General features: G+C 51.9%; 3 protein-coding genes and 1 long non-coding RNA gene across 8 annotated transcripts in view; 1 reads left to right on the top strand and 3 right to left on the bottom strand.

Annotated features, from left to right (window-relative positions):
- Positions 1 to 319: 319 nt before the first annotated feature.
- Positions 320 to 27,588, bottom strand: GNG2 (G protein subunit gamma 2). Its single transcript, XM_053981139.1, has 4 exons — positions 27,358 to 27,588; positions 5,722 to 5,788; positions 4,315 to 4,430; positions 320 to 3,531 (listed from the first exon to the last, which is right to left on the bottom strand). The coding sequence occupies exons 3-4, from the start codon at positions 4,399 to 4,401 to the stop codon at positions 3,403 to 3,405; spliced, it is 216 nt and encodes a 71-aa protein (XP_053837114.1). The 5' UTR covers positions 4,402 to 4,430; positions 5,722 to 5,788; positions 27,358 to 27,588; the 3' UTR covers positions 320 to 3,402.
- Positions 27,589 to 31,967: 4,379 nt separating this feature from the next.
- On the bottom strand, positions 31,968 to 72,212 carry FRMD6 (FERM domain containing 6). Of its 5 annotated transcripts, none has more exons than XM_053980872.1 (15): positions 51,938 to 52,003; positions 50,087 to 50,205; positions 42,974 to 43,159; positions 41,880 to 41,970; positions 41,598 to 41,740; positions 40,897 to 40,973; positions 39,858 to 40,044; positions 38,817 to 38,972; positions 38,170 to 38,235; positions 38,012 to 38,080; positions 37,197 to 37,371; positions 35,767 to 36,102; positions 35,548 to 35,673; positions 34,757 to 34,848; positions 31,968 to 34,672 (listed from the first exon to the last, which is right to left on the bottom strand). In XM_053980872.1, the coding sequence occupies exons 3-15, from the start codon at positions 43,070 to 43,072 to the stop codon at positions 34,388 to 34,390; spliced, it is 1,902 nt and encodes a 633-aa protein (XP_053836847.1). In that variant the 5' UTR covers positions 43,073 to 43,159; positions 50,087 to 50,205; positions 51,938 to 52,003; the 3' UTR covers positions 31,968 to 34,387. The 5 variants fall into 5 exon arrangements, with proteins under 5 accessions (XP_053836847.1, XP_053836851.1, XP_053836849.1 ...); XM_053980876.1 differs by having other exon boundaries at positions 41,661 to 41,740; XM_053980874.1 differs by having other exon boundaries at positions 51,934 to 51,953.
- A 38,124-nt stretch (positions 72,213 to 110,336) lies between these two features.
- On the bottom strand, positions 110,337 to 115,542 carry TMX1 (thioredoxin related transmembrane protein 1). Its single transcript, XM_053980867.1, has 8 exons — positions 115,344 to 115,542; positions 115,134 to 115,249; positions 114,073 to 114,118; positions 113,406 to 113,534; positions 112,490 to 112,535; positions 112,310 to 112,411; positions 111,960 to 112,032; positions 110,337 to 111,587 (listed from the first exon to the last, which is right to left on the bottom strand). The coding sequence occupies exons 1-8, from the start codon at positions 115,502 to 115,504 to the stop codon at positions 111,409 to 111,411; spliced, it is 852 nt and encodes a 283-aa protein (XP_053836842.1). The 5' UTR covers positions 115,505 to 115,542; the 3' UTR covers positions 110,337 to 111,408.
- LOC128809136 (uncharacterized) overlaps positions 115,537 to 121,896 on the top strand; it is a 10,046-nt gene continuing 3,686 nt past the window's right edge. Inside the window, exons 1-3 of the long non-coding RNA XR_008437624.1 lie at positions 115,537 to 115,622; positions 117,776 to 117,940; positions 118,677 to 118,836. This is a non-coding gene — a long non-coding RNA (uncharacterized LOC128809136). The remainder of the gene's footprint in view (positions 115,623 to 117,775; positions 117,941 to 118,676; positions 118,837 to 121,896) is intronic.

Genomic DNA, 121,896 nt, shown 5'->3' with positions numbered 1-121,896 from the left:
GCATTCTCCAGCCCCTGGAGCAGCTCTGGATTTGCTCCTGTGCTGAGTGCCAGGGCTGGGAGAAGAAGGAAAGAGAGGGGAGAAGGGATGGACAATGAAATTGGGAATTTTCGGTGTCTCCCAATTTCTGAGCAAGGAGCAATGTCCCACCCTGAACAAGCCTGTTCAACAGAAAGTTCCCTGCTGAAACCCCAGGCCCAAAACTCCTGCTAAACCCTCCCTGACAGGGAGAACCCCTTGGGAACTGCATCCAACCTCAACCAGGACGGGACCCCACCTCCCCAGGGGTCGACACGCACAGAGCAGCATCTCCAAAGGCTTGAAACAAATCCAAAAGTTTATTTCCAACGAGTACACAGACCATGTGGGATGGGGATGCGCTACACCACGACTGGCTTTCGCCTACAACCACCCCCTCCCCAAAATCCTGCTGCTGGCAGGGTGGCAACCCATGGACACACTGCCACCAGCAACCTTTGCAGACAATAAAAGTCCTTTTTCCAGTACTCCAGATATTATTTTTTTTCTTTAAAAGCCTGGGGGTGGTGGAATGTTGTTTGAGGCCAGGCTGGAAATCCAGCATGGGGATGGGTGGGATTTTTGTTGTGAGGAGGGGAAACAACCTTGGCAGGCGATCTCTGCTTGGCTAACAAAGGCAGATCTGTGTAAATAGAAATACTGGGGTGAAATACCTGGCAGCACACCAATGGCAACACCACAACCACCAGAAAATCAAGCCCAGCAAGGTAAAACACCTTCAGTGAATAGTTTGGGTTAATTCAAAATCCCCCCCTCCCCGCTCCCCCATATTCATGCAGGTTTATTTTGTCGTCTCTAAGGTATTAAGAATTCGAGTTGTAAAATAGGCAAGTCGTTAAAAAAATTATTACAAACCACTTTTGTGACAGTGTTTGAGAAGGGGTGGGGTGGGAGCCCCGGGTCAGACCGGCTGCACTTCACTCTCTGTGACAATAAATCAGATTAAGAAGAAAAGACAAAACTCAGGATGGGGTTTTGACAGCTCTGCCTGGTAACACCAAGGGTGAAACCAGCTGCAGAGCAAACCACTTCATCCACCCTTCATCCTAAAGCTACGGGAGCTGTAGTAAAAAGAGCAAAACTGGGGGAATTAGGGGGGTGCTGGGACCCTCTAGGCTATTCGTGGCTTATAAACATTCCTAGGTGCCAAAAGTTTGGAGCCCAGTGTGAGAAGAACTGGCCTTCTCCGTAGAAGAACTAGAAAAAGAGTATGAAAAGGTAGAAAAACCAAAAAGCACTTTTTTTTTTTTTTTTTTTTTACGGGCTAGAAAGAGTTACCAAAAGACTTTTCCCCTCCTGGATCCACAGGGATTTTCAAAAGCTCACACCTGATTCAGAACTGGTTCAGCGGGGTCACCACCGACCCCCAAACCCCTCTGTGACCCCCAGCTCATTTTGTACATAAATCCCCACGTTATGATTCCCAAAGTGATGCTTCCCAAAGTTTCCCAGGAGGATAGGTGAGCAGGGGAAAGCCGGGAGGTGTTTAGCAGCAGAAAGGAGAGGCAAGCCACATCCACAGAAGTATGGACCCGAGGAGGAGCCCAGAAAGGTGGCGTGTGTCCCCCGAGAGCTGGGAGCAGAGGAAGCAGACCTGGGAATAACTGCCCAGCCTGGCACGGAGCCCAGGCCGTGTGTAAACAGGGAATCAGGCACCTCCGGGAAGGGGCGGCCCCACGGCTCCCGGGGCTGCTCCCCTGGCCCTTCCCAACGTGGGGAGGGGGCAGTGGGAACGGGAGGGGAGGTGGGGGCAGGAAGGGGCAGGAACATCCCAACACGGAGCAGAATCCCATGGTGGGACAGCGTCCCATGGAGGAGCAGCATTCCATGGTGGGACAGCGTCCCATGGAGGAGCAACATTCCATTTTGGAGTAGTGTCCCACCATGGAGCTGTGTCCCATGGAGGAGCAACATTCCATTCTAGAGTAGCGTCCCACCATGGAGCAGCATTCCATGGAGGAGCAGCAACCCACCATGGGGCTGTATCCCACCACGGGGCTGTGTCCCATGGAGGAGCAACATTCCATTTTGGAGTAGCGTCCCACCATGGAACTATATCCCACCATGGAGCAGAATCTCACCATGGAGCAGAATCCCACCATGGAGCAACATTCCTTGGAGGAGCAGCATCCCATTTTGGAGTAGCATCCCACCATGGGGCTATATCCCACCATGGAGCAGCATTCCATGGAGGAGCAGCATCCCACCATGGGGCTGTATCCCACCATGGAGCAGCATTCCATGGAGGAGCAGCATCCCACCATGGAGCTGTATCCCACCATGGAGCAGCACCCCATTTTGGAGCAGCATCCCAGCGCTGAACAACATCCCAGCAACATTCCAGACCAGCCCCAAGGGAAGGAAGTGCTACCAGGAACTGGGAAAAGAGCAGGACCAAGCGAGGGGAGCAGAGGCACAGAGGTGTAGGAGAAAGGAAAGACCCGGAAAGAAGTGGTCGGCTTCGATTTTCGGATTTCTGGCTCGCCCTGCACCCGGGCTGGCACCTGCCCTGTGGCAGGGGGCATTTCAGGCACGTCTAAGGCATCTCAGGAGCTCTCTTTGCTTTCAGAATCGCCTCTGTTCCCTCCCTACGGCTTCTTCCACCAGCACGTGGTGCCAAAAGCTAGAAAAGAAAAGTCTGGAGCGGATGAACGGAATTAAACTCTCATGCACTACCACTGAATGTCATCACAGGGCTAGGAAGCACCAAGCACGACACGGGAACCACTTTTACTTGCAGAACCAAAGCTAACCATAGAGAGAATGGTAAAAAGTGGGGTTTGCTGGGGACACAGAGCTGCTGGTGTCCCCTCGACCCGCCCTGCTACGCTACGGCCAGAAATGAAAAAGCACAAGACCAAACATTGAGTAACAGCACAGCCACCTAACCTGTCGCTATATATCTGACAACTTAAATCAAAAATATTAGCTTGGAAAGAAACCAACAATATCATTCCAAGAAGGTTATACACATCCTTAGCAGTTAACTTTGCTCAGCACAGCTCTGGTGCTTTAAATATGGAACAATCAAACCTTAAATATGGAACAATCAAACAATTTTGTGAGCAGAAAAGTGACACAGATTTATTCTTTACATGTTGTTTTTTTGTTTGTTTGTTTGTTTGTTTGTTTTTCTCTTTCTAGGCAACTCTACAGACTTCAGATCTTTTGCCTCGCAATGCAGATCATCTGATTCCCCCAAAGGTGGCCAGGTTCTTTAAACATGCACATCTCTGTAGCTTCCAGGCCGTGTTTTATACTTATTTTTGTTTAAATTCTGCGGACCAGCAGGTCGTCCCCATTCCTAAAAACTCTACATCAGTGTTCAGGGTGGCCTGAGTGCCCGTCAGGCTCCTCCAGGGTTTACAGGATCACACAGAAGAACTTCTTCTCTCTAAAGGGGTTTTCTGAGGCCGGGACGGGGGTCAATAGAGGGTCCTCCTTGGCGTGGGCTTCGCAGTACGCCATCAGGTCTGCTGCTGCTTTGGACACCTGCAAAAGGAGGAGCCCTGTGGCAGGGACAGGCTGCGCTGGGGACATCCCACCTGGAGAGGTGCCACCAGCAGGGAAGGGCTGGTGGCATCCCTGGGCGGGGAACATCAGGTCTGAGACGAGAACCTGACTGACGGAGCGGCGGCACATCCCTGCTGGGGCTGGCTCTTCACCTCTGGGCTCTGAGCTGCTCTGCCAGCCTGTATTCCCATTCCCAGCCTCCCCCCATTCCCATCCTTCACCTGACAAGGACTGACTGCAGCATCCCTGCTGGCTCTCCCACGCATCCCTTGGCAGGAACATCCACGGCAGCGTTTCCTGCCCTCACCCACCGGCCTCGCTCTTTATTCCAGACACGGCAGCAGCTCCCGAGCCACCAGAGCTCATCCCAGCCCTGGAGCACATCTCTCCCTGGATTTAAGCTCTCAGCAAGCAGCTGAGATGCCTTGGGGACAGTCCCTCCTTCCCACCACCCCACAGGGCTCCAGGTGATGCTTCCAGCTGCCTCTCACCCCTGGGAGTGCCCAAGGCCAGGCTGGACGGGGCTTGGAGCAACCTGGGATAGTGGAAAGTGTTGGAACAGAAAGGGCTTTAAGGTGTCCTCCAATCCCCATCATTCCCAGATTCTACAATCCCATCTCCCACTGCCTTCAGCCAGGGCCGTCAGGATCACTAAAAACAAGAGCATCCCCACCTGGCTGCACGTCCCAGCTCCCTCCACGTGCTTTGGGCAGCAGCCACCACCTCCCAGCCGTCCCAGAGGCAGCTCCCAAGAATCCCTACCTTTATCCTGTCGATGTTGGCCTCCATCTTCAGCTGCTCCACCAGCTTGCGGGCCTGTGCTATGCTAGCAGTGTTGTTGCTAGCCATGGGCGGGCCAGGAGGGCTCCCGGGATGGGCTGCGGGCAGGAACACGCCGGGATCAGCTGCTGGGCTGCTGCCAGCCCCCAAAGGATGGGCTGGGGTGGCACGTGTGGAGTGTCAGAGCCATCAGAATGAGGGGGTGAGGACGGGAGATGCCAACCCAGGGCAGGGACCCAGTGCCAGTGCTGTCCCCAGAGCAGGGATGCCACTTAGGTGGCACCGGGACTGTCCAGAGCCCAGCCTGCAGCAGCAGGAGCCCAGCTGAGCTGTGCCTCGGTGTTTGCTGTTCCATGAAAGCCTGTGACAGCAACGAACCCCAGGGAACAGGATTTCTGTGCCAGACTCATTCCCTGCCCATCCTCCAGCCCCTGCCCAGTGTGTGTCCAGTGTCCCTTGGCCTCCCAGCCTTTGTCCCTGCTGCCAATTTGCACATTGAGATGCTAAACAGGATGCTGGAGCTTCCTGTTTCTGGGGATTTCTACCCCAGGCAGGCCGGGGATGCTCATTAAGGCCACTCCAGGCTGGATCCCGGATGTTTTTCCAGCACCTTCTACCAGCAGTGAGCCCTGGCAGAGGCAGCAGAATCCCAGCATCCAGCTCCTGCAGCAGCAAGGGTTTCCCAGCAGTGCTCCTGCCTGACTGGGATGATTTTGCCAGCTCCAAAATGGGTTTTTCATGGAATTTTTCATATATATATATATATATATATATATATATATATATATATATATATATATATACACTGTATATACTGTATATATATATATATATACTGTATATATATATATACTGTATATATATGCACACTATATATATACTTATACTATATATATACACATATATTAAAATATATTCTATATTCTACATTCTATATTATATTATAATTATATAATATATATTCTATATTATAATTGACTATATACAATATTATAAACATTATATAATATATAATAGATAACAGAATAATATATATTAGTATATATGATTAGTTATTACATTATTATATTATATTATATTATATTATATTACATTATATTACATTATATTATATTATATTATATTATATTATATTATATTATATTATATTATATTATATTATATTATATTATATTATATTATATTATATTATATTATATTATATTATATTATATTTAGCTATATTATAGTATAGGGTTTTATGGGATTTATATGGGATCCCACATAAATCTATGGGATTTATGGAAGGAATCAACCTGGCACTGGTGCCTGTGCTTGGAGAACGAGTCACGCCAGGGCCAGCCGTGTTTGAGGATGAGGAGGGGAGCACGAGGAGGGCTTGTATTTTACCAGAAGCCGATGTCTCCGCTGATCTGTGCCTCTAAGGGAAGCTCTGCTCCTCTTGGCCCTTCACTGCCTTTAAATAAAGAGAAGAGAAAATGAAACTCAGCTCCATGGGACCATCATTTATGGCACCAGGGCCCCTGCAGACGCCGGGTGCCACATCCCCAGGTTCCTTCCGTGTGCCCCCCCGCCCTGTGCTGTGCAAGCCCAGCCCCCAGTGACATTTTTTTGTTTGCATTCAGCGAGGTTTTCAGCACAGGAAGAGGTTTCAGTCAGCGGGCAAGTAGCCCAGGGCTGCTGGCAGCCCCGAGCAGGCTGGAGGGTGCGCAGGGCATGGGTTGAACAGTCTGGTGCACAGAGCTCGTGCTGGGCTGGAAGGAGCATCTCCTGGGGAATGCTGCCAAAATCCAGCCCAGCTCCCAGCGGCAGCCCGAGCTCCTGGCTGGATCTGCTCCCCTCAGGGCCATGGCTGGAGGTTCAGCTCAGCCCATGCATTGTTTCCGTGGGCGTTCATCTCATCTCATCTCATCTCATCTCATCTCATCTCATCTCATCTCATCTCATCTCATCTCATCTCATCATCATCTCATCATCTCATCTCATCTCTCCCCTCTTTTTTTTGGTGGCTGGAGCAGGGTTTGAGCAGCAGAGCGCAGCCCTCTTTCCATTCCCCTCTTCTTTCGATTTGCTTAATCTGGGCTTCTTGACACTGATGACTGAATGGCCTGCGAAGGATTCTGAAATGAATCTTTTGCACCATTTCTGCTGGGGAAGTTCCTTCTCTTTCACAAACTGAGAGATGTTCCTTGGAATTTTATTACATCAGCCTCATTGTCTCAACATTACACAGCTGAGACAATAGAAAGATAGCAAAAGCTCGTGTCCTACCAGCAGCTGCCAAAGATTTCTTTGTTACAGAACACTGAAAAAACTTTCTAGCCAGCAGCAAATTGCTAAAGCTTACAATTGTTCTAACCAATCACTAAAGGCACATGTACTTCACACAATACTTACTTATGTGCCTTCTATGAACAATACACAATACAATATTTTTAAGCTTAAAACCTTCTACTGTCTTACCAAACATATTTTTCTACAGTCTTAAAGTCTATCTTAACCAAACCTAAAACTCAAGCTATTGTTTCATGTCCTTATTTCCTTTACTTACTATTTACTGTACTATTTTAACTTTTTCCTGCCTTCAAACTTTACAACTAATTCTAATTTCTCTACTCTTCCTGTTCCTAAAACCTACTCTCCCAACTTTCTAGAAGTCTTCTTAACCTTTACTATTTCCCACACCATGGAATGTGGTTCTGGCACAGCAGCTGGGAAAGCAGCAGGTTCAGCCAAGACTGGGTTGGGTGCCACAGAGACTTTCCTAAGGCAGCAAATGTCATCCCTGGAAGGGTTCCAAAAAATGTGTGGATGTGGCACTTGGGGACACGGGTTAGTGGTGGGATTGGCAGTGCTGAGGGCTCGATCTTTAGAGGGCTTTTCCAGCCTAAACAATTCCATGTTGTGCCCTTTCATACAAAGTCCATACTTTCATACAAGCTGTGCCAAGGGAAATTCAGGTTGGATATCTGGAAAAAGTTTTTTACACAAAGAGTGCCAAAGTTCTGGAATGTTCTGCCCGGGGAGGTGGTGCAGTCACCATCCCTGGGTGTGTTTAACAAAGCCTGGATGTGGCACTGGCTGCCAGGGTTGAGTTGAGCTGTTGGGGCTGGGTTGGACTCCATGACCTTGAAGGTCTCTCCCAACCTGTGGATTCTGTGGATTCTGTGAAAGGACCTGCTCCAGTGGCAGGGAATCACTTCAGGGACTCCCATGTTTAGGATCCATGGGAGCAGGGAGGATTGCTGAGAGCATCTGTATGGCTGTTACAGCCCTGATCCTTGCAATAATCCCATAATATCCAACCCTGCTGCCACCCTCCTGCAAGGAAACCCTGCCTTGCTCTTACTGCAGCCAGCCCTAGGGACACTAAAACGGGGAAAACAGCCCCAAAATTAAGGTGAGGGAAGGGTGGGACCCTCCTGAGAGCAACACAGGCCTGCTGGGACAATTCTGGGGACTTTGGGGCAACTCAGAGGAGCCTCCCAGGAGCCACCACACCCTGGGCCACGCTCAGCCACTCTGCAGGTGCTTCAAGTAGAAAGGAGAACCATTTTTGGGGCCAGTGATGGTTTCAGAGCATTTCCACCCCTGGGGACACCTGGGGCGTTTCCTCCACCACGAATAACAAAAAAAAAAAAACCAAAAAACAAAGCAGCAGGTGACACTTCAAAGCGAGCTGGTGAATGTCCCACCCCGGAAAACAGCCCTGGTGGAGCTGCTCCAGCACAAAAGCAGCTCTTAAATCCCAGAGAGAGGAGACCCCACTGTGCCCCCAGGAAGGTGTGGAAGCACCAGGAGAAACCTCAAAATTCCTTTTTTTTTTGTTTGTTTGTTTGTTTGGATTGGATTTATCATAGAGAGATGGGATGGGATGGGATGGGATGGGATGGGATGGGATGGGATGGGATGGGATGGGATGGGATGGGATGGGATGGGACGGACCTGAAATCCCATCTCATTCATCCCTGCCATGATAGGGACACATTCCTCCATCCCAGACTGCTCCAAGCCCTGTCCAGCCTGGCCTTGGGCACTTCCACGGATCCAGGGGCAGCCACAGCTGCTCTGGCAATTCCAGCCCAGCCAGGAATTCCCAATTCCCAATCTCCCATCCATCCCTGCCCTCTGGCACTGGGAGCCATTCCCTGGCTCCTGTCCCTCCATCTCTTCTCCAAAGTCCCTGTCCAGCTTTTTGCAGCCCTTTGAACAAATCCAACGCTTGGATTTGCAATAAATAACCCACCCTGCACAACAGACAAATATCAAAACAAGCTGGCAGGATCCAAGCTGTAATTACAGCACAGAGCCCAAAAGAGCCACCATCCATGTCCTGGCCGTGTAAAACATCATTAGCATGGAAATAATGAGGAAGGACTCATTAACCTGTGGGCTCCAAGGCAGCAATCCCATTATCCAGGCACACACGTGCCATTAAGTGAGGGAAATAAGGCACTGCCTGAATTCCCTGGGGAGTGCCATAAAATCCCTTCATTGTGGGCAAAGCTCAGCACAGCAGCAGCGGCTGTGAGAGCAGCCCTGTGATAATGGGAAGGCCAGGAAATTCCAGAAATAAAAATAAAAATTTAAAATAAAGTTCATAATAGAAGTAACAATAAAATTAAAAATTAAATTAAAATTAATAATGAAATAAATATAAATATAAATATAAATATAAATATAAATATAAATATAAATATAAATATAAATATAAATATAAATATAAATATAAATATAAATATAAATATAAATATTTAACAGGAAAATCTCAACTAAAATATAAATATATAGAAATAAATAGATTTTATAGATTTATATATAATATAATAGATAAAAATAATATAAAATACATAATTATAAAATTTAATCTGTTTCATATAAAAATATAAAAATAGTAAAATAGAAAAATAGAAAAATAGAAAAATAGAAAAATAGAAAAATAGAAAAATAAATATATTTTATAGATTTTAAATAATATAATATATAACAATAATATAAAATACACAATTATAACATTTAATCTATTGAATATAAAAATATAAAAATATAAAAAATATAAAAATAAATCTATTTTATAGATTTTTCTATAATATAATATATAACAATAATATAAAATACACAATTATAACATTTAATCTATTGAATATAAGAATATAAATATAAACATATTTTATAGATTTATAGATAATATAATATATTAAAAATATAATATAAAATAAAAAAAGATAGAATATAATCAATTTAATATAAAAATATAAAATTTAAAAAATATAAATAAAAATTAAAAACCCCAAAAGATTTTGCTGCCTAAGGCCAGGAGCTGAGCTCCGATGGAGGGACCTGGAGGTTAATTGGGATAATGCTGGCCCAGCTCCGGAGTGACCCATATCCAAGTGCTGCCATCATCCCACCACCCTGGGAATTCCCCGTTCCCCAAACGGGGTCAGCCATTCTCTCTGCATCCTCCACATCTCCACTCCTGCCTCTGGAATTTCCCATCCCCGTGCTGCCCAGGGAGGGAGGTCACAGCTGGGAAACACGACGCCTGGAAAAGAAACGTCCCTCTGGATGCCGTGCTCAAACCTTTTGGCATTTTTCCTTGGATCTGAGGATACTTCCCGGCGTGTCGCTCCATTGAGGAGCTGGGGGTTGAAGGAGAGGAGGATGCTCCAGCAGCTTGGCTTGGCTTCAATCTCTTCCCTGTGAGGGTGGGGAGAGCCTGGCACAGATCTCCCAGCAAAGCTGCCACGTGTCCAAAGCCAGGCTGGACAGGGCTTGGAGCAACCTGGGATAGTGGAAGGTGTCCCTGCCATGGCAGGGGGTGGAATGGGATGGGCTTTAAGGTCCCTTCCAACCCAAACCATTCTGGGATTCCGTGAAAAAAGCTGGCAATAAACGTCTGGACGTGAAAATTTCACCACCAATCTCTGCTATTTGAAAAAGCTCCCAAAACCCCACCTCATTTGTTGCTCTCTGCTGGATGAAGAGCCTTTGGTAGAGCTGAATGACTTTTTTTTTTTTTTTTTTTTCTGTCACCAGCAGCACCCAGCTGGAACAGGCACCAAAAATTGGGATTTAGGTGGGCAAAGAGCGAGGCACATCCCTGATCCCTGGTGCAGCTGTGCCAGCTCTTGGTCTGCTCATTCCGACTTTCCCAAAAATTTCCCAAAGAATGCCCAAATATTGGAGAATTCAGGGCTGCCTGAATATCAGGGAATAAGGATGCACAGATACTGAGGGATAAGAAAGCTTATACAGAGAGAAATACGGAATCCCAGATATTTGGGAAATAAGGATGCCCAAACACTTGGGAACAAGGATGCCCAAATTTTGAGGAATAAGAATGTCCAAATACTGAAGGATAAGAATGCCCAAATACCAGGGAACAAGGATAACTAGATACTGGAAAATAAAGATGCCCAAATTCTGAGGAATTGGGATGTCCAAATCCTGGGGAATTCAGGATACCCAAACACTGAGGAATAAGGATGCCCATACAAAGGAAAAAAAATTATTCCCAGATACTTGGGGAACAAAAATGCCCAAATACTGAGGAATAAGTATGTCCAAATTTTGGGGAATGAGGATGCCCAAACACCAGAGAATAAGGATGGCAAATCCTGAGGAATCTTCACCAAAATCTTCACCTCTTATCAGTGATGTGGAGCAGCTTGATGGGCTGACATTAAGTTTTAAATTGCTCTGAGCTAAAAGCCACCATTGCTCTGGGCCCTCCCCCATCCCAGTCAGTCCCACCCCCCTGGATTCCTGGATGCATTTCCACCCCAAATGGCACATCCAACCCAAAAGAGCCGCTGCAAAAGGAGCATTTCTTGATGCTGAGCCCTCCTGCTAAGCTGCCATCCCATTCCTCCCTCCCAGCCCGGGCTCCTGGGGGGCTCTGGCACCCCACAGCTGCCAGCTCTGCTCGCAGGAGTAATTAAGCTTCGTTTGCCAGCTCCTCGTCAGCAGCAGCTGCTGCCTGCTTGGCACAGAGCTGAGAGGCTGTGGAGCAGAGAGGATCCTGGAATTTGGGTGCCTGGTGCTGGATCCATCACCAGCTCCAGCTCCAAACCCATGGAATTGGAGTTTAACCACCTCCAGAAGTTTTTTCTCCTCTTTTAGTTGGGTTTTAGCTCAAGGTCTGCGTGGGTGGATATTGGAATTCTCCTAAATGTTTTAAAAAAAATGGCATTTTCCCATCACTGGAAGTGTCCAAGGCCAGGTTGGATGGAGCTTGGAGCAACCTGGGATAGTGGAAGGTGTCCCTGATGGAAAAAGATCCGCTTTAAGCTCCCTTCCAACCCAAACCATTCCATAATTTATGGTGGAATTATCTTAGAGGGCTTTTCCAACCTCGATGATTCTATGGTTCAATTCTCCAGACATTTTTCACCTCCCAGCGAGGTTGTTTTCTCCGCTTTCCATAAAACCTCTGAACCAAAAGGAAAAGCAGGAATGAAACAGAAAATGCTGACATTGGCCAGGCCGAAACCTCTCACTTCCCTCGCCACAAAGACTGAAAGCAGCATCACCCACCCTGAAAACAGCTCCTTTTTGGGGTGAAAGCAGCAGCCTCCCTGCTCCTTACTTGCAAAAAAAAGTCATATTTTCCATCCCTGGTGCACCAGCATTTTCCACTCAGTTATAGCAAAGTGGGTGAATCCCACTGGGACGGCCAGGATTTTGGGGAGAGCAGGGATCAGGGTTGTTCCTACTAGGCAGGCATCACCCAGGGTGGGGGTTAGTCCAGAAAAGTGGGGATTTTTGGACAGAAAATTTTTTTTTTTGGACAGAAAAAAGGGCCTTTGGTCCAGAAGTGGAATCAGGCTGGGTATTATAATGGAGAAACTTGTCCCAAATCTCATTCACCTGTGGGATTTCTCCTGTGCTTCCCAGCCCAGCTCACTGCATCCCCACTGAGACAAGCAGGATCTCCCAAAAACTGCCTTTTCCTCCCCAAAACCAGCCAGGATGCAGCATCCAGAAGGGATAACTGGGAATAGGGTCACCGTCCTGCTAGAGCGTGGGAATTCCTCGTGAGAGGCTGGGTGGCTTTGCCAGGCATCTTGTGGCTTTTTGCTAAAAGCCATGGCTAAAAATAGGTGGCTCAGCTGAAAAAAAAAAAAAAATTGCTAAATATATCCAGAAAAGTATAAAAATACAAGAGGCAAAATAGAAAATAGCAGAGCCACGTTTTCCAGAGGGTGGGAGATGGGATAGTCCCACTGATCCCAGCAGGAGTTACAGATCTGGCTGGGAAAGGAGCCTTAACACTCCCAAATTCCCCATGTTTCACTCTTTCCTTAAGGAAATAAAATGGTCTGAGCTTGATTTGTTCCATGGGGCAAAGAAAACCTTAATCCTGAGTGGGGGTTCCAGCCACAGCTCCCAGCCCCTCTCCACAGGGATTTTATTCCTTTTTCCCAACCATTTTTTTTATCCTGGACGTCCAATCCGGGGTTTAAATCCTTGGGAAACAGCTTGCAGGTCAGAGATGTGCTAGCAGATAAATAAATAAATTAATTAAAAGATAAGGGAGTGGGAAAAAAACCCGAGCCTGTTTCCATGGAAACAGCTTCGTTATCCCGGCAGCATCCGATCCCTCCTGCCAAACCCAAACGGGAGGGGCGGGATGGGCTCCTGGTTCAGCCCCAGTTATTGATCCCAGAATTGTTTGGGATGGCAGGGACCCTAAAGCTCACCCCATGTCATTCACAGGGACACCTCCCACCATCCCAGGCTGCTCCAAGCCCTGTCCAACCTGGCCTTGGACACTTCCAGGGATCCAGGGACAGCCACAGCTCCTCTGGGCACCCTCCCATTAAAAAATTCTTCCTTATATCTGAGCCTGAATCCACCCTCTTTTAGATTAAAACCCTTTTTGCTGTCACCCCAGGCCCTATAAAAATCTGTCCTGCTTTAGAAGGTTCCTTCAGGCCCTGCAAGGGGCTCTGAGCTCTCCCTGGAGCTTTCCCTTCTCCAGGCCTTGGGACTTTCCAAGGATGGGAATTATCAAGGCGAGGCAAAAGCGTCTTTTTCCTCTTCCCTAATTTTGCTTTAAAGGAAGAGCTCAGCTCTGTCAGAGATGGGATGTGCCCTTCACTCACCTTGTGTGAAGCCCAGATGGAGTCAGGAGGCTCCAGCCCCACATTCCTGGTGTGTCCCCTTTCCCTGGAGCAGCCCCTGCCCCGTGGCCATCCCGTGCAGCGGGAGCCTCAGCTGGTTTTGTTTTCTCTCAGGCCCCTAACCCCTCAAACTGAAGCAAACAGGAACCAACCTCCACTTCCTTTTTTTGTTTTTTAGGGGTTCTGTGGTTTTTAAAAAAAAAAAAAAAGGTTGTTCAGGTGAAGGATCAACAGCCTGGGGCATCTGCTCTGGTCCCTCCTGCCACCGTTCCTACAGGATTTTGGCTCTCCCTATCCCAGTGCCACAGGGAGGGAGCACAGACCTGCTCCAGGGTTGGAAAAAGGGTCCAGCACCATGGGAATGCCACGAGGGAATGCACTGGTAGTTGAGCAAACCCCCAGGCTGCTCTAGGGTTGTTATTTGGGGGAAAATCCTGGGAAAAAAGTGTTGGTGCACAAGGGATAATCCCGGTGGTGGGAGCAGATCAGGCTCTGGGTGTTCCCTCACTTTGGCCAAATACTTGGGGAATAAGGATGCCCAAGTTCTGAGGAGTAAGATGGAATAACATGCCCAAATACCAGGGAACAAGGATGCCCAAATAGCAAGGAAAACAAATGCCCAAATAGAGGGGAAATAAGGAATTCCCAGATGCCTGGGGAATAATGATGCCCAAGGACTGAGGAATAAGGACGCCCATAAAGAGAGAATAAAGAATTCCTGCATACTTGGGGAATAAAAATGCCCAAATATTGAGGAATAAGGATGTCCAAATACTGGGGAATTCAGGGCTGCTAAAATCCTCAGGAATAAGGATGCCCAGATACTGAGGAATTGGGGAACATGGACACCCAAATCCTGGGGAATTCAGGGATACCCAAAGACTGAGGAATAAGGATGCCCATATAAAGGAAAAAAAAAAATTATTCCCAGATACTTGGGAAACAAAAATGCTCAAATTCTGAGAAATAAAGATGTCCACATACTGGGAAATAACAATGCCCAAATACTGGAAAATTCAGGGCTGCCTGAATATCAGGGAATAAGGATGCCCAGATACTGAGGGATAAGAAAGCTTATACAGAGGGAAATATGGATTCCCAGATATTTGGGAAATAAGGGTGCCCAAATACTTGGGAAAAAGGATGCCCAAATACTGGAAAATAAAGATTCCCAAATACTGAGGAATAAGGATGTCCAAATCCTGAAGAATAAGGATGCCCAAATCCTGGGGAATAAGGCTGTCCAAATCCTGAGGAATAAGGATGTCTAAATATCAGGGAATAAGGATGCCCATATACTGGAGAATAAAGATTCCCAAATATTGAATAAGGATATCCATATCATGGGGAATAAGGATGTCCAAATCCTGAGGAATAAGGATGTCTAAATACCAGGGAATAAGGGCGCCCATTTACTGGAGAATAAAGATTCCCAAATATTGAGGAATAAGGATGTCCAAATCTTGCAGAATAAAGATGCCCAAATCCTGAGGAATAAGGATGCCAAATACCAGGGAATAAGGATGCCCAGATACTGGAAAATAAAGATTCCCAAATATTGAATAAGGATATCCATATCATGGGGAATAAGGATGTCCAAATCCTGGGGAATAAAGATGCCCAAATCCTGGGGAATAAGGCCGTCCAAATATCAGAGAATAAGGATGTCTAAATATCAGGGAATAAGGACGTCCAAATCCTGGGGAATAAGGATGCCCAAATCCTGGGGAATAAGGCTGTCCAAATCCTGGAGAATAAGGGTGCCTAAATACCAGGGAATAAGGATGTCCAAATACCAGGGAATAAGGATGCCCAGATACTGGAAAATAAAGATTCCCAAATACTGAGAAATAAGGATGTCCAAATTTTGGGGAACAAGGATGTCCAAATCCTGAGGAATAAGGGTGCCTAAATACCAGGGAATAAGGATGGTCAGATCCTGGGGAGCAAGGCTGGCATCTCCCCCTGCTGTGACACAGAAGGGAAGGGGACAGACAGGGCACAGGTCCTGTCACACCATCTCCAGCCCCAGCCCCGTGCTCTCCACCAGGGCTCAGCCCTGCCACGGCTGCACTTCAGCAAAAATGGAAATGCCTTGAGGTTTAATGGGGTTTTTCGGGGGTTTGGGTCGGGTTTTTAAGGTTCAAGAAAATGTTCAACAACACCCAGAGGTCACCGGGAGACTGGAGGCTGCTGCAGCACAGGAGTGGGGGAGAGGAGAACTCACAGCTTGAGAAATTCCCCAAAATCCATCAGAGTATCTCCAGCACACAGATCACAGAATCCCAGACTGGCCTGGATTGGAAGAAACCTTAAAGCTCATCCCATTCCAATCCCCTTCCACTATCCCAGGCTGCTCATCCAGCCTGGCATTGAACCCCAGGGACTGGGAATCCACAGCTTCTCTGGGCAAGCTGTGCCAGGGCCTCACCACCCTCCCAGGCAGGAATTTCTTCCTTATCTGCTCATCCAGCTCTGAACTCCTGACCCTTCATTAAGGGAAGCAGCCAAGAGCTATTATTTCATGTTAATTAACATATCCAGTCATGGGTTTCAGTTTTTTAACATCCTGCTCTCAAGTATTGGCCGGGTCAAGATAAGGATCTTGATGGGATGATGGCAAATGAGGATTGAAAGGGAAGGGAAGATGAAGGGAGAGCTGCAAATGGAGTTGTTTCTCCCAGCATCACATTTCCAAGAGGATTTGGGTGTTTGGCTGTGTCAACACCACATTTCCAAGAGGATTTGGAAAGGGACAAACTCACCCTGGAACGGGGGAGGCTTTAGCAGGTTTCTGAGGGGCAAAAAAAAAGAGGAAAGTGAAAGGGGAAAAGGGTATAAAAGGAGAGGGGGGGGAAAGAGAAATAAAAAAAGAGGAAAAAGGGAGGAAAAAGGAAAAAAAAAGGGGGGGGGGGAAGGAAAAAAGAATCCCCTCTGCATTCTGTATTTCCATAATCCATAACTTTGAAAAGGAATTTCATGCATTCCTGTAAATCACCCCAAATTCAAGGTTGTGGAATGGTTCAACTCCACAATCTCAGGGATTTTCTCCAACCTAAATGATTCCATGATTTCCCAACCTCTGCTCACTGGCATGGGGACACAGCCACCCCGGAGGAACTGGGACAAGACACTGCCCTGATTTGGTTAAAAGACCCTGTTTTAGGGGCACCCTCCATGTGACCACATGAAAGGGGAAGGAAAATGTAGATTTTGCCATGGCTTGTGCCAGGCTGCTGGGCCCACCCCTCTGCAAATCAGTTTTCAGCTCAAATAAACCCCAAATCCCTGCTTTGTTTTTTGGCTAGAGCCTCACCATTTCCTCCCCCCCCCCAAAAAAAAAAAAAAAAAAAAAAAAAAGAACCCTCCTGCAGCAGGCAAAGCCTTGGGCTGCAGAAATGCTCGTGATGAGAAATCATCCTCTGATGATTTCACCCCGATCAAACCTTTATTAGAATTTTATTTTAAGTAACACTCACAGGGAGCCCAACGACCCTTTCCAGCCTCTGGGAATCACCAACAAGTTACAACAGCAGAGAAACAACCCCATTAAGCAGCCCCATTAATTTGAGCCCCACCCCCCGAGGAATTACCTGAGACTGCTTTAATTAGGTGTCCACCGTGCAAAAAAATTAATTAATTGGTGATAAGCACCTGAACCACATTACTCATAAGGCTCTATTTCAAGCTTCAAATACAGCAAACAGGTCACAGCCCAGCTGAGAGTGTAGACAGAATTCCCAGGGCTGCTGCCTGGTATTTCTCTTCCCATCCTTGTCACGGAAGGAACAAGGCTGGGATTTTTTTTTTTTTACTTTTTTTTTTTTTTTTTTTTTTTTTTTTTTTGTATTAATTTTCCTTCCATCCTTGGAAGTGTTCAAGGCCAGGTTGGACAGGGTTTGGAGCAACCTGGCACAGTGGGAATTGTCCCTGCCCATGGCAGGGGGTGGGACTGGATGATTTCAAGGTCTGCTCCAACCCAAAGCATTCAGGGATTCCATTTCTTTTCCAGGTTTTTCACGGCATCCAGAGCTGGTGCCTTCAGATCTGCTCCAATAGTGGCTGCACCACATGGAGATGGGGGTTCTGTGATCATTTTGGGGGATTTGGTGTGTTTTAGGCGTGGCTTGTGGGGTAAAAGCCCGTTGTCTTGGGGCTGCGAGGGTTTCACAGCATCTGTTGAGGGCCACATCCCAATGGGCAGGTGGGGGATCCACATGGAACAGGGGAGGGTTTAGCAGGTTTCTGAGGTGAGAAAAAAAGAGGAAAAGGAGAGGAAAAAATGGTACAAAAGGAAGGAAAAGTAGAGAAATAAAGAGATGGAAAAAAGTGAAATAGGAGGAATAAAAGGAGGGGAAAAAAGGGGAAAAATATCCCCTATGCATTCTGTATTTCCAAAATCCATAACTTTGAAAAGGAATTTACCGTGGCTTGTGCTGGCTCTGATGTTTCAGAGCCTGGCAAAGCTGAGGCTGTGAGAGGGGAGTCCCCAAGCCGAGGGGGATGAGGGCAGGGATGAAGAAAGAGGTACAGAGAGGGATACACAGATGTGGGCAGGGATGCAGGTGTGGCTCAGGGCAGGGATGCAGGCAGAGGTGTGAGCAGGATGTGGGCAGGGATGTTGTCTTAGGCTGGAAATGTGGGTGTGTGTTCTGTCCCCATCAGTCAGAGCTGGGGCAGTTCTCTGCTGCTCTCTGGGCAGTTTTCTTTGTCTCTCCCACAGCCAATCCTCCCTCCAGGAGATCTCTGCTGTCCATGGCCACTGAGTGTCCCTGCATGGCTGAGAAAATTCCATCATCCCATGGGGAGAGGCTGTGCCCAGGGGAGGAGCCAAGCATTCCTACCTGGATCCAATCTGAGCCTTTGGGACACCACAGCAGCCTTTGCCCACTGCATTCCCAGAGGAGCAGCTTTCTGCCCCACTGCATTCCCAGAGGAGAAGCTTTCTGCCCCACTGCATTCCCAGAGGAGCAGCTTTCTGCCCCACTGCATTCCCAGAGGAGCAGCTTTCTGCCCCACTGCATTCCCAGAGGGAGCCCAGGCCCATCTCCAGCAGCCCTGGAGCTCCAGAGGAAAACTCCAGCCTTGTCCAGGATCCTGCTCCAGCAGAAGCACAGCTGGCACTGCAGGAGGGCTGAGCCCCCATGGAATGGCACTGCTGCCACCAGCCTGACCCACAGGCTGCCAGGGCCTGCTCTGACTCTGGCAGGGTTTGTTTTCTTTTTTGTACCATTGCATTTGTATTTTTAATTTCCCTAGTAAAGAACTGTTATCCCTGCTCCCATATCTTTGCCTGAGAGCCCCTTAATTTCAAAATAACAACAATTCAGAGGGAGGGCGTTTGCATTTTCCATTTCAGGCTCAGCAGACACCTGGCTTTTCAAACCAAGACTGATGCACACCCGGGGACCTGGGCAGGGCTGCAGGAGCTGATGCAGGCAGGGCTGCCCACAGGGATGTGTGGGGGGATCTGGAGCCCTGGCAGAGCTCAAACCGGGTTATTTGGGCGGGCTGGCAGAAGTAGGCTGTTGGTGCTGCTGCTCTGACCCATATTATCCCAATTAAATTTAACTCCGTGCCCCGCTGCTGCCTCTCTCTCCCCTGTGCCCTGCTGCATTCCAGGCTAAAGTAGGCAGGGTGTACACCTGGGCCCTTCCCAGCAACGAGGAGAGGAGGGCACGGCCAGCGAGGCAGAACTGGGGCAGGGACACTGAGGCAGCAGCAGCAGCAGCAGCATTTCTTTTCCAGGTTTCAGGTTTTTCACGGCATCCAGAGCTGGTGCCTTCAGAGCTGCTCCAATAGTGGCTGCACCACATGGAGATGGGGGTTCTGTGATAATTTTGGGGGGATTTGGTGTGTTTTAGGCGTGGGTTGTGGGGTAAAAGCCCGTTGTCTTGGGGCTGCGAGGGTTTCACAGCATCTGCTGAGGGCCACATCCCAATGGGCAGGTGGGGGATCCACATGGAACAGGGGAGGGTTTAGCAGGTTTCTGAGGGGGAAAAAAAAGAGGAAAAGGAGAGGAAAAAATGGTATAAAAGGAGGGGGGAAATAGAGAAATGAAAAGAGGAGAAAAAAAAAGCAAAAAAGGAGGAAAAAAAAGGGGGCGTGTGCTCAGCAGCTTCCCTTTGCTCCAGGCCTGACCCACCTACATCTTCCCTGACCATGCTGCTCCTGCAAAACAGCAAAATTGGCTTTTCCCTCCCCAGCTGCTCCCTCAGAGCCTTTCCCACCCCATTCCCTGGCCTGTCTGTCCTCACCCACCCTCATCTCTTACCCATCCCCGCCCACAGCCCCTCACCTTCCCTACAGAGCCCTGAACCCCTGAACCAGCCCCTTTTGCCCCCAAACCCCTGGCAGAGCATCCCTGCCAGGCTTCCTGCTGAGTCAGGGGCGCTGCTTTCCCCCAGCAGCCCGGCTGGGGGGTGGCACAGGCTCGGCACAGCCCAGGATTTCACAGCCTGGGCGCTGCTTTTACACTTGCAGGGCAAAAAAAAAAAAAAAAAGAATAAAGGGTGAAGAACGTGGAGCCCGAGGAAGGCTGCAAAGCCTGGATGAAGCAGCACAGGACAGCTGGATTCCCTCCCTTCCCATCCCTCAGGTGCTTCATTTATCGCCGTGCCCACTCCCAGAGGTTTAATCCTTCTGGAATCGCTGCCTTTGCTCCACGAGCTGGTTAAACACCTTTCCCTGCCTACCTGCTGCTGGGAAACCTCTGTTCCAGTGGGTTCCTGTCTTTTTTTTTTTTTTTTTCCTGAGCTGTGAAGTCACTGGAAGCAGCTGCTCTTTGGGGGCTCTCAGTTCCAGGCAGGATGCAGGAGCAGCGTGGATTCCAAACCAGACTTTTACACCATTTAATAGAAACACTTCCACAGGGCTTAGATTTTAGGCTTAAAAAATAATAATCAGCACCTCTCCCTTATTTGCTGCTTATACCTCTCCTTAAGCCTGGCTCACTGCATTAAAATAATCTTTTTATTCCCTTTATTCCCCGTTTTTATTCACGGTGTGGAGGGAGGAAGGAGGAGGGAGAGTTTCCCCCAGCACTGGCATTAAGTGGGGAGTGAGGGAAGCACCAGAGGCAGATACAAATCCATGAGCAAGGATGTGAGGCTGAGCAATTATATTAAATCAGCTGATAAATAATGCAAGGGATTTTGATGGAGCCAGCCCTGCCAGCACCACACAAGCACCACCACGTCTCCAGGATTTTAAACATCCAAGGGATGCAGCAAGAATTGAACCCAAAGCCTTTCCCGACACCTCAAGCTGTCCCAGGGTCACACTGGAGCTCTGTCCCCACCAGGTCCTTGCCCCTTCCCAAGGTTCTACACAAAGCCATGGAATCCACCTGGAAGACTGGTCAATGTTCAGCGTTTCCCAAGGTGGGGGACATCTGCTTGGGCCCTTTCCAGCAGGATCAGAGCTGCTCCAGCAGCAGCCACGGGCCTGGAGATTGATTTGAAGAAGTTCAGGCAGGTTGTGATGGCTGGTCCCCAAGTAAAGACCCCAAACTGCTGCAGAACCAGAGAGGGGGCAGGAAGTCCCTCAGAAGGAACGTGGAGAAGACCCAGCCATGTTCCTGCAGGACATCCTGGGGACTCCTGGACCCACATGGACTCACACCACAGCCATGGGGACAGCTCTGACCTGCCCTGAGTGGTGGGTGAGAGCAGAGATTCCTTCCCAATCTCCCATCCAGCCCTGCCCTCTGGCACTGGGAGCCATTCCCTGGGTCCTGTCCCTCCATCCCTTGTCCCCAGTCCCTCTCCAGCTCTCCTGGAGCCCCTTCAGGCCCTGCAAGGGGCTCTGAGCTCTCCCTGGAGCCTTCTCCTCTCCAGGTGAGCACCCCCAGCTCTCCCAGCCCGGCTCCAGAGCAGCTCCATGGCTCCTCTGGAGCCACTGAGGATTTTTCCTGTGCCCAGGAGGCTCAGACCAAGCCCTGCCTGCTTCTCCCAAGGTTCCTGTGCAGAGGCCCTTTGGCTGCAGACAAAACAACGATGACAAACGTCACAGGCAGAGACACTGGCACTGTCCTGGTATCCCCTGGTGACAGTGGGATTGTGAAGACATTTTCCTGGCAAACCCTGACTCTCAACACCTTCTTTATCCTCCTTCCCTCCCTTCCCTGCACCCGCTCCAAAGCAAATCCGGAGAGGAATCAAATGAGTGCTGAGCATCTCACATCAGCTGACAGCTGGTGCTTTCTTACCCAAAACCACCCCAAAGCACAGCTCCTGCAAACCCACAGCTCCTGCACAGGAACTCACGGCTTAGGGGAGGATTTGATGACAACTGAAACCCCCAAGAATCCTCCCCTTAAGGGATCACACCCCTGTTGGACGCCTGGCAGTGCTCCCGGTGCCATCCCAGGGGATGCTGCAACAGGTTCAGTGCTGCTGAACTTCATCCAGCTCCTGCCCTGTCCTCTGGGACACAGCCCAGATGGGAACAAGAGAGCAAACACAGCTCCTCCACCATCCCTGCAGGCTCTGGTGGCTGCACAGGGACACTCTGCCTGTCCCCGGAGAGCCACCACCACCACGGTGGCTCTCCCTGGCTCAGCGCCACGTCTGTTCCTTGGAAAAGGAACCAGGAAAAAAAAAAAAAAAAACAAATTATTAAAAGGGAATTGGCAAAAATTGCGGAGGAATTTCAGGCACTGGCACGCTCTGCCCAGGGTGGGGTCCCCACCCCTGAGAAGCCGAGTGGCTGGTGGCACTTGGGGACATGGGTGACAGTGGCTGCTCTGGAAGATTTTAGAGGGCTTTTCCAAACCTCAACAACTCCACGCTCCTAAGCCTGAAGTTTCCCGGCAGAGCAGCTCGAGAGACGCGACAGCAATCTCGTTAATGACCGTAATGACCATAATTAGCACATGAACCGGCCCGGCGGTGTCACCCTTCTCCTGGAGGTGCCAGCCTTGGGAACACCGCGGCTCTTCCTACCCAGGCAGGTGCAGCAGGAGAGGGAGGATCCTCAGCACGGATTTACCCGGGGAATGTGCCAGAACGAGCCGGTGGCGTCCCCAGGGCACCGATGTCCCCGTGGTCCCCGCTGCAGCTGCTGGCTCTGCCTGCAGGGATGGGCTTTGGGGCTGGGATTTGTCCCCCTGGCCCGAGGATGCAGCAGGAGGAGGGACGCTGAGCAGCCCTGCGACACCGGGAACACCGAGGAGTTTGAATATCCCGTGCTCTGCCAAGGATTTTTCCCCTTTTGGGGGGATTTGATGTGAGCCAGGAAGGAGCACAAATCCCTGATGAGCTCCAAGGCAGCCCCTTCTCACACAGATCCCTCTTGCAGTGCCCATCCAGGACCTTTCCAGGCAGGAAAGCTGTTCCTAGGGAGCATCAGGGGATGGACAGAGGCAACTTTCCTCCCCAAAGCCCTCGGGAGAGCAAAGAGGAGGATAAACCTGTTAAAGTGAGCCAGCAGCTCAGCTAAAGGAGCTTATCCAGCAGCTGCTGGGAGCAGCTCTGTGGGGAGCACAGCAGCACCCCTGGAATAACCAACCTGCAGCTCAGGAATCTGCATGAGAACAGCAGAGAACTCAGAGGTTCCCTTGGATAAACTAATTAACCCGGGCTCTAACGAGGATGATGATGACAGGCAAGAGGGGAAGGAAACTGCTGAGTGAAAAGGCAGGGAAGGACGAGATAAGGTGAAAACTAATTGTGTTTGGGAGGATAAGCAGGTCCTGGTGCAGCTGCTTCCCAGGAATTATCCAGGGTGCCTCAGCTGCAAGGTGCTGATTTGTCAAGGCTTGGCCCAGTGTCATTTCGGAAGGGATTTTTTATTCCCTCTGATCCTGGTGCTTGGAGTCCATCATTCCCACGTGAAATGCAGGAGATGAGAGATTTCAGACTCCAGCCTCAGCGGGGCTGCATCCCAGCCCATCCCAGAGGGTCTCTTAGATCCCTTCCAACCCAAGCCACCTGTGATTCTGTGATTCCCTGATCCTGACATTTCCTGATCTGTGATTCCTTGATCCTGTCATTTGCTCATATGTGATTCCCTGATCCCCTAATCCTGTGATTCCCTGATCCCCCTAATCCTGTGATTCCCTGATCCTCTGATTTGCTGATCTCCTGGTTCCCTGATGCCCTAATCCTGTGATTCCCTCATCCCCTAATTCCCTGATCTGTGATTCCTTGATCTGTGATTCCTTGATACCCTAATCCTGTGATTCCCTGATCCCCTGATCTGTGATTCCCTGATCTGTGATTCCTTGATCTGTGTTTCCTTGATCCCCTAATCCTGTGATCCCCTAATCCTGTGATTCCTTGATCCTATCATTTGCTGATCTGTGATTCCTTGATCCCCTAATCCTGTGATTCCCTGATCCCCTCATTCCCTGATCTGTGATTCCTTGATCCCTTAATCCTGTGATTCTCTGATCTGTGATTCCTTGATCCCTTAATCCTGTGATTCCCTGATCTGTGATTCCCTGATCTGTGATTCCTTGATCCCCCAATCCTGTGATTCCCTGATCTGTGATTCCTTGATCCCCCAATCCTGTGATTCCCTGATCTGTCATTCCCTGCTCCTGCATCCAGCTGCCTCCCTGCCCACCCAGCACCTCGATTCCCTTGCACATCCCTAATCAAAGGCATCATTAATTAATCACTGGCCTGATCCAACATCCACTCCCATCCCAGCCACTCTGGATGGGCTTTGGAGCAAGCCTGGCTTCTCCATGCAGCCAAATCCATCCAGCTGGATCCTGTCCTTCCCAGCTCAGAGCTGCCTCTCCACGAGCCACAGCCACCCCGAGCTTCCCCACGAGCAGCAGGACCCCCCCTGGCCATTCCCTCCGGGGATTTTGGGTGGACAAGGCCACTCCTGTGCTCTAAAGGGAGTGGATTTCGGGGGTTTGCACCGTGCATGAGGCACCCAGAAGGAAAAATGCACATGGGAAGCTGGGCTGGAAGTGAGCAGGGAATAAAACTGTGCGAGGACAAGGAAAAAAATCCCTTGCAGAGTGGAGCAGGATGCAGCCACATCCTTTTCCATGGAACGGGCTTTCATTCCCGCTGCCTTTGCCCTCATCCCTCCTCCCCACAAAGATGCTGAGCCCAGAGAGGGAGAACAGCAAGAGAAGAGCCTGAAAAGCAAGAAAAATGAAAATCCGACCTAATCCTTCAGCTCGATCCTCCCTCTTCCATGCTGGCTGTGAACACACCCGGACACATCCCACTTTTCCCATCCCGCTTTCCCATCCCGCTCCGGGCACAGGAGGGAGACCCTTGGGGAAGTCCCGCTGAGAATTGATGCCACTCGTGCCTAAAATGCCGTTTTCTCAGGGTGAGCCCCTAAATCCCAGCCCTAAACGGGGCGATCCAGCGGGAGGGAGCAGCCCCGTGCTGCCGGGGTGGCACCGCACGTGTCCCGGGCGTGCCCGCCTGGAGCATCCCGCTGGGATGGAGCGGGATGGAGCGGGATGGAGCGGGATGGAGCAGGACAGCTGCCCCTAGGCAGCGCTTTTTGGGGACACGGGGGGGTCCGTGGGGCTCCAGCACCGTCTCTCCAGCCCTAATTACTATGGAAACAGCCAGCGCCGGCGCCTGGCTGTCCTCCTCCGGTGACTCACCGGGATTCAGGAGCCCCTGGAATTCCAGCGGGAGCATCCGCGGGGCTGCCAGGTGGGATGGCACTGCCCACCTCGGGAAAATTGCATTATTATTGCATTTTCCACTTGGCATGGGGTGGCAAAGCAGCAGGCGGGATTGGGGATTAATAACAGTAGTAACAACAACAACAACAACAACAACAACAACAACAACAACAACAATAATAATAATAATAATAATAATAATAATAATAATAATAATAATAATAATAATGGAGATTCTTCACCATCTCACAGCCATCAATCCATGGGAATCCCTCTAGGATTGCCTGCTCCTGGTCTTGAGAACGCCCATGCCGTGAAGCAGCCTCAGTTATCACCTCCCCCAGATCCAAAATGTGCCCCACCAAGCCAGCAGCAGCCCATGAGTGCAAGGAGAAAACCCCACGAGATCCTTCATGCTGGTGCATTATCCCCTGGGAGCAAAGCTGGCAGCTCCCAGGGACTCTGGGAGAGAGGATGGGCACGTGCAGGCACCGTGTGAGGACCACAGGCCCTCCCAAGCTGGGAATATCCCATTTTGGGGACGAGCCTGCCTCCACTCATTATCCAGGTGATGCTGACACTGCCAGACTCGTGCTCCAGGTGAGCAGCCGGCAGCACATTCCATCAAGCAGCATCCCTGCCTCCTCCTTCAAGGCTGGAAATGCCTGAAAAAGCCCCAAAACTGGTGGCAAAGGCAATGCCCAGCCTTGTAGGGCCAGCACAGAAGCTGGGGGTGGGATGGGGCTGAGCCACATCCCTGAATCCTACAGCACGGGGCGAGAAAAGCCCCATTAGAACGCCGGGAGCACCTCCAAACCCCCTCCCAGAGAAAGGCTTGGCCCCGGGGCTTTCCTGGCAATAATTAATTGAGTCATATTTCAATCCAGCCAGCGGCCATATGGTAGGAAAGAGGATTAAAATCGCACGCTCCAGTTGCATTCAGGGAAATCCAGTTACAAGGAAAAATCCTCAGTGCCTGGGCTGCAGCCTGCTGCCACCCATCCACACGGCCCCAGCCCCTTTTCCAGGAGTGAGGAGCACGGGATCGCTGGTGAGGAGAGGGATCGGGAGCAATTCGGGAGGGCAGGGGGGAATGGGGAAAGAAATAAAACCCCAGAGGCAGCAGCAGGAACAGCAGAGGCAGATCACTGCTGCTCCGAGCCACTGCCCTTTGGGCACCGTGCTCTAAGTTCATTAGCAGCTCATTAGTAATTGATTAATGAGGGGGTATCGCAGTGCGCCAGGATTGTCCTTAAATATAAATCGTTTTCCACCAAGGAGGCGAGAATCATGGAATCGCTGCCATGGGCTGGAAGGGTCCTTAAAGCCCATTTCATCCACACCTTCCCCAGCCCAGGCTGCTCCGAGCCCTGTCCAACCTGGCCTGGAACAATTCCAGGGATTTGGGGCAGCCCCAGCTTCTCTGGGAAACCTGTGCTAAGGCCTCCCCACCCTCACAGCCAGGAATTTCCTAATTTCTATTCCAGATCTTCCCTCTGTCAGTTTTTTTTTGGTTTTTTTTTTTTTTTTTTTTTGCTGGATTCCCCGCTCCCGCTGGGGCAAGCGAGCCCTGGACCAGTTTTCCTCAAGCTCATCTTGCCGGCGATTTTCCCGGGAATCCTTCACCCAAAGCACTGCTGTGAAAACCACGGATTTTGATAGAAAGGAGAGGGACAGCGCTGTAGGGATGGCAGGATGGACCTGCATGGGCATCACCCCCAAATCCCCCCAAGCCAGCCTGGGGCTGATCCCAGCTGAGGCTGCTGCGGGGATTTGGGGTTGGGAAAGTCTCCCCGTTCCTTCCTTCCTTCCCGTGATTTAAAAAAAAAAAAAAAAAAAAAATCAGGAAAGAAAGAACACTACGTCTCATTCATCCACGGAGAAAGCCTTGCCTGTGATGGCAAATCAGCTGATTAAGGAGGATCAAACCCTTTAAATCCAACCTTTGTTGCGAGACTGAAGTGCCTGCACAAAGCACCTCCTCGGCTCCCAGCCCCCGGCAGGGTGGGACCCCCGCGCCCCCATCGCCCCCCGAGACCGCGGGGTCCCCGTGGCGTCGGAGGATGCGGGGGTTTCGGGATTTGGGGGGATTTTCTGCCGATTTGGGAGCGGCTCGGTCCCCACGGGGGGTCAGTGACAGCGGGGTGGGGACCGCCCTGCCCAGCCCCACCTGCGCCAGTGCGGGCGGTGTGGCCAGTGCCAGCCCCCCCAGTGCCCCCAGTGCCCCCCCAGTGCCCCCAGTGCCCCCCGTGCCCCCAGCCCACTCCCCCCTGCGCCCGGCCGTACCTGGAAGCGGTGCCCCGGTCCCCGCGGGGCGGGCGGCGGCGGGACGGACAGACGGACGGAGGGATGGAGGGAGGGACGGACGGACGGACGGCGGGATGGAGGAAAGGATGGAGGAGGAGGAGGGAGGGCCGGAGGGATGCGGCCGCAGCAGGAGGAGGATGGATGGTGGTCAGCAGCAGCCCCGAGCGGCGAGTCCCCACCCAGCTTTGTCTGCGCTCATCCCGCTGCCTACAGGAAGCGGCTCAGCCCCGACTTCCTCCTCCTCCTCCTCCTCCTCTCCTCCTCCTGCTGCTGCTCTCCGCTCCTCTGCGCTCCCCCGGCGTTTGCGGATCGCTTTTGCCCAGACCCCGCTGCCTCCTCCCCTGCCCCGCAGCCTGCGCGGGTCCCTCTCCCTGGCTCTGCCCATCTCCCGTCCCTGTCCCTGCCCCTGTCCCTGTCCCTTCTATGGCCGCTTGTCCCCCCCATCGCGCCCCGACCCTGCACCCCACACTCGCTCCGTGCCGACCCCACACCCATCTGCACCCACAGTTCCTACACCCTCCCCCTCGCACCCCATATCCCCCCCCCCCGAACCCCTCCTGAACCCCCCACACCCATCCCGGCACCCACAGCCCCCCTAAACCCATCCCTGCCCTCTCTCACCCCCTGCACAGCTCCAAACGCCCCATGCCTGGATCCTTCCGTGTCCCTGGAGCCCCCCAAAATCCTGGATCCCTCCCAAGCCTCCCCTCACCAACAGCCCCCATCCCCCAAACCCACACCCAAACCCCTCCCTGTCCCTCAAACCCTTCCCAAGTCCAAAGTTCCCATTTAGGGCACGTCACTCAGTATTTTACAAATTTTCTTTTCAGTCAATATCAGCCCACGGTTGGGGGATTTCAGGTGGAAGATTTTTGGGAGGCATGAGGGTTTTTATAAGGTGGCTTTTCCCTTTCCTCCATCTCCCCCAGCCCAGCCGTGTCCTCATGGAAATCCTTCCCTGGGAGGGCAGTGAGGCCCTGGCTCAGGTGCCCAGAGAAGCTGGGGATGCCCCAAATCCCTGGAATTGTTCCAGGACAGGTTGGATGTTGGGGCTTGGGGATGGTGGAAGGTGTCCCTGCCATGGCAGGGGGTGGGATGGGATTGGATTTAAAGTCCCTTCCAACCCAAACCACTCTGGGATTCCATGGTTTTGTGAAAGGAAGTTCCTGTGTCCTCCAGGCAGGGCTGGGGCAGGGGGTACAGCAGAGCTGGGGAGGAGCACAACCCCCAAAACATCCCAAACCAGCCCCAAAACGGCCCCAAAACAGCCCAAAAAGTCCCAAACATCCCAAAACACCCCCAAAACAGCCCCAAACAGCCCAAAATATCCCAAACCAGCCCCAAACCATCCCCAAACAGCCCAAAACAGCCCCAAACATCCCAAACCATCCCCAAACCAGCCCCAAAGAGCCCCAAAACAGCCCCCAAACATCCCAAAAATCCCCAACCAGCCCCCAAACATCCCAAAACAGCCCCAAACAGCCCAAAACATCCCCAAACCATCCCAAACTAACCCCAAACCACCCCAAACAGCCCAAAACAGCCCCAAACCAGTCACAAACATCCCAAACCAACACCAAACAACCCAAAACATCCCAAACCACCCTCAAAACATCCCAAAACATCCCAAAACAGCCCCAAAACAGCCCCCAAACATCCCAAACCATCCCCAAACATCCCAAATCAGCCCCAAACATCCCAAACCATCCCAAAACATCCCAAACCAGCCCCAAACAGCCCCAAACCATCCCAAAACATCCCAAACCATCCCAAACCATCCCCAACCAGCCGTGCCAGCACCCACAGCGGCATCAGCAGCACCGCGGGACGCAGCTTTTTTTTTATTTTTTTTTATTTTTTTGGGGGGGAGCATCCCAAAAGGGTGGCAGCGGGAGCCCCCCGGGGCCGCACTGGGGGGACACGGGGACCCTGTGCCACCCCCTCCCCGGGCCGGGCTCGGCCCCCGCCCGGGTTTCCCCTCCCGTTTCCACAGCAACCCCCGATGAGTGATTTCCTTCGATGACCGATTTCCTGCTCAGCCCTGGCACATCACCCCGACATCCCCAAAACGCAGCCAGAGCTGTCCCAGCAGCCCTGGCACCCACCTGGAGCCCCCCCAGCACCCCTGCAACATCCCAAAGCACAGCGCAGGGGAATTAAAAGCGTCGCCTCCAGCGATGGTTTCAGGGTGCCAGAAATTCCCTACACCGGCACACGGGGGATTTTCTGTCATTATCACCAGTTAGTCACTGCTGCCTCACTGGGGTGATGCTGACGGGCACATCCAGCCTTGTTTTGGGAAGGCTGGTTAAAAAAAAAAAACAAGGGATGCACCCACTCGGGCACAGCCATCCCTGCTGAACAGCAGGAGAAAGCAGGGGGGGGAAATTAATTAGTAAATTAAGGATACCGCTGCAACAATTCTCTTTTTTGCTCCATAAAAGTGGCATTTGCCCGTGGTCGCCCTACAAATCCCAAATCTCCGACCGCTCCGGCCGGCCCGGAATAGTGATGGGAGCTGCAAAATTGGGAAGTGGAGAAGAGATGGCCCCAGGGCAGGTTTTCTGTCAGCGTTTAAATCCATGGAATGGCAGCACGGAGCTGCAGGAGGGCTGCCAGCAGCAGGGAGCATCCCGGGGAAAAGGCCAGCGTGGGCCGGGATGGGAACTCGAGGACCTTTCCCTCCCCTGGGGTCCTCCCCCGTGCTGAGATGAAGCAGGAATGGAGGTCAAGGCATCAAAGGGAGGGGGATTTATTAAATTCATTCCCATTTAGCCTTTTCTAAGCACAGCCCACGGGGAGGGGAGAGCTCCCTCCCCTCCTCACCCCCGCCAGACGGGGCTGGCCGGTGCAACAAACCCTTCCCCATCTGGTTTGAGGAAAATTCCGGGGTTTTATAGGCCAGGCATGAAATCTGGAGGCTATACTTAGCAGCAGACAATGCAGTCCCCCTCCCAGAAGTGGCTCATTCCCTCGTGCTCCTCCCTCCTGCCCCGAAAATGTCGGATTTTAGCAGAAATCAGCAATTAGGGCCCCGGACCTGCCGATGGCCAGCCGGGGCCAAGGGATATTTTTAGAGGACAAAGGGAATTTGCTGGGAACATACAATTATTTCTGGAGCCTGTGGAAAAGGCACTGGATGCTCCTGGCACTGTGGATGCTGAAGGTGCCAGGGGAGGGGGGCAGTGGGGGCACTCCAGAGGGGCACAGCCCCAAATCTCCATCCCAGGGTTTGGAGGAGGGACATCCCAGGGTTTGGAGGATCCTGGCAAAGGCAGGCAGGACCCAGGGCCCCAGCCTCAAAATGGGACATGGCTGCATCCAGGGCCACAGGTCAGTGCTGTGTGCTGGGAGAAACCACTCTGGAAGTTTTGCTGATGCTGCTTCCCCATGGAAAACGGGCTCTTCATCACCATCATCATCATCTTCATGGAATCCCAGAATGGTTTGGGTTGGAAGGGACCTTAAAGCCCATCCCATTCCACCCCTGCCATGGGCAGGGACACCTTCCACCATCCCAGGTTGCTCCAACCTGGCCTTGGGCACTTCCAGGGATCCAGGGGCAGCCACAGCTGCTCTGGGCACCCTGTGCCAGGGCCTGCCCACCCTCCCAGCCAGGAATTCCTTCCCAACATCCCATCTATCCCTGCCCTCTGGCAGTGGGAAGCCATTCCCCCTTGCCCTGGCACTCCACACCCTCTCCCAGTGGGAGGATAAATCCTCTGAGGATCAAGAGATGCTCCAGAAACTGGAAATGGGGACGTGGACAGGCTGTGGGTGTTGGTGCCTTCCACAGTTTTCCTTGGCTGGAGGAAGGAGGTGCCAGGATCAGCAAACCTGGTCCAAAATCACATGGAAAAGAACTGGCCAATTATGTTCTGAGTTTAATTAGCACCAGTGGGAGACGGGAGGGTGGTCCTGGGTGCTGTGGAGGGCAAAGGCAGCACAAACATTCCATCAGACACTGGAGAATCCACGTGTACCACCCCAAAACCATCAACTCAGGATCCTGAACCAACGCTGTGGAGCTTCCCCCCTTGGGGAAAACTCAGCTGGGAGCTGCTCCCAAATCCCCATCCCACCACCCCCAAGGAGCAGAGGAGGAGGAGGGATGAAAGGGAAGCACAGGATGGGCTCACTCATCACACAGAGTGCTGCCCGTCCCCTGCCCGAGGTGGGGAGCAGGATTGGGGTTCTGGGGGCCTGGGACAGGCTCTGCCCTCCCAGCTCCACAATGAGGGCTTCACTCCTTCATCCCCACAGCTCCTCCTGAAGGCTGGGGAGTCCCCTGAGCATCCCACCAGGATCCTTACTACGGACACTCCGTACTCCCGTTTATTTCAGGAGCTCCCCCTGCGCCTCTCCCCAACTCCAGAGCATTGGAACTGGCTGGGACTTCCACAAAAATCACCAAAAATCAGGATTGCAAGGCTCAGCATCCACTGCCCTGCCTGAGGCAGGAGTTGCCTTAACCTGAGCTGGGATCACGGGAGCAGAGAACACAATAAATGCAACTTTATCCTTAAATTCAGCCCTGCTCCATCTCCCCCTTTAAGCCTGGGAGCATTTTACATCTCCAAGAGTCAAAGTGATGCAAACAACTGTCACTTTATTGTCACGTCCAGCCGTACTGCAAAAGGCACACAACAAACTTCATTGGTACAAAAGAATTTTGCTCCGGGGAGATTTTCACTTGATTTTTCCTTGAGTTTTCTCTTTTTTTGTTTTGTTTTCTTTTTTTTTTTTTTTCTTTTTATTTATTTTTTTTCTTTTGCTCCTTTTGCAACACAGTCACTGGGCTCTCCCATCGCCCTGATGGGAAGATCCTTTCACAGAAAGGATTATTTTGTGCAGACAGACAGCTCCTTATTGCAGGGGGAACAGCTCCAAGGGCAGGAGGGCACGGCCACCCCCGGCCCCTGCTGGAACCGCCCCGGCCACCTGCAGGAAAACTGGGAATAAATGGCACCTCTGTGTCCCCCTGCTCCCTGGCACTGCTGCTCTTTGTAGGGACAAGCTCCATCCCAGCCCAACTCCAATTGCTCCAGCTTTGGATGCAGGAAAATGGGATGGGGCTGCCCCCTCCCCATTCATTTCTCAGCAGTGTTCAGCATTTCTTTACGCATTTTATCCCATTTTTCCCTCCAGCTCTGTGTTTCTGCAGGGTCAGGGCCCCATGGAGAGCACCCAGAGGCTGGCAGAGGGAGGGGGGGAAAAAGAGGTTGGGGATGAATTTGGGGGATTTTCCTGCCTGTGCCAGCATGGAAACTCATGCTGCTGGTGCACACACTGCAAACCCAGCTGTGCATGGGGGCTGGACTCACAAACGTTATCCCAGCACCCAAAGAGAGGTTTTTGGGGAATTTGGTGGGGTGTCCCCCAAACCAGAGTGGGGCACACAGCCCTGAGCCCCAGCAGCATCCCTCCAGCTGCCCTGGGTGGATTTAGGGAGATAAGGATGCTTTAGGGACCACCCTCCTGCCCTGCCAACATGGGATATTGACATTATTTTCCCATAAAACCCCTCAGGCAGGGCCAGATCAAGCTCTGGGGTGGGGACACGGTGCCAGTGCCACAGTCCCACAGCAGCTCTCCCAGTTCCCAGCATCCCAAGAGATTTTTTTTTTTTTTTTGCACTGTGCCTATAGCTACTCTCCATTTCTTTTGGTACCAGCTCCCATTTCTCAGCTCCCTCCCCCAACATTTCTTATAAAAATAAGATTGTGCTTATTTATAAAATAATTAAATTTTTTTTTGTTTGTTTTTTTAAGAAAAGCTTCCAGTTAAAAAAAAAAACAAAAAACAAAAGGGTGGTGTATCAAAATATGGCAAAACTTTGGCTGTCAATGGCTAAACTCTAATTAAAAATATCCACTACAAAGGCATTGTGCTGTGATAATTAACTCTGCAATCTGCAAATATTCCACCCGGGCTCTCTGGCTTCCCTGGGACACACTCAGAAACCACCCTTGGATTTTCCTAGCACGTCACCATCATCCTCTGGCAGAATTATTCCAGCTGTAAGACACCTAAAGATGCATGAAAAGCCTTGGGAAAAGAGAACGGGGATGCAGCGGGAAGAGCCACACGGACAAGGCAAGGATGCACGTTCTCCTGGAGAGGAAAGTCTCTTTTCTCACCTTAGTGCTTAGGAAAAAAATAGGATTGTGATAAGAGTTCGTGAAAGAAGAGAGGCAGATCCTTTGTATAAAAGGTGTTTCAGAGCAGGAGTAAAATGCAAATGGGTCTGTAAGATCCAGACATATATAAACATACATACCTCGGTATATTTATATATGTATTCTCTAGATATTCAATGTTTGGGATGCATTATTGCATTATCCTTATAGAGGACTTATTTTTTTCCATCCTGCTTTGCTTTCTTTTTTTGGGGGAAGGTGGGTTCTTTTTTTTTTTTTTTTGGTTTTGGGGTTTTGCTCTCTCTCAAATAAAAAAAAAAAAAGAAAAAAAAAAAGAAAAAATATAAAAACAAGTTGCAAATGGCTCTGAGAGCTTCCAGCCATCATCCACCTGGCTGGGACTGCTGTGGCCTGACCTCCAGCAAGTGTTTTTGGAAAAACTGGGATCATGCTCTGCCCCAGGAGCTGCTGGCCACGCCTTCCTCCATGGAACATCACCATGCCCGGAGATCCCTGGCTGGTTATTGCTTAATTCTCCCTTCCCATACTGGCCTTTAGGGTTATTTACATTTCTTTGGCTTGGCTTGAACAGACAGTCTGGCACTTTCCAGCCACCCCAGAGTCACCCTGGGGGCAAGGAGGGGGAGAGAGGCCACGAGAAAACACAGGTGGGCTTCTGCCGGCTCCAGCTGAGCCGCGCTGCTGCCGGTCGGAATAAGACAACTTGTGTTTGGCACAAACTCCTCCGGAATCCGCTCCGTGCCCGGGGATCCCCATCCTCCTGCCCCCTCATCCAGCACCACGGTTCCCACGGTCTGCAGGGAGCAGGGCAGGGCAGGGGGAAGGCGGCGTCGGAGCCTCCCCAGCGCTCAGACCACGAACTCGGGGACTTCGTCGTGGGTCAGATCCAAGGAGAAATACTTGCTGGTTCTTTTCACCGGGAAGGCGTCCTGGATGTTGATGCACTGCTGGGCCAGGCAGCCGTTGCAGTAGAGCCCGTCCTCGTCCAGGCCGTGGGCGCAGCCGAAGGTGAAGCTCTGCGCCGTGTCCTGGCACAGGTTGGCCAACTGCAAGAAGTCCTTCTGGTAGAGCCGGATGTCATCCAGGCTCAGGCTGTGCCGGTCCGTCGACGTCTTGGGTTTCCTGCACGTTGTCTGGGAAAAGCCAAGAGGAGGCTCAGGATGTGCCAGGGAGCCCCCCGGGGATTGGGGGAATCCCAAAGCCCCAGTCCCACGTACCTGGGGTAAGGAGTCGGTGCTCTGCCCCCGCAGCTTCACCACCGTCTCCGAGGAGCTGGAGGTGGAGGAGCTGATCTCCTTCACGATGAGTCCTGCACAAAGGAGGGTGCAAAGGTTATTCTGGGGTGGCTCGGCTCTCTTGGGATCCACTCCTGCTGCCCACGGGGACAAAGGCTCCCTCAGCGCAATGCGGCGCCTTCAGCCCGACAGCTCCACTTGCAAGCAGCGTTGCCCACAAAGCATCCCAAATTTGCCCCAAAATGGCAAATCCAAAGCTGTTCCCAGGGAGCCTGGCATCCCCAAAGACCTCCCAGTAGCTCCCAGCTCAGAGCTGCAAGTGACTTTCTGGGTGCAGGCACAGCCCCAGAGAAGATCACGGAGTCCAACTGTTCACCAGCACTGCCAAGGCCACCACTGTCCCATGTCCCCAAGTGCCACATCCACACAGCTTTTAAATCCCTACAGGGATGGGGACTCCACCACTGCCCTGGGCAGCTGTGCCAGGGCTGGACAAACCTTTTCCATGAAGAAATTTTCCCCAGTATCCAATCCAAACCTCCCCTGGCACAACTTGAGGGAGGTTCCTCTTTTCTTTACCCCATCTCTCCTCCAACCCATTGGGTGAACAGTTTTTCCCAAATGAACACCTTGGGCTAACTCTGCTCTGCCAAACACCAAAGAACCACAGAATGACCAGACTTGGAAGAGACCTTGAAGACCACCTCATCCCAGCTCCCAGAGGCGTGACTTGCACCGGGGGGGATTGGGAAGAGCAGCGGCCACCACCTTACCCGAGTGCCCGTTGAACTTGCGGGACAGCAGCATGTCCTCGGTGATGTAGACGCACATGTCGGGGCTCACCTCCATCTCCCCAGCCTGCTCCAGCTCCCGGGGGTCATCCACCAGCATCTCGATTTCTGCCGGACACCAGCAGACAGGACAAGTCAGCCGCGCACCCTTCAGAGCACCCTCCGAGCCCGGCGACCGGACGGGCCAACGCGGCGCCTCACCGTCATCCTGGGAATCCTCCTCCAGCCGCTCCTTCCCGCCGCTCTCCACGCCGGAGGTGTGCGAGCTGCCGTGGCTGGTCATGGAGCTGCAGGTCTTCAGCTTGCGGTGGGCGCCGGCGCCGGGGAACCCGTCCTCGGGGCCCATCTCCCGGGGTTTGGGGTCGGCCTCGATGCCGGAGGTGTGGGAGCTGCTGTGGGAGGCGGTGGAGTGCCGGGACAGCCGCTTGTGCCGGATGCTGCCGGCGCTGCTGCCGCTGGCGCGCGAGCGCTTCTCCAGCTGCTCCATGTCCAGGTCCAGCGTGTCGCTGATGTAGGATTCCCGGTACTGCTTCTTCTCTGCAGGGGGGGGCACGGAATCAGTGGGATTCTCACGGCCCCCGGGGCAAACTGGATCCCCTGGAGGGGCACAGACACCCTGGCACACGGAGGAATTGTCACCCGAGCCCTGGCACCAGCTGGAGACGGCTCTGTCCCGGTGGCATTAAGGGAGGTGGGGCAGGAGCTCCAAACCTCCTGTGCTGGGCTGTTCCTCCAGCAGAGGAGGAGGAGGCAGAAGCGGAAGAGGAAGAGATGTGGAGGAAGAAGAGAAAGAAGAAGACAGAAAATAAGGAGGAGCAGGAAAAGAAGAAAATAAATGAGGAAGATGTGGATGAGATGGAAGAAGATGCGGACGAGATGGAAGAAGATGTGGATGAGATGGAAGAAGAGATGAGGATGAGATGGAAGAAGATGAAACAAGGTGGAAGAAGAGGAGGAGCAAGATGATGAAACAAGGTGGAAGAAGATGAGGAAGAAGAGGAGAGGAAAGAGAATAAGGAAGAGAAAGGAATATGAGAAGGGGAAAGATGAGAAAGGAGCAAGAAGAGGAGGAGGAGAGAGAGGAAGAGAAATAAGAGGAAGAGGTGGAGGAAGAGAAACAGGAAGAGAAGGAAGAGGAGGAAGAAAACAATAGAAGAATAGGATGAAAATGAGGAGGAAGAAGATGAGGAGGACATGGAAGAAAAAGATGAGGAGGATGGTGAGGAGGAGGAAAACATAAGAAGAGGAGGATAAAGATAAGAACGAGAAAGAAGAAGAGGACAAGGAAGAAAAAGATGAAAAGGATGAGAAAGAGGAAGAAGTTGAGGCAGACGAGGAGGATGAAGAAGAGTAGGACAAGAAGAACAAATAAGAAAAGGAGGAAGAGGGGGAAGAGGAAGATGAGGAAGAGAAAGAGAAGATGAGGAGAGGAATGAAGAGGAAGAAGACCTTATGCTTTCACAAGGATGAGGGACACCGGGAAAGCTGTGCTGAAGCAGCGGGCAGAACCGGGACGCCGCGGACCGGGCACCAGGTGGTGCCCACATCTAAGCAGAAGAACCAGCTGCTCTTACAGGTGTGAACACCCCCTGGGAGCCTGTCCTGGCGGGGCTGGGGCCTGGAGCACCTACCCTCGTTCTCCTCCAGCCTGCGGACCTGGCGCAGCACGGGCTGCAGGTTCATGTAGAGCCGGTGGCTGCTGCTCAGCAGCTGCAGGAGGTGGCGCGAGCGCAGCGGGCAGCCCGTGTAGTAGATGAGCTTCCGGGCCGAGGGCAGCCCGTCCGGCAGGATCTCGAACTTCTTGCCCTGCGTGGGACAAAGGGAGGCATCAGCCCCGAAGAGGAGAACGCTCCGGGTCTCACCCAGTCCTGCTGCAGCTCCTCGGTTACCCCCACGGGGTGTCGTCACCTGCTGCGGGTCGGCGCAAAAGCGTCCCGCGCCCACGTGCAAGCCCTGCCTGGGGATCGTGGAATCACTGAGGGGTTTGGGGTGAAAGGGACCTTAAAGGTCACCTAGTGCAACCCCCTTCCACCTTCTACTATGCCAGGCTGCTTCAAGCCTGGCCTGGGACGCTTCCAGGGATCCAGGGACAGCCCCAGCTGCTCCATCCTCACAGGAAATAATTCCTTCTCAATCTCCCATCCATCCCTGCCTTCTAGCAGTGGGAGCCATTCCCTGTGTCCTGTCCCTCCATCCCTTGTCCCCAGTCCCTCTCCAGCTCTCCTGGAGCCCCTCCAGGCCCTGCAAGGGGCTCTGAGCTCTCCCTGGAGCCTTCTCCGGGTGAGCACCCCCAGCTCTCCCTGCCTGCCTCCATAGGAAATGGTGCTCCACCCCATGGAACATCTCCATGGACTTCTGTGGACCTGCTCCAAGAGCTCCATGTCCTTCCTGTGCTGAGGACTCCAGAGGTGGAAGCAGTGCTCCAGGTGGAGACGGTGGCACTCACCACAAACACCAGTTTCCCCACGTTCGTCCACGGGAAGTCGTAGAGCAGCTGCTTTTCCTCATCCAGGTTCTGCAAAAAGAGGAGAGGGAGCCATGGCTGAGGATTCTGGTAGGGGGCATGGAGCCGAGCTGAGCCATCACCTTCACTCAGCCACCTACCTGGAAAATCTGGATGCCCCGTGTTGTCAGCCCCAGAGTCAGGGAGGCCTCCACTTCCCTTTTGTCCTAAGGGGGGAAAAACGCTTTTAAATGCACAGTTTGCAGCATGAAGCGGTTAAATCCACCCCACCTCAGCCCAGGGATCCTCCCACAATCACCCCAGTCACCATTCTATGATTGATGTGCCAAATTAAAAGTGGAAAGTGACTTTGGACATGGGCAGAGAGTGACAGGATAAGGGAGAATGCTTTTGAACTAAAAGAGATGAGATTTAGATTAGATATGAGGAAGAAATTGTTGATTTCAGGACATCTTTGATGTCAGCAAGGCCTGTGAGGGTGGGGAGGCCCTGGCACAGGGTGTCCAGAGAAGCTGTGGCTCCCTCTGGATCCCTGGAATTGTCCAAGGCCTGAGACAGTGTCCCTGCCCATGGCACGGGGTGGAACTGGATGAGCTTTAAGGTCCCTTCCAACCAAACCAATTCTGGGATTCAATTAAAACACCCCACGTTCTCCCAGCAACAAAAACCTGCTTTGCTCCCAGGAAAAAAAAAAAACAAAACAATAAAACAGGAGAAAAACCTGTATATTTCTCAGGCAGGGCATTCCCAAAATTCAGATCCCAAGAGCCACAGGGCCAGGGCTCACCTTGTACAGCCTGTAGTAGTGCACGGCCACGTCATCCAGCCTGACGGCCTCCTTGATGTACTTGAGATGGGCTTCTGAGGCTGTCAGGGCAAACTGGTCCTTGTGCATGTTGGGCACGTGCTTCAGGATGTAATCCTTGCCCCTCTTGGCAACCACCTGTTTGGAGGGGGAGAGAAGCTTGGCCAGGGCTGGCTGCTGGGGGTGGTTTTTCAGGGGAAAAGGGCAAATTGGGGCTTTGTTCTAGAGGCCTCCGAGCAAAAATAAAATAATTGCAGCAGGCAGTGACTGACTTCTTGTCAGGATTTCCTGCTGGGAAGTGTGCTCCATGTGGCCATTCCATGGTGACACCTGTGCTGGGGCAGGGAGAGTCACACACGGAGTCCCTGCATGGCTGGGGACACGGGCCCAGGGCCAGCACTCCTCAGTGACATGTGTGAAAAAAAAGGAGAAATGGGCAGATTTTGGGACAAAACCAAGAAAAGAGGTTGGGGAGGAGAAGAAAAGGCACCACGGAGAGCTTTGAGCACCTGAAGGAGCTCCAAGAGAGCTGGAGAGGGACCTGGGACAAGGGATGGAGGGACAGGACACAGGGAATGGCTCCCAGTGCCAAAGGGCAGGGATGGATGGGAGATTGGGAATTGGGAATTGTGCCCTGTGAGGGTGGTGAGGCTCTGGCCAGAGACGCTGTGGCTGCCCCTGGATCCCTGGAAGTGTCCCAGGCCAGGCTGGACAGGGCTTGGAGCAGCCTGGGATAGTGGAAGGTGTCCCTGACATGGGCTTTAAGATCCTTCCAGCCCAAACCGCTGTGGGATTCTGCGCCACCCGTTCCCAAAGGGCTGCGCCTGCTGCCGGCGGGGCAATGCCCGCAGAGAATCCCCCAGGAGCATCCCTGCAGCTCACAGGGAGCTCCCCACGAGCCCCAGAGCAAGCCCGAGCCGCAGCTATTTCCACCCCCAGGCGATTTTAGGAGCAGGATTAAGCCGGGATGCAGCCAGAAGGCGCCGGGCAGCGCAGAGCAGGGAGCACACGGGGATGGCTTACCCAGGCAGGGAAATAGGCCTCGGGCTCGAAGTACTTCCCGTAGTGCTTGTTCCTCTTGAAGTCTCCCAGGTCGGCCTGGAGGGCGAAGGCCGTGAGCAGGAAATAGGCTTCTTCCCTCAGCACACACTGGGAGTGCAGCACCTGCTTCCTCAGGTGCCAGTAGTAGTAGTACCGAGCCGTCCTGTCACTGCGGGAGGGACAGGGGACACGGGCAGGGATGAGCAGCCCGGGGGGGGACACCCCCCCTCGGGGAGGGCTCACCAAAGGGTTTTGCTCCCTCTTCCCCCGTTTGTTAAAATTCTGCAAAGCCGCCTCACCATATTTGAGGAGTAAGCTCCTCAAAAGGTCTGTGCAGGCGCCACTGTGTCCCCAAAGCCCTGGACATCGTTTTATCCCCAAAGCAGGAGCTGCAGCTCCCACCCAGCCGTGGGTCAGTTCAAACCAGGCTGTGCTAAACCCCGAAACGCATCGCCCCTAAACACATGGTCCCCACTATTGTAAATGCAGGGAAGAAATGCTGATGTCTGACTCCAGTTCAGAAGGCTGACTGATTTCTTTATTATAACTATGCTATAATACATTCATATACTATTTAAAGGAGATACTAAAACTATATACTTTCTTTTTAAACTGTTATATCTTACTAAGAACTCGTGACCCTCTCGCCAGACTCTGGACACAGGTGGATTGGATTGGCCATCAGGCTCAAACCATCTTCACTAGACTCTAATTAAGCAATCACCCCAGGTAAACAATTCTCCAAACACATTCCACATGGGAAAAACAAGGAGCAAGAAATAGAAATTGTTTTCCTTTTCTTCTCTCTGTGCTCCTCTATGAAAAAAAAAACCTGAGAGAGAGAAGAATGTGCCTGCCACACCCCACCCCACCCCACAGAGGGCTTTGTGTGGGGGCAGTGTCCCCACCTGCCCCTGTGAGAACCCACTCAGCACCCAGCCACGAGCAGCCCCAGCTTTTGGGATGTGCTCAGGGTGCCACAGCACCCCGGGAGGTGCCCGTGGAGGTGGGCACGCCCTACCTGATGAGCCGCCCGTTCTCCACGTAGTACTGCACTCGGAAGTGGATGATCATGGGGGGGCCAAACTGGTCGATGCCCTGGAATGGAGGAGGTTTTCAGGAATCCCGTGGGGATCCCAGCAACACGCCCCAGCCCCTCACCTCATCTCTCTGGGGTCATGTCTGTTCACAGCCACCCCTTGCCCGCCACGGCACTGATGGCATGTTTGTTCCTCAGTTAAGAGTTTGGCACCCATTTTTTTTTCCACATAAAATGCTGGAAATGAAGGGGATTTGGATTTTAAAAGGCTGGGTGTGGCAAGTCCAGGAGTTCTGCAACACCTTCACTGCTGCTCTCCCTCTCCCAGAACATCATCCAGCAGCACTCGAGCCTGGACACCACCCCCTCAGCACCGAAAGAATGAAAAGGTGCTTTGGGGGAGAAAAAAACCCAAACTGATTTTAGAATTTGGAAGACGGGACCTCAAAAATTCTGCTGAAGGATAAGGGAGGAAAAGAAAAATCAGAGGAAAAAAAAAAAAAAATACCCCAGAGCTCCAGGGATGGAGCATGGAGGAAGCACCCCCAGCTGGGGCCACATGGTGGCACTTAGAGTGACAAACCCCAGGGCTGTGGTTTTGCACATCCACCCCCCAGCCCCACACTGACTAGATGCCCCCTCCCCACCACCCCTTGGCAGCATTCCCGGGTCCTGGAAGTGACCTGCGACGGGGACAGAGGTGGCCTTACTGCCGTCAGCTCTCCATGCAAGACCTCACCGCTGACCTTGCTGGCCTCCTTCTTCCACTCCTTGGGGCAGTACTTGTAGAGCTTCTGGGCCAGGTCCATGTACACGTGCTCATTGTCTGGGAGGGACAGAGGTGGCATCAGCATCCCCACGCGTCCCCTGCCTCCCACCATGACCCATTAGTGAGGGGGGAGCGGGGAATTGCGACCTCCTCGTCACCAAAAGTGTTCATTTTCACACTTAAGCCCCTGACTTACTCTGGATGACGCTGAGCCCAAAGAGGTGGCAATCCTTCAGCCTCAGGAGGTCACACACCTGCACCAGTAACTCTTGGCACAAAATCTTCACCTGTAAAAAAAAAAAAAAAATCCCTTGAATGAACCCTGCATGCATCTGTGCCCACCAAACCCCTCAGCAGGACCCCGAGCAGGATGGGGGTGACAGGATGGGCTCTGGGGCTCAGCTTTCCATGGGGAGTCCCCAAAAGCCTGGACCAGAGCTCTGCCAGGGGTGGGATGCTCAGAGCACCACGGGGCAGCTCGAGAGCAGTGGGTGGTGGAGGAACCCAGCACTGGAGAGATGTTTTGGGGGCAGAAATCAGAACATTCGCAGTCTCATTCCACCCCATGGACACCTTCCACCATCCCAGGTTGCTCCAAGCCCATCCAACCTGGCTTTGGACATTTCCAGGGATGAGGCAGACACAGCTTCTCTGGAAAACCTGTGCCAGGGCCTCCCCACCCTCCTAGGCAAGGATTTATTCTTATTATCTAATCTAAATCTTTTAAGTTTAAAACCATTCCCCTTATCCTGTCATTATCCGCCTCTTTCCAAACTTCTCTCCATCTTTTTTATAAGCTCCCTTTAAGTCCTGAAAGGAATTTCAACATTTTCATGACTCAAAAGCAACATTGGGCGGGGGCGAATTAAAAAAAAAAAAAAAAAAAAAAGAAAAACAACAAAAAGTGGGGGGATTTCCCATTCAGTGCTCCATCCCAATCAGAGCCCAAGCCCCTCCTGTTTATTCCCTGGCCTAGAGGAGGCTGAAGAGCCATGCAGGAGGGATTAGTGGAGTGAGGGCTGAAGAACGGGGCTCATGCCACGCCGTGGGATGCCGAGCAGCAGGCCACCCTCCCCAAACCCCGCCGCTGCCAGCATCACATCGATCAAGGAGACGCAGGAGAGCGTAAAACACCACTGCAGCCTCCAGGGGAATAACTCATGTGCATTTCCCCATCAGGGCGAGGCCAGGCAGGCTCCAAACGAAACCCAGGAGCAAACCCGGGGCGTGCAAACGCAGCGCCGGGGGTGCGATGGAAATGTCGGGCTCGGGAGGGTGGGGGTTCCTTACGTTGATGATGATGTTGAGGGAGTCGTCGTTGGGGAGGAAGATGCACACGCTGCGCCGGTCCTGCATGACTCTGTTGTTGTGGAAAGGCAGCTTGTTCATCGTGCTCTGGGCAGGGGGCTCGGGGTGGGCGGTGGGGGGCACCTCACCGGCGGGCCGGGGCGGCCTCGGGCTCCGCGGGTGCCATCCCTGCGGGGCAAAAAGGGGGATGAGCCCTGGCACGGCACCCTCAGCTCCCCAGCTGCATCCCCCATCCTTCCCACCCACCAGCCTGTCCCCACGTAGTGTGGGCTCACGGTCGGGGTGTCCCCCAAAAACCCTGAGCACACCCCACCACAGCCACGCCACCACAGCCAACCCCACGGTTTTTGGCCCAGCCCCAAAAACCTGAGCCAGCAGTTTGATTCTCCCGGCTCGGGTTCAGGAAAACCTCAGGAAAGGCTTTTCTGGCATAATTAAAATAAATAGAAGTTTATCCTCTGGGGATAACCGGGTTGGGCCAGCAAGGAGCAGTGCTGGAAGCGGGAGGTTTCCCTGCCAGCCATGCACAGGCAAGGAAATGCTGTGGGGATCTAAGAGGATCCCCAGATCCCTTCCAACATCCTTCCCCCCCCAGTTCCGACTCTTTACTGGGGTGAAATAAAACAATCTGATCACCAACAGGGATTTGCACACTGGAACTGCCATTCAGAGCCAACAAATCTAACACTGACCCCAGGAAATTCTCATTTCCGAGGGTGAACATTATTCCCAAAGCACTTTTTACCCCACCATCCACAAGGACAGGAATTCTCACGTGACACCATGAGGGTGGACTTCAAACTCTGACCTAGTTCAGCCTTTTCCTAGCCCAGATTTACGCTGGCACCCAGACAGCAGAGTCTCCCTTGTCACCAAATATTTGCTTTGGTCTAAAAGGAAGCGCCTTTGGCTTCCAACAGCCTGGAGTTCGTGCAGCAGCACGGGGGAAAGTGGCCCGAGGTGACTTTTTGTTGGTGTTTCCTGGGGTTTTGCAGAAGTTGGGAAATCCGGAGGCGATGCTTTCCCATGGCCAGGGCACTCTGGGGCTGCACCGCAGAGGTTGTGTCCGTGCACCGCGGATTCTGGATTTCAAGTGCGCGTTGTATCCATGCATTGCATTCGTGCCTTGGGATGGGGCGTTGTGCCCATGCACTGCACCCATGCATTGCATGCCTGCATCCTGGCCGTGCATTGCACCTGCACGTTGCACCCAGGCATCGTGGTGGTACATCACGGATTCTCTGCGTTGCATCTGTGTGCATCGTGGTCCTCCACTGCATCCATGCATTGTGGCACCCATGCATTGAGCTGGAACACTGTAGCACCTACGCACTGCACCTGTGCAGCACAGACGTGCAGCCTGGCCGTGCACTGCACCTACGCATTGCACTCAAGCACTGTGGCACCCATGCATTGAGTTGGAACCTCATGGCACCCATGCAGTGCATCTGCGCATTGCAGCTGTGCATTGTGGCATCCATAAATTGTGTTGGCACCTCATGGCATCCATGCATTGCATCCGTGCAGCGCAGACGTGCAACCTGGCAATGCACCTACACATTGCACTCATGCATTGTGGCACCCATGCACTGAGTTGGAGCCTCATGGCATCCATGCATTGCATCTGTGCATTGTGGCATCCATGCATTGACCTGGACCCTCATGGCACCCATGCAGTGCATCTGTGGCCATGCATTGCACCTACACATCACACCCATGCATTGTGACATCCATGCATTGAGTTGGAACATCATTGCACCAATGCATTGCATCTGTGCATTGCAGCACTGCATTGTGGCATCCATGCATTGAGCTGGAACCTCATGGCACCCATGCAGTGCATCTGTGGCCATGCATTACACCTACACGTCGCACCCATGCATTGTGGCATCCATGCATTGAGCTGGAACATCATGGCACCTATGCATGGCATCCGTGCAGCACAGACATGCATCCATGCACTGCACTTACACATTGTGGCATCCATGCATTGAGCTGGAACATCGTGGCACCTATGCATTGCATCTGTGCATTGCAGCACTGCATTGTGGCACCCATGCATTGCATCCGTGGCCTTGCACTGCACCTACACGTTGCACCCATGCATTGTGGCATCCATGCATTGAGCTGGAACATCATGGGACCTATGCATTGCATCAGTGCAGCACAGACGGGCAACCATGCACTGCATCTACACATTGCACCCATGCATTGTGGCATCCATGCATTGAGTTGGAGCATTGTGGCATCCATGCAGTGCACCTGTGCATCGCAGCAATGCATTGTGGCACCCATAAACTGTGCTGGAAATCCTCATGGTATCCATGCACTGCATCCCTGCATCGCAGCTTCACATTGCGCCCATGCATTGCGGCATCCATGCATGGCATTGGAGCACCATGGCATCCATGCAGTGCACCCCTGCAGCACAGCTCTGCGCCGTGGCCGTGCCTGGCACCTCTCCATGGCTGCTCCACGCTCTGAGGCCGTGCCCGGCCGTGCCCGATCCCGACGGGCGCCGGCAGCGCCGCGGCCGGGCCGGTTTCAGGGCTCATTAACGATCCCGGCGCGCACGGAACGGGGCTGAAGGAATTTGGCACGTCCCGGCCCGGCCGGCAGCTCCCGGGCACCGGCGTGATGTGACTTGCGCGGGCTGGGCTGGGGAGGGGCCGCTCTCCCGGCAAAGCAGCCGTGTCCCGGGGCTCCTGCAGCACCCTCCGTGTCCTGCTCCCACCCACAGGGCTCCTCAAGTCTCAGAAGTCCCGAGAGCTTCTTCCCGTGGCAGCTCCGTGGGCTGCAGCCGGCTCGAAATTCCAGCCACGGGCAGCACCCGCTGCTGAGCTACTGGAGAATCTATCATTGGGATTCTCTCCCCCACATGGGCAGGAACAGCTTCCACTAACCCAGCGTGCTCCAAATCCTGTCCAACATGGAAAACGTCCAAGGATGGAGCAGCCTCAGCTCCTCTGGGCAGCCTGTGCCAGGGCCTCTCCTCCCTCACGGCCAAGAATTCCATCCCAATATCCCAACTAACCTTGCCCTGTGCCAGTTTTAAACCATTCCCTCTTGTCCTGTCACTCTTGGGCATTCTGGGGCTGTTCATCCCCACACCAGTCACTGCATTTCCTCCTCCTCCTGCAGCCTGGATTGATCCCAGAGCACCAGGGATTAAACCACACGAGCTGGCGTCAGCAGAGCACGGGCATCGGAGGGAGAGGAAAAAAACACCCAACCCCAAACCGTGTATTTTGGTGTTTGTACAGAAAACATCCCAGCTCCCGCTGCTGAACGGCAACATTCCACCAGCCCACCACACAGGGACGGTCCCTATGGAGATTCCCTCAGCTCCAGGTGCTTCCCGAGGGCTCTGGCAGCCCTGGGAGCTGCAGGGATTCAGCGAGGGGACACACAAAGCCCCTTCCAGGGTGCTGTGCCTGCAGCAGCCCCGGCCTGACGCCGGCAAATTCTTTCCAAGCATCTGCTGCTCATTCCCACAATGTCGGCTTTGATTCCCTGGGACCCCGCGCCGCTGCCCTCGCCGAGTCACTGCTGCTCCAGAGGAAGTGTTGATAGGAGGCACAAACATGGAAGCATGGAATGGTTTGGGTTGGCAAGGACCTTTAAAGATCTAACCCAACCTTGGCGGCTCCAAGCTGGAAAGATCCTGGATTGGAGGGAGAGCCCCACTGGATTGCCCCGCAGCAGAGGGAGTGACACAGATCACCCCACACTCCACGCAGGAACCTCCACCCCAGGCAGTCTTCCAAAGGGTTTTCCATCCAAAGTCAGCTGGAAGAAACACTGGGAATGAGGACTTGGGCATGGATCAACAGAGTGAGGAGATCCAGGTCTTCCAGCCATGTTTTCCCTGCCATGGGGAAAAGAGCATTAAAACTCCATAGGAAGGCACTGCAAACTGCTCATGACTCCAGAGCTGAGAAAATTCCTCGATCCACCGTGTTTTCCAGGCCCAGGCTGCTGGAATATTGTCTCCCTCCCTGGCGCTGATGCCATGGGATAAATCCTGTTGCAAAGCTCGGTTGCAAAGTAAACATCCTGCAAAAAACCTGGGAAAAGCAGCCGGGGCCGGCGCTGCTGACTCGGCGAGGGATTTGTTCATCCCAGGGTCCTGCAAACACATCCGAGGGCAGGCAGAGCCTGGGATTGGTTCACATGGAGGTGCTGGAGCAGGCTCTCGTCAGAAATAGAAATTTGGATGTAATTCCAGGGTGGGGATTGAACATCGTTTGAACTTGCTGGCTGAGGTGGGGTTTTCTTCCAGATTCCGTGCACGTGAAGCGAGGCTGGGTGGATGGGCAGGGTTTTTCCCTCTCCGTGGATTTAAATGGATTTAAGAGAAGCGGATGAGTCTCCATCCTCGTGGGTTTGGGTCAGGTTTGTCCCTCTGTGGTACCCACCAGACATCCCAGTGCCCCCTGTTCAACCCAGCCATGATCCAGAGCCTCCAGGCAGATCCTGTCCATTTCTCCATCAACCAAATCCATCCCTCCTTGCCAAAATATCTGCTTTTCAAAAAAATGCAGCCCTATCAGGCACTGCCATCCCTGCAGGAATTTAACAGCCGTGTGGCTGTGGCACCTGGGGACATGGGTTCGTGGTGGGGGAATGGTTGATTACAATCCTAGAGGTCTTTTCCAACCTAAATAACTCCACGATTCCCTGATTCTAACCCACCTCCAGGCTTTTGTTCCAGCCCTCCTGAAGCACCCCAGGGGCGAGGGAAGGGATCCAGCCCAGGACCCACACGTAGGTAGGGGCCATCCCGCAGCCAGAGGCTGCCCAGAGCGCGGGGCGAGATGGGAAGATGAATTCACGGGGCAGGAATTTCTTGTTTTGAAGAGTCTGGAGTGGGTCTCACCCCACATCACAGGCACAGGTATGCACAGAGCTGTTATTACAAGTTTTAGGGCCGTCCCTAAATGCAGCTTCTCCGAACCCAAAACCCAGATTAATTCCTGCTTGCGGTTGCCCCGTAATTAAAATCGTCTCCAATTCTTCATGAACTCAACAGTTTCCTCCTAATGAAGAGAGGCAGATGAAAGAGACCTTCACTGGGAAAAAGGACTCGGTTATAAATATTCCATTACTTCATCCACCACAAAAGCTATTTGGATGCTGGAAACTCAGCCTGGGCAGCCGGGGGCCAGCCCCCACCAGCCCCAGAAGATGCCCCCGAGTGCTGGGGGTATCCAAAAGCTTCTCCAAGGAAAATTCCTCCAGGAGCTCGCCTGTCTCCACCTCTTCAACATTCTTCCTCTTCCTCATCCTCCTCCCCCTTGGCTACTGCAGTGGGACAACAGCGATGGGCAGGAATGGCCGAGCCACGTGGATCATCCTAAAAAATGGGATGATGTCCCCCCCTGCTAGGGATGAGCCCCACGGGACATCACATTCCATGGGGAAACACAGGCTGAGCCATGGCAGCTCAGGAAACTGCTGCCCTGCCTATCTTGTCATGCACGGAGCAGAATCCAGCCTGGAAGCGCTGATTTTCCATCCAGCCCACAGCAGAGCCACCCCAGGCCTCTTCATTCCCCGACTTTGGAGCACTAAAATATAAATAAAGCGTCCCTGCCTCCGCCAGGGATGGACACAGAGATGGATTTCTCCTGGCAAGGGCTCCAGGGAGGGGAGGGACAACGCCTGCTCTTCCTCTTCCCTCCTCTGCTCCAGAACCAGCCCCTTCCATCAGATTTCCTTCCAGGAAACTTTGCCTGAGCCTTTGGGATTAGAACAACATCAAGACTGGCTCGGAGAGGGTTGTGCTCAGGGCAGCCCAGCTCTCCCATCCAGCTCCAGAGCCTGCCCCACGGCATTCCCAGGCATTTTAGGAACCATCCCCCAGCACCAAGAAGCCCAAAGCTCCCAGAGCTCCGATCCCACTCCCAGGATGACAGGCAGCACTGCCAAGGCTGCACATGGATGTGGAGCATTGCCTTTGCTCCCCTCTCCGTGGGCAGGCTGCAGCCCACACCAGCAGCAGCTGCCATAAATCCCTTGGGATTTGGCTGCGGGATCCCTGGACCACAAAGCAGCCCCAAGGGCCAGAGTCACCATCCCAAATCCCTGCACCACAGAAAGCACAGCCCTGAGTCTCCAAACCACGGAGCTCCCCATTTAGAAATTAAAGTCATATTTTAAATCTAATTAACAATATAACATTAAATAATTAATAATGCCACGTAAATATTAATAATAATAATATGCAATGATGAATGTTTACATTATTTTCTACAACAACACATCCCCAGGATGCTCTGACTCTGGGTAAACCCTTCCTTCCCAGTAGGAGGCACTTTTGGGGAGCCCCATTCCCAATATCCCGCTCACAGGCTCCTCTACATGGGATTGGTGCCCAAACCCATTCGCACTCTGGGGAATGTGCAATGCTTGCTGCACACGGAGGGGGGGGAAAATGGGATGCAAAGTGCTCTGCAGACACACAAGAACCCAAAAACCAGCTCCATTTTATGCCAAAAAATTCAAATCCATGCCTGGACTATCCAGAGCTCCTGCTGCCCTCTGTGGCAGGGACCCGTCCTCGCCTCCAGCTCCAAATCCAGCAAAACAAAGCCAAACCAAGTTCCTGATTTTTTTAATCCTGGGGCGGGCAGAGGGAGATTTGTCTTCCCTCAGCAGCGCCGCTCTCCAGTTTTCCAGCTGGGAAAGCTCCTCAGCCACGCCACAGCCTCCATCAACTTCCCTGCCCCGGCCACAATCGGGGAAAGCTTTTTGAGAAAAATATCCTAAGCCCACTTTTCAGTCAAGGGGGAGGAAAAAAAGCAGCATAAAACTCAATTAAGGAGCAGGCAGATATTTTAACCAGCGCCATGGTTTGTATACTCCATCTGGAGTCCAAAGGCTGCCGGGTTTTTTTTTTAGCAGGAGGGAACTGACATCATCTTAATTTCAAATTCCCATTTATTTTTACATCTGGTCTGAATTAATCTTTCTCAGCGTCCTGACTTTCATGTAATGGAATAATTGCTTACAGACTCGGGGTTTAAAGAGCCTGAATAAACCCAGTTTAAAAGAAAGAAACCCTTTTAAAAACCGATAGTAAAAATTCAGTACCTAGAACCAAACTCCAATATGCCTTCGGGATTGGGAATTTTAAACGGAACATCTCTTTCAGGCAAGAGAGCTCGAATTAATCCCAGCTCTATCCAAGATTCGGAGAGGGAGAGCGAGCCCTGTGGAAAAACACCAACACAAACCAGCCCAGAATTAGGCAGAGCAGCAAAGCTCCATCGGCGCCACGCGGAAGCATCTCTGGAAAAGCAGAGTTTGGCTTAGAGGGAAAAACATCCTGATGGCCACAAAGGCACTGGCCACGAGCAGGAAGAGGAGGATTCAGGAATGGGAGATGGCAGAAAGGTGGCAGGGGGCCAGGGGCACGGCAGGGTCGGGATGTGCCTCACTCCCACGGGCGAGTCAAAGGACACAGGAACACCAAGGATGGTGCTGGGAGAGCTCAGCCCAATTTCCCCACTGCCACGAGGGCACGGGGTCAGATAAAGCCCGGCTTGGGAGCTGCATGGATTTATCCTGGCTGCTTCCAGAACGTGTCAGGGATACGCATTCCTGGTGGAGAGGGCCATCAGTGACACCACCAGGGAGCAGCTGGCACCCCGAGCACCTCCACGGGGTGGGGGGGGGGGGGCACCCGAGGGTGAGGGGAGCCCGGGGACAACGGGGTCCCACAGGTGGCTCCAAGCATCAGGAGGATCCATGGATGAGAGGAGCACAGGTATGGGAACCGAGAGATGGTGGGAACCACGGCTGAGGGGACCTGTGGGTCACCACGAGCCACAGGAAAGAGCTGGCACAGGCACAGAGGACCCACGGGTGAGGGGACCCACAGGGGATGTGTGACCCAGGGCTGAGGGGACAGCTGGGTGAGTGTGGCCCCGGGACAAGGGGGTCTGTGGGTGAGACCCAGGGGCGAGAGGGGACCCGTGGGCAAGTGTGACCCAGGGACAAAGGGATCCATGGGCAAATATGACCCAGGGACAAAGGGATCCATGGGCAAATATGACCCCGGGACAAAGGGATCCATGGGCAAGTGTGACCCAGGGACAAAGGGACCCGTGGGCAAGCGTGACCCAGGGACAAAGGGACCCACGGGCACCTGTGAACCAGGAATGTGGGGACCCATGGGCGAGGGGACCTGGGGGTGAGTGTCACCCATGAGCAAGGGGTGTCATGGGTGAAGTGACCCGTGGGCGAGTGCAGCCCAGGGACAAGGGGACCAACGGGCACCTGTGAACCAGGAACGAGGGGGACCCGTGGGTGATGGTGACCCACAGGTGAGGGGACCTGTGGGTGAGTGTGACCTGAAAGCAAGGGGTGAGGGGAGCTGTGGGTGAGTGCCACCCACGGAAAAGGGTCCCAAGGGTGAGTGAGACGGGCGGGCGAGGGGACAAGGTGGCCCACGGGTGAGCGAGACCCGTGGGCGAGTGTGACCCAGGGGCAAGGAGATCCGCGGGCGGCTGAGACCCAGGGGCCAGGGGTCCCGCAGATGTGGGGACCCGTGGGCGAGGGGACCCGCGGGCGAGCGCGCCCCTGGAGCGCGCCCAGCGCCGGAGCGGGTCCGGGGTGGCCGTGGCCGTGTCGCGGCCGTGTCGCGGCCGTCGGGGGCCGTGGGGGGGCTCCGGCGGAGCCGCAGCTCCCGCGGGCGGGCGGAGGAAATGACTCGCATTCCTGCAGCCGGGGCCGCTCGCACCGCTCCGGCTCCAACTCGCCCCCGAGCGCAACAAGCGGCCGCGCCGGGCCCACCCGCGGCACGGCCCCGCGGGGGCGAGCCGAGCCGGACCGGGCTGAGCCAAAGCGAGCCGAGGCGAGCCGAACGGAGCGGAACCGGGCTGAGCCGAGCCGGGCTGAGCCGAGCGGGAGCGCGGTGCGGGGCGCCGGGCACGCACCTACCTGCGGCTGCGGGAGCGCGCTGCGTGCCAGCCGTGCCGAACCGTGCCGAGCCGAGCCGTGCCGAACCCCGCCGTGCCGAGCCGAGCCGTGCCCAGCCCAGCCCAGCCCAGCCCATCCCGCCGCCCCCGCCCCTTCCCGGGCCGCCCCGCACCGCCCCGAGCGGCACCGGCACCGCCTCCCGCCCCGGCGCCGTGCCCGGGACAGCGGGGAAAGGGTCGGGAGCGGGGCGGCCCCGGGCAGGAGAGCCGAGTGTTGGCCCCGGAGGAGGCGTGGGGAGCCGGGCAGCCGCCGCCACGGTGCCCACGAAAGGCTCTGGGAAGAGCCTGAGCATCGCATCCCCTGGGAGGGCACACGGGCACCGACCCTGCGGGATGGAGCCGCCCGAAGGTGCCCAGGAGCGGAGCGGAGCGGAGCATCCTTCAGCGGGGAGCGCGGCCGGAGGAGGCTGGGGATGCTCCGAGGGCTGGGGAACCTCTGCTCTGGAGGGCTGGGAGAGCTGGGGCTTGGATTGACCTTAGAGCCCCTTCCAGTGGGGCTCCAAGAGAACTGGAGAGGGTCTTTGGATACAGGGGAATGGCTTCCCACTGCCGGAGGACAGGGATGGATGGGATATTGGGAAGAAATCCTTCCCTGTGAGGGTGGGCAGGCCCTGGCACAGGGTGCCCAGAGCAGCTGTGGCTGCCCCTGGATCCCTGGCAGTGTCCAAGGCCAGGCTGGACAGGGCTTGGATCACCCTGGTATAGTGGAAGGTGTCCCTGCCATGGCAGGGGTTGGAACAAGATGTTTTTTAAGGTCTCATCTAATCCAAACAACCCCGGGATTCTATGATCTCCCAGGGAAGGGACTCAAATGTCCTCTGGGGGGGTCCCAACCCTCTTGTGTAGAGGAACCCCACACCCATCCCAGTATCCCCAGCCCTTGGACATCACAGAATCCCAGTTCTTAGGATTCAGCTTGAGGCAGGAGCAGAATTAAACCCCGTTCCCATTAAACCCCCCACTAGCAGCTGGATGAAGGTGAGCGGGGCTCACTCGTGTGAGGCCTGGCCACCCTTTGGAGCCGATGCACACACGGATCCCTCTCCATAGGTGACCCCAGGCCCGGAATAGCAACAGCAGCAGCACCATAAATTAGCAGCAAAGCATCTCCTCCTTCAGAAGTGCCATCTGGCGAGCTTGTTTTTGGAGGAGTTATTTATTCCCCACTTTTAACTGTCTAAAGGCGTTTCTCGAGCTGACCTGCGAGGCCGCCTCGGCCCCCGCAGTCTCTCCGAGGCTCTGGGAGAGAGGAGCCGCTTGTTCCCAGCCCTAAATAAAGAGCAGCTCTGCTGTGAACACCCTGACACTCCTTGCTGAAATCTGTTTGCAGCTCAACAGATCGTGCTGGGTAATTACATTATGGGAGTGCACGGTACCCAGCGCTGGGAATCCAACGCGCCGCTCTCCTCGTGGGAAAAAACAACCTGGCTTTCTGCAGAGCTGGGGCTGGATATCCCTTGGGTTTGGGCTCACTCTCATCCTCCTGTCCATGCCAGGTGGAACTGGGAGAGGGTTTCTACCCCACAGCTCCTGCTCGAGTCCTTACAAAGCCACTGGTGCCACTGCCAAGGGCATGGAGAGCATCCTGTCCAAGCAGGGCTGGTCATTCCAGTCAGAAATGTCTTTTTTCCCCCCAAGAACTCCCTCTGGCAACACCCATCCTGCAGTTAACACAGGGGGACAGCCAAGCAAAGCCACCCTTTGGCTCATTTCTCCGAACCCACAAATCATTTTAGGGCTGTGGGGCGGCCCAAGCGGGACGCGGCCCCGGTGCTGAGGAGGACGAGTGGGTCCTGCTGAGCACATCCCAGCCCCATCCCGAGCCCTGTGGAGCACAGGGATCCAGGAACCCAGCGCCTGCCTTGCCGCAGAGGCTAAATAAAGCAGCAGGAAGAGCTCTCGGATGCCAGCGAGGCGATGTATAAACACCGACGTGGATGGCGCGGGTGCGACGCTGTTCCAGAGCCGGGGGAAAAAAAAAATCTCGGCTCATTCCAACGGGAGATGCTCCCAGGGCTGGAGGAGACGCTCCAGGAAAAGCCATCCCAGGCTGCAATGTAGGGAGAGCTCGCAAAGATGGAGCTCAGCCAGGGTCCGCTCTGCCTCTCCTCTCTGCGAGAGGAAAAGCCCAAAGATTCCCAAAGGTGACATTTCTCTCACAATTCTGGAATTAATCTCCCTCAAAGATCCCAAGGAGCAGAAACTCAGATGGGAAATGGAAAAAAAAGATTGAATTCTTTTGGGGTGGGTTTGTTTGGTTTTTTTTTTTTTTTTTTTTTTTTTGCATCGCTAGGCCTATCCCAAAACAATAGCAATTTAAAAAAAAAGAAAAAGGTGGTGTGGTTATGACTGAAAATACCATTCCCATAAAATACACGGATTTCTCTCGCACTGGATGCGTTTATATGGAAGGGACAGGAAACAGCAGCAGCTCACTGTGATCCTGCATTATCTCCAGCCGAGTGTCTCCCATCCCAGAATTTCAATGCTGGCATTGTCACCGGCAGGGACGGACACGGAGACGTGGGAGCTCTCTTATCTCATAGCTTCCCTCGGATTTTGTTAATGGCATAAAACTTATTCCAAAAGCAACAAAATAACAACTAAACTCATCTCTCTCTGCATCCCATTCCCTTCCCAAAGGCTGGTGGATCAGTTGTGCCAACCCAGGATTGCTGCCCAGCACCCATTTCTAGGGAGTTTTGGGATGTGTCCTGCTAGGAAAATTTACCCTGGAGCAGCAGCACAGGGACCTCAGTGCTGACCACAAGCCTTGTGGGGTGCATTTGGGGACAGGGGTGTCACCGCTGCTCGATGGCACCTGGCACAGCCTCACAACGATCCTGATGGGCCCCTTCCAACTCAGCATATTCCAGCTCTGGCTGCAGCTGGGATTTAGAAATTCCTCCCTGGACAAGAGAGGAAAACAAATCCCAGCTACTGTGGGCTGTGCTGGGGCTGGGAAGGTTTCTCAGCCCATAAGGGGAAGAAATTAAATAAAGAATCCCCGGCGCGGAGCCACAACAGCCGGAGCGTTGCTATAAACTCCGCAGAGGAGCTGGACCTCGCTCCCATTCCTGCATTTCACGGGGATTTCCAAGGAAGCTCTTCCTCCCTCCCTACCCAGGCTGGGGTGGGCGAGTCCCTGTCCCCCCCAGCACAGAAGCAACCAGGGTGGAGGGACCCTCTCCAGCTTTTCCTGGGCTTTTTAGGAGAATTCCATCTGGTTTTTGGCCATGAATACCCAATTCACGGAGATCTCACCAAGCCTCTGCTTCAATTTGGTTTGAATGCAATATAATAATAAGCCTGAGCTTATCAGCTAATCATAAAATTAATAAATAATATTAATAATCAATAATTAAAAGCCTGAGCACACATTGCGACCCCTCCTCAGGGGTTTTGCCCCAGTGCTGCCCCTGGGGGTACCCGCCTGGGGACAGCTCCAACTCCATCCATCCCAGCTGAATTTTGGGAAAACCGCTGCCCAGCGTGCAGGAGCCAGCCCTGGATGGTGCTGGGAAAGGGGGAGCATCCCTGGGAGCGGCCTGGGGACACCCCAGCTCAGGAGCCAGGTGGAGAGCGCGATGGCTCCTTGAGCATTCTGGAATTTGGGCAATGCCAAACCACCCCTGGCTCCCCGGGAATTCAGGGGATGCTCCTAGAGGAGCTGTTTCCATCTGATTTTAGCCGAGGGAGGATGCTACTACCTTTAACTGGCCCCCCAAAAACCCCCCTCTGTATTTACCGTGCCCAGCCTTTGCCTGGGAAGCCGGCAAGGACGAAAATAAAAAGGAGCTGAGATTTAAGCCCAACGAGGCTGGAAAGCGAGAAAATCCAGCCTGAAACCCCAAGTGCTGGAACCATCAAGAAAATCCAAGCGTGCATCCGGCAGGGAAGCATCCCCCCGGCTCGGCAGCGCCGATCCGGTGCGTTCTGCTGATCGAGCCCGCGGCATTTACAGCTCCTCCAGCCCAGCATCCTCCTCAGCAGCAGCCGGGATGCGATTGGAGCCCGGGAGAATCCTCGGGATGGCCGGAGGGAAAGGCGGGATCACCCCCAAACCGAACCCCCCGCTCCTCACCCAACCCGGGCCACCAAGCTGGGGTTTATCAGCAAATGATTGAAAAATTCGGGCTGAGGTGGGCAGGGATTTTCTATGGAGTAAGTCTGGCCTTCCCACAGCCCCATTCCCAAATCCACTCTCATTTCCCTCTTTAAAAACCCCATTTCCCCCCTCCCATCCTTTTTGTTTTGGGGGGTCCCAAAGGGCTTTTTCATGGCTCTGGGCCTCGGGGTTATTCCTAGAGTTTGCTCCCAGCCTGCCAGAGCTGCTGCAATCCCATGGAATTGTGGTGGAAAGCAGGAAAGGGCGGCGGGGAGGGGCAGACGGGGAGGAAAGATCACAGGAGCGAGCGGGGGAATATTTTTAGCCCGTCTGTTCTCCGGCTTCAACACCACTCCACGATTCCAATCCCATCTGACAGAGGGGCAGACGCCTGAAACGGGAGGGAAACCCCAGCAAGGGCCCCCTCAGGGGGTCACCCACAACCCCGACCTACAGGGCATCAGAGAATCCCCCCCTCAGTGGGGTGGGGTGGGAGGAAAACTGGGAATTTCTCTGCTGTTGAAAAAAAAAAAAAAATTAAAACATTAAAAATGTTGGTGGTGAAAGGCTGTGAGGAGCCAGGGCATCCATCAGTGCTGCAAAGGAGGAGGTATGGGGGGCACATTCCCCCCTGGCACCCTGGAGATCCAGCTCCTTGCTCACCTGTGCCCATGGATTTTTCCATGGCAGCAAGGTTTGGTTACAAGTTGGCAGGAGCCAAGGTGAAATCTGGGAATGGGCTCATGAAGCTGAAGGTTTTGCTCCAAACCTGATCCAGGGTGGATCTGGGATGAAGCTGGGAAAAGGGGCCAAGAAGGTCGGGGGGGCAGGGCTGGGTTTGCTCTGTGCAAAGTGCAGCAAGATCAGGAATGGATTGGGCACGAGGGGTCATGGACCAGCACCACATTCACACTGGGAGAGCTGGAGATCCTCCAGTGCACTTCCTGAAGCAAACCTCGTGGAACCCTCACAGCCTGAGCCAGTCAAATTAGGATTTCCCCTTAATTTAATAATTTAATTAATTAAAATATTTTAAAATAATTAATTAAAAAAATAATAATTACCCATATGAATTTTAATCCCCATAATTTAATAATTTAATTAATTAAAATATTTTAAAATAATTAATTTAGAAAATTTAATAATTACCCATGTGAAATTTAATCCCCATAATTTAATAATTTAATTAATTAAAATATTTTAAAATGATTAAAAATTAAACATTCCCCATAATGTAATTTAATCCCCATAATTTAAACCCCAACTCCACCACAGAAGGACACAAAGGCTCCCTCCCATCCCATCCCATCCCATCCCATCCCATCCCATCCCATCCCATCCCATCCCATCCCCACCACCGTGCCCTGGGGTGGCACTGGCCTGCCGGGATGTGCTTTCCTTGGCATGGTTTGTAACACCCCTGGTGCCAGCACAACTTTCTGGGGGGCTTTTTGAATAACCCTGACCCTAACAGCTCTGCTGGGGCTGTTTCCATCCCCAGGGCAAGCAGGCAGGCACCTCTTTGCCCATGGAAACAGGACACCCCTCGTGCTTTGCCAACAGGATATTGCAGCAGGGAAAAGGCAGCCCGGGGACAGAGCAGCCCAGGGAGCCCCCGGAGCTCGGCCGTGGCCCCACGTGTCCATCAGGCACCCATCAATGATTTACTGCTGCTCTGAAGAGCTGTTTGTGCTCCGGGCCCTCCCGGCGGCCCCGGCCAAGGTCAGCGCTCCGTTTGGCAGGGGAAGGGACGGATGCCAAAGGGGAGAGGGGATGGGAGTCCCCAAGGCAGGGAACAGCAGAGCCCCCTTGGAGCCCAGCGGCGCCGGGGGCTCGTCCTGAGCACCCCTGCTCCCACCAGGAGCAGCTGGGGACAAATCCTTCCACGTTTCCACCATTTGGGTTGGATCTTAAAGCCCGTCTCGTTCCATTCACCACTTCCACACGCCCCTAACCCCACCGTGGCACCCCAGGGGTGCCAGGGCTGGTGCCAACAGCCCCTGCCCGGGGTTTGAGTCACAGCAGGGCTGAGAACTCCCATCGGAGACAGCAGGGTCACCGACACGGCCAAAAACCAGTCCTGGGAGCCCCAGCGCCGGGATGTTGGGGCTGGATCAAAACAGGCACCTCACACACGGGGTTCCAAAGGTGCCAGTGCTGCCAGGCAGGATTTGTGCAATTCCTCTGCTTTTTGAAGCCGCCGTGGCCTCCACAGTGGCCCCTCCCCACGCCCGCCCAAAAGCGAATTGATTTTTATGAAATGGACTGAGGCGGCCTCCAGCAGGATCCATAGCTGGGCTAATGTTTGCCTAATGGGCTCCCACAAATGGCTCGTTAATCCCTTTGTGTTTATTAATGGCACACAGGAGCCAGACAGCTGCACCAAGCTCCCCATGTCCCTGAGCTCCCAGGCACCCCAGATTTTGGGGTCTCCAAGCTCCCTGGATCCCTGAGCTCCCAGGGATCCCAGATTTTGGGGTCTCCAAGCTCCCTGTGTCCCTGAGCTTCCAGGGGCCCCAGATATTGGGATCTCCAAGCTCCCCAGGACCCTGAGCTTCCATGGATCCCAGATTTTGGGGTCTCCAAGCTCTCCAGGTCCCTGAGCTTCCACGGATCCCAGATTTTGGGGTCTCCAAGCTCCCTGGATCCCTGAGCTCCCAGGCACCCCAGATTTTGGGGTCTCCAAGCTCCCTGTGTCCCTGAGCTTCCAAGGACCCCAGATTTCAGGATATCCAAGCTCCCCAGGTCCCTGAGCTCCCTGTGTCCCTGAGCTCCCAGGGACCCCAGATTTTGGGATCTCCAAGCACCCCGGGTCCCTGAGCTTCCACGGATCCCTGATTTTGGGGTCTCCAAGCTCCCTGTGTCCCTGAGCTTCCAAGGACTCCAGATTTTGGGGTCTCCAAGCTCCCTGGATCCCTGAGCTCCCAGGGTTTCCAAGCTCCATGGGTCCCTGGGCACATTGCTGTGGTCACCCCCTTTTTTCTCCCTATTTCTCCCGAACCTCCCCTTCCCCCTCCCTCATTCCATCCCACCCTCCAGGGCTAAAATCCCCATTTTTGGGGCTGCACGGTGAGCCAGCACTGGACACCAGCTCTGAAACCACCACAGGCTTTGGCTGGGCTTTATCCCAGTCTGGTTCCCTGGGGAATCTCACTGGACAGGTGGCACTGAGTGCTCTGGCATCCATGGGACAGTCTGGAGCTGGCACCATGTCCCAAAAAGCCTTGAAACCCCCCCAGCTTTAGTCATGGATTGGGGATATCTCCCTGCTGTGGCAGCAAACACTTTATTTATGTGTTTATTTGCTAATTTAGCTGAAAGTTAATGTCAGAGCTCAGGAACATTCTCATAAACCTGCACGTGAGCAAATGCATCTGAGGGCTTGCAAAACCACAATGCATTGTTGCAGTGTTGCATTTTTCCAGACAGGATTTTGGGGCGCTCCTTTGGTAGAGGAAGCCTGTGGATATACATTTATATAAAAATATTATACATAATTAAATAGTAAACGCTATATTATTATATATTTTTATAGAAATATATATTATATATTTTATATAATATCTATATTATATATAGATAGCATTTGGTCATTTATATATCAAACCTGAGCAACCTGGGCTAGTGGAAAGTTTCCCTGCCCATGGCAGGGGTTTGGAATGAGATGGAATTCCAGAATGGTTTGGATTGGAAGGGACATTAAAGACCATGATTCCCGCTGCCCTCCCTTCCTTCTCTGCAGCAGGAAAAGGCATCATTTTGTTTTGGTTTGGTTTGGTTTGGAGGGCAACTTTCAGTGCAAACCTTTCCCAGACACGCCACTTCCCCGGGAAGCAGCAGCTGTGGATCTCCAGAGGTTTCCCCCTGCCAGCTCCACACGCTGCTCCAAGCCCATGGCACAGGGGAAAGGACGTGTCTGAATGGTGAAAAAAATCATCCCCAGCTTTCACCCAGCAGGGTTATCCTGCTCCAGAAGCATTTATCCCTCGGGAAGGCAGCAAAGCCCCTCCTGGAAGAACTTTGTCTCCCAGACCATCACCAAATGGAATTTCTGGAAAGCGTGACCCTGAAATGACATCATTCCCTCGTGTCTGGGATGTGCAGGACACCTGAATGTGCTGAGGGGACACCCAGGCCAGGTCAGGCTCAGGGATGTGCCCCAGACCAGGTGATTTCCATCCCGGAGGATGGCAGCTCCCAGGGTGAACACGGCGCCCAAGCCACCCACCATGGGTGGTGTGGCACCCCGTGGATGGGGGAGCTGCCGACCCCAGCCTGGGCTCCTGCACTTCCAGGAGGGAATTTGCTCCATGTTTAGACCCCTCCCTCCCTTCCCAGGCTCTGGGGAAGCCGGGATTGTCAGCAGGAGCCCAGGTTCCATTAGAGCAATCTGGGAGGGGAAGGCTCACCCTTCCCCCAGGGCTGTGTCTGGGAGCTGGTGCAAGGCAGGAGGGAGGAATCACAGCTTTGGGGACAGATCTGAGCCACCCCAAAAATGTCCCTTGCTGCCCTGGAAGCTCCCAAACCTCTGCCCCATCCCTGGAAGTGTCCAAGGCCAGGTTGGATGGGGCTTGGAGCAAACCTGGACAGCGGAATGAGTCTCTGCCTCTGTCAGGGGAGTTGGAACTGGATGGTCTTGAAGGTTCCTTCAAAGCCAAATAATTTGGGGATTTTAGGATTCTAGCCCATTTTGGGGTCCCACCCCAGCAGTGGGTACAGCAGCCCTCCCCTCCAGGGTAGGACCTGGAGGTGTCCGTGGGATTATCAGGGCAAGCCCCCATCACCAAAACCTCAATCCAACCTCCCACGAGCTCACATTTGCATGGCACCCTCAAAATCCCTGGGTTCCTACCCCAAACGTCCCACAGCAGCTGGACCTGGCCCTCTCCACTTCCAAACCAAGCTGTTTATGAGCTCTGTGAGCACAATAAACCAAAAGCAGCTGTGGCTGCGACCTCCTTTTATGCGATTCCTTTTTCCCTTCCTCTGAATTTTTATGATCCAGATATAAAGCCCTGGGAAACAGAGGTTTAAAGGAGAACCCTGACACCCGTTACTGCAGGGGCATGAAATGCAGAGCCCTGACTCTCATCTATCCCAGGAGATTATTTCAATCCAATCCAAATTATTTCAGTGATCCAAATTATTTCAATCCAAATCCTTTTTTTTCTTTTCTTTTCTTTTTTTTTTTTTAAGAAAATACTAAAAATAAAGCTCCTGGAAGCCAGTGATGGGCAGTGAGGGAGAAATCCCAGGTGTTCCTTGTTCAGCCTTGACCACCTCATGTTTGCACAATTCTGCGCCAACATTTCTTTGTCCAAGGCCTTCCCAGAAGGAAGGAAGGAAGGAAAGGGGTGAAGGATGCTGTGGGCATCCCAGGAAAACTCTGGGAAACTGTCACCCCACTCCCACCCTGCTTGTGGCACCACCCCCAACTGCTCCAGCAGCACTTGCTGTATTTTAAATTAATGCATTTTCTGCATAGGGTCCTGCTGTGTTGTCCCATCCAATAAACCCAATCCTGGCTCACCCCAGATCCCATCCTGCTCCAAAGCCCAGGGACAGATGCCTCCATCTCCAGCCGTGATTTTTTGCAGTGTAGGGCTCCCCCTTTGCACCTTTCCTGCTGCAAACTCAGCCCTTAGACCCCTCGTTCTCAATTAGGATTCCCTAATTTTGGTGCTTTGCAGAGGGGAATCCCCAAACTCAGCCATCCCAGCTAATCAAGCCCCCCCAGCCAGCTCCCCTGATTATGGAATCCCAGAATGGTTTGGGTTAGGAGGGACCTTAAAGCTCATCCAGTGCCACCCCTGCCATGGCAGGGACACCTTCCACTATCCCAGGTTGCTCCAAACCCTGTCCAACCTGGCCTTGGACACTTCCAGGGATCCAGGGGCAACCACAGCTGCTCTGGGAACCCTGTGCCAGGGCCTGCCCACCCTTACAGACAAGAATTCCTTCCCAATATCCCATCTAACCCTGATCTCTGGCAGTTCGAATCCATTTACACCCCCAAATCCTCCCATTTACATCCCAAATCCTCCCATTGGATGTGGCAGCACATCCCACAGCCCAGATTTCCACAGACCCTCAGCACACACTTGGAGCAACTTGTTTTATGGCACCAGTGATTAGGAAGATGCTGCCTTGAAGAAAAGAAGGGTTTGGGCTGTCAGAGCAGGAATTCAGGGCTCTCTCCAGCCCCGTGGTGCTCTGGAGAGCCTGGAGCTCCCCAGGGCTTAACCCAACACCAACTGTTTGGCTCATCACCCCCAAACCAAAAATCCCCCGCAAATAAAACAAAAAAAAAAAACAAAACAAAACAAAACAAAACAAAAACCAACAAAAAAAAAAAATCACAAAGTCCCCATTTTGTCCTCTGTGTGTGAGGAAAGAGCTGCAGCATCCCTCCCTGGAGAAGCCAGAACTCCTGTGCCTGGCACAGGCTCTGCCAGGGCAGCTGCCCCGAGTGAAGGCTGGTGCCACTTCCTCATCCCCCCTCACCCAAAGTGGGGATTTTTCCCCTCTTTCCAGCAATATTCCCTGTGCCCATGGCTTTCCCAGTTTCTCATGGAGTGCTGCTGCAGGCATGGATCTGCCCAGCCAGCGCTCCTAGGAGGCCATCAGCTGAACAAAGCAGAGAAGTAACACTCCCAGTTTCTTTTTCCCAGTATAAATCTCTGTTTTTTAGGCATAATCAGAACAGTTTCCCAGGCACAAAAAGCCTTTTCCATTCCTCCACCTCCAAGCTCAGCAAACAACCCTACCTGCAGAGCCAGCTTGGATTTCTCCCATTCCCATGGCTGTGTTTATGACAGGGCTGCATCTCAAGCTGTTACATGAAGAACACCAGGCCTGCCCTCCCTTAAGCTGGGCTTCACACCCAGCCTAAACCTAAGCCTAATCCACATCTCATCCCTCAGACACCCCAGTTACCCCGTGCAAGGCTTGCTCCTACCAGCTCCTGGGATTGTGCTGCTCCTTCCACACACCGTGGAGAGATCCTTTTCTCCCCAGCCATCCCAGGAAAGGACAACACATCTGTGGGACCAGCAGAATCCCACCCTGGAGCTGCCCCATGCCAGCGGCGTGGGAAGCTCCCCACACAAGTGCCCAGGCCAGCCGGGTGGGGCGAGCCTGGAGAAGACATTTAATTACACAGGGCTGGGTGTTTTTCCAGTTGCAGAAGCCCAGCTGCATGTTCCCTCCCTGTACCAGGTGCCATTAGTGCTGTTTGACTACTAATTGGCAATTAATAATATCTTTGCATGATGCAAATGGGTCCTAAACACCCACAGATCGATTATTTTGACGCCTTCAGGTTTGCAAAGTGCAGCAGTGTTTGGAGGCTTGGACGATGGTGTTTTTTTTGTGTGTTTGTTTTTTGTTTGTTTTTTTTTTTGCTGTGAGCTGGAAGAGTGGATGTTTAGGGGTGCAAAAGGATCATTCCCACAGCACCTGTGGATTCTTTGCTTCTTTTTTTGCCAGGGTCGGGATTAGATGTGTGAGATGGAATTTCTTGTTGGGGCTCAGATGTTTGTTGGTTCTTATCTCTGTCACAGTCTCACAAACCCTGAGTTCTGCAGCACTTCAACAAACTAAAAATGGAGCCCCATCTCTCTCTCTACAAGGCCTTTTAAGGATAAACTGTCCAATTAAGAAATGACACCTCAATTATTTTCACTTTTAACCCGATCACCAACCACCCGTGCCCACAATGGGGACTTTTTTATCCAATTACACAAAACCACCCAAACCCATGGAGAAGGAGGAGAAGAAGGAGCAGCCTCCACCCTAAAACCTCCATCTTGCTTTATATCTATTCCTGTATTCTAAACCCTTAAACTCTGAGTTTTCCACCCTGTGACACTTCTATTCAAACTCCACCCCCACAATCCCAGTTCTGCCATTCAGTTTTGGAAGCTTCTCCACGGCCTCAGGTCAATGCAGAGTTCTCTTGGGGGTCAGACTCTGTCAGCACAGAAAGTCTGACATTCTCAGCAATTCTCAGGGTTCCAAGAAGCACCCAGCAGGAGTGGCCAGCCCAGGGAATGCTGGCTGGGAATTTCCCTGGCTGACCCATGGGATGGGCACCATGGCTGCGGGGCAGGGCTGGGGCTGCTGGTGCCCAGCTGATGAAAGGCCACTGGGAAGTGCCAGGCTGGTCCTGCTCCAGGTGCCACGGCAGGAGGAGGGAATGACATTAAAAACAGCCTCAAATCCCAACAGGAGCGGCAGCTGAGCGGGATCGAAGGCAGCATGGCGTGGAGGCAGCTTTGCTTATGCTAATGGGGGAGAAGAGTCTGCAAACAGCTCCAGGTGAGAAGATCGAGCTGGGATTTTCCATGGGCAGGCAGCCAGCCCCAATCCCTTTCATCTGCTCTTGGGAATGTCTGATTCCTGGGGGGATGGCTGCCCCTCACCCCGAGGCTCTCCAGCATCCTTGAGCTGCAGCATCCATGGGCCCCATTCCCCAGGTTGGGGTTTTTTGGGGGGGAATTTGGCTGCCCTGAGCACCTCATTCCTGCAAGCATCTGCAGGAGACTGGGGAGAAGCTGGATAAGCAGCACAGGCTCCACCCACGGTGTTCCAGAGGATTTGGGGTTATTTTTGGGAAGGGCAAGAAACACAGCATCATTTTGTTTTCTATTTCCAGGGGCTTTCGGGGGGGGGGGGGAATTGTACAGAGGGAATTTCCTCTCCATAGCCCCATCCCAGCAGGATCAGCTCCCTTGGGATTGTGAATAAAAGCCATGGTGGTGGCAACCCCTCCTGAGTCATTTACATGCTTTAAATCCATCAGGATACAAAGCTGAGGTGATTTTTTCATAGCACAAGCTACTCACACGCCAAGCTGTGTTCCCACACTGTCATTCCCTTTAATTTTTGGGGATCAGATAGTTCCTGTCAGCCCTGCTAACTCTGCTGGCTGCCCAGCAAGTCTTGCTCTGGGCTTACAGAGGCATCTCTAGAAAAGATAAGCAAGATAAAGGAATTACACACCCCAAAAGAAAAGAAGAGGCTCCCCAAGTGCAGTGAGAACACCTGCCTGGAATTCTGTCTCCCTGACTCCAGGACTGGTTTTGCAATCAGATCTCCCAGAGTATGAACTCACACAGAGAACATGGAAAACCAGCAAAGGCCTCATTTTTCCCCCATCTGGGCAATTCCCAGAGATAGGTTTGCAGACCTGGAGAGCAGGAAAATATAAGTCACTTGTGCAATGGGCTGTGTGATGCTGTCAAGTGCTCAGGGAGATCTTTCAAGGAAGGGAAAGCGAGTTGGGAACAGAGCAAAAGTAATTTTTTCCCTGTTTGTGCCCCAAAGCTTTTCCTGACACTGAGCAGACCCTGCTCAGAGAACACCTCAATAAATACTTTCCTTCCCAGGCTGCACATGAACATCTCAGAAAAAAAAAAATAATCTGTGTTCCTTTGATGAATCATTTGCATTCAAGGTAATTAAACTTTAATCAGCAAAGCCAAAGAAAATGAGGGTTTTTTTTTTCTCCAGCAGAGATGAGATAGAGCTGGACCTGATTCCTATCAAACCCAACACTGCCCAGCTCCTCCAGGTCTCCCATCTCTTGTGGGAAACAGGATGAGGAAGAACAAAGGGTGCGAGGAAACAGCAGGATAATCCATGGGTTTTCCAAGTGAAATGCCAGCACTGAGTTCATGGGGATAAAAATTACCTGCTCCTCCCCGTCTGCTCTCTGGTGCCTCACTTGCAAACCCTCAGTGCTGGAAAAACCCTCCCCACCCAGGCGGGGCAGCCGAGGGCAGGGGAGCTGCTCATTACCTGGGCTGGCTGAGCCGGCAGGATCGAGGCTGCTCCCTTTCCCTTTCTGTGCCTTCCCTCCCTCCATCCCCATCTTTGTCCCCGTTCCCATCAGATTCCCATTCCTACGCTTGTCCCTGTCCCCATTCCTGTTCCCATCCCTATATTTGTTCCTGTTCCCATCCTTATTCTTGTTCCCATCCTTATCCTTGTTCCCATTCCTGTCACCGTTTTCATCCCCATTTCTGTCACCATATTTGTCCCTGTCCATATTCCCATCCCTATATTCATTCCATTCATTTCCATCCCTATTCCTTTTCCCATCTCTATCCTGATCCCTACACCTGTTCCTATGCTTGTTCCTGTCCCCATTCCTATCCCCATCCTTATCCTTGTTCCCATCCCCATGCTTGTTCCTGTTCCCATCCTTATCCTTGTTCCCATCCTTATCCTTGTTCCCATCCCCATTCCTGCCACCATTTTCATCCCCATTTCTGTCACTATTCCCATCCCCTTCTCCATGCTCATCCCCATCATTATGTTTGTCCCTGTCCATATTTCCATCCCTATTCCTTTTCCCATCCCTATCCCGATCCCTATACCTGCTCCTATCCCCAATCCCTATTCTTTTTCCCATCTCTGTTCCTATCCCCAATCCCTATTCCTTTTCCCATCTCTGTTCCTATCCCCAATCCCTATTCCTTTTCCCATCTCCATTTCCACCTTCATTCCTGTATCCATTCCCATCCCTTTCCCAGACTCTCTCCTCCAGCAGCCGGAGCAATTGTAGGTTTTTTTTAGCCAGCCCTGGTTTTTATCAGGATTTCAGTTAAATCCCAGGTTTCTAGCTAAATTCCAGCTTTTCTTGGTGAGGACAAAGCTGTGTAGGCCTCAGCCAGGCTGTGGGACCCTGCTCAGGCACTTCCCTGAGGGATAAAACTCTGGGAAGCAGAGATGGATGATCCTGATCTGGTGGGTGACACCCCTGCCCATGGGATCCCTTCCCACCCAGACCATTCTGGGATTCCAGGAGTCTATGAAGAGCACGGATACAGAGCAAAACCAGCCCTGGGGACAGTTTGCAAAGCAGCAAGAATTCCTCCTGTTCCCTGCTTCCCCCTCTGCTAATAACTCATTGGCACGTCACAATAACAGCCTGCACCCTTCCTGTGGGTGCAGCTCCTCTGCCAGGGAAGATGGCCAGAAAAATAACTTCAAGCCTTACATTTTAGGGCTAAAATTGGGCCTTAGTAGAGAAAAGGCTGGGATGGACCCTGGATCTTCTGCTGGGAGCAGCGTGGGTCCCCCCCTGCCACCCACTGCATGGACAGGGGACAGGGAAATAAGCTGATAGGCCAAGAAATGCCTATAATGCAGTGTAATTAAGAAATAGCTGGCTTCTGATTGTAATAGCGTGAATTATATATATATATATAATCTGTATTGCCTCGCCCTTCACAGGAAACTAAAAATAAAATAAAAGTTTTTCAAACGCCTCTCAGTTGCCCCATCTTTGAGTCAAAAAAGAGCTTAATCCAACAGGGCACCAAGAGCTGGGCCTCTCAGCAGGAAGGGTGATGTTTTTGGGAGTGGGTGATGGGGATATTTATGGGATGGAGGTCCCCAAAGTTTGCTGTGCAGGAGAGACGGGGAGAGGGCTTGCTGTGAAGGGAAGGGAAGAGAGGAGGAGGAAATGCAAACTAATTAACTAATAAATATGCTGGGTTGGCTCGGGGCAGCAGGAGAGCAATCCAGAGGGCTGACTCACTCTGACTCAGGCAGAGGAGTGGGATGGAATCTGGCTCAGGAGCATCTCCTGCCTCAGCCACGCTGCCAGGACACAGGGACTGATCCCAAATCTGCCAGGGCCGAGCATCCCGTGGGGACCTGCTTCACGTGGGCCTTGCTTTCTTTGGAGAAATCACTCTCTAGAGGGAAACAAAGCTAAATTCACCACCTGGAGCAAGCAGCTGAAATGGAGTCAGGCTTTAGGATGCAATTCTCTGTCTCTCCATTTCCACCTTAAAATCAGGACAGGTGGGAAATCCCCCTCGACTGTTCCAAAGCAACTGTGGCTGTGAGAGGAGGTGGTGGTGTCACCAGTGTTGGGATCCCAAACGTGAACCCCAAAGCCATCAGAAATGTCCAGAGCCAGCAGGAGGGCCAAAGGGATCGTGGAGTCATAGAATCCCAGAATGGTTTGGCTTGGAAGGCGCCTTAAAGATCTCTCATTCCACTTCTGCCATGGGCTGGGACATCTTCCACTGTCCCAGGCTGCTCCAAGCCCTGTCCAGCCTGGCCTTGGACACTTCCAGGGACAGCCACAGCTTCTCTGTGCCAGGACCTCCCCACCATCACAGGGAAGAATTCTTTTCCAATATCCCATCTAAGCCTGATCTCAATGAAGTCATTGCCCCTCGTCTTCTCCCTCCATCCCTTGTCCCCAGTCCCTCTCCAGCTCTCCTGGAGCCCCTTCAGGCCCTGCAAGGGGCTCTGAGCTCTCCCTGGAGCCTTCTCCTCTCCAGGTGAGCACCCCCAGCTCTCCCAGCCCGGCTCCAGAAGGGCTCCAGCCCTTGGAACAACCCCATGACTTTCCCTGGGCTTGTCCCAGCAGTCCCACATCTTTCTGATGCTGGAGACGCCAGAGGCAGCTCTGCAGGTGGGGTCTCACCTGCGTGGATCAGAGGAGGAGAATCCCCCTTTCCCTGCTGGCCCCGCTGTGGGATCAGCCCAGCACCCAGCTGGATTTTGGGCTCACATGGGCGCCTCACTCTGAACTCCTCACCCACCAACACCCCCAAATCCTTCTCCTCGTTCTTTCCCTCACTCCGTTCTCTGCCCAGCCCGTGCCGGGGTGGCTTTGAAGGGATGGAAGGAGCCGGGCCCCGTGGGGAGGCCGTGGGGAGCCGCGGGCCCGGCGTGTCGGAGCAGGCCGCCGGGGAGGTGCTGCCTTCCCCCCGCTCCTGCTCGCCCTGGATTCGCCCCGTTCCTGCCCGATGACTGGCTGCGATTGCTTCACCCCAACACGCTCCAGCCCCGGGGCAAAAGTTCCCCTTGGCACCCACTGCCCGCTCCCCGCGGTGCCGCCCCGGGGACGGGCACGGCCACGGATCCATCGAGGCGCGGGGGATTTGGGTCCGTGGCCTGAGATGCGGTCAAGGGCATCACATCTCCGCACCCCCGCTTCCAAGAGGCCGTGCCAAAATTTTTCCAGGAGGTAAGGCTCCTCCAGAGGGGACGTAGCCCTGATATTTCCCCTCCACCCCACAGGAGTGACAGCGTGCTCTTGGAGGGATGAGTTCAGTGAGACAATCCTACCCTCAGCACAGGCATGAAGCAAAAGGGAGAGAAAAAACAGTTCTGCAGTCAGCTTAGGTTTTTTTCCCACCCCCGGAGGCTTTTGCATAGACTGGCTTTCTTTTTTTTTTATTATTTTATTTGTTCTCGCTCCCTTTTTTCTTTTTCAAAATATTTTCAACTGACGCGTTACTGAAGTCGTTTGCCTCCTGACAAAACCCGGGCTGCCTGCCAGCACATATTTCTGATAATTCATCCATTATTAAATGAAATCAAAGATAGGAGTTTAAAAGAAAAAAAAAAAAAAAAATGCAATGGGAGTGCTTGCATCCGAGAGAGAGAAAGGCTGTTTGCAGCTGGGCTGGGAGTCTCTTCCATGGCAAAAAGATCTCCCCAGGGAAAACCCACCCCAAATGCCTGCCCTGCTCCTCACAACACAAACATCTCTATGTGGCCATGCTAAAATCCAGGGATTCTACAAAGATTTTCTGCCTGGGTAGAGGCAATTCCGTCCTGGCTTGGGTGGGTGCTGCTGGATGTTCCCCTTCCTCAGGCAGAGCCTGCAACCCCTGGCCAGAGACAGCCCGACTGGATCAGCCGGTCCTCTCCAAACCGGAGCGAGAGGAAAATCTGATGGAGAGGGAGGAGCCCAGCAATTACAGTCTTTTCTTTTTAATAACCCTCGCTGCTTCCCCGAGTCCGTATTTACATCCTTGGCACCAAAGTAGTAATTAGAGTCTCTCCACTCAGGTCTAAACAACAGCAGACCCTCCTGTCATTAAAAGCAGAGGCAAAGATGAAAATAAACCTGGATTTTATGGCTTTGGAGCCTCAAATCTCCATCAGCTGGCTGGGCAGCAGGTTTTAGGGCCACACATCAGTGCTTTGCTAGGACATCGATAAGCTGCATCTATCTCCATGGGATGCTGGGGGTGGAAAACTGCTTGGAAAAATTCTCCATGCCACTGGTCCCTTCTTGTGCCATTTTTTGGCCATTTCCACTGCCCGTGAGGGAATAAATGGGCCTTGGGGTCTGCAGGCACCAGCTGAAGGGCTGAGCCATGGTCGTGCCAGGAGCTGCTCGAACCCTCTTGCTTTAAAGAAGCTATCAAAAAAACCTGTGAGAAAATTAATTATTCACTTAGACTGCTAATTAAGCTGATTTGCTCTGTGAGGGCGTCGAAGGAAATGAGCTGGAGAAGCTCTTAATTGTTTAAAAAGAGCAATGCTACAAACTCTCCTCCCAAGCTGCTCTGCTTGCCAAGAGAGCCTGGTCTCGTGTTCCACCAGGTCCAGAGGAGTTTCACAGAGTCATGGAATGGTTTGGGTTGGAAGAGGCATTAAAGACCACCTTGTTCCACCCCCTGCCATGGCAGGGACACCTTCCACTATTCCAGGCTGCTCCAAACCCCATCCAACCTGACCTTGGACACTTCCAGGGATCCAGGAGCAGCCACAGCTTCTCTGGGCACCCTGTGCCAGGGCCTCACTTCCCTCCCAGCCAGGAATTCCTTCCCAATATCCCATCCACCTCTGCTCCCTGGCAGTGGGAAGCCCTTGCCCCTTCCATCCCTTGTCCCCAGTCCCTCTCCAGCCCTCCTGGAGCTCCTTCAGGCCCTGCAAGGGGCTCTGAGCTCTCCCTGGAGCCTTCTCCTCTCCAGGTGAGCACCCCCAGCTCTCTCCAGAGCCTTGCAGCACCTTCATGGCCTCCTCTGGACCCTCTCCAGCAGTTTGACAGTATCTGTGCCAACATCAACCTTGCAGGTGATTTCAAATAAGGGAAGATCAGCCACGAAGCACAAAGTGCTCCTGAGCCCTTGTCCCCAGAGTGTGCGACCCCATGCAATCCAGAGGGGATCCCTGCCAAAAACACCCCAGGAACACCCGCCATACACATACATAAAACCCCAAAGGCTACAGGCAGCTTGGAATTCAGCAATCCCAGCTCATTCCTCAGGTCATGGAAGCTGGGAAGCAACAGGCAGGACCCGAAGGCAGAGCGCTGCACCCACTGCACTGCCCAAAGCACCCTCGGGTGGGTGGCTGTGGGAGATGGAGCTCTGGATGCCCTGTGCCAGGGGAACAGGATCCCTCCCAGCTGCCGGGCGCAGGGTGGGAGCAGAGGTGCCCCCAGGAGCTCACCCAGCCTCCCACAGCAAGGAGTGGTGCCCTGCCCACGCCCAGCCTTGCCCTCCCACTCCCACCACCATTGCACCTCGATCCCACTTCGCCGGGACCTTCCCTTCTCGTCCTGTAGGGGCTGGTGGAGGAAAGCTCCCCGTGTCACATGGCAGAGAACAAAAGGAGCTGTTTTTAGCCGAATGGATTCATCTTTGACAAGAACAGGGCGATGCCACACCAGCCTCACTCCTCCCACGGGAATCAGTCAGGCACACACATGGTGGGTTTGCTGACAAGGAGCACATCTCGTCCACTCCAACCCTTCCACCTCTGGCAGCGGCCAGGATGGGACAAATCTGGGGTTTGACACAGGCAAAAGATGGAAATCACACCAATAAAACCAAGGGAAAATCCAAGATCCAAGCAAACGGCATCGCACGGGAGCACGGGGTTTTCCCGAGACCATACCGTCCTCCACAAGAATTCCCAGGCATCTTCACCATTCCTGGCACAGCTCTTGTGCCAAAATGCCACGACAAAGGGAAAACACGGCCACAAAGGAGCATGGCTGCCAATGCTTGGCCAGCTGTGTCCTCAGCAGGAGAAGGCAAAGGTGATTTCCCTGAGATCCTCTGCTGAGTCTCCAGCAGGTGGGAAGGATTTCACAAGCCATGGGAAGCACCTGGATAGGCACCTCTCAGTCAACACCACAGCCCCACATCTCCAGCGTCCCCACCACTCCCTTCCATCCCCAACGCCACTGAAACAGGCCCTCGTTTTCCTACCTGGTGCTGGGAACATCTATGAGTCAGGTTCCTCCAGCAGCTCCATGGCGAGCTCGGGGTTGTCTCAGCACAGCTGGAAGATAAAGCCACCAAGAGAAAAGCTCAGTGTCCTTGCAGAGGTGGCGTTTTTCAGGGCAGGTTCCTTCTGCGTGGCCGCTGGGAGCCCATCCCGCAGGAGCCGTGGGGCTCTCCACGTCCTCCTGGGCTGGTGAGGCGCCGGGATCCCTGGGAATTGTGCTCTGCTTGGAAGGACCAACCCTTTTTGACTGGTGTCCAAGCCCAAAGCGCATGTTCTTACCTGCTCGGTGGAAGACAAGGGGAGTCTGGACCACCTTTCCGAGAAACACATGGATCTCAGCAGGGTGTGGATGTCCTGCTCCTCACCCAAACGTTGTTTAGGAGAAAAGGGGGCTGCGAAGTTGTGGGAATTTGGAGAAAAGAGGTCAGAGGTGCGAACGCTCCTGCGGCCGGAGCCAGCACGGCTCTGCCGGTTGGTTCACAGAGGAGCTGTGATCAACAGGGATGGGGATGTCAAGCTGGGACTTGTCTCCTCGGCAAGGAAAGGGAACAGCAGGGATTACTAAGCAATGCAGGAATGTGGTTTGTTTAATATGAGCCATCAACACAGAAGAGTAAAATAATGACAGATGTGTAATCACATTTCCTGAGTCTAAAACCATGAGATCGAGAATTTAAACACCACTTTTCCCAAGATCAAGAAGATGAGCCGTTTGGCTAAGAACTGATTTGGTTACTAATTTCCTTGGCATTAAATCAGCTGTTTCCCCAATCTCTTGACAGGCTTTGCTCCAAGGACGGGGCTGGTCCCTGCCTTGCTTTGATGTGAGGGTAAGCAGAGAGGGAAGATGCTTTGGAAACAGGGATTCGCCAACTGACCGAGCTGGCCTGGATCAGAGGCTCCTCAGCGTTGCTTAATTGGTTTATTTTAATGAAAGATGGTGAGATAAGTTTCACATGGATCTTTATCGGGGCAGCGGTGAGTGAAGGGAGACAGAAATCCAGAGCTGGGCTCAGCCAACCTTCCAAGGGCAGGATGGGGGAAAGGGAAGCCCTTTCCCCACCGTGGAAAGCCGGAATTTCTGCAAGGTTGGATTGCAGAAGACACGTGGCTGAGGGAGACCAGACTCAACCCACCAAGACTGAGGAATGAAATCTCTGCTCAGCCCCTGGACATGGCATTGTCCCAAAGGTCATGGGTGCAGGACCTGGAAGGGAGCGGTTCCATGGCCGGGTAGGGCGGGGAGGGAACGGTGTCATTTGCTTGTCACATGGTTCCATTCGTCTCTTGAGATCAAAAGTGGGAAAACCACCGAGTAGGGAAGGTGCTGCTGGCACAGGAGCTGGCCTTAGAGGGACTCCAGGCTGCCTCTCTTCTGGATTTGGGAAGCATGTTCTCCAAAAGGAAAGGCTGAGACACCAGGGGGTGTTCACCCAGAGAGGAGAAGGCTCCAGAGAGCCTCTTCCAGGACCTAAAGGGCTCCAGGAGAGCTGGAGAGGGACTGGGGACAAGGGATGGGGGGACAGGACAAGGGGGGAATGGCTTCCCATTGACAGATGGGATACTGGGAAGAAATTCTTCTCTGTGAGGATGGTTTAGGGAGCTGGGAAAGCCAAAACAGAGGTGCCCAAGGATGCAGGACCACTCTCCCAGGTCATGGAAAACACAAAACCATCTAAGGCCTAACAGGGAGAATAAAGAACAAAACGTATGAATTTATTTTGTATTTTTCTTCATGTCCCTGTGTTGGAACTCGCCGGTGCTGGTGGGATTCACCCCTGCTCATGTCTGGAGGAGCTGTGCTGACCCTACAGCTGATGTCCCTACAGAGCAGAGGTGCCATCAGCTCACACCTCCCTGCTGTGAGCCTGGGAATGTTCCTACATTTCCAGGTAATTGAACCAAGTTGTTCCTTCCCTGAAGGCTCTTAACGAGCAGCGCCCCCGTATCCATGACCACGTCCCTGCTTTCCTCCCTGACTTTATTGGAGCCCACAAAGCTGCTGTCTCCTGCCACAGGAAAGGCATCTCCTTCCCCTAAATGGACTCTAATTAGCTCAACTCCCTGCTAGGAGCTATTTTGGTGACACGCATGCTCCAATTAAGTCATGGTTTCACCCCAAATTGTGCGGGATTTGGACACGACTTGTCCCTGGCTGGTGGGACCACGTCCAGCCTGGGGAACTGGGGAGCAAGTGCCCAGTGCTGAGGTGATATTGCTGGTCATTGCGTAAGATCATGGAATCCCAGGATGGTTTGTGTTGGAAGGGACCTCACAACCATCCCTTTCTCCCTCCTGCCAAGGGCAGGGACACCTTCCACTACCCCACGTTGCTCCAAGCCCTTTCCAACCTGGCCTGGAACACTTAACATGGCCTTGAACTCTCATGATGCAAACAGATAACTCGAAATATAGGGAAAACATCCCGTGCAGTGGATTTGGGAGCCCGTGGAAGCATCCATGGAGCAGCCACAGGAGGCAGAGCAACCTGCCAGCCCTGCCTGCGTGGAGCAGCTCACCCCACGCCCGGGGCACCGACGGGCTCCTGGGAGCGCGCTGGCTTCCATCCAGGGCTGCCATTCCGTTGTCACTCGGAGTCACCTCGGAAGGGGGGATGCAGATGGGCTGAGTCACCCCCTCCCAGCCGTGCACAGGAGTCTAGACGGCGGCTGCTGTGGAGACACCTCCTCTCGAGATACCTGCGCCACGTCCCCACATCAAAGGGCCCTGAGCTGCTCCAGTGAGGATATAATTAAGCCACCCCACGGCAAGAGTTTCTCCCAGGGCCAGCTGATCTCCCTGCACAGCTCTGTCGGTTGGGGTGGTGGCTCTGTCACCCTCCCGGGGGGATTTGGTGGCCGTAGCAGGGTCTCCTATCCCACAGTTTGTGGGAATCGTGGCTGTTTCACGCTAACCCTGCTCTAAAAGTCAGAACCCAAAATGTTTTCCAAGCCAACCATGCTCTGCTCCAGCTCCTTGGCAAGGAGAGGGGCCCTGTGCAAGGGCAGAGGTGTCAGGAGCTCCTTAACCCTTTTTCCTGACAAATAGCCCCAGAAGCCAAGGAACAGGCTGGGCAGACTCTGGGAAGAGCAGGAGGAAGCTGAAGCCCTGGAAATCCTTGCAAACACAGCCTGCCAGTGACTTGCCCCGTAGGTGACCAAGCATTGAAATGCAGCAGGATGCAATTTTCAGGTCAGGGAAAGCCCAGGAAAGCAGACACATAACCAGAGGAGCCAGCTCTGTGTCACTCCTTGCTGTGAAGAACATCAGAATCTCATCTTTACCTGTGCAAAAAGCCCAAGAAACCCAATGCCTTGCAGGTGGGAGATGCTGGATGGTCTTTTCCCCTTTTAGTGTGGATTTGTGCATCTGGACTGTTGAACAGAGCCAGCAGCTGATGACAAAAAAAAAAAAAAAAGAGAAAGTTGGCACAAACGAGAATTTAAGCTCTGGTGGGCAGGGAAAAAGGATCCCACCATGGATTCTTCCTGCAGCACCAGCAGAGCCAGGTGTAACATTGCCTTAACAAAGGCAGGGAGGGGCTACTCAATTTGCTGTTAAAACCTAAGCTCCATAGAATATCCATAAAGCTCACATTAAAGGATTAAAGACTGGCAGGAAGATCCCAGGAGGCAGCTGTCCTCCAAAAACAAACCCCACTCCATGAAGCAGAGCATTGCTGCTGGACTCTAAATTACAAACCTAAAGAAAATCCACATATTAACAGGTGGATTTCATCCGCCCAGCTGGCTCTGCAGATGGATTACCCCCCAAAAGGGGGTTATTTGGTAGGGTGATGTTCTCCCCCGTACACAACTTCAACCATCTGAGCCTTAAGTGACGTGTCACAGAATCCCAGAATGGTTGTGTTGGAGGGATCTTAAAAATCATCTCATTCCACCCCCTTTCCATGGGCAGGGACACCTTCCACTATCCCAGGGTGTTCCAAGCCCTGTCCAGCCTGGCTTTGGACACTTCCAGGGATCCAGGGGCAGCCCCAGCTTCTCTGGGCACCCTGTGCCAGGGCCTGCCCACCCTCACAGGGAAGAATCAAAGCTGTCCTTGTGCAGCCCTGATGGACTCATGGTCATCTTCTCTCATCTTGGAGTTGATTTTCCATTTTCCAAGAGAAGAGTTTCCCCTCTGTTTTTTTTTTCCTTTCTCTATCCTCTGTTTAATCCAAACTCAACTGTGAACACAATTTGGGCTCCTGCAGCTGCACAACAGCCTCGTTTCCCAACAGAGGCAACCAGGGAAGGCTTACCTGGGAAGCGTGGTGGGATTAAAAAAGAACACCCCTTTGAAATGTGGAAACCTCCCTTTAAGCTGGGTAAGGATTTAAGGTTAGGAATATTCTAGGAGTGAGCCAATGCAAAGTGACTTTTATGATTCATTCTGTCTCCAGCCTGAGCTGGAAGTCGCTGCAGACGTAGATGGTGGGTGACATTGAGATGAGAGGGACAATATAACTGCAAAGAGAATAAAAGGTGCGGTGACATGATTTTATGGGCTAGATAATGTTCTACAGAATATAATAATACATGGAATATTAATATATTCCCTGCCCAGACAAGAGTTCACCCATGTGTTCACGCCATGGAATGCTGGACAGAAAACGAGAGCTGGGCATTAACATCCTTTATCCAGGAGCACAGGGGGCCGAGGGGCAGCAATTATTCACTAATTATTCAATTATTTCACTCCACGGGGTGAGCAGGAGAACCTCTGGCCCGATGCTGTGCTCCCAGAGCCATTCCCCTTCCTCCCACAGCTTTTGCAGGTCTGCTCCTCAGAGAGGAGCAAAGCAGCAGCTTGACTTTGAGGCAGGAGGAATTACCCAACCTGACTGCCCTGAGCAGTTCCAGGGCACTGCAAATGCAGGAACTTGTCAGAGCTGCAGCTGATTTGCAGATTATTTATTTGCTTATTAGATCACATTTGGCTGATGGCTGCTGTGATCCTCCGGAGCACGAGCTCAGAGATCTTCCCTGGAGACCCACCAGCGTCTGGCTTGATGGCCAGCTCTGAGGCATCCCTAATTAACCAGTTTTGCATTTCTAATTGAGCCCTGGAAGTCAGCCAGCACGAGCAAGAGGCGTTCACCTGGCTGCCACCCTTTGATGACAGCAGTGGAGGTGAGGAGGAGGTGGTGGCGTGCCTGAAGCTGTGCCATGTGTCCTGTCACACATGGCACACCTCGACCTGCTGAGACCTCCTGTGGGGCCAGAGCTTGGCTCAGCCTGGAGGTGTGTGGTGGAAAAAGGTCCTTCATTCCTGTCCCACCACCTCTCCTGGCATGGGGTGGGGTGGAAGGGGCTCTCAAGGTGAGCGGAGCTTTGCACAAAGTGTCACCGCAGCGTTTGCCGAGGGAATTGCTTTGTGTCTGTTTTGGAGGCACATTCCAAACTCTGCCTGCGTCTGCTGTACAAATGGAGCATCCATCAACCTGCCTGGGAATGCTTTCCCTGCCTGGAAAAGCTTGCCCACCACTCTGGTGCATCAGGCACCTCTTCCCATCCCACTTTCTCCCCATGACACCCTGATATCTTCTCCATGGCCCTGATGTTCCTGCACCACCAGCAGGCTCTTCTCCAGTGACCTGACATTCCTCCCCAAACCCTGCTCTTCCAATCCCACCTTCTCCCCATGACAACAATGATCTCTTCTCCAAGGATCTGACATTCCTCCCCAAACCCTGCTCTTCCAATCCCACCTTCTCCCCATGACAGCAATGATCTCTTCTCCAGGGCCCTGATGCTCCTTCCCAAACCCTGCTCTTCCCATCCCACCTTCTCCCCATGACAACAATGATCTCTTCTCCTGGGCCCTGATGTTCCTTCCCAAACCTTGCTCTTCCCATCCCACCTTTTCTCTACACCACCAGAAGGCTCTTCTCCAGTGACCTGACATTCCTCCCCAAATTCCTCCCCAAACCCTGCTCTTCCCACCCCACTGAGCCCGTGCTTTGGCTTGTCCTGCCCCTCCGAGGCGTGCACCCCTCTGGCACAGGGAATGTCTCTTCTTGACACAGCTCAAGCATTGGAAAAATGCGTCCCGGCTGGCTGGGGCTGGGCGAGCCGCACGCCGTGGGCAGGCATCCCAAATCCGCCTCTTCTCCAGCTCCATCCCACCATCCCTCGCCCTTCCTCGCCTCCCTCTTCCTCTCTGCTCTCCCCCGCCTGTGGAACAAGAGGGCTTTGTCTGCTCGCCCCGTTCGGAGCAGCACGAACGGCCTGAACTTTCCCTGAGTGAGTTTTTCCCCTCCAGCAGGATTTTGTGCTGTGCCGATGCCAGGGATTAACTAAGAGCATGACTCAACGAACCAGTTCAGACCAAGCAAGAACAACCCTTCATTTTTCTTCCAAGATTCTGGCTCAGCCCAGCACAGGCTGTTCTGGAGCATCAGAAAAGGGTAGTTAACTTGAAATATGACTTTTTAAACAGTTTATTACTTTTCCTGTCCTTTGTGTTGCAGCTGGTATGGGAGGCTGATGGAAATGCAATCAAGGAGATCATTCCAAGGTAGTTTTTCCCTACATTTTCTGTCTGATTTCAAGGTTTCCCTGTGAGATCCTGGCGTGTATTTCACAGAAGAGACACATGCCAGGGGATGGAGATGAACATTTTCAGGAAGGATGAGATCCCCAGTTTTGTTTCATAGAATCATGGAATCATTAAGAAAACACCTGTAAGATCATGGAGTCCAATGTTAACCTAGAACTAAATCCACCACTAAACCCCATCCCATGGCTGGGCAGGGCCACACTGGGGGCTGGAGCTGCCCTTTGGGATTGAAGCTTCCAGCTTCATGGAAAGCACCATCAGTGTTGTGTTTTTCCTTGCTGTCCCAGAGCTGCTTCCAAGCCCGAGAGCCCCGATGCTGCCAGGAGCTCACCAGGAGCAACCTGCACTGCTTGGGATGGCCCAGGTGGGATCCCACATGTGCACTGCTCATCCTGGATGAGAAACATCAAGGAGACATTGGTGAGGCCCTGGCAAAGGGTGCCCAGAGAGGCTGTGGCTGCCCCTGGACCCCTGGAAGTGTCCAAGGCCAGGTTGGATTGGGGCTTGGAGCAACCTGGGATGGTGGAAAGTGTCCAGGCTCATGGCAGGGGTGGAATGAGGTGAGCTTTAAGGTCCCTTCCAACCCAAACCATTCCATGATTCTGGGATTGTGTCTCTCCTTTTGCTTTCTTGTGGATGTCATGGAAAGGGAGAAGGAGGCAAGGCAGGAGAATGGGGTGTGGAGCAGCAGTGCCCACGTGTGGGGCAGGAAAGCCTCCTCAGGTTTGGGAACACCAGGGGTTGATCTGGAGCACTGGAGGTTTGTCCTGCCCACAGCTCAGGCATTTGGAGAGAGGGGAAACCAGGAGGTCCTTGATGGCAACCTAACATCTACACCCAGGTGAAATCCTGCCACCCACAGGGACCGTCCCAGCAGGGAAAGGAGCCAGACCAGCTCAGGATTGCACCAGACTGGGCAGTGACCTGGGAGTGCAGCCCAGGGAGAACAGCTCCAAAGCGCCGTGGAGGTGGGAAATCAGCTCCTCGTGCACCTGCAACGGGCTCCAGAACGAGGAGGTGTCCCGAGAGGGGCTCTGGAAAAAGTGTCCTGAGGGTGAGGAGCACACAGCTCTGCGTGTCTCGTAGGAATTTCATGTTGGAATGTCCCCAGCCCCTCTGGAGCCTGAGTGGAGCCGTGTCACCAACATCAGTATCTGTGCTCCTCATCACCCAGCAAACAGACAGGCTGGGAATTGCCTCCCCTGCAATATTCCACAGGGATGGGCAATTTCAGTGCAGTGCTGCCTGAGCTGTGGCAATTCCAGCCCCGTGTCTCTGACTCCCTCTGTAACACCTGCTGAGCGTGGCAGGCACCTGCTTCCAGCCTGGCAAGGAAAATCAAGGGGTCACCTCCACTTCCATCAAAAACCACCTCGCTGGGCGTCCCAGGACGCTGATCAGTGACTGAACACACCCCGTGCCCGTGCTTGGCAGGAGGGATAAGCAGTGGGAAGTGCCTTTGTGCTCTGTGCATCCCAGACAGAGCAGGGGGACAGGGATGAGCCGTGGGTTTGCAACACGAGGGATTTTCCATGGGGAGGACCAAGCAAAGCCAGAGCGGGTGGGAGGGAAGGTTTCCCAGCGCTGAAATGTTTCATTTGGATGTTTTTTCTACAGGAAACTTTCTGCTTCCAAACAACCAGCGCTTTCTGTTCAGCAGTGACCTCAGTGGGAAGAAAAATTGCTGCACAAAAGGGACAGGGAGCTGAGGCCAGGAGCAAAACCTCGGCGCTGGTCCCACGAGCAGCTCTGGGTGGGTCCAGATGAAATGTTTTTCAGAGATTTTGTAAAATTAGTGGGATAAAAAATGCCTCCAAAATCTGGCGCTTTTTTTTTTTGCTTTTTTTTTTTTTTGGGGAACTCTAGAGCACAGTTGGTTTGGACCCCCTACACCAGAACCATCCCAGCCACTACAGCAAAAGTATCCAGATCTTTCCCATTTCTTCATCTCTCCGGGCTCCTTTTGCTCCCTCATGTTAATTGAAAAAACAACACTCAATTAATAAATCCTGCAAGAATCCTGAGGGCCTCATTAAAATCCTTCCGTGGGAGGGTGGGGAGGCCCTGGCACAGGGTGCCCAGAGAAGCTGGGGCTGCCCCTGGATCCCTGGAAGTGTCCAAGGCCAGGCTGGATGGGATTTGGAGCACACTGGGATAGTGGAAGGTCTCCTGCCCATGGCAGGGAGTGGAACAGGATGGGATTTAAGGTCCCTTCCAACTCAAACCATTCTGGGATTCTGTGATGTTGATGCACCCTCGTTAGTCTGATTTTATTCCTCTTTCTGCATTATTGACTCCTTTACTTCAGTGGGAATTGGAGCAATTTATATTCATATATTCATCTATTCATGTAATAAGGGGAGCAATTTTAGTGACTACTGATGGCCCTTCCCAATAACACCTTCTCCAGATGGAAGAGATTTCCCAAAAGATGCTTCACTATTTTGTCCCCTGAGCAGTCGATTTGGGGTGAATTTTGCTCTCCAGAGAAAGCCACCATGGATCATGTCTGTGCTAGGAGACACCCAAGACAGATTTCCCATTACAACAGCCAACAAAACCGAGCCATGGTTTGGCAAAGTGTGCACTCAAAATGCCTCAAAAAGAGTTTTGGACTAAAACGTCCTTTTTCTGCATGTTCTGCAATTATTTCACTCCAACACTGAGCTCAATTAATTCCAGAGTACACTTGAGAGAAGAATGGAGAGAAGATGAAAACCTGCACTCTAATTTTCCAGAGCATTAGGCCTGTGGCAAAACACATCTCAGCTAAGCCATCCATGAGATTTGCTTCCCAATCCCAGGCCAGGCAGTTTTCCAGAGGACACATGGGCAAGGAATCCCAGCCTGGGAATACCACTGGGATTCAGAAGTGGTTTTCAAAAAAAAATGCCAGCCAAGTGCTTTTCCACCTTCTGGGTGCTTCATCCAGGACTTGGCATCTCCAATTCCCCAATTGCTGCCATGACCCCTTTTCATTGCTTTAATTTGTGATGTTTTTCCACAATTTTGTACAGATAGAAATCCTGGCATCTCCTGCTAGTGATCCATGATGGAACTTGAAGGAGTTAAGGTTGGAAAATCCCTCTAAGGTCGTCAGATCCAGCTTTGAACCAGCACTGCCAAGCCCACCCCAAGTGCCACATCCACAGGGATCTTTAACCCTTCCCTCCTCCACTTTTTTATTCTTGTTGCACAGCTGAGCAGCTGACACCAGCTTTTTGTCTGGGGAAAAAAAATTCTGTGAGAGGAAAAAAACAGGGAAAAGCATCACTTGCAGAAAGAGGGTTTGCTTGGGTCCATCTCTATGAGGAGCCCACAAATGAACTGCTGCAGGTGGAGGGTTTTTCTCCATGCCTTGGGTTGCTGGCAGATGTTTGGAGCTGCTGCTTGCCAGGACTGCTGTTTGCAAACTCGTTTCAAAAGCACCTTGGAATCTGCCAGGAAACAAAACCCCAAAGAGAAACGGGACAACTGGGACGAGTCCAGGCCTTTTATTCCAGCTCTGATTAGAAAAAGATAACCTGTCTTGTCATGGGGAGGGAAGTTTGTCCCTAAAGGAAAAATCAAAACATGCCCTCGTGAGGAGGGTCAGCCATATTCCCACAGAACACCTCGGTTTTGATGGAATCATCGTTCTCCGCCAGGAAAATCACTTTGCAACAAAACACCAGCCCCTGGGAGATAGGATGTGACAGAACCCATCCATCAGGACCATGCCAAGGAGGAGGTGGTACCAGGGCGTCGCTGCTCCAAAGGCGTGCTGGGAGATTATCCCAAGTTTACCTTGGCTCCAGAAGACCCTTGCAAGTTATCCATGTGTCTCTGAGCTGACATTTAAAGTTGGGCGGTTCTGGCTGCCTGCAGAGTTCTGATCTAATTCCATTCCAGTGTTTTCCTCGTCGTGAGCTCGTTCCTGGCCTGATCCAGAGTCATATTTTCTCCGGGAACAGTTGTGTTTTGGATCTCCTCCTTGTCAGAGGCTTGTCCCAGGAGGGCTTTGAACCAAAAGGACTTTTTCCAGTTTTCGGGACTCGCAGTGACCTCATCGTGTTTTCTCGGCGCAGATCAGAAGTTGAATGTCAAGAAAAATAAAAGTATTAATCCAAAGATTAGGTTTGCAGGGAACATAGAAAAGCAGCAAGCTGGGAAAAAAACAAGCTAGAAGACATGAGAATATCAGTTCAATACCACAAGAATTTAAAAAAAAACCCCAACCCACAGACAACCTCCCCCTCAAAAAAAAATGTGAAGAATTCCCACTGCTCCACAGGAAGTTTGTTACGCTTGTTGTTTTCCCTTCTTAAGACTAATATTTTGATTTTTAAAACTTCTGTCATGAGCACAAGGCCACCTGCTCCATGCCCCAGAACGACCAGCTGGGTTTTTGATGTGATCCCCTTGGATGAGCCTGGTTTTGGGAGCTGCCAAACAAACTCTGCTGAGATCCCCACCCTCGGGCACAAGGCAGGAGAGGTTGGGTTGTATCTGCATCCAGGTGCTGATTTGGGCTGGAAATTTGGAATTTGTGGAGCAGCACAAATTTTCATCCCAGCTATCAGCAGAGTGGGGTTTGATGCTGCTGCTGCTTCTGCTTGGGGTGGAGATGACACAAACACCCCTGGGAAGCTCTCAAAAGTCAGCTGGGGCTGTGCAATGCTATGCTCAGCCCAAAAAGGGGTTTTTAAAATGTTTCTTTCTAATTACGATGCTCTTCAGCGACAGCAGAGCAGGAGCAAGGGCTGCTTTTCTCTCCCCAGTCATCTCAGTGCCATCTATCTCCCAACAGTTCGTTTTAATTATGCAATTACAGTGTGTACAAAGCTTTCTGTGAGCTCCAGTGGATAATTAAAACAGATGGGGAGCTTAATGGGACCAACTCCTTTTTCTTCTTTTAATTAATGTGTTAACAGTTTATGGGCCAGCCTGTGGAGATCTGCTCGTCAGCAGCTCTGGGGGGGTCCACAAGTCCCCCTGGCGTGTGCAGCCCAGTCATGGACATGGAGGTGCTGTCCCAAAAGTGGTGGTGGTCACCAGAAGGTCCCCACACACCTCATGTGCCACCTCCGTGGTGCCACTGGTGAGGCATGGACACCCTCGAGGTGGTGCTGGATGGATGAAAGTCCTCCACGAATGCACCGACCTCCTGCAGCTCCAGGGTATTCCAAGCATCTCAGGAGATCATCCCAAGTCTCTGCTGGAAGAGACAGTGGAGGAAGAGGAAGAGGAAGAGGAAGAGGAAGAGGAAGAGGAAGAGGAAGAGGAAGAGGAAGACAAAGACAAAGACAAAGACAAAGACAAAGACAAAGACAAAGACAAAGACAAAGACAAAGACAAAGAGGAAGGCACAGACATGTGAGTTCCAGGGCTAAATCCACTCCAATTCCAACCTGTGGGGATGCAAAGAGCTTTTGGGGCCAAGCTCAGTGGTGGAAGACCAGGGAGGGAATGGGGCAGGATAGACACAGAATGCTTTGAGTTGGAAAGGACCTTAAAGTTCATCCCATCCCACCCCCTGCCATGGGCAGGGACACCTTCCACCATCCCAGGATGCTCCAAGCCCCATCCAACCCGGCCTTGGACACTTCCAGGGATCCAGGGGCAGCCCCAGCTTCTCTGGACACCCTGTGCCAGGGCCTCCCCACCCTCCCAGGGAAGGAGCCCTCTGTTTGCCCAAGGTGACTTGGAGCTCCAGGATAAGGCAACAGGAGGCTGTGGAATCTTGTTGGTCTTGGGAATTAGGAGCTGTGTCCAGTTCGTGCTGATGCAGAATCAAACAGGCATCAAATGATGCAGGTGAGAGCACCCAAAAGAAGGTGAATCCCCAAATTGCCTCTGCTTAACTTGCTGAGCTCACAGAACAACACCAGGAATGCCAATGGTTCGTGAGGGTACTGGAGAAGTTCATGGGATAAAAATCCCAAACCAGGTTCCTAAACTCTCAAAAGCCCCATCAGAAGCGTCTGAGCTGGACAAGAGAAATGAAATATCCATCTCGGAGTGACCCTCATGGGACAGGATGGGCTGGGAGAATCAAAGGTCTTTTCCAACCTAAACAATTCCAGGATTAATTTAATCTATGACCAACCTCAGCAGGGCAGTGCACGTTCTGCAGGCAGAAGTGCAAAGCCTGAGAGAAGGAAGGAAGGATTTGGAGAGCAGCTCCCAGCCCTGTGGCTGGCTGTGGGCACATGTCAGGAGTAGCCTGAGAAGCTGATAATGTTTTGTAAAGTGGCCCTGATTGCAGCAACAAGCACAGGGCAAATCTGGAGGAGAATCCCCTCCAGCCCACCACTGGATTGGGGATAAATCCCAGCACTTCCTTGGGCTCCACTGGGCCACTGGGATGAGCTTCCTGGAAGAGCAGCACTTTTGTGGGAATGTTCCTCCAGCAAAAAAAATGCCACTTGATGCCATCTAACAGGAAAAGCTCCCTGCAGAGGTTTGCTTTGCCCAAGCCCTGATGCTCTTCCAGGCTTGGAGCGCTGAGCTCCCACCAGGAGCTCCCACACCAAGTTCTTCCTGCCAAAATCATGGCTGAGGGATGAGCAGGGCTGGTCTGAGCGAGCTGGCCAGCTGAAATAACAATCCCATGGTCAAGGGGAAAACAAGGAGTTGCTCCTGAGAGCCTTGGGGTGTCGCGTGGATTTTGTCACGATTTTTAAGGGCAGAGTGGCTCTGCAGCTTCATGGGGGTGCAAAATTAAGGCTGAGCCGTGCTCAGGGACGTGCACAGAGGGCAGGCAGGGCCGAAGGGGACAGGGACATACACACACAGATGCTGCAGGCTGGCTTTTCCCACATCTGCAGCCCAGCTGTTGGGCCACAGCTCAGCATTGCACAGCTTTTCCAGCTGAAAAATGTTAATAGCAGGGAGAGGGGCACCTCGGGCAGGGAAAGCACAGCTCAGCAGCTGCATTCCAGCACTGGGAGAAGCTTTGCATGGCACTGGAGGCATTTGGAGGCTGGGGGAATGGACTTGGAGGAAAGCATCCAACCACAGGGATGTTCTCAGGCGTGCCAAGCAAGTGAGGGTCACTCAGCTGGGCCAGGATCAATCATCCTGTGATAAGCCCTGTCCCCCATCCCAGCTGTCCCAGTTCCCCTCCTGCCCCTCTCCAGCCACAACCCCCAGCCCTTCCATTGCACAAGGAGCTCGTTGCTACAACAGGAATTGCAAAAACCCCCATGGAAAGTGCTTGTCTCAGCCAACCCCAAACTTTGCTGTATACACAGCATAAAATTTAGTTGCTTTAAACTTGCATTTTTTGGCTCAACTCTCCTGGCCACATCCTGAGCCCGAATGGATTGAATTACTGAGCACAAAATAAATTCCATCTGAGTAGGCTGCAGCCCTTGTCTCCCTGAACAAAGGCTGAGGTGTCTGCTTTGCCTTTTTTTTTTTTCCTTTTTGGAAGAAAACGAACTGATTTTGTTCCACGTGGAGGGCGAAAGGCTGGGACGCTGGGAAGAGCCGTGTTAGCCATGATTCCCTGACACCAGCCAGAGCTGGAGAGACACCATCCATTGCCTCTGGATCAGTCCCAGGGCTGTGGTGCTACTGCCACCAGCATCCCGCTGGCAAATGTCACCTGATGTGGCAGTGCCACCTCTCTTTGTCCCTCTCTCCTCCTTTGGAGCACACACCAGGTGCTGCACAAAGAGGGGAGGACTCTGAGTGTTTGGGAAGGAGGGACAGGGCAGCTCATGGATTCTCTTTTGTCTTTAAATCGGGCAGGAGAGCGAGGGGGAAGGAGAGGGAAGCAGAGAGGGGTGGCAGAAGAGCCAGAGGGGAGCTGCAAAGGCAGACACGGCACACAAAGCCCGGGCAGGGAATGATCCCAATGATCCCAGCACTGCCCGGGCCGGAGGGGGTCGGGATGGGGCAGGAGGGGCTTGTCTGGACTCAGGTATGGGATGAGGCACACGAAGCTCATCACGGCCCAGGTGCATCCTGCTGATTCCCAAACCAGGTTCCTAAACTCTCAAAAGCCCCATCAGAAGCATCTGAGCTGGACAAGAGAAATGAAATATCCATCTTGGAGTGACTCTCATGGGACAGGATGGGCTGGGAGAATCAAAGGTCTTTTCCAACCTAAACAATTCCAGGATTAATTTAATCTATGACCAACCTCAGCAGGGCAGTGCACGTTCTGCAGGCAGAAGTGCAAAGCCTGAGAGAAGGAAGGAAGGATTTGGAGAGCAGCTCCCAGCCCTGTGGCTGGCTGTGGGCACATGTCAGGAGTAGCCTGAGAAGCTGATAATGTTTTGTAAAGTGGCCCTGATTGCAGCAACAAGCACGGGGCAAATCTGGAGGAGAATCCCCTCCAGCCCACCACTGGATTGGGGATAACTCCCAGCACTTCCTTGGGCGCCACTGGGATGAGCTTCCTGGAAGCTCCCCAGGCCGGAGGGGGTTGGGATGGGGCAGGAGGGGCTTGTCTGGACTCAGGTATGGGATGGGGCACACGAAGCTCATCACAGCCCGGGTGCATCCCGCTGATTCCCAAACCCAAAGCGAGGGTTTGCAGAAGGAAAGCAGAGAGGAACCACAGTATTGTAAATGCAGGTGAACGCGGTGGGAAGAAATGCTGATGTCTGACTCCAGCTCAGAAGGCTGAATGATTTCTTTATTATAACTATGCTATAATACATTCATATACTATTTAAAGGAGATACTAAAACTACAAACCTACTTGTTCTAACTACCATATCAAACTCACAACTCGTGCCCCTCTCTGAGAGTGCAGCCACAGGTGGGTTGGATTGGCCACCAGGCTCAAACAATCCTCACCAGAATCCAACCAAGCAATCACCCCAGGTAAACAATTCTCCAAACACATTCCACATGGGAAAAACAAGGAGCAGAAATAGAAATTGTTTTCTCTTTCTTTCGTCTCTGTGCTCCTCTGTGAAAAATCCTGAGAGAGAGAGAATGTGCCTGCCACACCAGGGCGGCCCCTGAGCGCTGTCTCCAGGAGGGAAGCTCCGGTGCGGGCGTGGGAAGCGGCTCCGCCAGCTCTGCCTGTCCCTGCGGCCGCTCCGCCCCGCAGCCGCCGCTCCCGCCTCGTCCTCGGCTCCTGCAGAACCATCCCGTGCTCTCCTCCATGGAAAACACCTCCACAGGGTCTCGTCCAAAGGGCCACCAGACCCCCCTGGTCCACGCTGGAATAAGCCCACCAAGAGGTGTGACCTCCAAGCAATCCTTCATGAGGGAATCCCCCAAAAGATGCTTTAGACACCCCCAGTGCTCATCTCACAGCCCCGTTCCAGCCCTGCAGAAGTGCTCTGGGAAAGGAATCTCTGGCAAGTTTTCCTTGATGAGCCCTGATTTGCTCCAAGGGACCAAAATGCTTCATGATTTGTGCAATTAATTCTCTGCTGGGGGCTCGTGGACCCTTCACCTGCTCAAGGAGAGCTGCAGCTGAAGAGAAAAACTGGAGCATGTGTCTGCCCAACATTCCTTGGGGATATTATTTATTGACTTTACTATTGCAGCCCTTTTTGAGGGAAAAAAAAAAAAAAGCCCAGACAGGGTTACCAGTGACACCGTGGGGTTTGTGCTTTGCTAAGGCTGTGGTGGCCATGGTTTGGTGTCACCCTCCAGCTGTCCCCACTGCCACTGTGCCTTCTCACAGCTTCCAAAGTCGGCTGGGAATACTGGCACAATGGCTGAGGATGTGGGGATGGTCTTCTGGGATTCAGCACATCCTACTTGGCACAGTGAAAGGGCAGGAATCTCCTCAAGGACAGTCTTACCAAAAAGTGATGGATGCCCTGGAGCAGGACCATCCCTTGTGGGTGGGCAGAGCCTCCCAAACCTTCTTGCACATCAAGGTGTGACATCCTCGCTGCTGGGGCTGAGCCACGTGGAGTGAATTCTTCCTCACACTCTCTCAAGCCTGGAATTTAATGAGGAATTAATAACCACTTAATGATTTGCACACACGCCGTGGAGGTGGAGCAACAATCCTTTATCAAAACCCACATCTGGTCAGGAAAGTTTGGCACGGCCGTGGCTTTGATCCCAGCTCCCTGTGACTGCCACGCCCCAGCACTGGGTCACCTTCCCTGGTGTGCCAGGGAATGATGGAACAACTCCCAGTGAGCTTTTCCCAAATCACAGCGTGGCAGTGACACCACCACTTCCACAAAATCCCAGAGTCGCTGAATGGTTTGGGTGGGAAGGGACCTTAAAGTTCATCCAGTTCCACCCCTGCCATGGCAGGGACACCTTCCACCATCCCAGGTTGCTCCCAGCCCTGTCCAACCTGGCCTTGGACACTTCCAGAGACCCAGTGACAGCTTCTCTGGGCACCCTGTGCCAGGGCCTCCCCACCCTCACAGCCAAGAATTTCTTCCACATATCCAAGCTAAATTTCCCATCTCCCAGTTTGAACCCATTCCCACTTTTCTTATCATGACAGTTCCTGATGAAGAGTCTCTCTCCAGCTCTCCTGGAGCCTCTTTAGGCCCTGGAAGGGGCTCTGAGCTCTCCCTGGAGCTTCTCTTCTCTTCTCTTCTCTTCTCTTCTCTTCTCTTCCCTTCCCTTCCCTTCCCTTCCCTTCCCTTCCCTTCCCTTCCCTTCCCTTCCCTTCCCTTCCCTTCCCTTCCCTTCCCTTCCCTTCCCCAGCTCTCCCAGCCTGGCTCCATGGTGCTCCAGCCCTTGGAATATCTCCATGGAGACCTCCTGCAGCCAGGCTGCTCCATCCCCTCCCTGGTGAGCAGGTAAGGCTGGAGAGAGGATGTCTGTGAGAGAAAAATATTTAAAATAGCAGAGGGTTTCCCTCCTGCTCCTGATCCCAAGAATCTCCTTTTCCAAGCAGTGGAAACCTGTCCTTTAAAAGCAGGGCTGTTATTACAGTAAACGAGTTTGCAAACAAGGATGAGAAAAACAAACAAACCCAAGCGCCAGCCCTCCCTCTTGTCAGGGAAAGGAGGAAAACAGCAACTCACTGTGGCCTGTGGCCTCCACCCCAGCCCCCCTGGAGCCCACAGCCAGCATTCCAGTAACTCCAGCTCTCCCAGATGCCTCGCTGCCATGACCCCATCCCAAAATCTGTCAGCGCTGGGAGCAGGGCTCTGCTTGCTCCATGCCTGCTGTCCTGCAGGGCTGGCACAGGGTGAGCTCCAGTTCAGCAGCAGGATAGGAAAAATCCTCCGTGGAAGTGGAGGAAGGATGAGGGACCTTCTCAACAGAGGGGGTTTCCAAAACACCAACACAATCAAATACCCACTGCCATCCAGCACAGCCGAAACAACACACCGCAGCCGAAATTTTGGGATAAAACTGGAAAGTTCATCCATTGACTAATGGGATTCTCCTCTAGGGAGAGACAGTCTGGGGTCTCCTCTGGCCCCACAGCCATGGGACAGATTTGTTGTCCTCAGGGCTTGGCTTTTCCCCAGTCCCAGCAGCGGACACAGCACGAGGTCGGGATGCACCCCGGGAATCCGGGAGCTGGGAAGCTCCAGAGGAATCTTCTGGCAGCCCCAGCAGGAGGGAGTGAGGGAGCAGCCAAGCTGCAGACACATTCTGAGCATACAAAAGCGTCGCCTGACCCCTCATTATCCGCCTCTGAGGAGCTGGTGCATATTAAAATAATCCCTTCAAAGAGACTGGAGGAGACAAGCACTGAAGTATTGATGAGCCAAGCTGGCTCAGGGATTGATCTTGATGGGTTTGTGAATTTTATTAAGAGCTTTAGAGAGGACACCCAGCTCACAAACACATCCCCCTCGCTGGGCTCTGAGGGCTCCCCATCGCAGGGTGAGGCAGAGGTCCCCTGATCTGACCCCAGGCTGGCTCTGCCTCATCTGGTGCTCTCAGAGCCTTGGAAACAGAGGAACAAACAAGAGATAAGGGCAGAATTTGATGCTGCAGATAAACAACAACTAAAATCAGAGGGGGGAAAAAAGCAAAGCCTCAAATGAGATTCCAGCTCTGCCTCCTCTGGGTTTTTTCATGCAACACCATGGAAATCCCCCACATTCCCATCTTTATGTCTCTCCTCCTCCTAACCTTTGCTCCAGCAGAGCATCTCAGCACCCAGGAGAGGCTCTCACCACTCCAATGGAAAAGGTTCTTCTCCCAGAGGGTGCTGGGCACTGCCCAGGCTCCCCAGGGAATGGGGAGGCTGCCAGAGCTCCAGGAGCTGCCAGGGATGCCCAGGGTGAGATTGCTGGGGCAGGGCCAGGAGCTGGACTCTGATCTTTGAGGGCCCTTTCCAGGTGAGGATATCCTACATTCTATAATTCCATGATTCCATAACCCTGACCCCGTGCAGCTCTGCTCTGCTCTCCTCCAGAATTCCTCTCCTGATACCGATCAGAGAATTTTCAGGTCTCTGCTGGGAGACTTGCTGTGTCTTGTTTCCAGGCTGGCTTGTGTCTGCTCCCCTGGCTGGGCTTCACAGAAAAACCAGATGGGTATCAGCAAGGGTTTAAAATGACCCCCAGTCCTTCCTGCAGATAAGCCAGGGCTTAGGGGGGAGCCTTGCCAGTCCCACAACTCCTGGGCACTGACAAATATTGAAATCCCTGAAAACTGCAGCACAAGCCCAAATCATCTTCACGTGCTCATTTTAGGGGCAGAGAGGGAGCAGCTGCACGAATCCCTCAGGAGCCTGGAGTAGGATCTCCCCTCCTTGTGCTCCTGCCCTTACCATCAGCTCCTCTTTCTCCAAGCAAACACTGTCCAGGCCCACGCGACCTCCCCATCCTCACATTTGGGAGAACAAGGAGGCAAAGAAATAAATGTCCATTATTTTCATGATCTCTTCAGTGCCTGGATTGTCCTTTTCTCCTCCTATTTTATTTCCAAGTCAAATCTCCATCTCACTTGGTTCCTTGGGAGCAAAGCTCTTCCAGCAAAGCCGTGCCTGGTTTCCAGGTGGAAGCACCCTAGGGCACCCCACATCCCCCCAGAGCTGCAGCCCCCCCAGTTAGTAGGTGACTCCTTCCAGCTCCTTATCCAACCTCTGATCCCTGCCCTTGTAAACCCTGGGAATGCACCCAGGGAGCAGCTGGAATGAACCTGGGGCTGCTCTGACTCACCATGGACAGACCCAAAACATGGGAGCAGCCCAGAACCACCGTGAGCAGTGATTTACAGCCTGGCTGCTGCTCCCTGCCAGCTCCGAGGTGACTCTGTCTGTGCAGGGAGGACATTTATAGGGCCAGAGCTCTTTCCTCCCACACCTGAGCTGTCCTGGGAGTGACACAGAGCTGTGCTCCTGGGAAGGCCAGGGCTGGAAGGGACCTTAAAGATCACCCAGTTCCACTCCTGCCATGGCAGGGACACCTTCCATTGTCCCAACCTGGCCTTGGACACTTCCAGGGATCCAGGGACAGCCACAGCTGCTCTGGCAATTCCAGCCCAGCCAGGAATTCCCAATTCCCAATCTCCCATCCATCCCTGCCCTCTGGCACTGGGAGCCATTCCATGGGTCCTGTCCCTCCATCCCTTGTCCCCAGTCCCTCTCCAGCTCTCCTGGAGCCCCTTCAGGCCCTGCAAGGGGCTCTGAGCTCTCCCTGGAGCTTCTCCTCTCCAGGTGAGCACCCCCAGCTCTCCCAGCCCAGCTCCAGCCCTTGGAGCAGCTCCGTGGCTCTTCCTGGACTCATCCCAACAATTCCCTGCCCTTTGTAGGAAAGCAGGGAGCCTGTGATGCATCACACACAGCTCACGGCCGTGGTCTGTCAGCTCCAAGCAGGGTGCCACATTCCCAGACGTGGTTTCCTCTCCCCATTCCATGACTCCATGACTCTTCTCCTGGGCTGCATTTGAACCCCTGAGCCCTGGGGCCATGGATTATGCAGTGACTCAGATCCCAGCATCCGGACTCAGAGGGAAATCTGCAATTCAGAGCAGCTCCAAGACTCTGAGAGTCTCAACTGGGAAGTGGGAGAGGGCAAAACGCGAGACAAGGCATCGGTGACAGGGACAAAGACAACTCTGAGTGTTCAAACAGCTGGATCAAAGCAGTGACACCTTCAGAGCTTCAGCCCCCGCCATTCCCACCAGGAATTCACCTCCATGGGGGATGCAGGTGCCCAATGGGATGCTGCAGAGCTGGAGAGGACGTGCAAGGGTGGGAAACCTCCAACCCCACTGAGAATCCCATGGGATGCTGGAGCATTTCGGGGGGGGGGGGGGGGTCAGAGTCAGCAGGACTTGCAGGAAAACCTGGATAAAGCCAAGCTCCAGGAGCTCCACCTGGCAGCACGTTTTGGATTTACTGATGAAGGTCTGCAGGCATCCAGTGGGAAAAGATCCCCATCAAGTGCTGCTTCCTCAGCCTTGAAGAAAATAATTGCAAGAACGAGCGAGCAGCTGACACAGAACAAATTAATTTGGGAGATAAAGTACAAGGGGCGAGCTCGAATGAGGTGAGGAGGAGGGCGAAAGTGACAAATCGAGGGAGCTGAGATGGGGTTTCATCCAGAAAGGAGCAGTGACAAGCTGGTCACAAAGAGGAAAGGAGAAACAAGATGGGAGGCTCCAAAACTCAGAATTTCTCATGAGTTTGGGTGGGGGTGTTTGTAAGGCAGATGAAGGAAAAACAAATCACAGAAGAAAAATCTACCCCTATCAACACATTTTTTTTGCATTGCTACAGCATCACATGTGCCATGGGAGAGCCCTGGGGTGCAGAGCAGCTCTGGGAGGTGCTGGTGTCACCCTCTGGGTGGGCAGCACAGGGCTCAGCACAGCCCCAGGCCTGGAGCTCCACAGGAAAACCTGGAAAAGCAGCTGAGCGCTGGTCCTGGGGAGCATCAGAGGAGGCAACAGATGGTGAACCTTGCTGTGTGATAAATATTGCAGGAGAGCCTGGGTTTGCCTGGGCAGATGTCTCTCCACAGGCTGGGAGCAGGGATGAGGGAAGCAGTGCACCTGTGCTTTGGGAATGGCCACGGCACAGAAATGGAGATGCTGGGAACACCAGGATGAGCTCCTGGCAGAGCCCAGCCTGGGACAGCTGGTTCTGTTGGTGATGGTGCTCCAAGGAACAGTAAAAATTTAGGAATGAGATTGGGATGTGCTGATTTGGAGCTGTCCCAAGAAGAAAGGGAGAGCATTAGTTCCCAGCAGTTGGAAGGACACAAACTCTTATGGAATCATGGAATTGTTTAGGTTAGGAAAGAATCTGAAGATTGTTGAGTCCAACCATCCCCTGGCACTGCCAAGGCCACCACTGCCACATCCACGTGGCTTTCAAATCCCTCCAGGGATGGGGACCCCACCACTGCCCTGGGCAGCTTGGCCAGGGCTGGACAACCCTTTTCCATGAAGAAAATTTTCCCCAATATCCAATCTCAACCTTCCCTGGTGTAGCTTAAGACTTTTTCCTCTTGTCCTGTCCCTGTTCCCTGGGAGCAGAGCCTGACCTCGCTCCTCCCTCCTGCCAAGGAGCTGTGGAGAGTGAAAAGATCCCCCCTGAACCTTCTTTTCTCCAGACTAAACAGCTCCGAGGGCTTTGACCAGCCCAAGGTGACCTCGAGTAGCAACACCTGGAGGAAAATTCATGGATGTTGTTCCAGCAGCAAGGTCTGCTCTCATCTGCCTTCCCAAATGCTCCCAGCACCTGCTCAGAGGGGCTGGGAAACACTTTGGGTTCCCTGCCCTCCTGAGAGGCTTCCTGAGGAGCGGGATCATGGATCCAGGTCTGCACTGGGGACGCTCATCCCGCAACAAACACAGAAGAGACACTCGAGAGGTTTCAGCAGGTTTGTGCCAACGCCTGGGAAAAGCCCTGGAAATCAGGGAACACGGATGTTTTGGCTCCAGCACCATCTGGACAAGAGCTTCCCAGTGAAGGAGGGACTGCAGTGAAGCCAAGCCATCGGAGGGAGGCTGGGAGCTGCCCACTCTGCCAACCTGCTGCCAAGGATTCCGGGCCAGGAGGGATTTCCTCCCTGCTGGAGCCAAGTGATCCTGATCTTCCAGTGACAAACGGGGCTGGATCCAAGAGACAAAGAAAATGAGCTGCCAAAAGCCAGGCTCTGTGACTCCACAGTGCTTGCTCCAACAGAACAAGTGCCTTTCCAATGGGAATGCCATGGCAGGTGTGGAATTTGGGGGGAATTGAGGCCCAGCAGGGACAATCCCTGCTCTGACATCCACAAGGTCTGTCCATGCCACACCTACAAGCTGTGGGAAAAGGTGCTGATGAGATAAGAGACAGAGGGTGACAACCCCTGCTGGTTCATCATGGACTCAGTGGTCTTAAAGGTCTCTTCCAGCCTTAATGATTCCATGATTCTCCACTTTCTCTCCAAATTTTCCAAGCGTGATCGCTTTGGTCCAGTAAATAAAATAAATAAATTTTAAAATAAAGCAATTCAGCACTAGTCTGGTTTAATGTATTAGCACTGACAGTGTTAATGACAAATGTGATTATTCCAAAGTTCCTACATATATCAGGGAAGTGAGACTGCAGAAACTGGCAACCCTTGGGCATTCTTCTTTTCCACCTGCCATTAAATCAATTTAAAGTCCCCGTCTCAATCTATCAGAATTAATTATGTGTTTTCAGGCAGCAATTACTGGAAGAAGTCCTTCATTTTGGGATTGCTCCATCTCCAGTGCCCAGAGCAGGAGGGGGGTGCAGGGACCAGGATATTGGGGGGTGGATTTTGCATCACTCTGGGGCTATTTTTGCCCTGAAGGTGCTCCTGGACTCTGCCCAAAACAGGGCTCTGAGCATCTCTCATCCTCAGGAGGAACAGACTGGAATATTTCAGTTGGAAGGGACCTGTCACAATGATCAAGTCCAACAGCTTGATCACCTCAGGGCTGACCAAAAGTTAATTATTGAGAGAATTTATGCCTCTGAAACATCCCTGGAAATGTTCCAGGTCACATTGGATGGGGTTTGGAGACACCTGGTCTCGTGGAAGGTGGAATTAAATGGTTTTTAAGGTCCCTTCCAGTCCAAACCACTCTGTGCTTCCATGGAACACTGACAGGCTCATTAAGGAGCTCTCTGGGCAGCTTCTTCTCCCTGCACACACTGCTCCAGCAGAAGTGGAGTCATTCCTGCCCAGAAAAAATCCATTCCTGGTGCACTTCCAACCCATGTCATGTGCTTTGGGGTTTTTGTTGTTTTTTGGGGTTTTTTCCTCCTGCCTTTTTTTTTTTTTTTTTTAACAACCATGTTTGGAAAGTCGCAGGAAATAAAAACAAGAAATTGCTGACAAGTGTCCCACTGTAATTGAGTGAGAACACAGAGCTCAGCTCTATAGATTCCCAGAAATACAGTCCAGATGTGGCTCTCCACGGTGGCTCAGCCAAACCACAGCCCCTGAAATGACATCCCTGGGACTGGGAAGCTTCCTCAGTGCCCCTTCCACTGGTGCCCAAAACACACCCAGCCAGAGATCTGGGAAAACACAGAGCTGGCAGCAGAGCCTGGAGGGGCCCCGTCAGTCCCCAGTGCTGAGGGGCTGCAGCAGGAATCATGGAACGGTTTGGGTTGAAAGGGATCTTAAAAATCATCCCATTCCACCCCTTCCATGGGCAGGGACACCTTCCACTGTCCCAGGTGGCTCCAAGCCCTGTCCAACCTGGCCTTGGGCACTGCCAGGGATCCAGGGGCAGCCACAGCTGCTCTGGGCACCCTGTGCCAGGGCCTGCCCACCCTCCCAGGGCAGAATTCCTTGCAGAATTCATGGCAGAGGGATATGTTTGGTGGCCCAGCACTGGTGCTTTGCCTCCCAGCCCCACAAAAAATGGGGACGGGGGAATTGTCCCCTGCCCTCTGCACCCTCCCATGGGACATCACAGTCCTGTGCTGCTGCTGGGGCTCATCTCACCAGGATTTACCTGAAATGTGAACTCTGCTCTTCCCAGAAGGATGGGAGAGGTGTCCACTGACCCATTTGAGTGGTTTTTTAGCTGTTAGAAACCCAGGTGTGTGGTGTCGGGGCAGCCACAGCAGAGCTGTGCTGCTGGGGGACACCCTTGCAGTGCAGGGTGATGGATCTTGCTTCCAAATTAAATAATGGAAGAGCATCCACTAGTTTTGAGAAGTTTTTCTCTCCCAAAGTGGTTCACTGAGCATGGCAAGGAGAGGGGAAAATCCCACTACATCCCATGAAGGATGAGAGAAATGCTCCATCACCAGAGCCGTGGCGCTCCGGATCCGCCGTGGGGATCAGGGATGTGCAGAGGAATCTGTTTGCAGAAAACACACGGGTGTCTTCTGCAAACAGGTGGAGGCTCGAGGAAGACCCCGTTGGTGAAAGGACCATCTGTCCCCAAATTATGATTTGTACCGACCTGATGGTGTCGGCAGAGCCAGCCCAGCTGCACTGCCCGGCCATCTGCTCTGCAGCAGAGGGAGCAGAGGGAATTTCTCCCCCCTAACCTCGGGGTTGTGTTCTCCGTGTTCAGCATCGGAGAGGAGAACAGAGGCTGTGATTTGAGGAGGCTGAACCCGCGTCCCCAGCTCCACACGGAGCTCCAGGGCAGGGCACGGCCTGGCTGCTGGGTCTGCAGGCCCTGAGGGATCCCTGCAGCCCCACCATGCCACTGCAACCCTCCTGAAGGGGGTCACACACGCTGGGTGGGCCTCTGGGTGCCACTAAAGACTTCAATTTGGAGTATTTGACTGTAAACAACTCAACACTGTCCAGGTGTCCCAGCTGTGGCCTGTGCATCCTGTGCCACCCTCGGCGCGAGCGACGGACGGAGAGCTCGGCCTGGTGCGAAAGGACAACCGGGAGCTGGCGTCGGGACAAAACTTTCTGGCGTGGAAAAGCTGGAAACAAACTCACTGGAGCAGGTATTGACCCTGCTGTGCCTCTTCCCCACCCACATCCCAGCGCACCCATCCTCCCTCCTGGCTGTGCTAGGTGCCTGCTCCCACCCCAGGCCGGAGCCTGACGCTGTTGAGCAGGACGGGAACAGAGAACTCCAGATCAGAAGGCAAAGAAAATGAACTCTGATTTATTTCAAATGCACCGCTCTATATATAGAGAACATCGTGCAGACGAATTTCATTGGTCTTAGAGTGAAAACATCCCACACCATTGGTGTGCAGTGAATGACGCACAGCAGCAGGACATATCTATAAACAATGTGAACAACAAGATAGATTAGAGAATTATTTACATTCTTTCCCAACTGTTTCCCAGGCTCTTGCCTGGTTAGAAAACCTTTCTCTTTCTCTCTGACTGAGCTGAGAATACCCACAGGAGCCGTGTCACCCCTTCCTTGTCCTGGGGGAGGGACAGTCGCAGGAGCTGCCCCGGCCATGGAGAGGGAACATCGTGTCTTGGGTTAGAAACGGGGGTGTGTGTCGCTACTGGACACAAAAGGAGCACACAGAAGCTTGGTGAGTCCAAGAGAGAAAAAGAGCCAGTTTTATTTCTGACCTCGCAATATACAGAATTCCAAAAGTGGCAGTGGATTGGAGGATGGAATTGCCACCACTCCAACCACACTGGTCAAACCAACAGTCCATCAATTTTCTCCTCCCACAAAGAAGAATGCAAAACAATCATTGTTTACATGAACAGCGCATGAGAACTCCAGGAGAAATATGTAAAAGTTATCAGAAGGCTAAAGAAGTTTTATGAGAACTTTAAAACTTTCAAAATAACTATAAAAGAAAACGTCACACTTTTAAAAATCAGGGCAACAGGTGTATACTCTATTTCCCATCTGTCAGAGCTGGGGCAGTTCTCTGCTGTTCTCTGGGCAGTTTTCTTTGTCTCTCCCACAGCCAATCCTCCCTCCAGGAGATCTCTGCTGTTCATGGCCACTGAGTGTCCCTGCATGGCTGAGAAAATTCCATCATCCCATGGGGAGAGGCTGTGCCCAGGGGAGGAGCCAAGCATTCCTACCTGGATCCAATCTCAGCCTTTGGGACACCACAGCAGCCTTTGCCCACTGCATTCCCAGAGGAGCAGCTTTCTGCCCCACTGCATTCCCAGAGGAGCAGCTTTCTGCCCCACTGCATTCCCAGAGGAGCAGCTTTCTGCCCCACTGCATTCCCAGAGGGAGCCCAGGCCCATCTCCAGCAGCCCTGGAGCTCCAGAGGAAAACTCCAGCCTTGTCCAGGATCCTGCTCCAGCAGAAGCACAGCTGGCACTGCAGGAGGGCTGAGCCCCCATGGAATGGCACTGCTGCCACCAGCCTGACCCACAGGCTGCCAGGGCCTGCTCTGACTCTGGCAGGGTTTATTTTCTTTTTTGTACTATTGCATTTGTATTTTTAATTTCCCTAGTAAAGAACTGTTTTTCCTATTCCCATATCTTTGTTTGAGAGCCCCTTAATTTCAAAATTATAACAGTTCAGAGGGAGAGGCTTTGCTTTTTCCGTTTCAAGGAAGGCTCTTGCCTTCCTCAGCAGACACCTGGCTTTTCAAACCAAAACACATCAAAAATGATCCTCTGCAGATGATGTGATCCACTCCTCTCCACCTGCCCTGGCAGGTACTGGGATGACTGTTTGATTCCCAGTTTCCATGACGTGTTTCTCCTGGAAGACCCACAGCTCTCAGCTGAGTAGAAGTTCCCAAATCAAGAATGAGGTCTGTGGGTGAAATCCCCCCACTCTCTGAGCCAAATCCCTTCCCTGCAGTGCTGCACGCCATTCCCAGGGGCTCCTTCCATGCTCTTCACTCAAGGAAAACCTCTTGCCACCATTATTCCCATTCTTCTCACTGAAAGACTTAACTCCCTGTACAGCAGAGAAGATTTATTCCCTATATTCCGTGGGAGAGATTATCTCCAGCTGCTATTATTCCCTTATCAATAATTCACCGTGCAGCCACACTCCGGCTCATTCCCGACTGCACGAGCAGCCGGGAGCGATCCCGGCTCCTCGGATATTGCTGATGCTCTCAGCAAAGCAGAAACACCACAAATGAGTCACATCCTCTGGAATCTTCTCCTTCCAGCTTCCCGTGGAGGGGAGCAGCTCCACGGAAGGGCTGCGAGTTGAAATAAATAAATAAATGAAGGGGAGATAATTAAACTCTATATTTCAATCTTAGAGGAGGAGCTCATAGAAAGGGACTCTTCATCTGGAAAAGCCAAGACAATGAGGTGATTAAAGGAGAAAAGCAGACATGGAACTCTCTGTGAATACAGAGTGCACGCTGAAGCCTTGATCCAGACTCCCCCGTTAGAAGGACAAGCTGGTTGCCATTGCCATTTATCTCGCACAGGATAACAACAGCGGTGCACAGAGCTCGGGATGAGAACAGTATCATTCCATTGATTCATTTCTCCCACACACACCACGCACGGCACAAACGCCTCATTTCCCACTGCAGAGATGAGCGTCGGGATCACCGGGATGCGACCTCGGCACCGCCACCCTTCCCTCGCTGTTAAAACCCCACCACCAGGGAGATTTACAGCTCTGAGGATGCACAGGTGTCATCTGTGACTAAATCAGGCACCGGCTGGGGGAGGAAAGATGATCTCCTCCTTTGCAGTTGCCACCGGGAAGTTCCACAGCCACAGCTCGGATGAGCCATCTCGGGTGTCCGAGACATCTGTGCGATCATTAACTGAACCTTTCATCCTCCAGGCTGGCTTTGCTCGGGAGCATCCTGTCAGGGAGCCAAGCCAAGCAGCACTCGAGTGCTCTTTGATCCAGCCAGGTGGATCTGTCTCCCAGGGATTTGTTGGCACATGGAAGACATGCCTCCCATTGCTCTCTCTACCTGCACGTTTCAATGGATTGCAGCGCAAATCACAGGAGCTCAGAGGGGGTTGGGTTGGGAGGGACCTTAAATCCCATCCCATTCCACCCCTGCCATGGCAGGGACACCTTCCACTATCCCAGGTTGCTTCAGTCCCATCCAACCTGGCCTTGGGCACTTCCAGGGATCCAGGGGCAGCCACAGCTGCTCTGGGCACCCTGTGCCAGGGCCTCCCCACCCTCCCAGCCAGGAATTCCTTCCCAAAATCCATCCATCCCTGTCCTCTGGCAGTGGGAAGCCATTCCCTGTGTCCCATCACTCTGTGGGACAGCAGGATGCTCTCCAGAATGGTTTGAGCAAGGCAGATGACAAAAGGCAGGAATACAGAAGTTTGGAGAAGCCCAGTGCCACCAGCACATGTGGGTAAAGCTGAAGAAACAAAACCCCAAAATTTGGATTTTATCTGTCCTAGAGGAGCCTGTAAGAAACCTGGAGAGGGACTTTGGACAGGAGCGACAGGACAAGAGGTAAGGTCCTTAAGGCAAAGGAAGATGGATTTAACTGGATGTTGGGAAGAAACTCATAAGAAATTAAAGTGCCCAGCAGGGAGTTGGCTCCAGCAGCTTATCTTGAGCCTCCATTCATGGCTGGGCTCGGACACGGTCGGACAGGCTAATCCAGGAGGAGATGCTGCAGTAGCCAGTGCACTGCAGGAGATGACAGTGCTTCCAAGCTAATGGATAAGGCTAAAGACAGCGTGACCAATGGGATGAATCAATCAGAGCTGTGCAGCTTCGGGAGAAGAGAGAAAAGGAGAATAAAAATCAAGGCTTAGAGCTTTTAGCCCCTGGACTGAGAGGAAAGGCAGATCTGGGTGTCCCAACACAAAAACTAGTCCAGGCCATGGAGCTGCTCCAAGGGCTGGAGCTGCTCTGGAGCCAGGCTGGGAGAGCTGGGGGTGCTCACCTGGAGAGGAGAAGGCTCCAGGGAGAGCTCAGAGCCCCTTGCAGGGCCTGAAGGGGCTCCAGGAGAGCTGGAGAGGGACTGGGGACAAGGGATGGAGGGACAGGACACAGGGAATGGCTCCCACTGCCAGAGGGCAGGGATGGATTGGAGATTGGGAATTGGGAATTCCTGGCTGGGAGGGTGGGGAGGGCACCAACCTCATGGTGCTTTGAGCATTTTGGGATAGTTGAGCTTTCCTGGACGGTCACACTGTGGGGTGTGAGGGGGGACAGCAGCTCTGCCACACTCCAGGATGGAGGAAGGCTGGAGGAAGATTCTCTGGGATTTGTCTGCTCTGGGGGCAGGTAGTGAGGGAAAGACAGAGCAGGGGCAGCCCCTGGGGCTGTGCTAGGGCTGCTCCCTGTGTGGAATTGTGCCAGGTTTTCCTGCGGGCTCTTGGCAGAGGATGGAGCCTGCACGTCGTGAGTGCTGCAGTACTCGATGCCCAATGCTGCTGTGGGCTGATTCCAGCCCAAAGTTTGGAAACTGTCTGCCTCTGGGCTTCTCCCACCTCGTCCTGTGGGCCACAGGGATGCAGTTCTGTGGATGCTGGACACAGGTACAGAGTTCACCCAGTGACACTTGGGGATGGCAGCACCTCCAAAATGTGCCTTCAAAAACCAAAATGAAGTTTTAAAAAAAAATTAAAATCACTCAGTTCCATCAACCAAACACATATAAACCCCTGAACTGATACCACTTCTAAACAGCAACCACCTCTCCTAAGCACAGCTCTCACCCCAGGGAGGGAGAAGTGCCAGAAATCACCTCGAAATTGCAGTCGATTCTCAGTGGAAGGAATTCAGCTGCTCTGCTGATAAGCAGCCACATACATCTCTAAGCTGGAGAGGTAGATCATTAAGGGGAAATGTTTAGAGAAATTAAATCCTTTTTTGCTGCTTCTTATGCTAATAGGGAAAAGCAAGCTGATTTGCAGGAGGACAACATTTAGCAAAATCAAATTCATCAACGTCCCCATCTGTTCCCGTTCTCCTGCTGACTTTGTCAAAAATCAGCTTTCCTTCAACCAACACCCGCGTCACTTGGAGCCAATTCTGGGCAGATTTGTAAATAAACCACTTCTGCAAAGCCAGCCAGGCAAAAAGAAACATCCACTGGAAAGGACTGATAAATAGAAATACATGTTGGTATTGAAGGGATTGAGGAGATGGCCAAGAGACTAAAAGGACAGGGAATGATGACTCAGCCCAGCTGGGAAAATAACCCAGAGGCCAGTGGAGGGTTAACGATACCAGAAATGGGAAATCTCCAAAACAGGATCCTGCATCTCTGCCTCAGCTGCTGTTGTTGCTCCTGCATGAAGCAGGATCTGGAGACAGCTCCACGCTGGAGCTGCTCAGCATGCAGGGACCAGCAAGCTCCTCCTGCAGCTCATGGGGGTCTGGAAAGATCTCCTAAAAATGTCACAGAACCACAGAAGAGAAGCACAGAGTGTCCTGAGTTAGAAGGGCCGCACAAGGATCACCGAGTCTAGCTCCATGTGCTCCTGTTCGTTGTGGGAAGCAGCACTGAACTGGTTTGTGACATTGTTCTGCCTATTCCCAGTTACTGGAGCCAACAGATCATCAACACAGGCAATTTATGCCAAAGACTAGGGAGAAAGTCTCATCTCAAAACTCAGCAATGAGGCATTTCACAGAGTCATAGAACTTTTGGGATTGGAAGGGATCTTAAAGAACACCCAGTGCCACCCCTGCCATGGGCAGGGACCCCTTCCACTATCTCAGGGTGCTCCAAACCCCATCCAGCCTGGCCTTGGGCACTTCCAGGGATCCAGGGGCAGCCACAGCTTCTCTGGACACTCTGTGCCAGGGCCTGCCCACCCTCACAGCCAAGAATTCCTCCCCAGTATTCCACATCCACCCTTTTCCAGCTTAAAGTCAGTCTCCCTTGTCCTGCCCCTCCATGCCTTGTCCCAAGTCCCTCTCCAGCTCTCTTGGGGCCCCTTTAGACACTGGGAGGGTTTTAAGGTCACCCTGGTTCCTTCCCTTCTCCAGGCTGAACACCAGATTTAAGCTCCAAGGCTGCCTTCCCCTGTCCTCCTTCCAGGGCAGGATTATTCCGTGTGCTCCCACATTCCATTCGGCAGCCTGACCCACGCGGGCGTTTCCAGCAGTTCCAGGTCCCAGGTGGGCACATCCCCACGGATCACACCTGCCACGTGGCACAGGCCAGGTGGCACCGGGTTGTTGTGGCCCCCCAGGACATGCAGCAGCAGAGCCCAGCCTTGCTGCAGCTCCGGGGATCCCGCCGGGACACGCACGCCAGGCGTGGGCACCCAGTGGATTTGGCTCCCGGCGCCGCAGGAAACGGAGGGGGAAAATCCCTGAAGAGAAAACTGGGGTTTTTATGTTCATTCACAGGGCAGAAAATCCAGAGAGCTGCAGCTGCAGCACAGGCAGAGCCCCAGGGCAGCACTGCCCATTCCAGAGCCTTCCTTCCTGCACAGCTACGGGATTCCAGCAGAGCAGCCCAGCTCTCCCTGGAGCAGCCAAAACGCTGCTCCTGCCCCGGAATTCTCCCATCTCCTGCCCCACAGAGCCAGCACCAGCAGCCTGCTGCCTTCCCAGGCTCCCTCTTCCTGCTCCAGCAGGGTACTCAGTGGGAAAAGTCAGAAGCAGCAGGACAGAGCTGGGCAAGGGAAATCCCAACAGGTTTTGAGGATGCACCTGTGGGTGACTTGCCATGGAAGACAGCGTACTCTGGGCAGCTTCCATGGAATCGTGGAATTGCTGAGGTTGGAAAAGCCCTCTGAGACCATCAAGTCCAACTGTTCCTCCAGCACTGCCAAGGCCACCGCTGTCCCATGTCCCCAAGTGCCACATCCACACAGCTTTTAAATCCCTCCAGAGATGGGGACTCCACCTCCCTGGGCAGTTCCAATGCTTGACCATCCTTGATGTCCAACCTGAACCTCCCCTGGCATGACTTGAGGCCGTTTCCTCTCATCCTGTCCCTGTTCCCTGGGAGCAAATCCTGAATCCCACCTGGCTGCCCCCTCCTGTCAGGGCATTGTGGAGAGCCATAAATTCTCTCCTCAGCCTCCCAATGCCTCATTGTTCACTCCCAGGCCTGGAAATCCAAGTGATGACCTCAATCTCCACAAAATAAATCCATCTGTGGAAAGCCCAGGGCAGGAGCTGGAGATTTCAGTCACCTCAGCCAAACCCCATCCTGCTGCCAGGTGCCTTCCCTCTGCACTTCCTCTGGCTCAGCCTTAATTATTCATTTCCTGACATCCTTTCATTCAGAAAGGTCTCATCAATCCATAAAAACTGCTTTTTCCATTGGTTTGGTCCACGCCACTGTGGGCATCCAGAGGGTCAGGTGGCACAGCTGAAAATATTTACATTTCCTGCTTTTACCACCCTCTTTTAAGTCATAAATTAACTTCAGGTGTTTCTGTAGAAGTGAAAATTCCTTCGGGGAAGCACAGCAATCCAAGCAATGCTTCTGTAGCATCTCCACGTTGCCACCACGTGGTCGGATGGTTCCTTTCTCTTCCTCTTCTTCTGGCCTCACCTGTTCCACAACTCTCTGGAGTCAAGCTGGAGCAGCCCTTTAGGAAATGTGCTCCAAGACTCTTTTTAAAATATTTTTTTTAAATAAAAAATCTGTTTAAGGACACCCAGACTGGAGCAGATCTGTACGGAGCAGCGTGAGGAGCATTAACTATTAGTCCTAATTATCCTAACCTCCTAATTATCCTAAACAAAAGCAAAGAGTGATGTCCCGGAGCTCCTCCCGAGGGAGTCCCACCTGCACATTCCCCAGATCCAGCCCGAATTTCACCAGGCTCCACCCGGCTTCTCCCTTTCCTGGGCGTGCAGGAGACCCATGAGGCATTTTCAGCGGCCACAAGGAGGGATTTCAATCAGGAAATCTTGCAAAAAACACCCGATTTTAAAGGTTTCTTCACCGTGTTTGTGCCGAGGGGCTGTGCTGGCCGCCTCTCCCTCCCAGCGAGGTCTCACTGCACCACCCCATGGTGGCTGGAGTTTTAGTCCTGGCTGCAGAATTCCAGCCGAGCATCCGAACAAACAACTCTTCCCCCAGGGCCAGGGTTTGGCGTTGCCTCTCCTGATTAAAAAAAAAAACAGGAGGAAAACTCCAGGGAAAGCTCAGATCCCGGGCAGAGCTCCCCATGGGGCTGGATCGGGAAAGGGATGGGTTGGGAAGTGTGAGTTTGCTGGCCCCAAGTTGGGCAACTCCCTGGGGGCTGCCCTGGCAGGGAGACCCTCCTGGAGCAGTTCTGTGTCAGGAACCAGAGACACATTGGACATTTTCGGTCTTCAGCTTCTGTTTGTTGTTATCTTATCAAAACTTCAGCACTGTCTGCACCAGACTCTGCGTGCAGGAAAAACAGCACAAAAATGGCAACAATCTCTAAACAGCACAAAAATGGCAACAATCTCTTGGTACAAGGTCTTTTGAGTCTAATCAAAAACTGAGCTACCCAATTAAGAAGCGACACCTAAATTATTTTCCTTTCTAACCCAATGACTGACCCCTAAAGACCCGCAATGAGGATTTTTCTACCCAATTACGAAATACCACCCAAACCCAAGAAGAAAGAGGAAGAAGAAGAAAGATGAAAGGAACTTGAGACAACACCCTGTATCCTCCATCTTGAACCCATCTATAACAGACTAAAAATCCTAAAACCTGAATTTCTCACCCCTGTGACACACTACACTGCTCTCTACAATCTATTTCACGCTTTTGTGGTTTCTGGTTTACCTTGAGGCTTTGGAAGTTTTCTCCATGAGTGAGGGTCAAAGTCAGCGCTCCCCTGGGGGTCAGGACACCCCAGAGCAGACAGAGAAATATTCCCGGTGCCCTGGGTTTCCACAGGGAAGGGAATGGATCACCCTGCTGAGGGTTATCACAAGTGATGCTGATATCAACCTGACAGCTCCCTCAGCAAGTTGTCACACACCCAGCAGCCTGACTGAGCCAAAACCACCGGGATTACACCCGGAGTGTCCTCCCTGAACAGCAGAGATCTCGGGAAGGTTTGGCGTTCGTTCCTCCTCACGCAGGGATTTCATCGATCGGCTCTCGAGTTGTGGCAGCGCCGCTCGCAACAGATCCTGCAGCATCCCAAAAAACTTTGGGAATTCTGGAGACAGGCACATGTGCTGTCCTAAGGGGGCACATGGGTGTCATTCCTGCTCCTGGGAACACACGGAGGCCACAGGAAAGGAAAGGAAAGGAAAGGAAAGGAAAGGAAAGGAAAGGAAAGGAAAGGAAAGGAAAGGAAAGGAAAGGAAAGGAAAGGAAAGGAAAGGAAAGGAAAGGAAAGGAAAGGAAAGGAAAGGAAAGGAAAGGAAAGGAAAGGAAAGGAAAGGAAAGGAAAGGAAAGGAAAGGAAAGGAAAGGAAAGGAAAAGGAAAGGAAAGGAAAGGAAAAGGAAAGGAAAGGAAAGGAAAGGAAAGGAAAGGAAAGGAAAGGAAAGGAAAGGAAAGGAAAGGAAAGGAAAGGAAAGGAAAGGAAAGGAAAGGAAAGGAAAGGAAAGGAAAGGAAAGAAGGAAAGGAAAGGAAAGGAAAGGAAAGGAAAGGAAAGGAAAGGAAAGGAAAGGAAAGGAAAGGAAAGGAAAGGAAAGGAAAGGAAAGGGGAAGAAAAGGAAAGGGGAAAGAAAAGGAAAGGGGAAGAAAAGGAAAGGGGAAGAAAAGAAAAGGGGAAGAAAAGGAAAGGAAAGGGGAAGAAAAGGGAAAAGGGAAAGGAATGTGTATAAGACCATACTTCCAATACTTCCCAAATATTTGACAAGGGGATGAGAAAAGGAGGAAGAGGGAGAAATGGCTACTTATCCTTGGAGAACCATTTATCCCAGAAATCTTTACTCTGAACACACCTTTTTCTTGATTCTCAATACATCCACGTGCCAAGGAATTTAAAGGAAAATTCAGCAAGAATCTTCCTGAGGAATCAGCAGTAACATAAAAGAGGGGGAAAAGGGCATTGAGGTCCAGGCTCAGCAAAACAAAGACTCTGGAAGGAAAAGCACAGCTGAGAAAAATATTATCTTTAATAGTGACCTTGCATTGATGTTTTCTCATTTTGCACTTTAAAACTCCTTGAAGAGTCGTAATTTAATTTTTAAAAAAAACCTTTTAGACACACACAGATTTCACTGGTGCTTTTCCCCCTCTGGTGTTCACAGGGATTTCAGAACCTGCCCTCACTTCAAGGACATCACTCACACATCCACCACATCCACCTCAACCCCTCCTGCCCAGGATTCCTCCCGTTTTTTGGGAACCCACCTGGGGCAGGCAGAATTCCAAGGACCTACAAGTTGTCCTTTTGGATCTGCCTTGCAGTGAAAGGGAATTTCTGTAAGCAACACTACATGGAAGTGAAATTTGTGGCTGGGAAGCTTCAAGCAGGGAAAAGTGAGGGGAAAAGGCAGGTCCAGGCAGAAATTCTTCTAGAAAGTCACTGGATTAATCAAGGTAGGGAGTTTGGAAGGTAAAGAGAAGCTGGTCCAAGAGTGGGGAATCAGCCATGGAATAAACTCAGGGAAAGGCCAAAGGTGATGTTGTTCAGGTGAAACCAAGAACAAGAAACCTGCAGGAGAGACAATTCCCCCTTCTTAAAGCGAAGAAACCTTAAAATTGCGATTGTATTTGGTGTTTCTAAACCAGTGCTAAACACTGAAATGTCTCCTTCCCCCTCAAGCATTATCACAACTGAAACCACTGATTTCCAACCCAACCTTGGGCAATCTGGCAAACACCAATTCCCAGAATGTTTCTTTCCTATCAGGCCACTCCCAACCATTTTAATACCTGAAAATATTTCAGTTTGACCTTTCCCTTGCTTTTTTTTTTTTTTTTCCCTTGGTTTTCCCTGTTTTCTTTTCCTTCTGCTATTATTCCCTGTTGGATGTAACACACTGAGTGAAGAGGAGGGGACTGAGGTTTCTGTGAGCATCTCCTGAGTGCCTGTGGAATTCTCAACTCCTTACTCGTGTCTGGGAGGAGCTGAGAGCATTATTGCACTTTTCCAGAAAATTCCATTTCCACATCCAGAGCTACCAGCCATTCCCAAGGGCAGGGATGGAGGGGAGAGAAGGAACAGGCTGGCTGTTACTCAGAATGCTCTGAGCATTCCTTGTCTGGATTTGTCTCCTCCCCAAGAAGCCTCTTTCACTTCAGAGCTGCCACCGGTTGGAATTAAGCTTCCCACTCCAAGATTAATCCCACAGTGTTGATCCCTGCAGCTGCTGGGGTTGGATGCAGTGTGGGAGGGCCAGGGAGGGCCCAGCTGCAGTTCCCGCACCCCTCACAGGCGTTTTAAGCAACCACAGAAAAGAATCACCAAAAAAAATGAATTTTAAACATCATTTGTCAACTCCAGCCTACGTTTTTTGCTACACAAACCCACATTTTATTACCATTTCTGGCTAAGCCTGGCTTGAGTGAAAGCTCCTTCCCAAACCATTGGAACCATCTACCAAAATGAGGTACCCAAGCCAGTCTTGACTAAAAACCACTCAGTGCAGCTTTACTTTGAATTATTATTCACTCCTGACTTTTCAAAAAAAACATTTTTTTTTAGCATCAGGGTTACAATTTTTATCCATGGAAGCAGCTGTTTCATCACTAAGCAGCAAGAAAAAAAAAAAAAAAAAAAAAAAAAGACACAAACACAGGAATCCAAAGCTGGTGGTTTTTACTTGAAGACTCTCTGAAAAATTATTGTTACATTATTATAATTAATTCTTTCTGGAATGAAACAGGCCTGGTCCAGGTGATATGGAAAGGGCAGTCTGGTTTTTACAAAACTGATACTCAAGCAACATCAAAACACACAAAGGACAGGCTCTTACACTCAGGTTACACCACTCAGCCTCAGTAAACATCTTTGGAATAGACATTTTTAAAACAAAACAAAAAAAAAAATCAATCAAGGAACTTAAATATTCACAGGACAAAACCATAATATGATGCAAAATATGAAGGGTGAGATTAGCAGAGATCAGCACAGGCTGCCTGTGGGTAATCCAAGCAGGAGTTACACACAGGGGCTGGATTCCAGCTGGGAACAGTCTCCCCTAGGAGGCAGGTTTGGGATTTGGTTCTGTGCCTAAGGCAGGGAGAAGTGAGCAGCAGGCAGAGAAAAAAAAAAAAAAAAAGTCAATTTATACTGGAAGTTCTTGTTCAAGCAGGAGCCCACAAGTCCAGCAGCACAAAGGAAAGGTTGGGTGTTCTTTTAAAACAAAGTTAGCCACAAGTCAGCAGGGTGTCCTCCCTCTATTGCACCAAGTTTGGTTGGAACTGAAAAATTAGAAACCTCTGCACTTAGAAAAGCTACATTTAAATATATCCCAAGTGGAGTGAGCAGAGTTCAGCTCTTGAAACAATTCAATACTTTTTCCTACCAGCTACAACATTTCTGTCTTCTCAAGCCCTCTCCAAACTGCAAAACCACCACTGATCAAAGACAGTGCTACTACTTCTCCTCAGTATTTATTTATTTATTGCTTTATTTATGAGTACCATAGGCTAAGAGATGGGAACTTTTAGAGAATTTAAGGCAATTCCACAAAACCAACACCTTGAGGGCAATTCTGGCACACAGTGCTCTTCATTCCAACACCAGGAGAGGTTTTAGCTTTAAAAATGGAGAGGGACACTCAGATTTCAGCCAAAACCTCCCTTTCAAACATCAGTTTATCTTTCTAACACAGCACTGAAGTCAAGTCATTCCAGAGCACCAATGCAGAGAAAAGAAAAAAAAAAGGGGGGAAGAAATCAAATAAACAATTAAAAAAAACCCCACTAAATAACTACAAATAAAAACTACACACTAAAAAAACCTAAATAACTACAAATAAAAGCTAAAAACCCATAAAGCTAAACAAGCAAACAAAAAAAAAAAATCAAAACAGGCCTGTCAAAAAAATCTAAATGTGCTCAGTATTAAGCTCATCCTTCCCTTGCAAAAACTTTGGAATTTAGTCAGAAAAATATGGAAAACTCTTTACAACATTGGTCCAATGGGCATGTGCATTCTTTTTATTTCTATACAGAGTGAAAACAAACACCATACAGACAAGAGTAAACTACTTTTTTTCTTTTTAAAGAAAAAATTCAGGTTTAATGTTCCAAAATGGTTTTGTGAAAACAGGAGGAAAAAAAAAAAAAAGGTTCTGTAGAAGAAATAGAAAGGAGTTATTTTAACTTCAGGCCAGGTACAGCCTGCATGGATTTGCAGCAAGATTTGAGTAAGAAATGATGGATTAAAAACAAGCAGAGTCCTGCTGGCAGCCAGGAGGAGGAATGGAGAGGATTTGCACAGAGAACCCTGCATGTAAACTACTGCCACGTGGAGTCACAGAGCTAGACAAGACTTCAAGGTGCTGCTTGTCACTTGTTGCTAGAGAAAAACTACTTTGCCAAGAAGCTCAGAGAGTTTTCTACAGCCTTTTCTGGAAGAAATGGATGCAAGCAGCAGGTTTCTGGTCAGCCAGAGGATCCCACTGCACAGTGCTTGTGCTAAGTTCCATCAGCTCTTTGTAAGAAAAAAGGTTGGGGGGGGGGTTGTAGCTCTCATTGTCATAGCACAAAGCAGTTTTTGTCATGTAAAAAGCCTAAACTAAAGGAATTTTAGTTCCATAACTAAAGGAACTTTTCCCCTCAGCGTTTCTTCAGGGCACAGCTAGAGAGATCTATACTGAAAAACAGTATAAGAACAGGGAACCTTTTGGGAGGTTTAACCAAGAACCAGGTGAGTGCATTTTCCTTGCTAATGCTCCCTAATGGAAGAATGACTCTGGTTTACATTCTCTTCCAAATAATCCCTGGGGAACAAATCAGTCCAGAAGCCACAGCAATTATTCCTTGGCACTCCTCTGCACAGAGGCAGGAGAAGTTCCAGCTATTTGCAACAGCGAGTTTTCCTTTGGAATACCTGATGCTTTTTTATTTTATTATTATTTCCTCCAAATTCAAGACATGCAGCAACATTACCAAGCCAGGAGTCATTCTTCTCTTCAAGCTGGAGGATTTGACATTGATCTCCCTTTGAGTGGCTGACTCAAGCACTAATCCTGGTGCAAATGCAGCTAAGATTTCTCCAGTGGAGCAGCACTGGGCACGGGGCGCTGCCGGACACCACCCGGGGATGAGTCTCTCTTTCTCCCCTCCTTTCCCTCTGTTGCATCATCTGAGACATCTCCCTCATCTGCTTCTTGCTCTTCATACCTGTTTTTCAGCAGATGAGCTGGCTCTGGACCTTGTTTCCCTCAAGGAGAAAGGAAAAACAGACAAATAAATACCATTCCCAAGTAAAATGCACTTTTTTTAACATCACGGGCAAGCACAGCAACACTGAGAGCTCCACTCAGTTTTCTCTCCCTGCCCATGAGGAATTTCATGTCTTGCAGGTATGAAAATGCTCTCAATTTTTTTTTTCTATCCCTAAAACCAGTTTTAAAAATGCCCCAGCTTTACTAAACAGAAAATCCCAACGCACTATAAACCCTAAGGATGAGGCATCAACCCCAAATGCAAAGCTCTACACTCCATGCCACAGACACCAGGATTTCTTTAATATTTTCTATAAATGAGATTTACCAAAGAGCTTCACTGAATTAGAAGTTTGCTGTGGGCTTACTTGACTGAGGCTGGAGCTGTGGTGGTCTGTGCCTTTTGGAGGGACAGATGCAGTCTGCCAGGAACACCATCATCTGAAACCAAAGAAACCCAAGGTGGAACTCCCAAACATTTTGCACATTGGAATGGTTTAGGCTGGAAAATTTCAAGATCAAGCCTAACCATTTCCCCTCAGGTGGATCCCACCCAGCCCCACACTCGGTGTGACCATTTCCCCTTGGATTATGGGGGCTCCCTCCTGCTCCCCATGCCTGTGTTCCAGCTCAGGGCACCCCAAAAGCCACCCCAAACCAGAAGTAGAGGCAGCAGGAGAGTAACAAAGTCACAACCAGCCCCAAGGACTGCACTTACAAGTCCCAGGACCATTCCTAAGAACAGAGTTGCCAATCCAAAAACAGCATAGGAGCCCCAGACTGGTATTCCAAGGTTTTCTGTTAAATAGCCATGGCCGTGCTGGAATAAAAGAGAATAATTTCAGGAAGAGCTGGATTTCACATTGAGATGAAATGAAATGGAGATGTAAGCAAATACCCTGATCCACATGGACAACTTGAACAACGCTGACATGCTGCTCATCCTGAAACAAAGCAGAGAAGAGGAACTGAGAACAGCTTAAAATCAGCCTCAAACCTGTGTGAAACAACCTCAGCTCATTCAGGGACAGCTACAAATTCCCAAATGTCTTTAACTTGGATCTGCTGACATGTGAATTTCTAGTCCCTTTACTGTTCTAGCTGGACCAATGCTCTGTGAGAAGGCAGCTGGAACTCCAGTGAAGATGTTAAGAAAGAAGCATCTGGAGGTTTTATTAAAACAAAAAAATTAAGCTACTAAAAGAAAATCAGGTTATAAGAGCTGAGAGATTCCCAGACACTTAAATTTGGTGTCTAAATACAGAAAATAATAGAGAACTTGCTAATGCTGAGTTAATACCCAGTTTCACACATTCCTTGGTCTGGGATAATACTTTGTAAGAGAACCACCCTCACTGCCAGGAATTCCTTCCATATATCAAACCTACATTTCCCTCCTGACAGTTTGAACCCCTTTTTCCTGTCAGTTCCTGATGGAGAATCCCTCTGTGATTTCCTTGTGATCTCCTCCAGACAGTGGAAGGAATTTCCTAGGATTTAGCTGGGCAAAACCATCTCAGTGCCACAGAGACCAAACAACTTCAAGGGTCAGCAAGGTCCCTACAAGAGTTTAGGAAACAAGAAACCTCTTCAAGCCTTGAAGTAAACCTTGCTGGGGACATCTCTGCTATGGTGACAAGGCTCAGGTCACCTCTGCTATGGTGACAACCCTCCCACAGCTGAGGAAGAATTAGGACACCCACCCACCCACCACATTCACACAGCTCCTGCCCACACAGAGCTGGGAACAGGGAGCAGGACACACCTCAGGACATCTGATCACAAATTCTTACAAAAACCAACCCAAAACTTACAGGAAAGAGGAAGGACCAAACCAGGAGGACACTGGTTCAATGGATTTCCACTCCTGGTCACTGATGAAATTAATGAAGGCAGCTTTGGTCCTTGCTCCCTGGTATCTCCTGAACTCTCCATCTTTGCAGCTGTAAAACAACACCACCACCAAAATCCTTTATTTTATATGATCCAAGCACCAAGTGCAGCATTTGTTTCCCCCTCCCATCACCTTGTCTATTTTTTTACACATTCACTTTTTCAGTGTTAACTTTTTTTTTAGCTGATATTGCCTCTGAGAAATATTTTCCAAACACCTGGACTAAGTCCAAGTTATTTCCAGAACACTGACTCCTCGAACACCTTAGGCTGTGATTCCATAAAAAAAAAAAAAAAAAAAAGATAATGATCTTCCTAAAGCCCTTGCCACACACCTGCACTGAAGATCAGCCTACAGAGAAAGGATTGCAAAACAGAAACACCCATGAAAAGGCAGAATAAATAAGGCCTGAAGGGAAAGGAAAAGAAATCCTCTGGCAGCACAAGGTCGCAGCAGGTGAGACAGTGGCTGTGCCAGTGAAAAGCAGCTCCTATTCTTAAAGAGCATAATAAATCTCATTTATTTGCCCCCCCCAAAAAAGAGGAAAAAAATGCTCACTCTCACCCCAAAAAAACGTGCATACTTACTGATAGATGGTAGGGAGAGCTGTGATGATAAATCGCCCACTTAACCCTGTAAGAAAAGTCATTTTGAGTATTTTAATGGAAAAAAAAAAAAGAGGCAAGAAATGTTGCAGCACCCCAAATACAACTGCAGGCCTAGGCATCAATCTTTCCATGCAACCCAACACAACCTTGTGCATGTCAAAGCAGCACACACTAAAAAAAAAAGGTCTCTGGACAAAGAGTAAAATGGGGAAAATGAGATATCCAGGGATAACTGCTCTATTGGACTGTTTTGACTTCAGCTCATAAGAGGGACTTGCTCTCCTTTGCACACATGATCTGCAGCCTCCAGAAACCCTGAAGGAAATAACCCAAGTGAGGCAAGCTTCAAAAGTAAAGTGACTCTGGAGAAAGAGATCAGCATGGGGAAGGGCCAGATTTACAAATCCCACACGGACAGGAAAGTTTCAGGAGAGTCTCAGCAGAAGGAGAGAAGATTGTCTGCACTCCCTTCTACCACCCAAAGGATAAACTGGAATGGCAGGGCTGAAACTTTGTTTTTTGCTTAAAAAAGCACGGCCAAAGATCTCCTTGAGATCCTGCTCTGGAGAAAACCTCTCATTCTTTTGATCTATTATAGTCTACCCATTTTATTTATTCCGTTCACTCAATTGTTTATATTTTATCTACTATCTGAGAGTCTCCTCCCTGTGAGGAGAGCTGGAGGTTCCTGTGTGGAACCTGGCACGGAGCAGCCGTGGCTGCCCCGGGATCCCTGGAAGTGTCCAAGGGCAGGCTGGACAGGGCTCGGAACACCCTGGGATGGTGGAAGGTGTGGTAGGGGGTGCAGTGGGGATGATCTCCAAGGTCCCTCCCAACCAAAACATTCTGGGGCTCTATTAAGCATGATTAGGGCGTTTAGTCACACAGCAACGTGCCTTTGGTAGAGATGAGTAAAACACTCTCATTATCCCTGTTAATTCTGCCTGCCTCCCACAAGCACACACTGGAGATGAGCACCCCCAGAGCCCTCAGCTCCCCAAATCCCGGGCGGTTCAGGAGCCCTTTCCAGCCCCTCTCACCCGGCTGCTCCGTCACATCCACTTTGGCCACGTTCACCCCCAGGTCCTCTCCCCACTCGGCGAACTTCTCCCACTCGGGCTGCAGGTTCTCGCAGGCGGGACACCAGGGCGCGTAGCTGTGGGAGCAGCACAGCGCTGTCACCACACGCACCCCACACACAACACCCCCCACCCACCCCGGGCACCGCCAGCGAGCCGCTCCCCACTCACAACTCCACCATCCACTCGTCGTGCAGCAGCTCCCGCCACATCCCGTCCGACAGCACCTTCACGGGGCTCGGCTTGCCCCGGGCGGCGGCCGCCAGCGCCAGGCACAGCAGAGCGCAGAGCGGAGCCCTCAGCGCGGCCCGCGCGGGGCCCAGCGCCGCCATCTTGGCCCCCCCCCCTTCCGCCTTGCCGCCGCGTCACGGGCGGGCCCGCCCTCAGCGGAGCGCGGGGAGGCGGGACCGGGGAGCCGGGCAGCGGCGGGCGGCGGAAGGGCTTGGGATGGTTAGGGATTGCAATCCTGGAATGGTGGGGATGGGAAGGGATCTGCAATCCCGGCTCGTCCCACCCCCCTGCCATGGGCAGGCGCGCCCAGAGCAGGGTGCTGCAAGACTCGGCCGGTCTGGCCATGGACGCTTGCGGGGATGAGGCGGCCGCGGATGGTTGGGTAACCTGTGCCAGGGCCTCAGCACCCTCACAGGGAAGATTTCTTCCATATGTCCTAAATTTCCCTTCTTTCAGTTTGCACTCTTTACTCCTTAACGCAGAATCATTGAGGCTGGAAATGATCTCCGAGGTCACTGAGTCCAAGCTGTGCCCGATCTCCACCCAGCCCAGAGCACTGAGTGCCACATCCCGGAATTCCTTGGGCACCACCATTCCCTGATGAGCCCCTTCTACTGCTTGACAGCCCTTCCTGTGAAGAAATTCTTCCTCATATCCAGCCTAAACCCTCTCTGGCACAACTTGAGGCCATTTCTCCTTGTCCTGTCCCTGTTCCTGGAGCAGAGCCCGGCCCCCCCGGCTGTCCCCTCCTGTCAGGAGCTGTGCAGAGCCACAAGGTCCCCCCTGAGCCTCCTTTGTTCCAGGCTCAGCCCCTTCCCAGCTCCCTCAGCCTCTCCTGGAGCTCCAGCCCCTTCCCCAGCTCCGTTCTCTGCACACTCTGCACCCCCTCAGTGTCCTCCCCAAATTTGGGGGCCATTGGTTTCTGGGCTGGGAGCGCACGCTGCTGGCTCATGTTGAGTTTTTCATTAAGCATCACCCCCAATGTTTCTCCACAGTCCCTTCTCCATCCAACCTGTGTGTCTGGGATAGAGGCAGCCACAGCTTCCCCCTGCTGCTGCCCAGAGCAGCCGTGGCTGCCCCTGGATCCCTGGAAGTGTCCCAGGCCAGGCTGGACATTGGGGTTTGGAGTAACCTGGGGTGGTGGAAGTTGTCCCTGCCCATGGCACGGGGTGAAACTGGGTGATTTTAAGGCCCCTTCCAAACCAAACCATTCCATGATTCTGTGATCTTTACTTGCAGCAGAAACAGCACCTGAGTGATTAATTCTCAAGCAGGAGTCAGGGAGAAGGTCAATGTTAACAGGCAAACAAATCCCACACCAACTCACTCCTGTCTCTCACCACCTGAAGCATTTCCAGGGAAAGAACCTCTTTTTCCATATGCACATACTTTCTTTAACCCATTTTTTTCCCCAGCTCCTGTGATAATGTCACCTTCCCTTTCCTGCCTGGATAATTTCTTTGCCTGCCCCTTTGCCATAATTTCATATCCCACAGTTCAGAGCCTTGGCAGCCATTGAGCAGTGCAGAGAAGAAAAAAAAAAAAAAAAAAAAAAAAGAATAAATCAGCATTTGGGTTGTTGTTTTTTTTTTTTTTTTTTTAATTTTTCCTTATTTGAGCATTTTTTTCTATAGTACAACGTGTATGTTCCTGTCTGTAGGAGAACAGGCATTATTTAGGACTTGCTATTCATTGATTCAGCACTCAGGAATAAATCACTGCTTGCAGCACTCTGCTGACTGCTGGTTTAGGCATAATTGAATTTTTGAAATTTGTTATTGATAATCCATGAATATTCCGTTCTGCATCAGCAATCAGGTGAAATGCAAAGAGCTGTCTCTGGGTAACAACTGGACTCAATGATCCTGAAGGTCTTTTCCAACCTAAACAGTTCTGTGCATTCTGTGACTATCCCTGATAATTTGAGATGTGTTGAGGAATAAGTGCATAAAACCGTGTTGTGTAACCATGTGTAAATAAATTTACCACTGTGAATAAAAAGATTTCTTCAAAGGCACACTGAGATCCCTATGGGAACAGCTTGAAAGACCTTGAAAATTATGACTTCATACCTCCCCTGCTTGGTTCCAGGAATTATTTTAAGTGTAATCACTGCTCTGAACTACTTTTATCTCAGTTATTAATATGACATTGGCATTGTCTTGTTTCTTTGTAAAGTTTTGAGAACAAGAAAGCCTTACCCTTATCTTTGAGGCATCTTCCTCCAGCCTGCTCCCCTCAGCCCTCCCAAGCTGACAGGAGAAATATCTGCCTCATCTCTCAAGGTTCATGGCAGGATAAAGAGAGAGTTTATAACCAAGTGACCTTAAGAAAGAAACACATCTTTCATTCTTTTCCGTGTTCTTTTTCAGTGCTGCCACACAGAGGCAGAGTTGAGGCTGCTTCTAAAGGGAAAGAGTGAAGGAAGAAAATCCTTTTTGGTTAGAAATTACCTGGATTTCCTGCTGAGGACACCTCATCGTCTATCAGGGCTTTTTCCTTATCCAAGAACTCGTGGTTTAGGTTGTTTTCCTAAGGTAAAGAGGATTTTCTGGTCAGTTTAAACCTTCCCACCAACACACAACCAGAAACTGATCGAGTTTGGGGTTACAAAAGTACCACCACCAGAGAGTCTTTAAGTTTCATGAAAAGAATTGTCCATTTAGAGAGAGCACTGGTGATGCACAGGAAGAAGCACAAGCCCAGATAATTGTTTGACAGAGGGAAAATATGAAAACCTTAACCTGATCTACTGGAAGGTGTCCCTGCCCAGGGCAGGGGGTTGGGACAAGGTGGATTTTGAGGTGTTTCCAACCCAAACCATTCTGGGATATATTCTCCTGTCCCCAGAGCTGTTGGGGTTTGATACAAGATGAAGGATGATGAAATAAGAGAGGCCTGTGTCATCAAGAAATCATCTTTTCTTGATGATGCCTGTGCCTCATAAAATCAGATGCTGCAGGTAGGAGTAGAAAGGAAAAGACTCAGCTCCCTTTGGGCTTTGCTTTCTGTTGAGCTGAAAATAAAAATAAAAAATACTTGAACACTGGAGTGCCTCAATGTTGTCCCCAAAGCTAAAGCCACAGAGATGAACAAATTCTACAAACTCAATCCCTTCTGCAAGTGCTCAAAACCACTTTAAAAAATGGCACACAAATTGACTCACTGGGTTTCTTTTTTGCAGAATGTTGATTCATTTATATTCTAAATTGGAGCAAACAAGCAGTTCTATTTTTCCTTATTTTATCTTTTTTTTCCCTCTGTTTTTTTAAGCACCTTTACATGTCCTGAGGATGAGCTGAGCACTAAACCAGATGAACGAGCTGCAGGAGCCCAGCACTTGCCCACATGGGGCTGACCTTTTGAAGGGCCACTTGAAGAGAGCAGAGGTTTGGCCAAGTGATGATTCCAAGCTCTGCAGTCCCTGGATCAGGTACAGCATCAGAGCCCTGACCTCATTTACAGCTCCTGCATTTCTGAAATGCCAAGAGATTATGCAGAGAGCTTTCCTGAGTGTGATCATGTGAGGCAGGAGACATGAAGTCATTGTCCTAAAGCCCAAGGTGAAACCAGGCTGTCCCAAAAAGTCCCAGCCAGGCCTGGAGCTGCATTTTGTAGTGCTTCAGGAAGCAAAACTGATCCTGGCTAATTTTTTCTAGGTGGTTTTGCTAAGGTGAAGGGGATTTTGTGCTCACACCAACACACAACCACAATTTGAGCAAGGTTGGGGTTACAAAAATACCAAATGTCTGTGAATTTCATGAGTTGTCTAGTTAGAGTGAACTGTTTCCTGGCTTCATCCTTTTGGGAAAGTTGGCATCTAGAATTTCACTCAGAGCAGTTTTCTGGGCATCAACATTAAAAAAATAAAAGTGAAGATGTAATTATTGCTCTGTGGCTCAGGATTTCACTCCAGGAACTCTATCCACACATGAATGCTTTTTTTCCTGCAGAAAAATCCTGTATTTCACAGGAAATAATTCATCCTGGACTGAAACCCCCAGAGGTGTCAGTGACTTCTCAGGAGCCACACTGGGCATGGTGCATGTGAACATTCCCCACTGTCCATGTGGGAAGGATTAACAGAATCCCCTCCTCCTGCTTGGAAAACCCCCCTGGAAAGCACATTCCCATCCAACTGGCCCATTCCTTCTGCTCCACAGCACCTGAGCTGCCTCAGCCAGGCCTCACAGGGCCCACAGTGTTCAAGAGTTCAGGTTTTTGGGAGCAGAGAGTTTCCCACAATCAGTTTGCTGCTTCCCACTTTGGAAAACCACATGGAAGACCTCGGAATTATTCTCACAATCCTCTCTGGGCTAAGAAACCCCAGTAACTGCTAATTATTCAGTAATGAAGTGTCTCTCTGGGGTCGTAATTGTGAGTGTGGCCTCTCCTCATTACTGTGTGCAGCAGTTTCCTCAATGCCCAAACAAATTCTCTCTTTCCCATTTGACTGGATTACAAAATTGCTTTAAACTCTGTGGAGATGATGCAGAAAAGTGTGGTTCTGCACAGGAGTTACCATGGGAACTAAAGTAGGGAGAGATCTTTGTAAACCAGAAGTCAAGCAGATTGGGTTTCAGACAATTAATATTGTCTCATTCATTAGCTTTAGCTCTTCTGTGCTCTGCTCCAAAGTAGTTTTTATCTCTTCTTCTGTATCAAATCCTGTGTCAAAGAGGTTCTGTTCCCCTGAGGATTCATCCCTTATTCTGCAAGGCCACCTTGCATCCCTGGCTTCCACTTCCCCTTCTGCTTTGCCTTTTGGGGCTGGGGACATCTCTGGGGCCATCCAGGTAGGGTTTGCTTTGGGACTGGGATATAAATGTGGGGAGAAGTGTCAAGGCTCCTGTCCTGTCCCTGCAACCAGGACTGGTGGCTGAGCTGAGCTGAGCAGCTCTCATTGCTTCTCCTGCATGAACCCTTCTGCTCTCTTTTCTAACACCTTGGACTCCTCAAATCTTCTTTTCTAATTCCATGTTTGGCACTTTAGGGAGGAGCAGCTGAGAACTGGCCCAGTGCCAGTAGCTGTCCCTCTGCTCTGCTCTCTTTCCAAACCCTCTTTTTCCAGCTCTCAGCCCCCACCCCATCTCCTGACCCTCTCCCAGCATCCTGCCACCCTCTGGCTCTCCCCTCACAGCACATGTATCACACCTTAAAAATAATTAGCAAAGGAATGTCCTTATTTTCCTTCAGACCTCTGCCTGACTCTGTGAACAGGAGGAATTCCCCTCCCAGGGGAATTCAATATTCATGTATTTAAAAAGCAAGCTCCTCCTCAGCCCCCTCCCCTGTGTGCTGCTGACCTCCTTCCCTGTGCTGGATGTGGAATTACTCATTTTCCCAGGGGCTGACCCATCACTTTGTTGTTTCAGCTCTTCACAAACAATATTTCTGTCCCACCAGAGGCAAAAGCTGAGTTCAGCATAAAACTAACTTCATTTTCCAGTTCCTGTTCAGATCACGGGATTTTAATCCCACTTTTTTCACCATCCCACCTGTAGCCACAGTTCAGCACCTTGGAAAAGGCAAGAGCCAAACCACCAAATTTCCAGTTTCTAATCAAAATCAAGGAAAAGTGAGACAACCTTAGAGAACCCCTGGGGAGAATTAGCATTGCATGAGGCAAACCTCCTCCTTTCCCCAGCTCCAGTCTCCAACTGCTGAACTGATTTTGGCAGAAACCTTCCAGAATATTTGTTCTGGAATACGTCAGCAGACGAGATTTCAGCTCAGGGAGATGAGAAGAGGCTGGAAGCAGAGGATTGCAGTGGGAAATGTTGGGAAGCTAGAAATTGAGGTGTTGGCATTTCCTCTGCAGATTTTGCTGCAAAATATGAACAAAGCAGAGAGTGCAGAGCAAAAAACATGGGCCAAAGAGAGCCAGATCAAAATGACCACTTCCTGCCCTCTAAATCCTTCTTTATCCAGATGTCAATCCCTTCTGACCTGCTGGTTTTCCATCCCTTTGCACCAGCCTGAAGGTTGCTCTTGGTTCTGGGAGACAGCAGGTGTTGTGCTGATTGAAGCCCATTTTGCTGTGTTTTAGTGACAAGAAACCTGTTTCTCTGAGGCCAGCAGAGGAATTTGCCTGAGGGTGGCCAAAGACATGGAGGGGGAAATGATATTAAAACAGTTTCCTTGTAAAATGTCACTTTTGCAGGAGCAAGATCTGGGAAGGTATTTTTGTGCTGATTTAGGAGCTCCAGCAGACCATACAGGCACAGGCCTTGTTCAGACAAGGCCATATTTAACTCCACACTCCAGAAAAACATTCCACTTAGATCCAGATTCTATCCTTAAAAATCCACAAGGCGGGAGAGATGTCAGCACACCTTGCATTTCCCTGCCACCATGGAAAAGGAAGCCTGTCCAGCCTGAGAAGCTGGGAAAAGAACCAGAAAGTGCTTATTGTGGCCAGTGCTCCGTGTGGATGCATCCCCAGACACCTGCAGGCCAGTCCCAGCCTTGTGCAGGCAGTAAGGATCAAACC

This window comes from Vidua macroura, chromosome 6 (genome assembly GCF_024509145.1).
Source record: "Vidua macroura isolate BioBank_ID:100142 chromosome 6, ASM2450914v1, whole genome shotgun sequence".
In the NCBI taxonomy this organism is placed as follows: domain Eukaryota; kingdom Metazoa; phylum Chordata; class Aves; order Passeriformes; family Viduidae; genus Vidua; species Vidua macroura.
Note: the sequence above shows the minus strand (reverse complement) of the source record. Positions and strands in the feature narration are given on the sequence as shown.

Excerpts from the sequence above, each read along its gene's own strand:
- GNG2 (XM_053981139.1), bottom strand. The coding sequence starts at position 4,401 with ATGGCTAGCAACAACACTGCTAGCATAGCACAGGCCCGCAAGCTGGTG. Across the intron at positions 3,532-4,314 it reads CCAACATCGACAGGATAAAG|GTGTCCAAAGCAGCAGCAGA; the intron begins GTAGGGATTCTT and ends CTCCTTTTGCAG.
- FRMD6 (XM_053980875.1), bottom strand. The coding sequence starts at position 43,072 with ATGAACAAGCTGCCTTTCCACAACAACAGAGTCATGCAGGACCGGCGC. Across the intron at positions 41,971-42,973 it reads CCCTCAACATCATCATCAAC|GTGAAGATTTTGTGCCAAGA; the intron begins GTAAGGAACCCC and ends TTTTTTTTACAG. Across the intron at positions 40,974-41,597 it reads CACCTCTGTCCCCGTCGCAG|GGCATCGACCAGTTTGGCCC; the intron begins GTCACTTCCAGG and ends CCTCCATTCCAG.
- TMX1 (XM_053980867.1), bottom strand. The coding sequence starts at position 115,504 with ATGGCGGCGCTGGGCCCCGCGCGGGCCGCGCTGAGGGCTCCGCTCTGC. Across the intron at positions 115,250-115,343 it reads GACGAGTGGATGGTGGAGTT|CTACGCGCCCTGGTGTCCCG; the intron begins GTGAGTGGGGAG and ends CTGCTCCCACAG. Across the intron at positions 112,536-113,405 it reads TTTGGTCCTTCCTCTTTCCT|GATGAGCAGCATGTCAGCGT; the intron begins GTAAGTTTTGGG and ends GCTTTGTTTCAG.